Here is a 141,570-nt window from a genome sequence, read left to right as displayed (position 1 = left end):
AATTATATGTAATAAATACTGAGAATCAGACTTACCAACAACAAGTTCACAAATTTTCAAACTTTGAGGGAGAAAAAACAATTTTTCATCGAAGGAAGTGAAAAATATCAAAGAAATGTTCTCAGAAAAGTTCTCAGCCACCTCCTGCTTTTATGGGAAGCCAGAGCCAGGGCCAAGTGAGTGATCACAAAATAGCCCATTTAAGCTTAAACTGATCAAATGTATGTGAGTGCATGTATTTTAACTTTTGGACAGACACATCATGTGAACTATGGCTTTTCATAAAGTATTATACAAGCACTTGGTGAAAATAAAACAGATTTTCATGGTCACAATTGAGTTATAAATCAATGCAAGAATAACAAATAAATTGTGATTCTTATAAGTAACATTAGATGATGCATGCAGAGTCCATCATTAAGTAGGCAGGTATTTAGAACAGTAAACAATATAAGCAAATTGATGAGAACTGTCTGTCTTAGTACTTCATATGGACTTCATACAGGCATCTTAACGAGTTGTGGCCTAAAAGCTGTGGCCTTACTGAAGTTTCTTTTTATATCCTTGGGTTGCAGCTGACATCACACTGTAGTGTAGCTGCCATATTGGGTACATTCTCATTATTCAAATACAGAACTCAAAAATTTCCATCCATTCCATCCATTATCTGTAACCGCTTATCCAATTTATGGTCGCGGGGGGTCCAGAGCCTACCTGGAATCATCGGGCGCAAGGCGGGAATACACCCTGGAGGGGACGCCAGTCCTTCACAGGGCAACACAGACACACACACATTCACTCACACCTACGGACACTTTCGAGTCGCCAATCCTCTGGCAACGTGTGTTTTTGGACTGTGGGAGGAAACCGGAGCACCCGGAGGAAACCCACGCGGACACGGGGAGAACACACCAACTCCTCACAGACAGTCACCCGGAGCGGGAATCGAACCCACAACCTCCAGGTCCCTGGAGCTGTGTGACTGCGACACTGCCTGCTGCGCCACCGTGCCGCCCCGAACTCAAAAATTTGTGATATTTATATAGTTTCATTGTTTCTGTCAACAATTTTAGTCACATTTAGATGTTAAAAAAATAAATATAAGTATGGATCCCATCTATACATGTCAAATATGTAAACAGCTCTATTTGTCAAAGTAGCAATATACTCCCAACATAGTGCACATCACAGATAATAAAACTAATATTGTAACCAGACAGTAATTAGATGCTAATTTGACAGGGAAACATGAACCTTATAGCTCAACAGAAATTATTTTTGACATACACCACACTACGTGAGTGCAGAAACTTATTCCATGACACTGTGCCATATATATATACAGTCCAGCCCATCACCTTTCTACACAGACTCCACAAACTCAAAAAACCTTTTCAACATAAACAACATTTAACCCTAAATACCTAAGTAAAGTCAACTTTACTAATAGCATGCTTCTTTACCACTTCAATGTTTGCTACCTTAAGAGGTTTATAGGTTCAAAGAAAGGCTGTGTCAGACACTTGTAGTGGCAATAGTTATGCACACGTTGCGGTGGCATAAGCACTACATAGCGGAGTCAATGACAATTATTATTTCATTAATAACTAATTATTTAATTCAATTTGCTAACTCCATGTTTGGGAGCCATTAACTAATATGTAGTGTCTTAACTGTCTTAATTTTAACTTAGACAACAAGGCCATCTTCACATATTATACAGCAGAATTAGCTAGAATTAACTATTATTAATGAATTATGCTCATTGACCCACCGTGGGTTCTTGACTCTGAAATTAAATCTGAACTAGAAGTTATAATTCCATACAAGAAAGGTGCACACACAAACAAATAACCGGGGATTGGTTTTTATCACACAACTGGTTTATTAATTGTGAAATAGAATAATGAATATTGATTAGACATTCATATAATAAAATGGATTACGGCGATATATGAGGGAACAGGGAGATTAATATATGAGGGAATTTCTCTATGATAATAATTATTACCCTAAATTCTACAAAGGATATTGTTTATCCCAGCAAACTTTCAGTACCAACCCATGAGCCATGAGAGACATGAGATCTCTGTGGGGATTCTTCCTCGTTGCTGGTCTGCCGCCTTGTGAGAGACAATCCAAGCAGGTCTCTCCTGGGGCCTCATCTCAGAAGGTCATTCGTTGTCGTCCTTTTGAGGGTCAGATGTCTAAGGTTTCCTTCAGGCTCTGCGTGTGACGTTTAAATTTCACTAGGGTTAAACCATAGCTTTTCTTAATCTGTAGTTTCTATCTGGACCACGCTTTAAGGGCTAAAGAGTCTGACGCCTGCAGAGTCATTTCAAAAACCCAGGTCATTTAACTCTTTAGCCATGAAAAAAGCTAAAAGAGGAAACGCCCCAGGTGTCTGCAGTAGTGATGTGTCGGTCGCGAACGAACCGGTTCAAAGAGCCGGCTCTTGTAAGTGAACGATGAGAGCCGGTTCCCGTCTAAGACCGAGCCATTTTTTTCTAAGTCTTGTCATTCAACCAATCAGAGAACAACAAGCAAGCTCCAACCCTCCAAGCAGAGACACTTGGTTTTCCTGAATGCCAATCTGCCTTCCAAAAAATAGTTGAAGAAAATGTTAAATCAGTTAAATGTTTGCTAACCGTTGTTTATCACTACCGTTGAATGCTGCTGTTTTGCACTTTGTATTTGTTTATTACCCAGAAATGGATGATTATTTAATTTAATAAGCTAATTTGTAATACCTACCTTTTGGGTTCCATTGGCTATATTTCAGAGTTTACAAGTGATTTTTTATTAAGGTGTTTAAATAAAAATCCAGTTATTTATACAATTGAATGTGTGAGTGCAATCAGTGAGTTATTACAATACAGCCATAACAACAATTGGCCATTGCAACACTATTTATTATTTTTAATATTGAACAATAATATTTTGTCCATATAGTTTTGTAAAATGTAGGTAATTGTTCTGTACCAGTGGAAATAAGTGGTAAAACAAAGAGCCATTTAGGAGCCGAAAGAGCCGGTTCTTTATGAAGAGCCGAGCCAAAAGAGCCGGCTCCCCAAAAAGAGCCGAAAATCCCATATGGAGCCTTGAAGTGAAGAGTTCAGCAGCGGAGAAAGGGAGAAGAAGCCTGTGTCGTTTGGCGCCACAGGTTTTTAACCAGAGTTTAGAAGACCCGCCTTTACTACCGATTGGATAAGATTGAAGCCTCTCTTGCTCCCGGTTGGCTGCTTCCTGTATCTTGGTAGTGACATCACATACAATGTATGACCCATGACAAGACAAAGGCTTAAAGAGACGATCTCCTTTAAATGAATCTCCAAGATTTTGAATCATACTTTTGCAATATTAAAGATTAGATGTTAACACAAAGTAGTATCATTAAGACATCCATGTTATACATAATTATTAACCAACTACACACACAGTATTTGCTTACCTTGGTTCTACACAAATTCATATAAACAAAAATGACTTTAAACACATTTAAATGAATCCCACCCATTTTGATTGTCCAAATGGAATTAATTTCAAACAGTTGTGCACATATGTAACTTGTTTTCCATGTAAGAACTTTTGGATGTTTGAGTCTTTTAGAGTTAACAGTATTTAAAAAGGTGTAGGAGGACATGGAATAAAGGTGGGTCTGTGTGTAGCTCTGCATTCTTTTCTTGATCCTGTGGGTCCTTAAGTCATAAAAAAGGGGTCATTGGAGGGGGTTTTACGAGCCTGCTCTGGAGGTTTATCTCACCTTCCTTCTGCTTGTGTGGAGATGTCTCTGAAACGAGCTAAAGTTTGGTTATTTAAAAAATAAAACTCTCATTAAAGTCACAATTTCTTATTAGGAATTAATACACATTCATCATATCATACTGTGAGTAACTCCTAATTAACATTTTTCCTTCTACACCTCTAGTTTCATAAAACTGACCCAGAAATCACCAAGTGAATTTCTCAGGATTCACTGTTTATTCATATATTCAATTTTTATGCTTTATTTTTACTGTCCACATGTCCCTGCAGGGATTCCTTTTTTTTTTTTTTTTACTTTTTAAAACATATCTCACTATTTATTAAAGCTTATTTTAGCAGTGGCTAAAACACATGTCTTTCTTAAGAAGATATGGACCCCCTCTTCATTAATTCGTCTCTCTCCGTCAGTCAGAGAGGATACCCACAACCTCTCCAGCCCATGGCCAAACTCCAGATGACTCGCGAATTCCTAAAGCCACAGATGACCCCACCCAGTGAGCTGGGTGTTACTGTTTCTTCGGTGTGACACTATATTACTGCATTTGACACACACAATCTTAGTCAGATGACCTACTCTTTCCATGAGCCAGCACAACACATTAGGTTTGAAACTGGAGCATATTTAAGAAAATTTGAAGAAGGATGTTTAGAGACAGAGGCTGTAGTAGGAATGGAATACTACATACTACTTGCATATTAGATTTGGCTAAAGTAGTATGTAGTATGCAGTACATACTAGTGCAGTATGTAGTATAGTAGTATGTCATTCTGAATACAGCCCGAGACTGATCTGAGGATAAGTTAGGACAATTCTGTATTAAAGGAAAACCTTATGAATACATTTGAAATTTAGGCTGTGGCGATGACGACAGTGAAGTCATGTTATAGTGTATATTATTAGAGCTTGACATAGTCTTAACCAGAGCCATGTTTGGCAGAGTATTATGGTAAACCAGAAAATATTGCAGATTGTTTGGTATTATTTCATATATTAGCTAATTACATCCCTAAGGATGAAGCAGAAATTAACAAAGTATTTTAAAAGATTTAAAATCTTCCCTATTGATAACGACCTTAAGTTTTTTTTCATCTGTTAAAAGGAAATGAGCAAAAAGACAGGGCTAAGTTAAAAGTTCTAACCTTGGCCACAGTTGACTGCCAAACTGGCAGTGACAACAAACTTCTCGTCTGTGTGACGTCACCTGTGGAGTCACAGTCCCACCTACATGGGTTAATGCTGCGGCCCTGAGAGATACAAGGCAATGCTGAAAATTATATTACTTATTTTAGCACCGTCTCCTGGAGAAACTGCATTTAATTTATCCGTCAACACATCTGTGATGACAATAAAGCTAACAGACTTTCAAGTAATTCTTTAAACATAAAAATAATTAGATAATTTCATTCATTCATTCATTACCTGTAACCGCTAATCCAGTTCAGGGTCGCGGTGGGTCCAGAGCCTACCTGGAATCATTGAGCGCAAGGTGGGAGTACACCCTGGAGGGGGCGCCAGTCCTTCACAGGGCAACACAGACACACACTCACAAATTCACTAACACCTACGGACACTTTTGAGTCGCCAATCCACCTACCAACGTGTGTTTTTGGACTGTGGGAGGAAACCGGAGCACCCGGAGGAAACCCATGCAGACACAGGGAGAACACACCACACTCCTCACAGACAGTCACCCGGAGCGGGACTCAAACCCACAACATCCAGGTCCCTGGAGCTGAGAATGTAAGACAATAGGACTCATAAATAGGCATAATAGTCTGTGTATGAAAAATATATGTATATCTGATAGGACTTAACAGTAAAACAGTCGCAGCAAATGTGTTATGTGTAACTAACTTTATTATTGGACACATAAGATAAAGAGATACTTTATTGATCTCAGAGGGAAATTCAAGGCATCCAGCAGCTGTTCCACATACATCAAGATAAATGAATAATAGAACTGATTATATGTAAATAATAATAATAATAAGAAGAAACTGGCAAAAAAAATAGAAATATAGAACTGTGTAGAACAAAATATAAAATATAGAAAGGTCTTACAGTGTGATGAAAGTAGTGCAATTAACCAATGTAAACAGTGTAATCAATGTAGACCAGTACAGTACAATAGAGTAGTGCAGTTGTAGTAACAGAAGTGCAAAATATGCAAATATATTTTTGTCTATTCAATTGTCTGGATGTGAATTTGTTATGACTTCCTGAATCTGTCCGTGGAGCAGGACTGGGACAGCAGTCTTTCGCTGAAGGAGCAACTCCTGCCTGATGATGGCACTGTGCAGAGCGTCGTCAACATTGTTCATGAGGTAAATATAGTAATGAAATGAGGGTGAAGTCTTTTGGACCCTTTTAAACCAATATACATATATAATATACATTACATTTAATTGTTATTTTTAAAAATTGTTTTAAATAGCATGTCTTACAGTAATATAGTATTTGCAAAATCATAGACAGATTCTGTTTTGCCACATTTCAGAAAGGTTGCCCCGGTTCTCACATTCCTTAATTAGTTTCATAAAGTTGGCTATCCTAGAAGTGTGGGCATATGTAGTAATAAAAATAATTATTATAATAATATGCAATTATTTGTCTTTGTACAACGTACAACAAAATGTGCCTTCTGCGTTGAACCCTTCTGTGGCAGTGAACACACACACTAGTGCACTAGGGGCTGTGAACACACACACAGAGTGGGGACAGCCATCCCCGGCAGCCAAGGATGTTCCTGCCGGTCCTGGAGATCAAACTGGCAACCTTCAGGTACCAAGCCCAGTCCTCTAACCATCAGGCCAAGGCCAAGAACAGTCCACAAACCCCTGATTGAAAATCTGTTTATATCATCATTAATTCCATGCTATTTGGGGTAATGTGCTTTGTATAGGTTTATACTAGTGTGGTGCTGGCTGACCAGCGGACCAGTCTTCAAAACAAATGGGCTGGTTTCTATCTTTGATCTGATTAAGTTTTCAATTTTTAAATGCTGTAAAACTAGTGGAACCAGGATCTAGTATATATCTGTCAATTGTTTTTGTCTGTAGTTAGTCAAATATTTTTGTTGTCAGTCATTTAAGCCAATTGTCTATCATTTTCAAAGAAAAGGAAGAGTCAGTAGCCTATGGAGTGAATTTTGTGTCAAAATGTTTACAAAAGCAAAAATAAATCTGCAGTATTCCTAGAATCAAGAACAGAAAGTTTATGTTGTGAATGCAAAGCAGAAAAATATATCAAAAGTATATTTTTTAAAAGTGCTGCTTGTAAAACTTGAAAATGTTGGACGTTTGTAGCATTTGAAAAAGCTGGCGGAGTGGGTGTGGCTAGGTCCCAGAGGCGATTTCTAAGAATTCGTCAGTGAGCAATGGTGATGCAAGCTGAACACTTTCTTCCAAGACTCTCCCACATATGAAACTTGTGCCAGAACTCAGAAGCAAAAAAAAAAAAAAAGCAGAAGCAAAAGACCTGACAAAAAAATAACCAAGTAAATAAACAAATACACAAATAAATCAATAAAAGCAATGAAAGCAAAGACTGGCTATTAAACTATTACATAACCTGCAAACAGTAAAAAGGTAACTAAGTATATTTAAAAAATACTTTTGATATATTTTTTGTTTTACATTCACATTATACACTTTGACACAAAATTCACTCCCATGATAGTTTTTCTGAACAGTGGCAAAGCAGAATCTGTCCTAATAATAAAAGTAAGGTGTAAGGTGTTTTAAAAGTAATGATAATTATTGTTGGTTTTTAGATGGCAAGTTCTGTTGTAAATTTTAAATATCTTCATTAAGACAAATTGAGCCAACAAACAATGAGTTTTATGCAGTATAAAATAAATTTTCTTTTAAAAGTCTAAACACAATGTTATACATGTCCCAGAAGTAATCAAAGGTAAACGTGCAAATTTCCCCAGGAGTCAGTGAAATTCCTGAAAATGGGTTTGGCTCCCTCTGGTGGTCATCAGATTAATGCAATTCACAATCAAGCAGAGTGAACATGAAAGATACATGGCAAATTGGGATAGTTCTGCTGTGTGGATATTACTCATACTCACTGGTTATAAGTCTTGTGTATTTTCTACACCGCAGCTACATTTGGAAAAGAGCAAAACACTGACTTCTAATTGTAGCAGTTTTTACAATTATATTTCTCTGAAAAAAGTTTTTTCCGCACTGTATCTATGAGCTGAATTTACTATATAGATACACTTAGTAGCTCCACAGTGACATCCATCACCTGCATTGCATACTTCGTTAGCACTCTTTCACTCTGTTCTTCAACGATCAGAGCCTTCACCTAGCAGGTGTCAGATCAAAAATATATTTTGCCCTAATTGCATTACTTGGACATCTTGCCTAATTAAAATCAACACATTTTTTAACAAAGATTTCACAAACACAGGTCTCACGTTAAAAGGGAAAAAGCTTTATTTGAAGAATTAAGGCTTTCCAAACATGTGTTAATTCTGAGTCACTGTGTGTCCAAGCACATCAGATCATTCCAGAGTATTCACAAATTTTACATGTATCTATAATAAAAAGGAGTGGGTGGGGGCAAGGAGGGCTCCACACCCGGGTTCTCCTTATCCTTCACAAACACACCACACCCCTTTCTAAATGGCATGATTATTTTACGTCATTATCAACAAACTTTCCCTTATTTTTAGGCCAAGTTTTACAAAGTAACACTTGCAGTCTTTAGCCTGACCTTGAGCTTGGCCTCTCACAGCTGCCCTGTTTGCTAAAAAGCCAAAGTAGATAATAAAATAAAAAATCTATCACTGCCCCAGGCCTCTGCATTGGATCAATCAGACACTATTATAATAAGAAAATAAGATCATTTTTGGAAGAGCTGTTGTTTACTTTTAAAGCATGTGAACAGAAATCTGCTGAACTAAATTGGGCTTCTTCTTTCACAGGCCTCACAGAGCACACATGCCAACTCAGAGAGAACCAGCTTCACAATTTCACCTTTATTAATTATAATATTCTGAATTAAACATCAGTATTATTTTAGTGCATTTCAATATTTAATAAAGTCAATGTTTTAGCAATTTGTAGTGAGTTAGTGTGTGACTAGTTGGTAAAATTAATTGGGTTTTTAAAGTCCTCAGTGTCACTGCTGGACTGAACTATCCACCAACCAAAAAAGGTTAAATCAACAGAGCTACTGTCTCTGATTTTACTTCTATAAAATTGGATGAAAATGGTAGGTGAGGTGTGTCTAATGCCGAGGAAACAGGCAGTATTTCAACACACAGTTACCTTTATCCACCACATTAGTGTCACAGCAAGGATTTGAACAATCCACTATGTAAATAATACATGCGCTGTAGTGATTCTGTGCAGTACCCGTACTGAAAAAGAGTAAAATGTGTATAATAAAGTCTGTAACTGATAATGTGTGTGTGTATAAAATGTAACATTCAAAAGCATAATCACTGGATTTTCACTATGAATCATTAAACATTATGAATCATACACAAGGTGAGTTTTCTTAATCCTATTCTAAACACAGAAAAACTAGTACTACTAATGTAACTAATGATAAAACACATACTGTACATGGCTTTACCATTTCATGCTCAGTATCAGTGAAAATAAGACAAAAATAAGCACAAAACATAGGATGAGAAAGATTGCAAACTGAATCCCAAATTGAAAGAATTATTTTTGTTATATTTTAAACCTGGTATGATACAGGGCCAGTAATAGCCTAGCATGTTTAACACAAACACTTTTTTATTACTAAATAAATTACTGTAAAGTTTTAGAGGTAGAAAAAAAATATTACAAAGTAAGAACACTTTCACAAATATATCCCTGTTTCCAGAAAAGTAGTGATGAGCAAAAAAAAATGCAATGTCAAAATATGTCAAATAAATATAATTTAACACATATTTAATTAGAAATGAAGACAATATTTCAGAGGCTGAAATTTTTAGAATATATGCACATTTTGTAATTTGATGCCAGCAACAACACATTTTAATTGGCAACAGGTCAGTATCATGACAGCATCTCAGAGAAGCTGAGATTGTTAGATGTAGAGGTGTTCACCTCTCTGTGAAAGACTGTAGACAACTACTGAAACATTTTAACAACCACATTTCTCAAAGTAAAATACCAAGAAAATCGTGGATTTCTTCAGTACATAATAGCTCATACAGTTTCAGATAATATGGTGAAATCTCTATATTCCAGCTCAGGTGGCACTATATTAAAAACACATATGATTCTATACCATTCCATGTGTTTGGAAACACCTCCAAAAACCACTGAACAGCTGTGAAAAATGTGTCGATGTATCTACAAATGCAAGTTAAACCTCACAAATGTACATAAGAAACCAGATATAAAGTGGATCCAGAAACACTGCCACCACCTCTGGCCCTGAACCCATTTAAGACGGACTGAGGTGAAGTGGAAAAGTGTCCTGTGGTCTGACAAATCTCTTTGGAAAATCACAGATGCTGTGTCATCCGGGCTAAAGAAGAGAGGGACTATCCAACTTGTTATAATCTCACAAACTGTCACACAAAGCCAGCAGTCTAAATGGTACAAGGGGGTATTCTTACACATGACGTGTGAATTGCACACCTGTGAAGGCACTGTTAATGGTGAATAATATATACAGGTTTTGAGATCCAAACAACTATATTTTAAATGAATGCCTTGTTTATTTCAGTAGGACAAGGCCAGTCCACATTCTGCATAGATAACAAAAGCTTGGCTCCATAGAGTTTGAGAGATAAATTAGTCCAGACCTGTCACAAACTGAAGTGTATTATGAAATGAAAAACAATATGTGGACTATGTAACTCCAAGCGGTTAAGCCACTGAAATCCTACAACAAGCAAGAATCAGAACACTACAGTGATGGGTTCCCAAATATTTACAGTGTTGTTAAACAAAGTGATGGAACAGAGTGGTAAACATGCCCCTATTCAAACTTTTATGGAACATGTTGTTGGCATCAAATTCAAACATTCAAATATTTTTCAAATAACAGTAAACTCTCAATTTAACATTTAAAATGCTGTCTTTGCTGTTGTCTTTGTTAATTTAACTCAGGATTGAAATGCATATACGGTTATCTACGGCTGGGCCCAGTGAGTCTCCTTATGCTAACCATATACTAGAAGATTAATAAAAAAAAAAGACTTTTAAGACTAATGTGTGACGTTAAAGGCTTCTAAAGGCACATCTAAAGGCATCTGTCACAGAGGTTTTAGTCACCAACTATGATTTTGCTAAATCTAGCAGTGTCACTAATTACAAGACTGCAACTAGATTCCTTAGTCTCAGAAAAACTGTCACAAATACATATTCAGTACTTTCAGATAGGGAACATAATTGTAGCATATTCTATATTAATTTTTTTTTTTTTTTTTTAAAGTTGTGTTGATTTAAACACCCTGTGCTATATATGATGACCATATAATTAATGTAGTGATTCCTGTTGCTATGATGTCAGCTTCCACTAAATGTGTTTCATGCAGCTGAGCAGTAGCTTGCTGTTTCTGCTAATCAAACAGTCCTTATCATTGTGGAAGGGTTGTTTTGTTTTGTTAAACTCAAGTATTTTTCTTAGGGAACATAATTGTAGCATATTCTATATTAATTTTTTTTGTTTTTAAAGTTGTGTTGATTTAAACAGATGATAATATCATTAGTGTAGTGATTTCTGGTGCTATAGATGATGACCATATCATTAGTGTAGTGATTTCTGGTGCTATATATGATGACCATATCATTAGTGTAGTGATTTCTGGTGCTATATATGATGACCATATCATTAGTGTAGTGATTTTTGGTGCTATGATGTCAGCTTCCACTAAATGTGTTTCATGCAGCTGAGCAGTAGCTTGCTGTTTCTGCTAATAAAACAGACCTTATCGTTGTTGCAGGGTTGTTTTGTGTTGTTAAACTCAAGTACTTTTCTTGAGTTTGTACACTCGACAACACAGAGTGACAGGACTTACTCGTGGTTGTTGTAATTTTCTTAATCCCTCATTCTGGAATTTCATACGTGACAAATTTACATTTCTTTTCTGTGTAATTTTCATATCCTTGTATCAAATCCTTCTCAATTATTCCGACAGAATTTTTCTGACATTGTTCTCAGAATTCTAACTTTGTCTAAGGATTTTATTATCATCCAGTCACATGATACTGTGAAGCAAAGCACATGCTCCCTCCAAGAATTGGAACCAATGCAATATATTTTTACATGGGAAAGATTTCACCTATTCTAACTCTTAATTAAACTCATTTGTAAATAATATCAGAGTATTGCCAATAGTTTGATGTCAGAAAAATAATGCACTATAAGGACAATAATGTTTAGAGTGTTAGAATAATAATAATAATAATAATGATGATGATAAAATTAAATAATCAAATATATAATATATAATTAGTAATTCTTAGACCAATTATGAACCGACTTAAAGAACCAAAAACAAAACAAAGACTCCTTTAAAATGTTTCTTGTTAAACTAAGATGCATCTAGGTAATCACTCACTTTGGTTTGTTAGATATTTGTTAAAACTCATTCCAGACAGCTGCAATAAATGCTTGTCTTACCTGGCCACTGATACACTGTAAAAAAATCTGCTTATTGTGTATATACACATTTTTGACCTTTAGTTTTACATGGAGGTGTTATAATTTTGCTATTTCCAAACAAAGTTGCTAGCAGACACTGTTTTAAAAATGTAAAGTGGCTGTTAAGTTATAAGCTTGAACATATTTGTCATAACTGTGTTTCATCTTTCTGAGTACAACATTGTGGTTTGACCTTAGAATGGGTTTATACAAGAGTATATATTGTCAAATAATTTGCCTGAAATTTCAATGTCATTCTATATTGGAAACTTTTCTTTACATTTTATGTAGGCCACGGCCAAACCAGTCAAGATGACGAGGATGATTCCACCAACAACTCCACCAATAACAGCACCAGTATGATCAGGTTTCTCTGCAAAAAAAACAACAAAAAACAATAAGGTAAATAAGGAACAAGCTTAATTATTAAATAAATTCAGTCAGACACTGAAGAAATGGAAATCTTCAAAATGTACCTATATGTGGCTTTTCTGAAAAGACATGCTTAATATAAACTCCGCTAAAACAATAATAATAATAAAGCATGCTATAACTAGTGATTCTTCTGCAAATGTAAAAACCATTACCACCTATTATTTTTTAGACCATTTAAATGTATCTGTAAATTATAATACATTCACACAATGTAAATAGTGGCAGGTATTGGCAGTACGTCTCACAAAGCAACATCAACAACAAAAAGAAATATAAAAAGTTTTGTACTGAGAGCACCAATTTAGATTGTATTCCATTTGTTGATAGTGAGATTCAAAAAAGTCCAACACAATTAATGGACCAGCAAAGGACCACCACACTAATGTAATTTTATCTGAGTGGGGAAGCATTATTAATACAGGCTAAAATTCCAGTAGACTTGGCATTTCTCAAAGAGAATATACTGCTTTAGCAATGATCTCGGTGACTGTCAACTTTCCCATTTCCTTAATCTATAGACTACACACCCTGGACATTTTATGACCGAGTGCAGTAAATATATTACAGATTGCTACTTTAAAGATTGTCTACATTACTCAAAACATATTTGTAACCTTAATAATAGTTTAGGTGACCACATATTTTAGTCAGTACTTTAATCTTTAAATGGCAGAAAAATACAGTTTAAATCTGTATATATTTATCATTGATTTATCAATGATAAACTATTTTTCTTTACTATTCATTTTTATACTAAAATGTGTATAACGGTATAGTTCATAATTCATTGCATTATGAAGGCAGTACAAGCAAATAATGTGCCTGAAAGCACCATCAGCATCAGACAGTCCATGATGCCCCACTACATCAAGAGTGATTCTGAAGTATGTAACTACAGCCCACTGAGGTATCCCATGACTTCACTGGAGTTGAGCAGCTACACTAAGCAGAGCAACATTGTTTAAACAGCTTTCGACAGGAGAGAGAAAATTCCCTAAAATTACTTTGTGGTAATTAGCCCCCCCCTTTCTCCACATGCAGTTGACTATTTGTACTAAGTGTCAGAGTTAAACGTGATTTTGATTATTTATGTCTTATGTGCATTTTTTACCGAAATGCTGTGGGAGAGCACAAAGAAAAGAGAAACATAAGAGAAAACAAAAAGCCCTTCAGTTTCATTTGAATGAAACTACTGAAATGTCCACTGCATTCTGTGAGAAAACTGAGATTCATGAGTTGTTTGTGTACGTTTCTTGTTTTTCCTTCATTTCCCCCCCAAAAAAAACTCCCCCTTGGTTTGAGTTCAAGCTCTAATCAGAACATGTGCCTCTCCCACCACCCTCAGTGTGACACTAACCCTACCTAAGGACCTCAAAATGCATGCTTATTTAATTTACACATTGTGTACTGTGCTCATAAAACTGTAGATTTTTAAATAGGTTATACAGCCTGATATCATATCACTACGTTTGAAAACTGAAGCATTTTACACATCAATATCTACAACGGTGTTTGCTTAGACTCCACTGGAATTTATTTTTAAACATGTTTATTCATGCAAAACTGTAACAGATAAAAACACCTTTACTGTGGAATTATTACAAGTGAGGAGTGTTTTGTATCTCAATCATTTGCCTTGTGCTTCCCACTTTGGGAAACACTGCTCTAGAACAAGATTATTATAAAATTACTTCCCCAATATTCCTAATGTTTTATAGCATTTATTGCTTAGTGTGACAACAATATAACATATGCAAGCACTTACTTACATTAAGTTCTTGTTTGATCATTTATGAGTATATTTATCTTTTTAAGATATTTAAAGAATTTAATCTTTATAGATTTAACACAATGATTCACTTACCTATCACTGTAATGTCATAGTTAGAATACTGTAGTTTTCCATCCACCTGGATTTCAGACTGATACACACCGCTGTCATCTTTCGTCAGATTCTTTAGTGTGAGCTCTCCAGACTGAATGTCAAGTTGTCCTCTGGATTTATAGTCTTTATACCAATAAAAATGATTATTTTCATACTCAACCACTTTGTTGCCTTTGAATTTCCACAGAATGTTCTGAGGTTTCCCCGTTAGTTTAGGTTGAAAAGTGTGATCTGTCTCAGCATAAAGCTCAACACCGAATACAGGACCTAAAAAAAGAAACAGTTACTAGAGTATGTCACAATATCATAGAACAAAGTAAGGAACATAACACACTGATTACCCTACTATTTGATTAATCTGTACATCATGGAATATATTAGAATTATTTATGTGGACTGGAATGAATGACCTTGGATTTATTAAAAACAATTACATATTCATTAATTTATTCATTATCTGTTACTGTATTTCCAATTCAAGGTCAATTAATCAATCAAATTTTATTTATATAGCGCATTTCACAACAGAAAGTTGTCACAAAGCAGCTTTACAGAGATCCGGGTCCAAGCCTCCTATGAGCGAGCCAGGGGCCACAGTGGCAAGGAAAAACACCCTCAGCACACGAGGAAGAAACCTTGAAAGGAACCAAGACTCATACAGGGAACCCATCCTCCTCGGGTCGACACCGGAGAGCACAACGAATAACAACAAAACAGAAGTAAAAGTGAACTGATGACAGATAATTAGGTTATAGCAATGTGAAGGTAGAATATTAGTGATATATGAGAATGAGGAAGGAGGAGGTGGTCAGTGATTCTGTGGAAGGTAAAGGCAGGTGCAGATTTAATTTGAAATAAAACAGCATCCATGCATAGCCAAGCATGAATCTGTAGGTGAGACAAGGCCAGGATCTTGTACAGGATACACAGGGTCAGGTGTTGGACCAGGGCAACACCTGGAGAGCAGCAGGACATCTCTAGGCATGAGAGAAACAGGAGAAAGAAAACCAGACAAGGGGGAAAATAAAAATAAAGTGGTCAGTAGGTTCATGGTAAACCCGAGGCAAAATTGACCTATGAAAACAAAACTTCCACGGGTCAGGCAAGAGATCCCAACAACAGACAGCGTGTGCGAGAGAGAGTGTAGTCTGGTTGCCAGTTACCAGAAAGCTAACTAAAAAGCTGTAGCTATGGTAGTAAGACAGGGTTAATACAAAGTAGTGATAATATAAAAACCAGCTCTAACAGCAATAGAGAAGGAGTAACCTGAAAGTGAGTGATTAGCCAATAGCTTGTGTGAATTGGTACATTTTAAATCTAGATTTAAAGATTGACACTGTGTCTGAGCTCCAAACAGTAACTGAATGCTATTCCAGAGTTGAGGAGCTTTGTGAGAAAAGGCTCTTCCTCATGCAGTGTTTTTCTTAATGCGAGGAACTAAGAGTAGACGGGTGTCTACGGAACGAAGTGTACGTGACGTGCGATAAAGCATGAGAAGTTCAGTAAGATACTGTGGGCCTAAACCATTTAGAGATTTATAAGCTAAGAGGAGTATTTTAAAGTTAACATGAAATTTTACGGGTGGCCAGTGTAGGGACGAGAGAACTGGGGTTATATGGTCAAATTTTCTAGCTCTAGTGAGCACTAGGGCTGCTGCATTTTGAACTAACTGAAGCTTGTGTAACGCTTTGCATGAGCTTCCTGCCAGGAGCGCATTGCAGTAGTCTAAACGTGAAGAGATAAATGCATGCACTAGTTTCTCTGCATCTTATATATGGTGAATTTTGGCAATATTGCGTAGGTGGAAAAGGCGCAAGGCAATAACTCACCCTGGAGGGGGCGCAAGGCAATAACTCACCCTGGAGGGGGCACCAGTCCTTTACAGGGTGACATACACTCACTCACACCTATGGACACTTTTGAGTAGCCAATCCACCTATTAGCATGACTGTGGGAGGAAACCCACAAAGACACCGGGAGAACACACAAATTAAATACTGCAAAGGAAAAAACTGGACACATCAGATAAAGACCTAGTGAAAACATTCCAACTAACCCCAAGTAAACAAACCTACAATATTCCCTCATTGAAGAAACACAAGTTTGGGTTAAAATGTATCATCAATAAATAAATAAATAAATAAATAAAATTACACAATTTGGTGCACATCACTTATTGGCTTAATAATTATTAATAATTAACGATGGTCTACAAAATTTAACAGACCATATTTCCAGAAAAATGAAGACAATCTGTAAAATAAAAACAAGAATTTGTGATTTCTTTTAAATTATCTTGAACATTTATTTAACTGACAAAATATTTCCTTTTGTTTTCAAAGACAAACTTGTGTTTTGTAAATATAAAGAAATATAAAATTGGATGTCTGCAACACTCCAAAAGAGTTGGGACAGAGGCAGTGAATAATAATGAGATACAGTAAAAAGCTCACAGACCAATCTCAATGCATTGAGGAATTGCACTATAAGAAGGTGAATATAAAAACGTATAAAATGAGCAGTCACCAAAGGCTCACTATTTGCAAGCAAAAATAAGTAATTGCTCATCACTTCATCTGAAACACCATGTAGTCCATTTAGATGTACAGATAGTAGGCTGGACATATGGAGCTAAATCAATGACACAAGTCATTGAATTTTGAAAATTTTAATTATAATCTTTTTGAGGCAGTTAAATATTCAGATTTCAAAAATTCATATAGAAACAAAACAAAACAAAACAAAAACCACAGACCCATGAATCAAAGTCTTAAAAATTCTGATCACAACAATACCAATCAAGCACAGTGATACTGTGCTTATTAAACCAGGTATTGGTATTTTTGGCAGTGTGGACAGGTGACAATGTGAAATCCACATTTCCATTAAGTTTGTCTGCTCTAAAATTTCCTGGTAGACAGCTGCCCTGACTTTGGACTTGATCAAACACAGTGGTCAAACACCAGCAGATGATATGGCTCCCCATACCGTCACTGATTGTGGAAACTTCACACTAGACCCAAGCAGTTTGGATGGTGTGCCTCTCCACTTTTCCTCCAGACTCTGGGATCTTGATTTCCAAATGAAATGAAAATTGACTTTCATTTGAAAACAAGACTTTGGACACTGAGTAACAGTCCTACCCTTTTTCTCCTTGGCCCAGGTAAGACTTTTCTGTCGTTGTCTCCGAGTCACGAGTGGCCTGACATAAAGAATGTGACAGTTGTGACCTATATCCTGGATACGTCTGTTTGTGATGGCTCTTGAAGCACGGACTTAAGCAGTACTCCACTCCTTGTGAATCTCCCCAAAGTTTTTGAATGGCCTTTTCTTTACAATCCTTTCAAAGCTGTGGTTATCCTCATTGCTTGTGCACCTTTTTCTACCACACTTTTTCCTTCCACTCAACTTTCCATAAATATGCTTGTATACAGCAGGAGGGTAACAATGACTGCCTTCTAGACATCTGTCAAGCCAGTAGTCTTCCCCATGATAGTGTAGCCTACTGAACCAGACTAAGGGACCATTTTAAAAACGTAGGAAACGTTTGCAGGTGTTTTGTGTTGATTATTCAAATGTTTTAAGATAATCCACTCATGTGATCCCACACTCTGTCCAAACCCACCGCTGTCAGGTCTACAAACAGTGCCTTGCAAACATGGAATGACCAAATGAACAGAGTTAATGTTATATGTTACCAGCCCCATTGACCTTCTACAAATCTCCATGACCAGAGACGGAGTAAAATGAGAGGAAATATTAGCCCCATGTTTGAAAAGTGGAGGCAGTTTAGAAGCAGAAACCCTACAAAAAAGAGCTAGAGCTGGTTATTTTTCTCCTTAGGTGGCGGTAAGGTGTTGTTGATTTTATGTTTCCAGAGCTGACGAGCTCCTAGGGCAGGACATTCTATTGAGTAAGGTGCCTTTAGAAAGAGTCCGCTAGAGAGGGACATACAGGTGACGTCACAGTAATCTCTAAGAGAGTTATTGAAAGAGGAAAAAATAAATAAATAAATAAATAAAGTTTATATATATAAACTTCAATTTCCCTTCAATTCATTGAATTAATTTGGGGTTTATTTTAAAATACAATTATGGGGTGTTGTTACAGCAGAACAGCACAGAACCAGGCTGAGGAAAAAGATTAGGTTAATAAGGCTGCATCACAATACAGGTACATGTTGAAGGAGTATGGCCCAAACAGTGTGAGGCAGATGGGAGAATGGGTTAAACTAGGTTTCCCTGAGGAAGGTAGTTTCAGTCCAAACCAGTTGGAACGGTTGACAGATCAGTTAATACACAAAGAGCAGGAGACTGAAACACTCAGACAGAATATTCAGTCGTTTGTAGCGGACCGTAAGGCGTACAAATGTGGAAGGGAGAAGCAGATAAACGAATTCAGAAAAAGAACAGTAATGCAAAGAAGAGAGAAGTTAATGAGGATGTTAAATCAAATGTTTATGCTATTTCACCAATATCTAACCATTGTGCTATTTGTGATGTTTGTGCTGTTCTTCCATGTACTCCCGTGCCTGTTCTGGCCCGTCCACCCCCTCCTGTGTACGGCCTATATCCGAAGATCCACTGGGACCTGGACGTGAATCCACATCGCCCAGCGCAGTCACCTGCACTCCCACCACCCGCCGAGACGCAACCAACCGCTCAACAACAGCTGCAGATTCCTCCAAGGGACCCTCCCATCCAGGCAGCGTGAGAGATAAGGGCGAAGGAGGATGAGACTGATGAGGAAGCAGAGGCACTGTTCCCAGGCTCTCCCCCTCCAGACACGCCTGAGAGAATCACAGAGCCAAGCGTAAAGCCCAAAGCCAGAAAAAAGGAGATTGCGCCACTAAGCATGACACTCCACTCCAGGGACAACAACGAAGAGGACTAGATTCCCGGCCTAGTCGAGGCCATGAACCAGTTTATCATGCCGATGCTTGAGGTTCCGATGGGTGAGACCATCGGACAGGTGTTCAGACCATGGACTTTTGCTGAGATCAAAGAGGTGGCCGCTTCTCTCTCCGAGGTCACAGATGGGGGAGAGGAATTCTGCAAACGCCTCAAACAGTTCTGTGGGACTTTTCGTCCGAGCCTGCACAAGCTGGGAAGAGTGCTGGCCGTACGGATGGGAGTTGACTGGACGAGAGTGCAAGGAGGTCTCATGACTGGAGTGGACATTCAGCACAGCAGGACAGAGTTGGGTCAGGCGAAACAACAACCAGGCGAATCCGCGCGGTCCTTTCTTTCCCGCCTCCTGGAAGTGACAAAGAAACACGAAGGCGGCGGACCACTAATGGAGGACTGGGAAACTGCTGACATAACAGCCTGGGAAAGTCAACTGAAATATCACTTCGTGTGCGGATTACGCCAAGATCTGAACGCCAAGAGAGAAAAACAATGAGAAAAGGAGGAACGCAAACTGGTTGATGCACAGCTGGCATTGTGGAAGCAGGCATCGAACCACATTCAAAGAGGTGAGGGACGGTGTGGAGGCAGAGGCAGGGGGAGAGGACGCGGAAGAGGCTATGGCAACGCTGGCGGAGGTGCAGGGTGTTTCGCCTGTGGAAGCCCTGAGCACCTCATAAGAGACTGTCCCAACAGACATGGAGATGAAAGACAAGCCCTGCAAGCAATGGAGCCTTCCGACCAAAAGGAGGCCTTGGGGGTGGAGGAGCTGGACGGGGATGGAGTGCCTGGACGAACATCGGAAACGATAAGTGAACAACTTTTATTATTAACACAAACTAATGCTTACACAGCCATGCCTAGAATAACCATGACAGTGGCAGGGAGAGAGCTTAGTTTTTTAGTTGATTCAGGGGCCACTTCATCCACTCTTAGAGCTTCACACTTCCCCGAAAAGCCTCAGCTTACACGGAAAGCAATAACATCAATAGGTGTATTAGGTACCAAAACCACAGAATTTGTCACAGAACCTTTAAAGTGTTCTTTACAAACAGGGGTGAACTTTCTCACATGCATTTTTGTTTTCAGAAGTGTGTCCAATTAATCTCTTGGGAAGGGATTTAATGTGTAAATTGAAAATTTCTTTAAAGGCATCCTCCAACGGCATCGAGGTTTGTGCGGAGGACTCAGTGGATTATGCAATGGTAAAGCAGGCATGTGGCCAGCCTTTGTATAATTATGAGTGGAAACTAGCTAATTTAATATTAGCTGATGATTTACTATCCACTGTACAAGCTAAATTTCCAATATCCACTGACCGCCTCACAAGCATCGATGTGATGTTAGCAGAGGACCTTCACTGTACAGCTTATGTGCATGAAGGCCCTGACAATGAGTTTGAATCAAAATGGGACATGTGGGTTTTAAATGAGAAACTGACTTTGAATTACATTTACTGGGAAAATGGACGTTCTGCGGCACAAGTCCTTCTCTCACCCTCACAGGGGCATTTGTTTGATTCAGTAATTGAAAAAAAGTAATTGCTTTCTTCGCTGCTTCATCTGCAAAAGCATTTCCTCGTGCCACTTCTAAAGTGTCTTTTGTGTGAGCCTCGCATTTAATCACAGCAACAGCTTTTAATAATGCTGCCACCAATGTGTGATGTGCAATGTGTTTCCCTGTGGATGTCAGAAAATTTCTGTAGGACCATATCATTCCAAAATCAAACACACAGGAATTTGCATATTTGGAGTCAGTCCAAATATTTACAGTATTACCCTCAGCCAGTTTGCATGCTTTTACGAGAGCCACCAATTCTGCTGAATGCGCTGATAGAGAACTTGAAAACCTGCCAGAACACAAACACTCATGCAAAGTCACAACTGCAAATCCCACTCTGTTTTTTTTTTTTTTCTCTCAATCTCTTAGAGATTACTGTGACGTCACCTGTATGTCCCTCTCTAGCGGACTCTTTCTAAAGGCACCTTACTCAATAGAATGTCCTGCCCTAGGAGCTCGTCAGCTCTGGAAACCAGCGTCCCTTGTCAAGTTCAATATCAGCGGTGCCGGTGGACCCGAAAAGGAGCCACCTCCTCCCTCTGGAGGCTTCTGGTGGATGGCTGGATTTGCTCTTTTCAATCCGCCTTTTTTCCCCCAGACACCAGAAGACACCAGACACACGAGATATCCTGGACAAGCCCCCAAATTGTTATGGAAATTTTTATTAAATGAAACCTGAAGGGAAGATCAATAGATCAATTGCTCAAAGAATTCTTTGGGGAGAACAGAGGAATAAGACACAGTCAAAGATTCTCTCTTGTCTCACAAGTTTATTGAACAAAATCAAGTCATACATATAGAGCCCCAGTCACGTACACCATCAACGTTTAACCCAAACATTCCCTTATTGGTTGAGAAATGGTGAGAATGTCCTTCAGTTCCTTCTAACGGCTCAGGCCTGTATTTTTCCACAGGTCACTGTAACCACACAATGCAATAAATGGCCTTCAACTTCAAGCACTAAGGCCTACTATATGACTAAGAATTAACCAAGATCTTTTGTCATTAGTTATTATGAATCATTACTCATTAGTGTTAATCTGCATTTTTCCATTACATTGGACAAATGGGATGATGGTGCCTGATTTCTACACATGCTGCGGTAGTTAATATGTGGCCGTTTGTTTTATTCAGAGGGGTGTGGGTTTGAATAGACTCGGCTCTGAGATAATGGAAGCCTGTTATTGCTCGCCCCGTCACCGCCAAGAGACAAACACCTGCTCTAATCTTTTTACTCACATACACCATGTAGCTTTAACAACAAACCGCCTTAATATTCACATCAACACGTTCATCTGTGATGTTCAGCCTTACCGACACTGAAGAGCATGAACAGCGTTGTCTTCAACACAAGATTCGCCATGTTCTCGGGCGAATAGCTGGTGTCTTTAAGGGCGTAGTTTCAGAGGTAATTCAGCTCTAGGCGACGAGTAGAACCGGATAGGGGTGAGTTGCTCGACACGCTCGAAGACGACGCTGAAGTTGGATCTTTATTCGCAGCTCCCGATTCCGTTAAATCCTTATTCGCAGACCCAGATTCAGTGAGTCGCGGTGAACGAAAGGGACTGTTCGATGAGCACATAATGCTGCGCACATTCCATTTAACGCTTCATGGACAAATGAATAGCAATAAATACAGAAAGTAACGAACTGTTTAGCCTCACAACACACAAAACAAGCCAAAACATGTACGAAATATTTTCTTTCTTCCTTTACTCAATTGCTGTTTATTTAATCCTAAAGATTACTGCAGTTTAAAATACTTTAAAGAATCGTAGTACATTATAAAATAATATATTTCAAATTGATTATTTTTTTTTAATTGACCAGTAAAAATAATAAGAAAACAGTTCGTTACTTTCTGTATTTATTGCTATTCCTTTGTCCATGAAGCGTTAAATAAATAAATAAATAAAATCTAGCACACGACACTGGGCCCCACTATCGCGTTGAAACACATGGTGTAATGGCAGTTCTTAAGACACACTGTGGAAGAACATGCAGTCAGTAAGAACATCATATTAAAATACGAAAAAAAAACATGACCTGCAGAAATTATGAGGAACACTGAACATGATTTTCACAGCAACATTTCGTAAGGAACGACGCTGAAGTTTGTTACTTATTCGCCACTTTCTTATTCTGATTCTCTGTTCCACCTTAAATGGTGAAATAGTTGCATTCTGTCGCCGCTAGATGGCAAAGTACCAACACACCTTCCACAACATGGAAAAATTACACGTTTAGCTTAATTTAGTGGATATTATCTCTTTATTTTCAGTCTCAAAAATTTGAAAGGCTCAGTGAAGACACAATATAACAGACTATTAATATCCTGAAGATGAAGAAATTTTACTGTGAACGTTTTATATAATTGCCCTAAAACATAGCATTGGAGATGATAGATTGTGTGGGGAAATTGTGCATAAGGCTTAATTCATTTGACATTATCTTTATTTTCAAATAAAGATTGATTGATCAAATTGGATTGATCTCAAAAATATTATTTTCTATTTTTACAAGGTAGTTCCTGCCTTGCACTGAACCACTTAAAGATTTTAAAGAGATAATGTCCTAGGAAATAAGCCACGCAATTGCACAAATACAGTTTCCCAACACACATCGCCAACCATAACTAAAAACTAAAAAAAATGTCTTCATATTCAGGATATTAATAGTCAGTTATATTGTGTCTTCAGTGAGCCTTTTAGATTTTTGAGACACTTTGAAAATAAAGAGATAAATGTCAAATGAATTAAGCCTTATGCACAATTTCCACACATTTGATCTATCGTCTCCAATGCTATGTTTATAGGGCAATTATATAAAACTTCCACAGTAAAATTTCTTCATCTTCAGGATATTAATAGTCTGTTATATTGTGTCTTCAGTGAGCCTTTCACATCCACTGAATTAAGCTAAACTTAGTTTTTCCATGTTGTGGAAGGTGTGTTGGTACTTTGCCATCTAGCGGCGACAGAATGCAACTATTTCACCATTTAAGGTGGAACAGAGAATCCGAATAAGAAACTGACGAATAAGTAACAAACTTCAGCGTCGTTCATAACGACCACTGGACAGTTCCTCAAAGTGCTAACATTAAACATGAAAATGGTCCTTTTCTGTTTCCAAAACCACTAGGGTTCGCTGTGTCCAGCTAATAACTCAGGACCTGTGAAGTACAGCCTTTGTGATGGAAATGTATGTCAATCAGTGGCGGATGCTGGTCTTTCAAGGAGGGGAAACTCAATTCCGGCCTACATCATAAAATGTGTCGGTTTATTTATATGTAAATTCAACTCTCCGTTGCTTTTCAACAAAATGATATGTGACCCTGTCGTACGGTGGAGGGGCTCAGCAGCACGCGCTGGACAGAAACTGAGATAGAAGTCAGAAAGAGTGATAGAAGTCAGTCTCCAAACACAAGCAGCTACAAAAAACCCACCAGAAATAGAAACTCGATTTGTCGCTAGTCGTGTTTAACAAAGAAAATGCCGCTAAGAGGAATAAGAAAGTCTGGTTCAACTCAGAACAGAATGAAAATGTAATGCGCCCTCGGATCTTTACACCAAAGAATCGCTGATTCGCTCATTCCGCTGTCAATCAAAAAGGGATTCAGCCTCAGACAGATCATCCAATCATCATGCAGAAGCTGAGCGTCCGGGCCAGCCGAGGCCAGCCCACTGCCACATAGACCCCCAGAGACGCTGAGCGCCCGATGGGCGGGACAAAGCCCAGCATTTATCCAATGACTCGTCTCGTTTCCCTGCACTTCGCTGCTTCACTGTTGAACTCTGTGGACGCTGTTTAAAGCACTGTGAATCTGCGGGAATGATTGAGAGGAAAGCCGCGTCTTTACCAGTGATAAGAAGCTGATTCTGAACAAAAGTTTATCGCGTTGTAGTGAATATTTATTCAATGACATGTACACACAACAGTATATATTTGATCACTTATTTTTTGACATTTTAGGGGAAGCTGACCTTCCCTTGCAGTCTTAGAGCAATCGCACTGATGTCAATATTTACTTTAGTTTCACAAATCCAAGACATCAGCTTATAGAATTCTTTCAATAAATGTTTATTTAGAAGTGTATCACTAGCAGAAAATAAAACATGATTTAAAATGAGTGTTCACAGAAACTTTAACTCTTCTGCTTATAGAATAGTTGTTACTTTTAAAGAATACTCAGATCCCACCTCCAAAATGAAAATTATAGTTTAAAAATTAATACGTTTCAATAAGAAAAAATGAACACACAAAACAGTCATCACTGCACACTGGTGAATGCCCTGACATTCACGTGAAACCATTCATAAAAATAATGTAAAGATAAACATAACTGGACGTATAACCAGGTGAACAAAACAGCATATGACTAGATGTAATCACATACGTGTGCCACATTACACACTGTAATGATATTTATCTAAGATGCTATTCATATACATATATATATACATATTATATGCCACTTGTGTATCAAGCAAAACACACACAACAATATAACAAACTAATTATTTTTTCTTACCAACATAAGGGTGATGTACGTCTTCAGTTAACCTTCTTCCCCCTGAAATGTTCGTCCCATGGCACAGTTTTGGACACAGATATAGTAATGAACCCAGGCGTAGTGTCTGACGTAAGGAGGGGGGAGGAGCTGGATGTGGGCGAGAAGCCATTTTGCAGCCTGTAGGAAGGAGTTGGACATCCAACCCCGCCCACATACAACTCCTCCCCCCTCATTACGTCAGACGCCACGCCCGGGTTCAGTACTATATCTATAGAACGCCGTTGGGCTCTAAACGTGTGAACACGTCCGAAACTGTGCCCTATTCACTATATAGTGCACTATTTTGGGGTACTGTCCCAAAATCGTTCTCTACACTCAATTCGAATATAGCTCACATTCACGCCATGAGACGAACATTTCATGTGATTACAACTAGTCATATGCTGTTTTGTTCACCTGGTTATACGTCCAGTTATGTTTATATTTACATTATTTTTATGAATGGTTTCACGTGAATGTCAGGGCATTCACCAGTGTGCAGTGATGACTGTTTTGTATGTTCATTGTTTCTTATTGAAACGTATTAATTTTTAAACTATACTTTTAATTTTGCAGGTGGGATCTGAGTATTCTTTAAAAGTAACAACTATTCTATAAGCAGAAGAGTTAAAAAAATATAAATCATGTTTTATTTTCTGCTAGTGATACACTTCTAAATAAACATTTATTGAAAGAATTCTATAAGCTGATGTCTTGAATTTGTGAAACTAAAGTAAATATTGACATACATTTCCATCACAAATGCTGTACTTCACAGGTCCTGAGTTATTAGCTGGACACAGCGAACCCTAGTGGTTTTGGAGACAGAAAAGGACCATTTTCATGTTTAATGCTAGCACTTATAGGAACTGTTCAGTGTTTCTTATGACATGTTGCTGTGAAAACCATGTTCAGTATTCCTCATAATTTTCAGAGTTCTGCAGGTCGTGTTATTTATTTTATGTACTATACATGATGTTCTTACTTACTGCATGTTCTGAAAGTCATAGCCAGGTTTTTTACTGTCAGTGCAATTAATGTTGGCAAATTAGGCCAACATTTTTGTTTAATATATATCTTTGACTGTTGTCTGTAGCTTCAGGGAATGGTGAGGTTTGTGTGTTGTCCTGATGTTCAGTCTGAGTTCTGTACTGTCTGGGGTGCCCTCCATGATGGTACAAAAGAGCTGAATATTTTTATCTTTTGCAGCTCAGTTGCAACACGACTGGATTCTGGCCACGAGAAGTTTATTAAAAACAAGGTATAGGTGTACAACCGTATCAAGATTTTTTTCATTCCTCACACAGTCGTTGTACATTAACCATTCTTTATAAATGTCTTATCAGACAGAACAGTCCAGTCCAGATGAAGGCTGATGACTGCTGTGTTCTCAAGCTATTGTAAGTTGTAAAATGACAGAAAACAGTCTGTTCTACTGACACAAGATTTATATGTAATTCAAACATTTGTGGCAAACATAATCTAGTCTTTCACATACTTTAATCAAAAACACACAATAGTCCATGATGATTACATTCAGGTTGTTTAATGTCCTCAGTTGAATATGGTGTATGTTTCTGTACAAACTGAACACGGCACTCAGATGGCCATTTGATTTTATTTGAGTGATAACCACAATTTATGACTTTAATAGGTTTAATAGGTAATAGGTTATAACACTAGTAAGGCTTAGAAATGCATTCTAGTTGTGTTTAGAGAATGTCACCTGCAAGTTACACAGACATATCAGTCAAATTAAATGTTTTCATGTACACGTAGCTTACTCCTCAGACATATTGTACATTGTACTCTGCTGTTTTGTGTTGAATTTGGAGAAAACATTTGTTATAGTAATTGTATTGAGCTATTTAAATTGTTCTTGTTTGATTGGTTTATTGAAAAAAGCTGAATGTTTGTACATTTTTTGCAATTTCAGTTGCAAATGTATTCCTTTTAAGAATGATGAACTGAAATGCGGGTGGCATGGTGGTGCAGCAGGTAGTGTCGCAGTCACACAGCTCCAGGGACCTGGAGGTTGTAGGTTCGATTCCTGCTCCGGGTGACTGTCTGTGAGGAGTTGGTGTGTTCTCCCCACGTCCGCGTGGGTTTCCTCCGGGTGCTCCGGTTTCCTCCCACATATTGGATGGATTGGCGACTCAAAAGTGTCTGGAGGTGTGAATGTCTGAGTGTGTGTTGCCCTGTGAAGGACTGGCGCCCCCTCCAGGGTGTATTCCTGCCTTGCGCCTAATGATTCCAGGTAGGCTCTGGACCCACCGCAACACTGAACTGGATAAGCAGTTACAGATAATGAATGAACTGAAATGAGCCAGGAGAGGCCAAAGAGTGTAAGGAGGGCATGACTGGTGATGCTGCAAGGTATGATGTATGTATAATGTAGTTGAATTTATAAGTGCACATGTCATTGGGTAACTGACCTGATTTAAAAATAGTTATTTATAACATCCGATTAGCATTTTGTTAGTTTATAGTATTTTTTTCCAGCAGAATTTAGCTTGCTACTGTGCTGTAGCAATTCACAATATGAAAACTGGGGTTTGTTTTAAAATTTTTTAATTGAAATATAGGTTATGTGGTTATTGTAAAATTACCTCTTTTGTTTCACTAAAACTGTAAAACAATATCTACATGCGTCTGTGATATCTTTCAGAGATGCCCCTTATTGTCCTGGAGGGTGTATTATTAAATGTAGTCCTGAATGTGGATGGCCAAGCTATTTTAATGCTGTTACTAGTGTGTCGCTTCTTATAGGAAATCGTTGGAAAACAATCATTCCAGGCCTGAGAACAATTTCAGTGGCTTAACAGTAAGTATAAGAAGTTTTATGATATTTCTATTCACTAAGACACAGAGTTGTACTCTAATGAACGATTCTCAAATTTGAAACATACATGTGTAGTGATTGTAAACTCTACAGTGCGTTTAGTGTGTTGTACCATGAACTGACTGGAGTGCTGCATGAACTGCTGAGAGACATATAAAACTGCAAAAAATATATGCATACTGTGTGGTTTTTGAGGATTCTTCCTCAGACCAGTGGCTGCAAAAAAAGCAAACAAAAATATGTCAAGAACTGAAAATTTTGTTGAAAGTATGCAATTAAAAGCAGTTATGCTGTCTTTAATAAACTGATATTAAGACAAGATTATTGTCTACTTCAACTCCCACATCCGGCAGAGCTTTGACTGCATCCCGGGGAAGGCTGGTGACATTGAGTCCGAGTGGGCCATGTTCCGGACCTCCATTGTTGAGGCGGCTGAACGGAGCTGTGGCTGCAAGGTTGTCGGTGCCTGTCGGGGTGGCAATCCCTGCACTTGGTGGTGGACACCCCGGGTGAGGGGGGCTGTCAAGCTGAAGAAAGAGTCCTATCGAGCCTGGTTGGCTCAGGGGACTCCGGAGGCAGCCGACAGGTACCGAGGAGCCAAGCAGTACCTCGGGTGTGGGAGGACTTTGGTGAGAACATGGAAAACGACTTTCGGTCTGCTCCGAGAAGTTTCTGGCAAACCATCAGGCGACTCAGGAGGGGAAAGCAGTTTTCCACCAACACTGTATATGGTGGGGGTGGGGAACTGTTGACCTCAACTGGGGACGTCACCAGACGGTGGAAAGACTACTTCGAGGATCTTCTCAATCCCACCAGCACGACTTCCGCAGAGGAAGCAGAGCTTGGGGACCCCAGGGGGGGCTCGTCTATCACTGGGGCTGAAGTGGCCAAGGTGGTAGGGAAACTCCTTGGCGGTAGGGCCCCGGGGGTGGATGAGGTTCACCCCGGGTTCCTCAAGGCCCTGGATGTTGTGGGGCTGTCCTGGTTGACACGTCTTTGCAACATCGCATGGACATCGGGGGCAGTGCCTCTGGACTGGCAGACTGGGGTGGTGGTTCCCCTTTTTAAAAAGGGGGATCGGAGCGTGTGTTCCAACTATAGGGGGATCACACTCCTTAGCCTCCCCGGTAAGGTCTATGCAGGGGTACTGGAGAAGAGAGTCTGACTGATAGTTGAACCTCATTTCCAGGAGGAACAATGTGGATTCCGCCCCGGTCGTGGAACACAGGACCAGCTCTTTACCCTCGCTAGGATCCTGGAGGGTGCATGGGAGTTTGCTCAACCAGTCTACATGTGTTTTGTGGATCTGGAGAAGGCATTCGACCGTGTCCCTCGGGGTATTCTGTGGGGGGTACTCAGGGAGTATGGGGTACTGGGCTCTTTGTTACGAGCTATCCAGTCCCTGTACAAACAGAGCAGGAGTCTGGTTCGTATGGCTGGCAGTAAGTAAGGAAACCAGTCGGAGTTGGACTCCATCAGGGCTGCCTGTTGTCACCGGTTCTGTTCACAATTTTTATGGACAGAATTTCTTGGCGTAGCCAAGTGGCAGAGGGTGTCCGGTTTGGTGGTCTCAGGATTCCATGTCTGCTTTTTGCAGATGATGTGGTCTTGTTGGCTTCATCGAGCCGGGACCTCCAGCTCTTGCTGGACCAGTTTGCAGCCAAGTGTGAAGCGGTAGGGATGAGGATCAGCACCTCCAAGTCCATGGTACTCAGTCGGAAAAGGGTGGAGTGCTCTCTCCAGGTTGGAAGTGAGATCCTGCCTCAAGTGGAGGAGTTTAAATACCTCGGGGTCTTGTTCACGAGTGAGGGAAAGATGGAGCGTGAGATTGACAGGTGGATCAGTGCAGCGTCAGCAGTAATGTGCTGCTCTGTACCGGTCCGTTGTGGTGAAGAGAGAGCTGAGCAGAAAAGCAAAGCTCTCGATTTACTGTTCAATCTACATCCCAACCCTCACCTATGGTCACGAGCTTTGGGTAGTGACCGAAAGAACGAGATCGCGGGTACAAGCCGCTGAAATGAGTTTTCTCCGCAGGATGTCTGGACTCTCCCTTAGAGATAGGGTTAGGAGCTCGGACATCCAGGAGAGACTCGGAGTGGAGCCGCTGCTCCTCCACGTCGAGAGGAGCTAGTTGAAGTGGTTCGGGCATCTGGTTCGGATGCCTCCTGGACGCCTTCCTGGTGAGGTGTTCCGGGCATGTCCAACGGGGAGGAGGCCCCGGGGCAGACCAAGAACACGCTGGAGAGACTGCATGTCTCGACTGGCCTGGGAACGCCTCGGTATACCCCCGGAGGAGCTGGAGGCCGTGGCTGGGGAGAGGGAGGTCTGGGTTTCTTTGCTCTGACTGCTTCCCCCGCGACCCGGACCCGGATAAGCGGTGGATAATGGATGGATGTATTTGGAATATTTTTGTAAGAGATTTAAATGCATATGCAAGTAGCATTAGTTAGTTTATATAGTTTATAGCACTGGATTTTAAAATCTTTTGCTGTTTTAATACACCACATTACTAACCAACCAATACATCATAGGTGACAAAACACTAGTTTAAATCTTTAAATACAGGACAGATGAGACCAACCATTGTGGTTGTAACTAAGCAAAACTGATTATTGGGGGAACAACACACTGAATGGACATTTAAATGAAAGGTAAATCCTTCCAGCCGTATACAGTTAGTCTACTAATCATTGACAATAAAAATTCGAGATCATAAATAATAATAATAATAATAATAATAAAAACATTGTACAGCCTAACAATGAATAAGAGACATGAAAAAAAAACTGTCAACAGGTTAAGAAGTAGATTGAAATAAAACGCTTTAAAGTGCTTTTCCAGATCGTATATGCGTATTTCTATTTCTACACAGTGCCTCTTGAACATGCCAGCTTTATATGCACATTTCAAGTGCCACACAGTGCTTCTTGAACACGATAAAGCGGCTGGACGTGGGTGGAGTTGGACATGGCGGGAATTGATGTGGGCGGAGTTGGATGTGTGAGCCTTCCTACAGGCTGCAGCGAGACGTACTTTGGCTTCAGGCGGTGAAAAAAAATTCCTTAACGTTTGAGTTATGAAAGCTGCCTCAGAGCTATAGAATGCTAAAAAATACAATTCTACTACTTTTGATGCAGTTTCAAAGGAAGCAGATTTTGCACACATGATTTATGAATGCTGCCTATCAAGGAGCAACAGAATTTTATACAGTAATCTGCTTCTTCCGAGGCAGCAGTCGTGTTTTACTTCACTTTGTCTTATGACCTGCCTCAGAGGAAGCAGACAATTATTGTAACATTCTGTAGCTACTTCAAAGGCAGCAATCATAACACAAATGTGCAGCAAAGTACTTCTTCGGAGTCTGCCTTAAAGGCAGCAGAGAATTATGACATTCTGCAGCTTCCTCAGAGGCAGTTACATTGTCCTCCCTTCAAGTAAAATAAAGTACATTAATCCCTCGTTTTTCGCAGGGGTTGAGTTCCAAGACCACCCGCGAAAAACGAGTTTCCGTGAAGTTAGAGGATATATATATTTTTTATGTATTTAACGAGGATTTGGACTTTTAAACCCCTCCCTGTCCTGTTAACAACCCACACTTTGTATATATTTTAACTATATTTTGATTTTATTTGTCATATATATTTTTTTCAATAGTAAAATAAAAATCTCCTTGGAAATTTGTAAAATACTCAAGTAATCTAAAACATTATTAATTTGAGCTCACTTCTTAATGTTCTGGATCAGATAAAGATACACTGCTAGCCCAAAATTAATTTGTATTCATTCTGATTGATTTTATCATGTGAGTCTAACTCAGACTTCTTTACTCTACATGCTCTTGCAATGAAGAATAAAAATATATTCATTCATTATCTGTAACCGCTTATCCAATTCAGGGTCGCGGTGGGTCCAGAGCCTACCTGGAATCATTGGGCGCAAGGCGGGAATACACCCTGGAGGGGGCGCCAGTCCTTCACAAGGCAACACACACACACGATAAGGACACTTTTGAGTCGCCAATCCACCTGCAACATGTGTTTTATTTTGGACTGTGGGAGGAAACCAGAGCACCCGGAGGACACGTGGGAGAACACACCAACTCCTCACAGACAGTCACCCGGAGCAGGAATCGAACCCACAACCTCCAGGTCCCTGGAGCTGTGTGACTGCGACACTACCTGCTGCGCCACCGTGCCGCCCAATAAAAATATAGCTATTGTTAATCTTTTTACAAAACACTGAAATACAAAAATCCTACGCTTCTTAATTCAGCTTAAATTGAGGTTTCTGAATATGTGATATTTATCTATAAACCACAATCACTGAAGCCTCAATGCGTTAAAGCCTTAAATGTATATTTATTGTACCTGAAATTCAGTCCTGAGCATGCTTTTTTTTTTTCAGATGATTCTCTTATGCATCACTAAAATCTCATGGTTGTTATACTGTAGTTTTCCATTCAACTGGAGTTCAAAACCTGTCACCTTTCCTCAGTTGGTGAAGTGTGAGGTCTCCAGTTGGAAAGTTAAGTGTCATCTAGATTAAATATTTTATACTAATAATTATCTTTATTCTCAACCAGTTTTTTACCCAATATAATTAGCAAATTAAGGCTGCATGCTGCATGTTTTGAAGACCTTTGTGAATATTATGTTCTGTAAAAACAAACTGACAGGACATATAGTTTTGAATGGATAATGGTGAGTTATTGAGGTGCCTTAGCAGTAATTTTAAACTTGTGAACAAAAGCAACTTATGAACAGGTGAGAAGCAACAGAAAATCTGAACAAAGAAGAATGAATGTAGAAAGAATGTAGCAATGTAGAGGGGAGAAAATGGATTAAACTTATTAAAAGTTGTAAAACAAACTGCTCCCACAATGCAGATGGGAGATATCATACTTTTGTTTGTGCTATTTGTTACTTTTGGGAATCCTGTATAAGTCTGACAATTAATGACCATCAGAACATAACATTTGACCTAGTTCTTTTTGAATCACCAAATTAACTTTAAAGTTTTACTAAACTTTACTGAGCCCCCTCCAGGGTGTATTCCCGCCTTGCGCCCAATGATTCCAGGTAGGCTCTGGACCCACCGCGACCCTGAATTGGATAAGCGGTTACAGATAATGAATGAATGAATTAATTAATTAATAAACTTTACTGAAAATTAGCACCTGCCCAAAAGCGGAGGAGATGTAGTGGATGTGGTGAGGCACTTCCTCCATATTTTAAAATAACTCCATATCTTAAAATATCCTTGCACTTATTCAATGTCTCATGGTGTACTCTGCATTTCTTATGTATCGGCCCAAACTGGTTTGATATCACACTTGCAACGTGTATTTTGTCATCCTCTCTTTATAGTCATCTTTCTTTTTCATACTCTAGTTCAAGAGTAATTTGGTCTGTAACCTAATTGTATGCCATTTTAAGTTTTCCCATAGAGTTTTAAGTCATTCTTAATTTCTTTTGAGATTTTTTTTTTACCAAAATGTCTTTGAAATATGACAAAATCTTTGTTTTTACTAATAAATTTTACTTTGGATTATGCTTTTCAGTAGTAATAATACTACTGAATACTGATATAAATATGGATTTAATTTGTAAAAAGTTGTATATAAATGTTATCAGTCATAGCCAAGTGGCTTGTATTTAAATGTAACTTTTTGGAAAACTAAAATGAAAAAAATCATGTGGGAACAAGCGTCTAGAGTTTTTTCTCTCCTGGTTCCAAAATAGCATTTGTGTATATTCACCTGTTTATGTGGTCTGGTTTCTGTATTCATTATATTTATCTCATTTTAGCTCATTCTTTCAAAATTCTTTATCCCCTTTACTTAAATACACTTTGACTTTTACTTTAAGAACAAACTTTTGCTTGCTTTTGGTTGGTGCAGCTAAATGTAAATGTCATACCTTATCAAATATGATAAGAAAAAATGGTTCAAAGATTACACCTGGTTCCATTACAGCCTCTATTTAAAGAGGTCCTCTGTTTGTATTATGCTACATACTTTGCAGCTCAAGTCTAAGCTTACATCAAAATATCGATAACATTATCTCAACCCTTCCTTTATGGTTACACTTTATTAGTCCCTTATAGTAATAATAATATTAAATAGTAATCTTATGTATTCCCTGGCCTCTGAGTAGATTTGTTGCCCTCTATGTTCTGGGCTTGAATTCAACAGTATTATTTACAGCTGTCTTGAATAAATCCTTCAGAAATCCTTTAAAAAGTCATTACTGAAAATCCTGTAAGATTGTATTCCTATATAAAAGTATTTCGTATTGTCCAACAGGAATGACCTTCACATTTTTTCAACAGGAATCATGTAAATCCTTTGGCAGATCAATAAGATAACTTTAATTCTTTAAAATTACATCAGTTTGCCTCTGTTCCTCTCTGCAGTTATATAAGACACTCTGAACTCACACTGACATCATGAACAATCAGTACATTAAACCCAGTGAATCTGACTTACCAGAAATAAGACGTATAAACCTGTAGCTTCACATGATACTGACATCATAATGATTCTTCTCCATGTTCACCACCTTTCACACTTTGAGTTGGCAGGAAAAAAGTGAAGGAAGTCTGGCTTTAGAGGAGTCCCGCGCTAGAGCCAATGAGTGCTTAGACTCCCGGGTGTGATTGTTACTCCTTTAATTGTTTTTTATTCCTTATAGGACAGCCCTATTAATATGTTTTTTTTCTTTCATTAAATTATTTTTGGAAAACCTTGTGAAAATAAACTAATTTATTTTTAAACTAATAATTTAATTATTAGTAACTATTTATACTTATTTAATGTTATTCATGATCATAAAGCATTGGTTCCAAGCCATGGCTCACTACTTAATGTCTGAAAACTAAAAGTAACATATGCTGTTTCCAAACTACCCCCCACAAAAGGCAGATGGGAGAGATCATACATTTACTTGTGCAATTTGTTACTTTTGGGAATCCTTTATAAGTCTGACAATTAATGTGTGTTTTATGACCATCAGAACATAACATTTGAACTAGTTCTTTTTGAATCACCAAATTGAATTTAAAGTTTTACTGAATTTTACTGAAAATTAGCACCTGGCCAAAAGCGGAGCAGATGTAGGTGGGTGTGGTGAGGCACTTCCTCCATATTTTAAAATACCTCTAACCATGCACTTATTATGCATTTCTTATGTATCAGCCCTAACTGGTTTGATATCACACTGGCAATATGTATTCTGTCATCCTCTCTTTATAGTCATCATTCTTTTTCATACTCTAGTTCAGGAGTAATTTGGTCTCTAACCTAATTGTATGCCATTTTAAGTTTTCCCATAGAGTTTTAAGTCATTCGTACGACTTCATTTCTTTTGAGGTTTTGTCACCAAAATGTCTTTAAAATATGACAAGATCTTTGTTTTTACTAATTAATTTTTACTGTGGATTATTTTTTTCAGTAGTAATTATACTACTGAATTCTGATATAAATATGTTTGTTTCCTTTCCCTAATACTATCACTGGAGAAGAGTTTTGGTTCTGTAATTGTGCTTGACCAATATCCTTGAGTAAAGATAATATTGTAAAAGATTAGTCGCTGAAAGTTAGTTGAGCATGAAGTGTTGAGCCGGCACACACACACACACACACAAATCCCAGTACAAAGACACTCAAAATGTAATGAGGGTCACTTGTTCTGTAGAGATATATGAGGGCAACTCAACATAAGTAACTAAACTAATCACACTCAAGGCTAAATATAAACAGGCAGCAATCAACAGAATAAATAATACTGGGGACGGGAATCATGAATACGGGGGAGTTCATGATGGGAACTATTCTGCATGTACCCCCAACGGCCTTTTGACAGGATTCATCACTGTCAAATGAAAAATATATTGGATGTGAGGGATGGACAGGTAATATAATAGTGCTACATGTTTTTGTAGGCCTTTGTGATTTTTATAGTCTGTTTAAATATAATGTAAATGATGAAATTTAGAATGTGGGTGATGCAGCAGGTAGTGTCACAGTCACACAGCTCCAGGGAACTACAGGTTGTGGGTTCAAGTTCCGCTCTGAGTGACTGACTGTAAGGAGTTTGATGTGTTCTCCCTGTGTCCGTATGGGTTTCCTCCTAAAAAAATAAAATAGACAAACACTGAAAAATAAATGTAGATGGAAGCAATAGAGGCTTAAATTTGTTATATACAGTGATATGAGTTTTAATAGCTTTGGTAAAATCACATGTAATTGAGCAACATGTAGATGCTAATTTGACAGGGAAACATGAATCTTACAGACCATTAGAAATTATTTTTGACATGCACCACACTACCTGAGTGCAGAAAATTATTTCATGACAACACTGTGCCCTGCAGAGGGCGTGCAGGAACGTTTGGGGTTCGGCCTCAGCTTCACTGCTGTGTGTAAACATCCCTCACTATTCATTCACACTTTAACACTTTATTTTTGACACCCTCATTACTCATGAAGAGGGAAATAACTGTTTACTTTTCTTGTGAATTCTTGATAGTTCACCTCTGGTCTAGATTTGTAAATTTAAGACCTGAATTTGAAATCATTTTTTGAGACTTTCTATAGAGGCCTGTCTTTTTACAGGACTGGATTTACCAGTTTCAATTGTTACCCCAAACATTTGTATAATGTTTTAAAGTACATACTACTTTAAAATAATACAATCTGAGAACATTAAACATTTTTGCCACTAATCTAAACATTTTAAGTATGTAGTGCATAATGTTTTATCATTGTGTGTTAGCAAAAACATTTTAGAAATGTTATCACAGCTTGTTAAAACAATGATTTTAAAGCATAACATTCTGGGAACATGTTGGAAATCTTCCAACTGAAAATGTTTTAATAATGCAAGAAACAGTCTATTACCCCAAAATACACGCTAGCATTGACACACAACAATGCATACACTGACCAACACAAGACATTCTCTAGTGTCTCTACTGAATGCTAAGTGTGTAAGAGATGTTGATGTGCACCATACTTTAAGAGAATCAAATAGATTAATTTTAATATCCTTAAAGTACTTGTGGGGACTGCTACCAAATGCTTTTTTACCAAATGCTACCATGCCATTTCTTCCTTGGTGCAAAAACCTAATTGGTTTTACTAGCGCTAACAGTTGATGTAAATGTAGAATCTCTAAAAAGAGGCTGAGACACATGCTGTAGACATTTTAAAGCATTTATACACAGAAAAACACCACTGTCAATTTAAATATCACATGCAAACCCCATATGTTGGGGTGTGGGGTTGGGTGGAGAAGCTGAGAGGACATGCCCAGAAGAGGTGTGACAGAAGGTGTAGGGTATATACTACTCTGGTGCTTCCAGTAAAATGGATGTATATCAGTATATATTTCCTTCTGTTACACTTACACTTTTTTTCCTTCTGCCCTCTCCACCTACTTTTCATACAAATCACATCACATCACAATCACAAAATGATATATATTGGGGTCTAGATGCAGAGATATCTAGAAGCTGAGGAGTCTGGAGGCAGAGAGTACATTCTCGTGGCAGAGTGTGAGATCCAGGGACAGCGAGTGTAGTCTAAAGGCAGAGAGATGATTCTTGAGGCAGAGGGAAGTCTAGAAACAGAGCTCTAAAGGCATGAGGACACGGATCCATGCTCCAGGCGCTTTATACATTGTTGTTCGTTACTTAAAATAAACACTCAGTGTTAAGCCATGAAAGCCTCAGAATTGTGTACATGACTGGCACTACTTTTTTGTTTTATTTCTTAAAAAAAGGGGGGGCAAACTATGTGCCTCAGGACCTCACATTCTGCCTACAGACCTCAGTCTTTAGGAGGTGTATCCTGCCAAAACGAAAACTGAAATGACAACAATAAAAATGTAAATATATTTTTGACATTACTTTTTTCCAAATGTGTGTGTGTAAATATCAGGACAAAATTACAGATTCAATGCAATAACTTCATTTTCACTATTTTAATTTTGGCAGGATTTACCTTCCATTTGATCTCTGATTCAAGACGTTACCATCTCCCTCTAGTCCTCCCTCTCTGCATTTAGACTTCTCTGCCCCTAGAGCTCTCTTTCTTTGCCTTTAGACATCACACTCTGCCTCCATATTTTACTCTTGAGATGTATTAGATATACTCTTAGATATCTCTCTGTCTCTAGACCTTACATTAGATCTAATTTTCAGTTTGTTGTCACTTCATCCTTCACTCTTCCTAACAGGCTTGTGGATAACCTAATTCTCCTTGTGGTGGTCTTTTTCTTCCCTTTCTTTGGTCTAATCATATATTGTATTGTTCCCGTTCATTAAAAGATGAAAAACGCTCTAACCTGTTCTACTGAGTTTCTCCCTTGACATGAATGAGTCACAGCGTGATGATCGGTGAGAGACGAGGATGAAAGTTGGACTTGCTCTAAAAGGAGCAAAGAATCTCCAGACGTTTAAGGTTATTCTGGGAGTTAATTAGTACCTTTTTTTAATGTAATGTCACACTCAGCCACTGTTGCGTGGTGTGGGGGTGGGAGGCAGTTGAAGTTCACCTGGAGGCGATAAAAGGATCATTTTTATCTGGTTTCCACCCTGTCATATATTAGTTTGAGTAAGTGTACTGTGAACTGCTGTTGTGTACCACATTTCACGACACAGTATTGTTTTACGGCATGCACGAAAAGCGGGAACTTGCTGTTGCCTTGTTTTACCTGCTGCCTCGCTATCCTGTTGTGAGTTGTCAACCCGAATAAAGTTACATTATCAAGTAAACCACTGCCCGTCCATTCTACACACCTGTATTGAGACAAGCCCCGCCCCCTATTACCCTATTAAGTAATAAGAAAACAATAGTGCACTACCGATCAACCATAAATCCTAAATGATAAAAATGAATTACAGTAGTGCAACTCAGGACATTTCAAAGAATATTCAAGACCTTTCAGAAGTGCTGTTTCTTTTACTACAGTGACCGAGGGCACTGCGGTTAAGCCAGCCGCCGTTTGAGAAACCACGGTTAAACTAGCCGCACGTCAGATTTTAGTGCGCGTATACTAGTGACAGAGCGGTAATACTCAATGCGCATGAAGACCTGAGCTTACGCCCTTCATTTTAAAGAAAGTAACAGCATTTAAGCGGTTTATATATTGGTAAATTATAATAAATATTTCATACAAATAACAGATATCAGTTCAGTGTGTACCATGTACATATGGAACATGAAGTGATTTTACTGTATAGTTTTTGATTAAATGACAATCAAAATCCCCATAATTGAGTCAAGTTCACTGCTTTATAATTTGGTAATTTCTAATAAGTAGTCCATAAAACCAACAGATATAAGTTCTGTGTTTGTCATACTATGTACTAGTGATGTGTCGGTCGCGAACGAACCGGTTCAAAGAGCCGGTGTTGTGCCGAATTCAGCACCCCCGCCGCGAGATGCATCCCCGGTATATTTAGTCCTAAGGGAGGTTAATGGGCGTTTTATGACAAAACGGGCAAAATATCATGTTCATTTCCGTCAAAATAAAAATAAATCGCCTTTTCCCCAGTAGAAACACTCTAGATATTGAGATGTAAAAAAGAAAAGGTCGCTTGTAAATAATAAAATGATATAATCTACAGGCACCGCTGCTTTTTCTGAAGTCAGCTTCGACTTATTCTAAAACAAACGTGTACGTTCATTTTCTGACCACAATGAAACTCCTACATATCATGTCGCAGTTTTTATGGAATATTTAAACACTGGAAATAAGTCCACCTGCCTGAAAAGGCACCCCCTCTTAATTCTGGCTACATAACTGTTATAACCATGAAACTTATACAGGTATTTTACATTGATCCTATAGGTGTACTGACAAAAGCAAACCATATTTGTGTGTACAGAAAGAGAGTTATGATGGGGTGCTTTTTAAGGCAGTCCACCTGCCTGAAAAGGCACCCCCTCTTAATTCTGGCTACATTACTGTTATAACCATGAAACTTATACAGGTATTTTACATTGATCCTATAGGTGTACTGACAAAAGCAAACCATATTTGTGTGTACAGAAAGAGAGTTACGATGGGGTGCTTTTTAAGGCAGTCCACCTGCCTGAAAAGGCACCCCCTCTTAATTCTGGCTACATTACTGTTATAACCATGAAACTTATACAGGTATTTTACATTGATCCTATAGGTGTACTGACAAAAGCAAACCATATTTGTGTGTACAGAAAGAGAGTTACGATGGGGTGCTTTTTAAGGCAGTCCACCTGCCTGAAAAGGCACCCCCTCTTAATTCTGGCTACATTACTGTTATAACCATGAAACTTATACAGGTATTTTACATTGATCCTATAGGTGTACTGACAAAAGCAAACCATATTTGTGTGTACAGAAAGAGAGTTACGATGGGGTGCTTTTTAAGGCAGTCCACCTGCCTGAAAAGGCACCCCCTCTTAATTCTGGCTACATTACTGTTATAACCATGAAACTTATACAGGTATTTTACATTGATCCTATAGGTGTACTGACAAAAGCAAACCATATTTGTGTGTACAGAAAGAGAGTTATGATGGGGTGCTTTTTAAGGCAGTCCACCTGCCTGAAAAGGCACCCCCTCTTAATTCTGGCTACATTACTGTTATAACCATGAAACTTATACAGGTATTTTACATTGATCCTATAGGTGTACTGACAAAAACAAACCATATTTGTGTGTACAGAAAGACAGTTACAGGGGGATGCTCTTTAAGGCAGTCCATCTGCCTGAAAAGGCACCCCCTCTTAAAAATGCTGTGTGTTTTAAAGTAAAAAGAAATAAGCACTGTCCCCTCCAGGGTGTATTCCCGCCTTGCGCCCAATGACCCCCCGCGACCCTAAATTGGATAAGCGGTTACAGATAATGGATGGATGGATGGATGGAAATAAGCACTTGATTCAAATAAGATATTTTTTGAAAAATACAACCACACATTTATTTTATAATATAAAAACAATATATTATGAAAGAAAATATATTATTTAAACTGCACATGCAAATAAACATTAGAATCTAAAAAGCTCCTCCTTGGATCACCACCTTAACGTGGTGGAGGGGTTTGCGTGCCTGCGTGAGCCTAGGAGCTATGTTGTCGGGGGCAATAGCCCCTGGTAGGGTCTCCCAAGGCAAATTGGTCCTAGGTGATGGGCCAGACAAAGAGTGATCCACAAAGACACGGATGAAAAAGACAAGAACACGGACACAGCCTCCCTTGCCCGGAGCAGGGTTACCGGGGCCTCACCCTGGAGCCAGGCCTGGGGGAGGGGCTCCTTGGCGAGCGCCTGGTGGCCGGACTTTCACCCATGGGGTCCGGCCGGGCTTAGCCCGAAGGAGATATATGGGTCCACTCTCCCATGGGCCCACCACATGTGGGAGAGGTAGTAATCCGGGTCTGGTGCATTGTGGATCGGGTGGCGGTCGGGGTCGGGGGCCCTGGCGTTCTGATCCTCGGTTACTGAAACTGGCTTTTGGAACATGGAACGTAACCTCTCTGGTGGGAAAAGAGCCTGAGCTGGTGCGCGAGGTTGAGAGGTACCGGCTAGATATAGTTGGGCTCACCTCGACACACAGTATGGGCTCTGAAACCAATCTGAAACCTTGAGAGGGGCTGGATGCTCTTTCACTCTGGAGTTGCCCAGGGTGAGAGGCGTAAGGCAGGTGTGGGCTTACTCATAGCCCCCCGGCTTAGCGCCTGTACGTTGGGGTTTACCCCAGTGGACGAGAGGGTAATTTCCCTGCGCCTTCGGGTTGGGGAAAGGGCTCTGACTGTTGTTTGTGCTTATGCACCGAACAGCAGTTCAGAGTACCATGCCTTCTTGGGGACCCTAGAGGGAGTGCTGGAGAACACTCATTCTGGGGACTCCATTGTTCTGCTGGGGGACTTCAACGCTCACGTGGGTAATGACAGTGAGACCTGGAGGGGCGTGATTGGGAGGAACGGCCCCGCTAATCTGAACCCGAGTGGTGTTCAGTTATTGGATTTCTGTGCTCGTCACAGTTTGTCCATTATGAACACCATGTTCGAACATAAGGGTGTCCACAAGTACACCTGGCATCAGGACACCCTAGGCCGCATTTCGATGATAGACAGAGGCGCTGAGCTGTCAACTGATCACCACCTTGTGGTGAGTTGGATCAGATGGCGGGGGAGGATGCCGGACAGACCTGGCAGGCCCAAACATGTGCTGAGGGTTTGCTGGGAACGTTTGGCAGAGGAACCTGTCAGAAAGATCTTCAACTCCCACATCCGGCAGAGCTTCGACTGCATCCCGGGGGAGGCTGGTGACATTGAGTCCGAGTGGGCCATGTTCCGGACCTCCATTGTTGAGGCGGCTGAACGGAGCTGTGGCTGCAAGGTTGTCGGTGCCTGTCGGGGTGGCAATCCCCGCACTCGGTGGTGGACACCCCGGGTGAGGGGGGCTGTCAAGCTGAAGAAAGAGTCCTATCGAGCCTGGAGAACATGGAAAACGACTTTCGGTCGGCTCTGAGAAGTTTCTGGCAAACCGTCAGGCGACTCAGGAGGGGAAAGCAGTTTTCCACCAACACTGTATATGGTGGGGGTGGGGAACTGTTGACCTCGACTGGGGACGTCACCAGACGGTGGAAGGAATACTTCGAGGATCTTCTCAATCCCACCAGCACGTCTTCCGCAGAGGAAGCAGAGCTTGGGGACCCCGGGGGGGGCTCGTCTATCACTGGGGCTGAAGTGGCCAAGGTGGTAGGGAAACTCCTTGGCGGTAGGGCCCCGGGGGTGGATGAGGTTCACCCCGGGTTCAAGGCTCTGGATGTTGTGGGGCTGTCCTGGTTCACACGTCTTTGCAACATCACGTGGACATCGGGGGCAGTGCCTCTGGACTGGCAGACTGGGGTGGTGGTTCCCCTTTTTAAAAAGGGGGATCGGAGGGTGTGTTCCAACTATAGGGGGATCACACTCCTCAGCCTCCCCGGTAAGGTCTATGCGGGGGTACTGGAGAAGAGATTCCGACTGATAGTTGAACCTCGGATCCAGGAGGAACAATGCGGATTCCGCCCCGGTCGTGGAACACAGGACCAGCTCTTTACCCTCGCTAGGATCCTGGAGGTTGCATGGGAGTTTGCTCAACCAGTCTACATGTGTTTTGTGGATCTGGAGAAGGCATTCGACCGTGTCCCTCGGGGTATTCTGTGGGGGGTGCTCAGGGAGTATGGGGTACTGGGCTCTTTGTTACGAGCTATCCAGTCCCTGTACAAACAGAGCAGGAGTCTGGTTTGTGTGGCTGGCAGTAAGTCCGACTGGTTTCCAGTCGGAGTTGGACTCCGTCAGGGCTGCCCGTTGTCACCGGTTCTGTTCACAATTTTTATGGACAGAATTTCTCGGCGTAGCCATGTGGCGGAGGGTGTCCGGTTTGGTGGTCTCAGGATTCCATGTCTGCTTTTTGCAGATGATGTGGTCTTGTTGGCTTCATCGAGCCGGGACCTCCAGCTCTTGCTGGACCAGTTTGCAGCCGAGTGTGAAGCGGTAGGAATGAGGATCAGCACCTCCAAGTCCAAGTCCATGGTACTCAGCCGGAAAAGGGTGGAGTGCTCTCTCCAGGTTGGAAGTGAGATCCTGCCTCAAGTGGAGGAGTTTAAATATCTCGGGGTCTTGTTCACGAGTGAAGGAAAGATGGAGCGTGAGATTGACAGGCGGATCGGTGCAGCATCAGCAGTAATGCGGGCTCTGTACCGGTCCGTTGTGGTGAAGAGAGAGCTGAGCAAAAAAGCAAAGCTCTCGATTTACCGTTCAATCTAAATGAGTTTTCTCCGCAGGATGTCTGGACTCTCCCTTAGAGACAGGGTTAGGAGCTCGGACATCCGGGAGAGACTCGGAGTGGAGCCGCTGCTCCTCCACGTCGAGAGGAGCCAGTTGAGGTGGTTCAGGCATCTGGTTCGGATGCCTCCTGGACGCCTTCCTGGTGAGGTGTTCCGGGCATGTCCAATGGGGCGGAGGCCCCGGGGCAGACCAAGAACACGCTGGAGAGACTATATGTCTCGACTGGCCTGGGAACGCCTCGGTATACCCCCGGAGGAGCTAGAGTCGGTGGCTGGGGAGAGGGAGGTCTGGGTTTCTTTGCTCCGACTGCTTCCCCCGCGACCCGGACCCGGATAAGCGGTGGATAATGGATGGATGGATGGATCTAGAAACAAGTTCAAGCAAACTTGTAGCATAATAATATATTATTATGGCAATTATTTCAATGACAATATATACAAAAGCATGTTAATAAACAAAAAACAAATATTAAAACTATTATAACAATCAAACATTTTTTAAATTATCTTAAAGTACTTTTATCTGAAAATGAACACAATACTGTATACATATATACATACCTTACATTTGCAAATAAACCAACTTTAAAAGATTCAAGTATATTTAACCAAAAAAACATGAGATGTTAGAAAGAAGAACACCCCTATTTGCATGCTCGACACATGTAGTCTCTATGCAGTGTAGCCAGAATTAAGCAGGGGTTTTTCATGTAGATGGACTGCCTTAAAAAGCACCCCATCATAACTCTCTTTCTGTACACACAAATATGGTTTGCTTTTGTCAGTACACCTATAGGATCAATGTAAAATACCTGTATAAGTTTCATGGTTATAACAGTAATGTAGCCAGAATTAAGAGGGGGTGCCTTTTCAGGCAGGTGGACTGCCTTAAAAAGCACCCCATCATAACTCTCTTTCTGTACACACAAATATGGTTTGCTTTTGTCAGTACACCTATAGGATCAATGTAAAATACCTGTATAAGTTTCATGGTTATAACAGTAATGTAGCCAGAATTAAGAGGGGGTGCCTTTTCAGGCAGGTGGACTGCCTTAAAAAGCACCCCATCATAACTCTCTTTCTGTACACACAAATATGGTTTGCTTTTGTCAGTACACCTATAGGATCAATGTAAAATACCTGTATAAGTTTCATGGTTATAACAGTAATGTAGCCAGAATTAAGAGGGGGTGCCTTTTCAGGCAGGTGGACTGCCTTAAAAAGCACCCCATCATAACTCTCTTTCTGTACACACAAATATGGTTTGCTTTTGTCAGTACACCTATAGGATCAATGTAAAATACCTGTATAAGTTTCATGGTTATAACAGTAATGTAGCCAGAATTAAGAGGGGGTGCCTTTTCAGGCAGGTGGACTGCCTTAAAAAGCACCCCATCATAACTCTCTTTCTGTACACACAAATATGGTTTGCTTTTGTCAGTACACCTATAGGATCAATGTAAAATACCTGTATAAGTTTCATGGTTATAACAGTAATGTAGCCAGAATTAAGAGGGGGTGCCTTTTCAGGCAGGTGGACTGCCTTAAAAAGCACCCCATCATAACTCTCTTTCTGTACACACAAATATGGTTTGCTTTTGTCAGTACACCTATAGGATCAATGTAAAATACCTGTATAAGTTTCATGGTTATAACAGTTATGTAGCCAGAATTAAGAGGGGGTGCCTTTTCAGGCAGGTGGACTTATTTCCAGTGTTTAAATATTCCATAAAAACTGCGACAGGATATGTAGGAGTTTCATTGTGGTCAGAAAATGAACGTACACGTTTGTTTTAGAATAAGTCGAAGCTGACTTCAGAAAAAGCAGCGGTGCCTGTAGATTATATCATTTTATTATTTACAAGCGACCTTTTCTTTTTTACATCTCAATATCTAGAGTGTTTCTACTGGGGAAAAGGCGATTTATTTTATTTTGACGGAAATGAACATGATATTTTGCCCGTTTTGTCATAAAACGCCGATTAACCTCCCTTAGGACTAAATATACCGGGGATGCATCTCGCGGCGGGGGTGCTGAATTCGGCACAACACCGGCTCTTGTAAGTGAACGATGAGAGCCTGTTCCCGTCTAAGACCGAGCCATTTTTTTCTAAGTCTTGTCATTCAACCAATCAGAGAACAACAAGCAAGCTCCAACCTTTCAAACTGAGACACTCGGTTTTCCTGAATGCCAATCTGCCTTCCAAAAAATAGTTGAAGAAAATGTTAAATCAGTTAAATGTTTGTTAACCGTTGTTAATCACTACCGTTGAATGCTGCTATTTTGTACTTTGTATTTGTTTATTACCCAGAAATGGATGATTATTTAATTTAATAAGCTAATTTGTAATACCTACCTTTTGGGTTCCATTGGCTATATTTCAGAGTTTACAAGTGATTTTTTATTAAGGTGTTTAAATAAAAATCCAGTTATTTATACAATTGAATGTGTGTGTGCAATCAGTGAGTTATTACAAGACAGCCATAAAAAACAATTGGCCATTGCAACACTATTTATTATTTTTAATATTGAACAATAATATTTTGTCCATATAGTTTTGTAAAATGTAGGTAATCTTGTTCTGTACCAGTGGAAATAAGTGGTAAAACAAAGAGCCATTTAGGAGCCGAAAGAGCCGGTTCTTTATGAAGAGCCGAGCCAAAAGAGCCGGCTCCCCAAAAAGAGCCGAAATTCCCATATGGACTATGTATCTCTGATATATGAAGTGATTTTACTGTATAGTTTTTGAGTAAATGACAATCAAACTTCCCATAATTGTCCAATATTTTTGAACATGAGTCAAGTTCACAGCTTTATAATATGGTCATTTCTAATAAGTAGTCCATACAACCAACAGATATTAGTTCAGGGTTTACTATACTATGAATCTATGAAATATGAAGTGATTTTACTGTATAGTGTTTGAGTAAATAACAGTCAAACCTCCCATAATATTTCCAATGTTTTCAATAATGACTCAAGTTTACTGGTGTATAAAATGTTCATTTGGAATAAGTAGTCCATACAACCAACAGCTATCAGTCCAGTGTTTACCAGGCTATATTCTTATGAAATATGAAGTGTTTTTTTCTGTATAGTGTTTTTAGTAAATAGCATCAAAATTCTCCATATTTTAAAATGGTTTGCTGCTTCCACACATTCTTACTGTGGATCAGGTTGGAAGTGAGCTGAGGAGACTCCACACTAGGAAAGCAGCTGGACCAGGCAAAGTGTCTGGGATCTATCTATCTATCTATCTATCTATCTAGAAATAACCATATAAATCAGTAATTGATTCATAATTAAGAGCAATGGACAATTCTATGGATTTTGGATGCCATTTACTCAAAACCTGTTCAGTAAAATGACTTCATATTTCATTGGTACATATTAGAGTAAAGACTGAAATGATTTCTGAGCATGGAACTTGAATAATAATTTTAAAATAAGGGGATTTTGGATGCAGTTCACTCAAATAACTATACCGTAAAAACTATACATGTACTATTTCATAGGCACATAGTATGGCAAACATTGAACTGATATCTGTTGCTTGGAAGGACAAGTTATTCAAAATAACAGTTTTATAAAGCAGTAAACTTGAGTCATCATTAAAAACAATGGACAATTATTGGGATTTGAATGTCATTTACTCAAAATCTATACAGTAAAATCACTTCATATTTCATAGCTACATAGTATAGTAAACCCTGAACTGATATCTGTTAGTTGTATGGACTACTTATTCAAAGTAACCATTTTATAAAGCAGTAAACTTGACTCATGTTCAAAAACAATGGACAATTATGGGGATTTTGAATATCATTTACTCAAAAACTATACAGTAAAATCACTTCATATTTCATAGATACATAGTATAGTAAACCCTGAACTGATATCTGTTGGTTGTATGGACTGACCAAACTATAAAGCAGCGAAGTTGACTCATGTTAAAAAAACATTGGAGAATTATGGGGATTTATCATTTACTCAAAATCATTCATTATCTGTAACCACTTATCCAGTTCAGGGTTGCGGTGGGGCCAGAGCCTACCTGGAATCAATGGGCGCATGGCGGGAATACACCCTGGAGGGGGCGCCAATCCTTCACAGGGCAACACAGACACACACAAAAACACATTCATTCACACATACGGACACTTTTGAGTTGCCAATCCACCTACCAACGTGTGTTTTTGGACTGTGGGAAGAAACTGAAGTACCCGGAGGAAACCCACGCGGACAAAGGGAGAACACACCAACTCCTCACAGAGCAGGAATCGAACCCACAACCTCCAGGAGTTGTGACACTACCTGCTGCGCCACCATGCCGCCCTACTCAAAATCTATACAGTAAAATCACGTCATATTTCCTAGATACATAGTATAGTAAATCCTGAACTGATATCTGTTGGTTGCATGGACTACTTATTCAAAATAACCATTTTATAAAGCAGTAAACTTGAGTCATCATTAAGAACAATGGACAATTATGGGGAGTTTGAATGCTATTTTCTCACGAACTATACAGTAAAATCACTTCATATTTTATAGGTGCATAGTATGGCAACTTGCACCTGAACTGAATTGAACTGATATATGTTGGTTGCAGTGGTGGATGCTGGTCTTTCAAGGAGGGGAAGCTCAATTTCGGCCTACATCATAAAATGTTTCAGTTTATTTATACGTTAATTCTACCCTCTGTTTCCTTTTTAAGAAAATGATCTGTGACCCTGTCGTACCAACAAGGCGTCTTTTCCAGGGACTTGACTAGTGTCCTCTCAATGGCCAGCAGAGCTAGGCTGCTTAAACGGCCTTGGCCCATGTGAAGTGTGTCCACCTGTGCTCCCACGGATCTTTACACCAAAGAATCGCTGATTCGCTCATTTCGCTGTCAATCAAAAAGGGATTCAGCCTCAGACAGAGCATCCAATCATCATTGCAGAAGCTGAGCGTCCGGGCCAGCCGGGGCCAACCCACTGCCCTATAGACCCCCAAAGACGCTGAGCGTCCGATGGGCGGGACAAAGCCCAGCATTTATCCAATGACTCGTCTCATTTCGCTGCACTTCGCTGCTTCGCTAATGAACTCTGTGGACGCTCAGCGTTCTCACTGTTTGAAGCACTGTCTTTACCAGTGATAAGAAGCTGATTCTGAACAAAAGTTGAGCGCGTTGTAGTGCATATTTATTCAATGACATGTACACACAACAATATATATTTGATCCCTTATTTTTTTTACATTTTAGGGGAAGCTGAGCTTCCCTTGCAGTCTTAGAGCAATCGCCTCTGGTCTATTGGTACGGAGCCCCGGAGGGGACATGGGTAAAAAATAATAATAATTTGAGTGAACAATTTACAATTTGTTCACATGTTTTAATTAATTCAAGTGAACAAACTGCAATTCGCGTGAACGAATTTGTTAATTTGAGTGAACAAATTAGTAATGTGTGCACACGTTTTAGTTAATTTGAGTGAACAAATGAGCAATTCGTGTGCACGAATAAATAATTAATACATTGGGGGCTCCATAGAAGCCAGCTGCCTTTTGCCAAAACTCTTATAATGTACCTATTCTCCTGAGAAGTCATAGGCAAATGAACCACAATACCCATGCAGACCTTCTCAAAAGGATAGGTAACTTGAATAAAATGAAGACGGGCATGTGGTTCAGTCCCACAGGATTTATGACCAGCAGAGTTCACATTTCCTACACCACTCTGTGATATCATGGCTCCTCCCTGGCCAAAAGAACCTAGTTCTCCTACTTTCCCTTACTTTATTAGGGCCCAAATGTCCCTGTTTTTTGTGTTATATTAGCAAATCTGTAACTAACACTCTCAGGACCACTACTCATGGACCAACACCATGGAGATCCCCTAGGGAGCTCTTCAAAATACCCTCTCTCACATCAGAGTACCCCACATATTCCAATACCCCCACAACTGAGGATCTTGCTTCTCTTCAAGAGGGGTTTATCACCCAGATAACACCAACATAACGATCCTTGTTTACTGGGTAAGCTCGAGCCGTCATAGTTTCTCTCTGCAACCAATAACGTTACAATATATTGCTGTTTACCTTTGTCCAAAGACTACATTTAGGGAAGAAATATATATATATATATATATATATATATATATATATATATATATATATATATTGTGGGTCTGAGCATGCATAGAGCACCTAAAACAACTTGACTGAAATGTTTGAAATGTATTTTAAATATATTTGTTAAAATTGCTATAACTACATAGTAAGACGTAGTAAACATACATTTCAAATTGAAACACAAAAATATGTTCTCTATTTGCTTCAAGGATGCAGTTGCAAATATGTTTTTTACCTCTGAGCAACCTGTTTGTAAGATCCTGTCATTGGTCATTGCTTGTGGTAAGTTGTGTTTACATTATCATAAGGGAATTTATGATTATCACGACCACTTCATAATTTGGCTGGGACAAAGTATTGAATATAATCAATAGTAATTTTATATGGACAATAGTCTACCAGGTCTATTAGGGATAATATAAATTTAAAAACCACTGTGAACAACCCCATAAAACAAACATATTCTCAAACATATCCTGTCCTTTTTTCCAGATGGAAGATTTATTTATTTATTTTTAAAAAAAAATTTTTTTATTTTTTTTTTGTCTTATAGCTTGTAGCTGAGAGATACTTAAAAAAATATTTATTAATGTACAAATAGTATATTTGTAAGCAAATAGTAGACCGTATCTGTGATTTAGTAATTGTGTTTGTCAAAATTCTTTCAGTTTGCTCTGCTCTCTTATTTTTAAGACCAACTTCTCTGTGAATTACAACAGTCCTCTGGAGACAAAGTTCTTTGGTCAGTTCGGCAAGTAATTAAGCAAGATGCCGTAGGTCCTTAATAGAAATAGAGGAGTTGTGAAACTGCCAGGAAATTGAAGGTTTTGGATGAGGTAACTATGAATGCCTTATATACTAATTAAATTTCAATGATCTACCTCAGTGAACTTGTTTTGCACCTTATCAAAACATCCCAGGTAAGGACATCTCTCTTACTCACTGACCACCCCTCCAAAAATTAATTTGCCCATTATAGAATTCTTTTGAGCTGTTGTTTTTTTTCTTTTCTTTCTTTAAAAAGTTTTATTTTTCACATGGCGATAAAAGAGTTTTCTGAAATTTTGCACAGTAAATAACATTAACCAATCAATGTACATACCTAGAATTCTATTTTTTGCTGTGTGAGACCTTGATGGAGGTCTATAATCTACTAAACATTTTTCTGTCTATCCTCGTGTACTGCTGTTTTTCTTTTTTTGCAGGGTATTCAGGAAAATTAGGCTGAAAAGCTGGATCAGGCAACCCTGGCAATATTTAACTCCATGAATGAGGATCCTCTTCATCCACACAAAGGCATTAAGATATTCATCAAGGAATATTCATTTAATTTTTTAATATGGTGTTGCATGTAAATAATTACATATTCACTATGATGTTTAAAAATGTATAACAATTTCATTCATTCATTCATTCATTATCTGTAACCCTTATCCAATTCAGGGCTGCGGTGGGTCCAGAGCCTACCTGGAATCATTGGGCACAAGGCGGGAATACACCCTGGAGGGAGTGCCAGTCCTTCACAGGGCAACACACACACACATATTCACACCTACAGACACTTTTGAGTCGCCAATTCACCTACCAACGTGTGTTTTTGGACTGTGGGAGGAAACCGGAGCATAACAATTTCGGTTGAGTCATCACGCCTAAATAATTAACGTATATTACAGATGTATATTGTTATAAATGTAAATCAGAATTTCAGTGTTAAACTCTATAAATGTGTCTTGATAAGCTATGTGTACTTAATGGTCATTGGTCAATGTACATGTAAAGCATGTCATTTACATTTCACATAATTACAGCTGTTATATTGTATATGAGAAAATGTAAATTAATACATTTCTTTAACATTCAAATTGCGTTGTATTGAGGTAAACATTTACAAAATTAATTATTTACATTGGGTCAAAAAAAGCAGTGTTATTTTTGTTTAGGACAATTTAATATAATTGGATTGCCCTAATCTAAAAATATTGCTTGCATGAATTAAATAATTTAAAGTTGAAACAAATGAATCATTGATACTAAGTAAATGACATATGTTTTTTGTGATCGATTACTTCAATTTTATTAGGTTCATCCAGTGTATATTTTTTTTAGTACACTTTAGCCCCTTTACTGGAATATATTTAAAATTTTACTTTATTTACTGTTTGTTTGCTTTCAGTTGGTGCAGCCAAATGTAAATGTCATACCTCATCAAATAATTTTCATGGAAAAATGATTTACACTTGGTTCTGTTACAGCCTCTATTTAAAGAGGTCCACTGTTTGTATTATGCTAAATACTTTGCAGCTCAAGTCTAAGCTTACATCAAAACACACTTTATTAGTTGCTTATAGTAATATTAATACTCATTTCCATCTTCCACCACTTATCCGGGTCTGGGTCGCGGGGGGAAGCAGTCCGAGTAGAAACCCAGACCTCTATCTCCCCAGCCAATGCTTCCAGCTCCTCCGGGGGTATACCGAGGCGTTCCCAGGCCATTCGAGACATGTAGTCTCTCCAGCGTGTTCTTGGTCTGCCCTAGGGCCTCCTCCCCGTTGGACATGCCCAGAACACCTCACCAGGAAGGCGCCCAGGAGGCATCCGATTAATAATAATATTAAATAGTTAATCTTATTCTCTGCCCTTCAGGTAGATTTGTTGCCCTTGATGTTCAGACCTTGAATTCAACAATAAAATTTACAGATGTCTTGCATAATTCCTTCAGAAATCCTTAAAAACCATTATTGAAATTACTGTGAGATTATATTACTATAGAAATATATTTCACTTTTTAAATTATCCTTTGCATTTTTCAACAGGACTCATGTAAATTCTTTGACAGATCAATAAGATAACTTTAATTCTTTAAAATTTCATCAGCTTGCTTCTGTTCCTCACAGCAGTTATATAAGACATCATAAACAATCAGTACATTAAACCCTGTAAAAACCTGTAACTTCACACGATACTGACATCATAATGATTCTTTGCCATGTTCACCACTTTTCACACATATCTCTCCTGAGTCGGCAGGAAAAAAGTGCTTCTCGTTGTGAAGGAATCAAAACTTTCACAGCCACCCCACTGGCTTTATAGGAAGTCAGAGCTAGTGCTAGTGAGTGCTTCGTCTCCCATGTATGATTTTTATTGCTTTAATTCTTTTTTATTCCTTGGACAGCCGTATGAATGTAATTATTTGTCTTTCATTAAATTATTTTTTGGAAAACCTTGTGAAAATATATTGATTTTAATTTTTTTTATAAGTTTTTTATAATTATGTAAGGTTTTCATTATCATAAAACATTGGTCCCAAGCCATGGCTAACTGTTTATTGTCTGAAAGCTAAATATAACTGTTTCTAATGTTTTATAAACTGCTCCCACAATGCAGATGGGAGAGATCACACTTTTACTTGTGCAATTTGTTACTTTTGGAAATCCTGTATAAGACAGTCTCACAAATAATGTGCGTTTTACGGCCATCGGAACGAAACATTTCGCCCATTTCTTTTGAATCACCAAATGAACTCTTGTTAATGTTACTGAAACTTAGCAACTGGCCAAAAGCGGAACAGATGTGGGCAGATGTGGTGAGGCACGTCCTCCACATTTTAAAATAACTCTAACCTTGCACTTATTCACTGTCTCATGGTGTACTCTGCATTTCTTATGCATTGGCCCTTACTGGTTTGATATCACACTGGCAATGTGTATTCTGTCATCCTCTCTTTATAGTCATCATTCTTTTTCATACTCTAGTTCAGGAGTAATTTGGTCTCTAACTTAATTGTATGCCATTTTATGTTTTTTCCATAGAGTTTTAAGTCATTTGTATGACAATTTCTTTTGAGGTTTTGTGCCAGAACTAATAATATTTACTGTGAATTTTTTTTTCAGTAGTAATAATACTACTGAATACTGATATAAATATGTTTGTTTCCTTTCCCTAATACTATCACTGGAGAAGAGTTTTGGTTCTGTAATTGTGCTTGACCAATATCCTTGAGTAAAGATAACATTGTGAAAGATTTGTCACTGAAAGTTAGTTGAGCATGAAGTGTTGAGCCGGCACACACACACAAAAAAAATCCCAGTACAAAGACACTCAAAATGTAATGAGGGTCACTTGTTCTGTAGAGATATATGAGAACAACTCAAGATAAGTAACTAAACTAATCACACTCAAGGCTAAATATAAACAGGCAGCAATCAACAGAATAAATAATACTGGGGACGGTTTCATGATGGGAACAACTCTGCATGTGCCCCCAACAGCCTTTTGACAGGATGTAACCAACCTGGTCACTAACTGTGGTATACCTCCTCCTATCCTCTAGGGGGCAGGAGGGAGGTTAACATGTCTAGGGGTATAAATAGGGGAAGCCAGATAAGAGAGAGAGAGATAACCTACAGGCATATGTACTCTCTGCTTGGAAGACCTCCTTGTGAGAAACTTTGAGTTTCAGGCTCATTGTGAGTATGTATTACTTATGCCACAATGCTGATATTATGCTAGTTATAATGCTAATATAATGCTATTGCTAGGCTGTTTTTTTATACTAGTATGCTAATGATAACGTGTTAAGAACATGGTAGTTGGGGAATTCATTTTCACCCTTTTATACAGAAGGAGGTTCTTAATGTGCGGATGACTGGGATTTGAGAACTGCTTGGAGGTTTTGCCGTACCCAAGTTCCTTCAAGTTTATATCTTCCACCTGCTGCTCATCCTTTCTGGACTGCTTTACAACTGGTGGGACTAATTATCTTCTTTTCCATTAAGGATCTACCACTAAGCCCATGTTCCTATAGGATAAAAAAAAAAAAAAGACAAAGGAAAAAGGAAGGACAAAGACAAAGGACTGTGTTTTGAGGGGTTATTTGTTTGTGGGATTTTTCTTTTCGTTTGTTTGATTGGTTGGTTTTGTATAGGTTTTTTTTGTTGTATGTTGATGCTATATGAATATATATATATTTTTTTGCTTATCATTAATATTGTTAATGAGTATAATAATTAGTAAATACTATAATAGATAAAAGGTCCCATTTCAGCTACCTTGTCTTCATTTAACACTGTAGCATTTATGCAGTCCCATGTGGTATCCCCCTCATATATTTTTTTTATAGCAAACATTCTAACAATATCGTTTGGGGTAATTGTTACAAGGATTCATCACTGTCAAATGAATATATAGTGCTACATGTTTTTGTAGGCCTTTGTGATTTTGTTATTTTTTTTTTTTTTTTTTTTTTTTTTTAATAGTCTGTTTAAATATTAGTGATGGGAATTTCGGCTCTTTTGGCTCCTAAATGGCTCTTTGTTTTACATCTTATTTCCACTGGTACAGAACAAGATTACCTACATTTTACAAAACTATATGGACAAAATATTATTGTTCAATATTAAAAATAATAAATAGTGTTGCAATGGCCAATTGTTTTTTATGGCTGTCTTGTAATAACTCACTGATTGCACTCACACATTCAATTGTATAAATAACTGGATTTTTATTTAAACATCTTAATAAAAAATCACTTGTAAACTCTGAAATATAGCCAATGGAACCCAAAAGGTAGGTATTACAAATTAGCTTATTAAATTAAATAATCATCCATTTCTGGGTAATAAAATAAACAAATAGTCTGCAAAGTGCAAAACAGCAGTATTCAATGGTAGTGATTAAAACAACCACAGCTGTCAACAAACATTTAACTGATTTTACATTTTCGTCTGCTATTTTTTAGGAAGGCAGATTAGTATTCAGGAAAACCAAGTGTCTCAGCTTGGAGGGTTGGAGCTTGCTTGTTGTTCTCTGATCGGTTGAATGACAAGCCTTAGAAAAAAAATGGCTAGGTCTTAGACGGGAACAGGCTCTCATCGTTCACTTACAAGAGCCGGCTCTTTGAACCGGTTCGTTCGTGACCGACTCATCACTATTAAATATCATTTAAATGATGAAATTCAGAATGTAGGTGGTGCAGCAGGTAGTGTCACAGTCACACAGCTCCAGGGAACTACAGGTAGTGGGTTCAAGTTCCGCTCTGAGTGACTGTAAAGAGTTTGATGTGTTATCCCTGTGTCTGCATGGGTTTGCTCTGGTTTCCTCCCACGATTCAAAAACACGTTGGTAAGTGGATTTAACTTCTTTTGTTCTATCTACAGTATAGACTCATTACTGTACTGGTGCTTAAGTCCTGCAACTGTACCTAAATATAGTGTAAACACAATTTAATACACAAATTTGTGTATGGGTTTCCACAGGAGCATATAAGGCAGATTCATTGTGTCTGACATTTCTGCTTTTGCCAAGCAACTGAAACACAATAAAAAAACAAAAAATTAACAAATGTAGAGGGAAACAATAGATGTTTAAAGTTGTTATATTCAGTTGTATTCAAGTTTTAATAGCCCTGGTAAAATTACATGTAATTCATTACATTTTAGAAAACAATAAAACACATGACATCACATTTGCACATGTAACATTTAGGTTTTAATTAGGAAAAACTACAAAGCATTACATCTGACCAGTGCTTAACAGTGTCTGGACAAAGGTTTTCAATCTTTTTTCCTACCTTTTTTGACCCTGGCCACACTGACACACAGGTTCTTGTTAAAAAAATAGCTTCTCAAACTCACTGGAGCTCACTGACCTCACACTGATATCATGAATAATATATTAATTATATGTAATAAATACTGAGAATCAGACTTACCAACAACATGTTCACAAATTTTCAAACTTTGAGGGAGAAAAAACACTTTTTCATTGAAGGAAGTGAAAAATATCAAAGAAATGTTCTCAGAAAAGTTCTCAGCCACCTCCTGCTTTTATGGGAAGCCAGAGCCAGGGCCAAGTGAGTGATCACAAAATAGCCCATTTAAGCTTAAACTGATCAAATGTATGTGAGTGCATGTATTTTAACTTTTGGACAGACACATCATGTGAACTATGGCTTTTCATAAAGTATTATACAAGCACTTGGTGAAAATAAAACAGATTTTCATGGTCACAATTGAGTTATAAATCAATGCAAGAATAACAAATAAATTGTGATTCTTATAAGTAACATTAGATGATGCATGCAGAGTCCATCATTAAGTAGGCAGGTATTTAGAACAGTAAACAATAAAAGCAAATTGATGAGAACTGTCTGTCTTAGTACTTCATATGGACTTCATACAGGCCTCTTAACGAGTTGTGGCCTAAAAGCTGTGGCCTTACTGAAGTTTCTTTTTATATCCTTGGGTTGCAGCTGACATCACACTGTAGTGTAGCTGCCATATTGGGTACATTCTCATTATTCAAATACAGAACTCAAATAAAATTTGTGATATTTATATAGTTTCATTGTTTCTGTCAACACTTTTAGTCACATTTAGACGTTAAAAAAATAAATATAAGTATGGATCCCATCTATACACGTCACATTTGTAAACAGCTCTATTTGTCAAAGTAGCAATATACTCCCAACATAGTGCACATCACAGATAATAAAACTAATATTGTAACCAGACAGTAATTAGATGCTAATTTGACAGGGAAACATGAACCTTATAGCTCAACAGAAATTATTTTTGACATACACCACACTACGTGAGTGCAGAAACTTATTCCATGACACTGTGCCATATATATATACAGTCCAGCCCATCACCTTTCTACACAGACTCCACAAACTCAAAAAACCTTTTCAACATAAACAACATTTAACCCTAAATACCTAAAGTCAACTTACAAAAACTTTACTAATAGCATGCTTCTTTACCACTTCAATGTTTGCTACCTTAAGAGGTTTATAGGTTCAAAGAAAGGCTGTGTCAGACACTTGTAGTGGCAATAGTTATGCACACGTTGCGGTGGCATAAGCACTACATAGCGGAGTCAATGACAATTATTATTTCATTAATAACTAATTATTTAATTCATTTTGCTAAACTCCATGTTTGGGAGCCATTAACTAATATGTTGTGCCCTTAACTGTTTTAATTTTAACTTAGACAAGAAGGCCATCTTCACATATACAGCAGAATTAGCTAGAATTAACTATTATTAATGAATTATGCTCATTGACCCACCGTGGGGTTCTTGCCTCTGAAATTAAATCTGAACTAGAACTTATAATTCCATACAAGAAAGGTGCACACAATAACAAATAACCGGGGATTGGTTTTTATCACACAACTGGTTTATTAATTGTGAAATAGAATAATGAATATTGATTATACATTCATATAATGAAATGGCCCTTCCTGGATCAGGGCCTTGTCGTGGCGGAAGGGCTTGTGTGGTCTCATGACCTCCAGGGCTATGTCGTCGGGAGCTGTTAGCTCCCAGTAGGGTCTCCCATGGCGAAAAGGTCTGGAGTGAAGATCCAGAGAAACATGATCCAAAAGCATTCCTATGAGTACACACATTAAAATTCAGTGTACCCTGCCCGGGAAAGGGTTACCGGGACCTACCCCTGGAGCCAGGCCTGGGGGTAGTGTCCGACAGCGAGCGCCTGGTGGCTGGGCAGCCCACGTAACCCGGCCGGGCTCAGCCCGAAATGGCAACGTGGGAGGATCATGTAGGCTCACCACCCGCAAGATCCAGAGTAGGGGTGCGGTGCAATGCCCATCGGGCACAGAGCGGGGGCAAGGGGGCCCCTGGCGTCGTGGAACTTGTCAGCGGAAACTGGTTCTTGGTACGTGGAACATAACCTCACTGGGGGGGAAAGAGCCAGAGCTGGTGCGTGAGGTTGAGAGATACCAGCTAGATATAGTTGGGCTCACCTCTACACACAGTGTAGGCTCTGGAACCAAACTCCTCGATAGGGGTTGGTCTCTCTCTTACTCAGGAGTTGCACAGGGTGAGAGGCGCCGGGTGGGTGTGGGGCTACTCACAAGTCCCCGGCTGGCGCCTGTACAGCTGGAGTTTGTCCCAGTAAACGAGAGGGTCGCCTCAATGCGGCTCCGGCTTGCAGAGAGGAAAACTTTGACTGTTGTGTGTGCGTATGCACCGAACAGCAGCTCAGAGTATTCGGCCTTCTTGGAGGCAGTGACTGGAGTTCTAGAGGGGATTCCATGCACTGACTCTGTTGTTTTGCTGGGGGACTTCAATGCTCACGTTGGCAATGACTGGGAAACCTGGAGAGGAGTGATTGGGAGGAACGGACTGCCTGATCTAAACCCGAGTGGTGTGATGTTGTTGGACTTCTGTGCTAGCCATGGTTTGTCCATAACGAACACCATGTTCGAACATAAGATTGCTCATAAGTGTACTTGGTACCAGAGCACTCTGGGCCAAAGGTCAATGATCGACTTTGTGGTTGTGTCTTCTGACCTGAGGCCGTATGTTTTGGACACTCCGGTAAAGAGAGGGGCTGAGCTGTCAACCGATCACCATCTGGTGGTGAGTTGGATCCGATGGCGGGGAAAGCTGCCGGACAGACCTGGTAAACCCAAACGTATTGTGAGGGTGTGCTGGGAAAAGCTGGCAGATGACTCTGTCCGGATGGATTTCAACTCTCACCTCCGAGAGAACTTCTCACATGTTCCGGAGGAGGTAGGGGGAATGGAGTCTGAATGGACACTGTTCCGGACCTCCATCGTGGAAGCGGCTGCATGTAGCTGTGGTCAAAAGCTTGTCGGTGCCTGTTATGGCGGCAACCCAAGAACCTGTTGGTGGACACCAGGGGTGAGGGAAGCTGTCAAGCGGAAGAAGGAGGCTTTTCGAGATTGGCTAGCTCGGGGAACTTCCGATTCTGCGGATGGGTACCGGCAGGCGAAAAAGGCTGCAGCTGTGGCAGTTGCTGAAGCAAAATCCAGAGCATGGGAGGAGTTTGGAGAGGCCATGGAGAATGACTTCCGGGCGGCCTCAAAGAGGTTCTGGAAAACACTCCGACAACTCAGGAGGGGGAGGGGGGACACTGTCCAAGCTGTGCTCAGCAAGGATGGTGAAACTCTGAACTCAACTGAGCGTATTGTTGGGCGTTGGAAGGAGCACTTTGAGGAACTCCTTAACCCGAGAGACATGCCTCCTGTACAGGAGGTAGGGCCAGAAGTGTCTGGGGGGTCAGATTCCATTTCCTTGGCTGAAGTCACTGAGGTGGTGAAAAAGCTTCGCAGTGGCAAAGCTCCAGGAGTGGATGAGATTCGCCCAGAGTTACTGAAGGCACTCGATACTGTGGGGCTGTCTTGGATGACACGCCTATACAATATCGCATGGACCTCGGGAACGGTGCCTTTGGATTGGCAAACCGGGGTGGTGGTTCCTATTTTCAAAAAAGGGGACCGGAGAAAGTGTGCCAATTATCGTGGCATTACACTTCTCAGCCTCCCGGGGAAAGTCTATGCCAAGGTGCTGGAAAGGAGAATCCGTCCAATAGTCGAACCTAGGATATTGGAGGAACAATGCGGATTTCGTCCTGGCCGTGGAACTATGGACCAACTCTTTACTTTTGCACAGATGATTGAGGGGGCGTGGGAATTTGCTACTCCACTTTACACATGCTTTGTGGATTTGGAGAAGGCATAAGACCGTGTTCCCCGAGAGATTCTGTGGGAGGTGCTCCAGGAGTATGGGGTGCCAGGGTCGCTCCGGCGAGCCGTACGGTCCTTGTACTCTCAGAGTTTGAGTTGTGTTCGCATCCTTGGTAGTAAGTCAGGCTTGTTCAGTGTGGGCATTGGACTCCGTCAGGGCTGTGCCTTATCTCCACTCCTGTTCCTGATATTCATGGACAGGGTGGCGCGGCGTAGCCTGGGGCAGGAGGGCTTCCGTCGAGGATCTCGGGAGGTGGCATCTCTGCTTTTTGCGGATGATGTTGTTCTTCTGGCTTCTTCGCACGGAGGCCTCCAGCGTTCACTTGAGCAGTTTGCAGCCGAGTGTGAAGCGGTCGGTATGCGGATCAGCACCTCCAAGTCTGAGGCCATGGTTATCTCCCGGAAACAGATGGCATGCTCCCTTCAGGTAAGGGGTGAGAACCTGCCCCAAGTGAAGGAGTTCAAGTATCTCGGGTTCTTGTTCACGAGTGATGGGAAGAGGGATGGTGAGATTGACCGTAGGATAGGTGCAGCGTCTGCAGTAATGCGGTCACTGTACCGCACCGTTGTGGTGAAGAGAGAGCTGAGCCATAAAGCAAAGCTCTCAATTTACCGGTCAGTCTACGTTCCCACTCTCACCTATGGTCATGAGCTCTGGGTAATGACCGAAAGAACAAGATCGCGGATACAAGCGGCCGAAATGAGCTTTCTCCGACGGGTCGCTGGGCGTACTCTCCGTGATCGGGTGAGGAGCTCAGTGACTAGGGAGGAGCTCGGAGTAGAGTCGCTGCTCCTTCGCATTGAGAGAAGTCAGCTGAGGTGGTTTGGGCATTTGATCAGGATGCCTCCTGGACGCCTCCCACTGGAGGTATACCAGGCACGTCCAACTGGAAGGAGGCCCCGGGGTAGACCCAAGACACGCTGGAGGGATTATATCTCCCGGCTGTCCTGGGAACGCCTTGGGATCCCCCAGGAGGAATTGGTGGATGTTGCAAGGGACAGAGACGTCTGGGCTTCTTTGCTCGCCCTGTTGCCACCGCGACCCTGAAATGGAGAAGCGGAGAAGAAAATGATGATGATGATGATGATAATGAAATGGATTACAGCGATATATGAGGGAACAGGGAGATTAATATATGAGGGAATTTCTCTATGATAATTACCCTAAGTTCTAAGAAAGGCTATTGTTTAGGCAATATTGAAAGGCAAACTTTCAGTACCAAGCCATGACAGACATGAGACTATGTGACCTTATGTATCCGGAGATGGACAGGAAGCATGTCGCTGACGGTGTTTTCCGGCACGACTTCCTGGAGAATTGCAGACGCGGGCCTTGTAGGTTGCAGCCGCGGACGTTCCTTTTCTCCCGAGGCTTTCAGGCGCAGCCGTCGGAGCTGGTGGCGTTCTGGAGGTCTCTGTGGGGATTCTTCCTCGTTGCTGGTCTGCCGCCTTGTGAGAGACAATCCAAGCAGGTCTCTCCTGGGGCCTCATCTCAGAAGGTCATTCGTTGTCGTCTTTTTGAGGGTCAGAGGTCTAAGGTTTCCTTCAGGCTCTGCGTGTGGCGTTTAAATTTCACTAGGGTTAAACCATAGCTTTTCTTAATCTGTAGTTTCTATCTGGACCACGCTTTAAGGGCTAAAGAGTCTGACGCCTGCAGAGTCATTTCAAAAACCCAGGTCATTTAACTCTTTAGCCATGAAAAAAGCTAAAAGAGGAAACGCCCCAGGTGTCTGCAGTAGTGATGTGTCGGTCGCGAACGAACCGGTTCAAAGAGCCGGCTCTTGTAAGTGAACGATGAGAGCCGGTTCCCGTCTAAGACCGAGCCATTTTTTTCAAAGTCTTGTCATTCAACCAATCAGAGAACCACAAGCAAGCTCCAACCTTTCAAACTGTGCCTTCCAAAAAATAGTTGAAGAAAATGTTAAATCAGTTAAATGTTTGTTAACCGTTGTTAATCACTACCGTTGAATGCTGCTATTTTGTACTTTGTATTTGTTTATTACCCAGAAATGGATGATTATTTAATTTAATAAGCTAATTTGTAATACCTACCTTTTGGGTTCCATTGGCTATATTTCAGAGTTTACAAGTGATTTTTTATTAAGGTGTTTAAATAAAAATCCAGTTATTTATACAATTGAATGTGTGAGTGCAATCAGTGAGTTATTACAAGACAGCCATAAAAAACAATTGGCCATTGCAACACTATTTATTATTTTTAATATTGAACAATAATATTTTGTCCATATAGTTTTGTAAAATGTAGGTAATCTTGTTCTGTACCAGTGGAAATAAGTGGTAAAACAAAGAGCCATTTAGGAGCCGAAAGAGCCGGTTCTTTATGAAGAGCCGAGCCAAAAGAGCCGAAATTCCCATATAGAGCCTTGAAGTGAAGAGTTCAGCAGCGGAGAAAGGGAGAAGAAGCCTGTGTCGTTTGGCGCCACAGGTTTTTAACCAGAGTTTAGAAGACCCGCCTTTACTACCGATTGGATAAGATTGAAGCCTCTCTTGCTCCCGATTGGCTGCTTCCTGTATCTTGGTAGTGACATCACATACAATTTATGACCCATGACAAGACAAAGGCTTAAAGAGACCATCTCCTTTAAATGAATCTCCAAGATTTTGAATCATACTTTTGCAATATTAAAGATTAGATGTTAACACAAAGTAGTATCATTAAGACAACCATGTTATACATAATTATTAACCAACTACACACACAGTATTTGCTTACCTTGGTTCTACACAAATTCATATAAACAAAAATGACTTTAAACACATGTAAATTAATCCCACCCATTTTGATTGTCCAAATGGAATTAATTTCAAACAGTTGTGCACATATGTAACTTGTTTTCCATGTAAGAACTTTGGGATGTTTGAGTCTTTTAGAGTTAACAGTATTTAAAAAGGTGTAGGAGGACATGGAATAAAGGTGGGTCTGTGTGTAGCTCTGCATTCTTTTCTTGATCCTGTGGGTCCTTAAGTCATAAAAAAAGGGTCATTGAAGGGGGTTTTACAAGCCTGCTCTGGAGGTTTATCTCACCTTCCATCTGCTTGTGTGGAGATGTCTCTGAAACGAGCTAAAGTTTGGTTATTTAAAAAATAAAACTCTCATTAAGTCACAATTTCTTATTAGGAATTAATACACATTCATCATATCATACTGTGAGTAACTCCTAATTAACATTTTTCCTTCTACACCTCTAGTTTCATAAAACTGACCCAGAAATCACCAAGTGAATTTCTCAGGATTTAAGGTCCTGCCTCAAAGGGTACTTTATTCAAATTAGCTTACTTCTCATTTTCACTATTACTATTTTATTTCCCCCTTTCTCTTCACTGTTTATTCATATATTCAATTGTTATGCTTTATTTTTACTGTCCACATGTCCCTGCAGAGATTACTTTTTTTTTTTTTTACTTTTTAAAACACATCACACTATTAATTAAAGCTTATTTTAGCAGTGGCTAAAACACATGTCTTTCTTAAGAAGATATGGACCCCCTCTTCATTAATTCGTCTCTCTCCGTCAGTCAGAGAGGATACCCACAACCTCTCGAGCCCATGGCCAAACTCCAGATGACTCGCGAATTCCTAAAGCCACAGATGACCCCACCCAGTGAGCTGGGTGTTACTGTTTCTTCGGTGTGACACTATATTACTGCATTTGACACACACAATCTTAGTCAGATGACCTACTCTTTCCATGAGCCAGCACAACACATTAGGTTTGAAACTGGAGCATATTTAAGAAAATTTGAAGAAGGAGGTTGGACGTAGAGCTAGCATTTGATCAGTTGTTTAGAGGCAGAGGCTGTAGTAGGAATGGAATACTACATACTACTTGCATATTAGATTTGGCTAAAGTAGTATGTAGTATGCAGTACATACTAGTGCAGTATGTAGTATAGTAGTATGTCATTCTGAATACAGCCAGAGACTGATCTGATTAACTTTCCCTCTGAGGATAAGTTAGGACATAACCTGCAAACAGTAAAAAGGTAACTAAGTATATTTAAAAATACTTTTGATATATTTTTTGTTTTACATTCACATTATACACTTTGACACAAAATTCACTCCCATGATAGTCTTTCTGAACAGTGGCAAAGCAGAATCTGTCCTAATAATAAAAGTAAGGTGTAAGGTGTTTTAAAAGTAATGATAATTATTGTTGGTTTTTAGATGGCAAGTTCTGTTGTAAATTTTAAATATCTTCATTAAGACAAATTGAGCCAACAAACAATGAGTTTTATGCAGTATAAAATAATTTTTCTTTTAAAAGTCTAAACACAATGTTATACATGTCCCAGAAGTAATCAAAGGTAAACGTGCAAATTTCCCCAGGAGTCAGTGAAATTCCTGAAAATGGGTTTGGCTCCCTCTGGTGGTCATCAGATTAATGCAATTCACAATCAAGCAGAGTGAACATGAAAGATACATGGCAAACTGGGATAGTTCTGCTGTGTGGATATTACTCATACTCACTGGTTATAAGTCTTGTGTATTCTCTACACCGCAGCTACATTTGGAAAAGAGCAAAACACTGACTTCTAATTGTAGCAGTTTTTACAATTATATTTCTCTGAAAAAAAAAACAGTTTTTTTCCGCACTGTATCTATGAGCTGAATTTACTATATAGATACACTTAGTAGCTCCACAGTGACATCCATCACCTGCATTGCATACTTCGTTAGCACTCTTTCACTCTGTTCTTCAATGATCAGAGCCTTCACCTAGCAGGTGTCAGATCAAAAATATATTTTGCCCTAATTGCATGACTTGGACATCTTGCCTAATTAAAATCAACACATTTTTTAACAAAGATTTCACAAGCACAGGTCTCACGTTAAAAGGGAAAAAGCTTTATTTGAAGAATTAAGGCTTTCCAAACATGTGTTAATTCTGAGTCGCTGTGTGTCCAAGCACAACAGATCATTCCAGAGTATTCACAAATTTTACATGTATCTATAATAAAAAGGAGTGGGTGGGGGCAAGGAGGGCTCCACACCCGGGTTCTCCTTATCCTTCACAAACACACCACACCCCTTTCTAAATGGCATGATTATTGTACGTCATTATCAACAAACATTCCCTTATTTTTAGGCCAAGTTTTACAAAATTACACTTGCAGTCTTTAGCCTGACCTTGAGCTTGGCCTCTCACAGCTGCCCTGTTTGCTAAAAAGCCAAAGTAGATAATAAAATAAAAAATCTATCACTGCCCCAGGCCTCTGCATTGGATCAATCAGACACTATTATAATAAGAAAATAAGATCATTTTTGGAAGAGCTGTTGTTTACTTTTAAAGCATGTGAACAGAAATCTGCTGAACTAAATTGGGCTTCTTCTTTCACAGGCCTCACAGAGCACACAGGCCAACTCAGAGAGAACCAGCTTCACAATTTCACCTTTATTAATTATAATATTCTGAATTAAACATCAGTATTATTTTAGTGCATTTCAATATTTAATAAAGTCAATGTTTTAGCAATTTGTAGTGAGTTAGTGTGTGACAAGTTGGTAAAATTAATTGGGTTTTTAAAGTCCTCAGTGTCACTGCTGGACTGAACTCTCCACCAACCAAATGTAACATTCAAAAGCATAATCACTGGATTTTCACTATGAATCATTAAACATTATGAATCATACACAAGGTGAGTTTTCTTAATCCTATTCTAAACACAGAAAAACTAGTACTAGTACTACTAATGTAACTAATGATAAAACACATTTCATGCTCAGTATCAGTGAAAATAAGACAAAAATAAGCACAAAACATAGGATGAGAAAGATTGCAAACTGAATCCCAAATTGAAAGAATTATTTTTGTTATATTTTAAACCTGGTATGATACAGGGCCAGTAATAGCCTAGCATGTTTAACACAAACACTTTTTTATTACTAAATAAATTACTGTAAAGTTTTAGAGGTAGAAAAAAAAAATATTACAAAGTAAGAAAACTTTCACAAATATATCCCTGTTTCCAGAAAAGTAGTGATGAGCAAAAAAAAAATGCAATGTCAAAATATGTCAAATAAATATAATTTAACACATATTTAATTAGAAATAAAGACAATATTTCAGAGGCTGAAATTTTTAGAATATATGCACATTTTGTAATTTGATGCCAGCAACAACACATTTTAATTGGCAACAGGTCAGTATCATGACAGAGCATCTCAGAGAAGCTGAGACTGTTAGATGTAGAGGTGTTCACCTCTCTGTGAAAGACTGTAGACAACTACTGAAACATTTTAAGAACCACATTTCTCAAAGTAAAATACCAAGAAAATCGTGGATTTCTTCAGTACATAATAGCTCATACAGTTTCAGATATGGTGAAATCTCTATATTCCAGCTCAGGTGGCACTATATTAAAAACACATATGATTCTATACCATTCCATGTGTTTGGAAACACCTCCAAAAACCACTGAACAGCTGTGAAAAATGTGTCGATGTATCTACAAATGCAAGTTAAATCTCACAAATGTACATAAGAAACCAGATATAAAGTGGATCCAGAAACACTGCCACCACCTCTGGCCCTGAACTCATTCAAGACGGACTGAGGTGAAGTGGAAAAGTGTCCTGTGGTCCGACAAATCTCTTTGGAAAATCACAGATGCTGTGTCATGCGGGCTAAAGAAGAGAGGGACTATCCAACTTGTTATAATCTCACAAACTGTCACACAAAGCCAGCAGTCTAAATGGTACAAGGGGGTATTCGTGCACAGTGATTTCTGTTGCTATGATGTCAGCTTCCACTAAATGTGTTTCATGCAGCTGAGCAGTAGCTTGTTGTTTCTGCTAATAAAGCAGACCTTATCATTGTGGCAAGGTTGTTTTGTTTTGTTAAACTCAAGTATTTTTCTTAGGGAACACAATTGTAGCATATTCTATATTAATTTTTTTGTTTTTAAAGTTGTGTTGATTTAAACAGATGATAATATCATTAGTGTAGTGATTTCTGGTGCTATAGATGATGACCATATCATTAGTGTAGTGATTTCTGGTGCTATATATGATGACCATATCATTAGTGTAGTGATTTCTGGTGCTATGATGTCAGCTTCCACTAAATGTGTTTCATGCAGCTGAGCAGTAGCTTGCTGTTTCTGCTAATAAAACAGACCTTATCGTTGTTGCAGGGTTGTTTTGTGTTGTTAAACTCAAGTAATTACACTCAACAACACAGAGTGACAGGACTTACTCGTGGTTGTTGTAATTTTCTTAATCCCTCATTCTGGAATTTCATACGTGACAAATCTACGTTTCTTTTCTGTGTAATTTTCATATCCTTGTATCAAATCCTTCTCAATTATTCCAACATTATTCTCAGAATTTTTCTGACATTATTCTCAGAATTCTAACTTTGTCTAAGGATTTTATTATCATCCAGTCACATGATACTGTAAAGCACATGGTCCCTCCAAGAATTGGAACCAATGCAATATATTTTTACATGGGAAAGATTTCACCTATTCTAAAGAACACCCTGACCTGTTATTAGCAAACTCTTAATTAAACTCATTTGTAAATAATATCAGAGTATTGCCAATACTTTGATGTCAGAAAAATAATGCACTATAAGGACAATAATGTTTAGAGTGTTAGAATAATAATAATAATAATGATGATAAAATTAAATAATCAAATATTATATAATATATAATTAGTAATTCTTAGACCAATTATGAACTGACTCAAAGAACCAAAAACAAAACAAGACTCGTTTAAAATGTTTCTTGTTAAACTAAGATGTATCTAGGTAATCACTCACTTTGGTTTGTTTGATATTTGTTAAAACTCATTCCAGACAGCTGCAATAAATGCTTGTCTTACCTGGCCACTGATACACTGTAAAAAAATCTGCTTATTGTGTATATACACATTTTTGACCTTTAGTTTTACATGGAGGTGTTATAATTTTGCTATTTCCAAACAAAGTTGCTAGCAGACACTGTTTTAAAAAATGTAAAGTGGCTGTTAAGTTATAAGCTTGAACATATTTGTCATAACTGTGTTTCATCTTTCTGAGTACAACATTGTGGTTTGACCTTAGAATGGGTTTATACAAGAGTATATATTGTCAAATAATTTGCCTGAAATTTCAATGTCATTCTATATTTGAAACTTGTCTTTACATTTTATGTAGGCCACGGCCAAACCAGTCAAGATGACGAGGATGATTCCACCAACAACTCCACCAATAACAGCACCAGTATGATCAGGTTGATCAGGTGGTGAAATGGTGCTGCTTATCAGTATGGTTACAGGTTTATCTGCAGAAAAAAAACAATAAGGTAAATAGGGAACAAGCTTAATTATTAAATAAATTCAGTCAGACACTGAAGAAATGGAAATCTTCTAAATGTACCTATATGTGGCTTTTATGAAAAGACATGCTTAATATAAACTCCGCTAAAACAATAATAATAAAATAATAAAATAAAATAATTTTAGTCAGTACTTTAATCTTTAAATGGCAGAAAAATACAGTTTAAATCTGTATATATTTATCATTGATTTATCAATGATATCAACTATTTTTCTTTACTATTCATTTTTATACTAAAATGTGTATAACGGTATAGTTCATATAATTCATTGCATTATGAAGGCAGTACAAGCAAATAATGTGCCTGAAAGCATCAGACAGTCCATGATGCCCCACTACATCAAGAGTGATTCTGAAGTATGTAACTACAGCCCACTGAGGTATCCCATGACTTCACTGGAGTTGAGCAGCTACACTAAGCAGAGCAACATTGTTTAAACAGCTTTCGACAGGAGAGAGGAAATTCACTGTCAACGGTAAGTAATTTTGTTAAGTTAAAATTTGGAGTAAAAAGTTTTATAAGTAAAGTTAATTAGAGTGACACTGCTCAGTAAAGACCATAGGCTCCTTTTTTTCCTAAAACATGAACTTCAGAAGAAGAAATTCACTTATAAGTTAAAAGTTAAATATCAAGTTGAGGTTAATACACATATGTACTGTTTGTGGTTAGCAGTGTTCAAAAACTAAACAGCTTCAATGTAAAAGCCTTTAATTTCAAAGACAAAATTTATTTTAAATTACAAAGTCGTCATGGTTAATAACTTTGTGGTAATTAGCCTTTTCCCCCCTTTCTCCACATGCAGTTGACTATTTGTACTAAGTGTCAGAGTTAAACGTGATTTTGATTATTTATGTCTTATGTGCATTTTTTACCGAACTGCTGTGGGAGAGCACAAAGAAAATAGAAACATAAGAGAAAACAAAAAGCCCTTCAGTTTCATTTGAATGAAACTACTGAAATGTCCACTGCATTCTGTGAGAAAACTGAGATTCATGAGTTGTTTGTGTACGTTTCTTGTTTTTCCTTCATCTCCCCCCCCCAAAAAAAACCTCCCCCTTGGTTTGAGTTCAAGCTCTAATCAGAACATGTGCCTCTCCCACCACCCTCAGTGTAACACTAACCCTACCTAAGGACCTCAAAATGCATGCTTATTTAATTTACACATTGTGTACTGTGCTCATAAAACTGTAGATTTTTAAATAGGTTATACAGCCTGATATCATATCACTACGTTTGAAAACTGAAGCATTTTACACATCAATATCTACAACGGTGTTTGCTTAGACTCCACTGGAATTTACTTTTAAACATGTTTATTCATGCAAAACTGTAACAGATAAAAACACCTTTACTGTGGAATTATTACAAGTGAGGAGTGTTTTGTATCTCATTCATTTGCCTTGTGCATCCCACTTTGGGAAACACTGCTCTAGAACAAGATTATTATAAAATTACTTCCCCAATATTCCTAATGTTTTATAGCATTTATTGCTTAGTGTGACAACAATATAACATATGCAAGCACTTACTTACATTAAGTTCTTGTTTGATCATTTATGAGTATATTTATCTTTTTAAGATATTTAAAGAATTTAATCTTTATAGATTTAACACAATGATTCACTTACCTATCACTTTAATGTCATAGTTAGAATACTGTAGTTTTCCATCCACCTGGATTTCAGACTGATACACACCGCTGTCATCTTTCCTCAGATTCTTTAGTGTGAGCTCTCCAGACTGAATGTCAAGTTTTCCTCTGGATTCATAGTCTTTATACCAATAAAAATTATTTTCATACTCAACCACTTTGTTGCCTTTGAATTTCCACAGAATGTTCTGAGGTTTCCCCGTTAGTTTAGGTTGAAAAGTGTGATCTGTCTCAGCATAAACCTCAACACCGAATACAGGACCTAAAAAAGGAACAGTTACTAGAGTATGTCACAATATCATAGAACAAAGTAAGGAACATAACACACTGATTACCCTACTATTTGATTAATCTGTACATCATGGAATATATTAGAATTATTTATGTGGTCTGGAATGAATGACCTGGGATTTATTTAAAAAAATTACATATTCATTAATTTATTCATTATCTGTTACTGTATTTCCAATTCAGGGTCAATTAATCAATCAAATTTTATTTATATAGCGCATTTCACAACAGAAAGTTGTCACAAAGCAGCTTTACAGAGTTCCGGGTCCAAGCCTCCTATGAGCGAGCCAGGGGCAACAGTGGCAAGGAAAAACACCCTCAGCACACGAGGAAGAAACCTTGAAAGGAACCAAGACTCATACGGGGAACCCATCCTCCTCGGGTCGACACCAGAGAGCACAACGAATAACAACAAAACAGAAGTAAAAGTGAACTGATGACAGATAATTAGGTTATAGCAATGTGAAGGTAGAATATTAGTGATATATGAGAATGAGGAAGGAGGAGGTGGTCAGTGATTCTGTGGAAGGTAAAGGCAGGTGCAGATTTAATTTGAAATAAAACAGCATCCATGCATAGCCAAGCATGATACTGTAGGTGAGACGAGGCCAGGACCGTGTACAGATCCACAGGGTCAGGGGTTGGACCAGGGCAACACCTGGAGAGCAGCAGGACATCTCTAGGCATGAGAGAAACAGGAGAAGGAAAACCAGACAAGGGGGAAAAAATAAAAATAAAGGTGTCAGTAGGTTCATGGTAAACCCGAGGCAAAATTGACCTGCCAAAAAGCTTCCACGGGTCAGGCAAGAGAACCCAGCAACAGACAGCGTGTGCGAGAGAGAGTGTAGTCTGGTTGCCGGTTACCAGAAAGCTAATTAAAAAAAGCTGTAGCTATGGTAGTAAGACAGGGTTAATACAAAGTAGTGATAATATGAAAACCAGCTCTAACATCAATAGAGAAGGAGTAACCTGAAAGTGAGTGATTAGCCATAAGCTTGTCTGAAAAGGTAGGTTTTCAATCTAGATTTAAAGATTGAGACTGTGTCTGAGCTCCGAACTGTAACTGAATGCTATTCCAGAGTTGAGGAGCTTTGTGAGAAAAGGCTCCTTCTCCTGCAGTGTTTTTCTTAATGCGAGGAACTAAGAGTAGATGGGTGTCTACAGAACGAAGTGTACTTGACGGGCGATAAAGTATGAGAAGTTCAGTAAGATACCGTGGGCCTAAACCATTTAGAGATTTATAAGCTAAAAGTAATATTTTAAAGTTAACATGAAATTTTACGGGTAGCCAGTGTAGGGACGAGAGAACTGGGGTTATATAGTCAAATTTTCTAGCTCTAGTGAGCACTAGGGCTGCTGCATTTTGGACTAACTGAAGCTTGTGTAACGCTTTGCATGAGCTTCCTGCCAGGAGCGCATTGCAGTAGTCTAAACGTGAAGGGATAAATGCATGCACTAGTTTCTCTGCATCTTATATATGGTGAATTTTGGCAATATTGCGTAGGTGGAAGAAGGCAATTCCTACCCGGAATCACTGGGCGCAAGGCAATAATTCACCCTGGAGGGGGCGCCAGTCCTTTACAGGGTGACACACACTCACTCACACCTATGGACACTTTTGAGTAGCCAATCCACCTATTAGCATGTGATTTTGGACTGTGGGAGGAAACCGGAGCACCTGAAAGAAACCCACAAAGACAAGGGGAGAACACACAAATTAAATACTGCAAAGGAAAAAACTGGACACATCAGATAAAGACCTAGTGAAAACATTCCAACTAACCCCAAGTAAACAAACCTACAATATTCCCTCATTGAAGAAACACAAGTTTGGGTTAAAATGTATCATCAAAAAATAAATAAATAAATAAAATTCCACAATTTGGCGCACATCACTTATTGGCTTAATAATTATTAATAATTAACGATGGTCTACAAAATTTAACAGACCATATTTCCAGAAAAATGAAGACAATCTGTAAAATAAAAACAAGAATTTGTGATTTCTTTTAAATTATCTTGAACCTTTATTTAACTGACAAAATATTTCCTTTTGTTTTCAAAGACAGACTTGTGTTTTGTAAATATAAAGAAATATAAAATTGGATGCCTGTAAGACTCCAAAAGAGTTGGGACAGAGGCAGTGAATAGTGAGATACAGTAAAAACCTCACAGACCAATCTCAATGCATTGAGGAATTGCACTATAAGAAGGTGAATATAAAAACGTATAAAATGAGCAGTCACCAAAGGCTGCAACCAAAGGCTGCAAGCAAAAATAAGTAATTGCTCATCACTTCATCTGAAACACCATGTAGTCCATTTAGATGTACAGATAGTAGGCTGGACATATGGAGCTAAATCAATGACATAATTAGTTGAATTTTGAAAATTTTAATTATAATTTTCTGAATTTTGAGGCAGTTAAATATTCAGATTTCAAAAATTCAAATAGAAACAAAACAAAACAAAAACCACAGACCCATCAAAGTCTTAAAAATTCAAACTTTTGCCAGAAAATAAAAATCTATGCCAGAGGTCAACCAGCGGGCTTTCTTAGGAAATATTTACTTCCACAGAGAGATCAATCATAGTGCCCTCGTCTCCAAGCCACTGATCATAGAACACATTGGCCCAGTTCCTGCTAAGCTCTAAAGCCTTCCTTGAAGTGACCTCTTTAATGACTGTGTAAGCATGAGCAAAAAGGGCACAGTGTTCAAGTGATGAAGTGACCTTGTCACTATGCGTCCAGCACTACGGCTTAAACACCATTAACACTGTTTGGCCGAGCTCTGCTCAATATTACTGTGTTTTACTGTATGGTCAAACAGAAACATATTGAAAAATGTAAAATACTATCATAATTTCTTATTCATATGTTGAGGTGGTTTTATGCCCCACGCCTTTCACTTTCTGACTAAGTCAGCTTCTCTGTCCATAGACTACAACACCACTGGACACAGACTGTTACTGCCCTTCTGACTAGTTCACTGCAGTCATTCATTGTCTGTAATCGCTTATCCTGTAGTTCACCGCAGTGTTTCTCTTTAACTTTATACAAAAACATGTGAGCTCTCCAAACTATTAAAACCACAACACCAAAGTGTGGGTGGTTTGATCAAAGTTTTAATCAGACTGAATCTCCACTACAAAGAACACTTTTTTCATTAAGACCTTTATAGAAACTTAAACATTTCTATATAAATGTTCCTTTTCCTTTATCAAGCATTTATTTTTCTGGTTAATTAAATGTAAAGTGTTTGCGTTTAATGATACATCACAATTACTGGCCAATCAAGCACAGTGATACTGTGGTTATTAAACCAGGTATTGGTATTTTTGGCAGTGTGGACAGGTGACAATGTGAAATCCACATCTCCATAAAGTTTGTCTGCTGTAAAATTTCCTGGTAGACCGCTGCCCTGACTTTGGACTTGATCAAACACAGTGGTCCAACACAAGCAGATGACATGGCTCCCCATACCGTCACTGATTGTGGAAACTTCACACTAGACCCAAGCAATTTGGTTTGTGTGTCAATGCAAAATTTACTTTAATCTGAAAACAAGACTTTGGACACTGGGTAACAGTCCTATCCTTTTTCTCCTTGGCCCAGGTAAGACTCTTCTATCGTTGTCTCCGAGTCACGAGTGGCCTGACATAAGGAATGTGACAGTTGTGGCCTATGTCCTGGATACATCTGTGTATGGTGTACAGTACTCCACTCCTTGTGAATCTCCACCAAGTTTTTGAATGGCCTTTTCTTTACAATCCTTTCAAAGCTGTGGTTATCCCTGTTGCTTGTGCACCTTTTCCTTCCACTCAACTTTCCATAAATATGCTTGAATACAGCAGGAGGGTAACAATGACTGCCTTCTAGACATCTGTCAAGCCAGTAGTCTTCCCCATGATAGTGTAGCCTACTGAACCAGACTAAGGGACCATTTTAAAGACGTATGAAACGTCTGCAGGTGTTTTGTGTTGATTATTCAAATGTTCTAAAATACACTCATGTGATCCCGCCCTCTGTCCAAACCCACTGCTGTCAGGTCTACAAACAGTCAGACCCAGTGAACAGAGTTAATATTATATGTTACCAGACCCAAAAAGCCCCATTGACCTTCTACAAATCTCCATGACCAGAGACAGAGGAAGTAGTGTATAAGTAGAAACCCTACAAAAAAAGAGCTAGAGCTGGTTATTTTTCTCCTTAACAGGCAACAGCAAACCATTTCTGAAACAAATATATAGAAGTACACCTTTGGATAGATTAAAAGGAGTAAATGCCATAGGTTGTGTGTTTCATATAAAGAAAGTGAAAGCATAGCGTTGTTAGAAAAGTGCCAGGACTGAGTTTTATACGTAGAAGGTGAATAACAACGTAATTGAAAGTGTGCCGTCGTACAAAAGACAATAAATGTTCTGGACAAATGGGATGATGGTGCCTGATTTCTACACATGCTGCGGTAGTTAATATGTGGCCGTTTGTTTTATTCAGAGGGGTGTGGGTTTGAATAGACTCGGCTCTGAGATAATGGAAGCCTGTTATTGCTCGCCCCGTCACCGCCAAGAGACAAACACCTGCTCTAATCTTTTTACTCACATACACCATGTAGCTTTAACAACAAACCGCCTTAATATTCACATCAACACGTTCATCTGTGATGTTCAGCCTTACCGACACTGAAGAGCACGAACAGCGTTGTCTTCAACACAAGATTCGCCATGTTCTCGGGCGAATAGCTGGTGTCTTTAAGGGCGTAGTTTCAGAGGTAATTCAGCTCTAGGCGACGAGTAGAACCGGATAGGGGTGAGTTGCTCGACACGCTCGAAGACGACGCTGAAGTTGGATCTTTATTCGCAGCTCCCGATTCCGTTAAATCCTTATTCGCAGACCCAGATTCAGTGAGTCGCGGTGAACGAAAGGGACTGTTCGATGAGCACATAATGCTGCGCACATTCCATTTAACGCTTCATGGACAAATGAATAGCAATAAATACAGAAAGTAACGAACTGTTTAGCCTCACAACACACAAAACAAGCCAAAACATGTACGAAATCGTTTCTTTCTTCCTTTACTCAATTGCTGTTTATTTAATCCTAAAGATTACTGCAGTTTAAAATACTTTAAAGAATCGTAGTACATTATAAAATAATATATTTCAAATTGATTATTTTTTTTAATTGACCAGTAAAAATAATAAGAAAACAGTTCGTTACTTTCTGTATTTATTGCTATTCCTTTGTCCATGAAGCGTTAAATAAATAAATAAATAAAATCTAGCACACGACACTGGGCCCCACTATCGCGTTGAAACACATGGTGTAATGGCAGTTCTTAAAACACACTGTGGAAGAACATGCAGTCAGTAAGAACATCATATTAAAATACGAAAAAAAACATGACCTGCAGAAATTATGAGGAACACTGAACATGATTTTCACAGCAACATTTCGATTAAAATGTGAAAGGCTCAGTGAAGACACAATATAACAGACTATTAATATCCTGAAGATGAAGAAATTTTACTGTGGAATTTTTATATAATTGCCCTATAAACACAGCATTGGAGATTGAAAATGAAATGAAAATGAAAATGTGCGGAAATTGTGCATGTGTCTAAATTAATCGGAAATGATCTTTTTATTTTCAAAGAGTCTCAAAAATCTGAAAGGCTCAAAACAGTCATCACTGCACACTGGTGAATGCCCTGACATTCACGTGAAACCATTCATAAAAATAATGTAAAGATAAACATAACGAGAGGTATAACCAGGTGAACAAAACCGCATATGACTAGATGTAATCACATACGTGTGCCACATTACACACTGTAATGATATTTATCTAAGATGCTATTCATATATATATATATATATACATATTATATGCCATTTGTGTATCAAGCAAAACACAGACAACAATATTACAAAGAGTTTTTTATATGACCTACAAACTAACTATTTTTACTACGTCTTCAGGTAACTTCTGCTTCACCTTGAAATGTTCGTCCCATGGCACAGTTTTGGACACAGATATAGTAATGAACCCGGGCGTAGTGTCTGACGTAAGGAGGGGGGAGGAGCTGGATGTGGGCGAGAAGCCACTTTGCAGCCTGTAGGAAGGAGTTGGACGTCCAACCCCGCCCACATCCAACTCCTCCCCCTTCTTACGTCAGACGCCACGCCCGGGTTCAGTATTATATCTGTGTCCGAAACTGTGCCCTATTTACTATATAGTGCACTATCTTGAGGTAGTGTCCCAAAATCGTTCTCTACCCTCAATTCGAATATGGCTCACATTCACGCCATGAGACGAACATTTCAGGGGGAAGAAGTTGTGAACTGAAGACGTACATCACCCTTATGTTGGTAAGAAAAAAGAATTAGTTTGTTATATTGTTGTCTGTGTTTTGCTTGATACACAAGTGGCATATAATATGTATATATATATATATATGAATAGCATCTTAGATAAATATCATTACAGTGTGTAATGTGGCACACGTATGTGATTACATCTAGTCATATGCTGTTTTGTTCACCTGGTTATACGTCCAGTTATGTTTATCTTTACATTATTATACATTATTTTTATGAATGGTTTCACGTGAATGTCAGGGCATTCACCAGTGTGCAGTGATGACTGTTTTGTGTGTTCATTTTTTCTTATTGAAACGTATTAATTTTTAAACTATAATTTTCATTTTGGAGGTGGGATCTGAGTTATCTTTAAAAGTAACAACTATTCTATAAGCAGAAGAGTTAAAGTTTCTGTGAACACTTATTTTAAATCATGTTTTATTTTCTGCTAGTGATACACTTCTAAATAAACATTTATTGAAAGAATTCTATAAGCTGATGTCTTGAATTTGTGAAACTAAAGTAAATATTGACATACATTTCCATCACAAATGCTGTACTTCACAGGTCCTGAGTTATTAGCTGGACACAGCGAACCCTAGTGGTTTTGGAGACAGAAAAGGACCATTTTCATGTTTAATGTTAGCACTTATAGGAACTGTTCAGTGTTTCTTATGACATGTTGCTGTGAAAAACATGTTCAGTATTCCTCATAATTTTCAGAGTTCTGCAGGTCGTGTTATTTATTTTATGTACTATACATGATGTTCTTACTTACTGCATGTTCTGAAAGTCATAGCCAGGTTTTTTACTGTCAGTGCAATTAATGTTGGCAAATTAGGCCAACATTTTTGTTTAATATATATCTTTGACTGTTGTCTGTAGCTTCAGGGAATGGTGAGGTTTGTGTGTTGTCCTGATGTTCAGTCTGAGTTCTGTACTGTCTGGGGTGCCCTCCATGATGGTACAAAAGAGCTGAATATTTTTATATTTTACAGCTCAGTTGCAACACGACTGGATTCTGGCCACGAGAAGTTTATCAAAAACAAGGTATAGGTGTACAACCGTATCAAGATTTTTTTCATTCCTCACACAGTCATTGTACATTAACCATTCTTTATAAATGTCTTATCCGACAGAACAGTCCAGTCCAGATGAAGGCTAATGACTGCTGTGTTCTCAAGCTATTGTAAGTTGTAAAATGACAGAAAACAGTCTGTTCTACTGACACAAGATTTGTATGTAATTCAAACATTTGTGGCAAACATAATCTAGTCTTTCACATACTTTAATCAAAAACACACAATAGTCCATGATGATTACATTCAGGTTGTTTAATGTCCTCAGTTGAATATGGTGTATGTTTCTGTACAAACTGAACACGGCACTCAGATGGCCATTTGATTTTATTTGAGTGATAACCACAATTTATGACTTTAATAGGTAATAGGTTTAATAGGTAATAGGTTATAACACTAGTAAGGCTTAGAAATGCATTCTAGTTGTGTTTAGAGAATGTCACCTGCAAGGTACACAGACATATCAGTCAAATTAAATGTTTTCATGTACACGTAGCTTACTCCTCAGACATATTGTGCATTGTACTCTGCTGTTTTGTGTTGAATTTGGAGAAAACATTTGTTATAGTAATTGTATTGAGCTATTTAAATTGTTCTTGTTTGATTGGTTTATTGAAAAAAGCTGAATGTTTGTACATTTTGGCAATAAACCTATTTTGCAATTTCAGTTGCAAATGTATTTCTTTTAAGAATGATGAACTTGTCATAGAAATATGACAAGATCTTTGTTTTTACTAATTAATTTTTACTGTGGATTATTTTTTTCAGTAGTAATTATACTACTGAATTCTGATATAAATATGTTTGTTTCCTTTCCCTAATACTATCACTGGAGAAGAGTTTTGGTTCTGTAATTGTGCTTGACCAATATCCTTGAGTAAAGATAATATTGTAAAAGATTAGTCGCTGAAAGTTAGTTGAGCATGAAGTGTTGAGCCGGCACACACACACACACACAAATCCCAGTACAAAGACACTCAAAATGTAAGGAGGGTCACTTGTTCTGTAGAGATATATGAGGACAACTCAACATAAATAACTAAACTAATCACACTCAAGGCTAAATATAAACAGGCAGCAATCAACAGAATAAATAATACTGGGGACGGGAATCATGAATACGGGGGAGTTCATGATGGGAACTATTCTGCATGTACCCCCAACGGCCTTTTGACAGGATTCATCACTGTCAAATGAAAAATATATTGGATGTGAGGGATGGACAGGTAATATAATAGTGCTACATGTTTTTGTAGGCCTTTGTGATTTTTATAGTCTGTTTAAATATAATGTAAATGATGAAATTTAGAATGTGGGTGATGCAGCAGGTAGTGTCACAGTCACACAGCTCCAGGGAACTACAGGTTGTGGGTTCAAGTTCTGCTCTGAGTGACTGTCTGTAAGGAGTTTGATGTGTTCTCCCTGTGTCCGTATGGGTTATCTCCTAAAAAAATAAAATAGACAAACACTGAAAAATAAATGTAGATGGAAGCAATAGAGGCTTAAAGTTGTTATATACAGTGATATGAGTTTTAATAGCTTTGGTAAAATCACATGTAATTGAGCAACATGTAGATGCTAATTTGACAGGGAAACATGAATCTTACAGACCATTAGAAATTATTTTTTGTTGACATGCACCACACTACCTGAGTGCAGAAAATTATTTCATGACAACACTGTGCCCTGCAGAGGGCGTACAGGAACGTTTGGGGTTCGGCCTCAGCTTCACTGCTGTGTGTAAACATCCCTCACTATTCATTCACACTTTAACACTTTATTTTTGACACCCTCGTTACTCATGAAGAGGGAAATAACTGTTTACTTTTCTTGTGAAGTCTTGATAGTTCACCTCTGGTCTAGATTTGTAAATTTAAGACCTGAATTTGAAATCATTTTTTGAGACTTTCTATAGAGGCCTGTCTTTTTACAGGACTGGATTTACCAATTTCAATTGTTACCCCAAACATTTGTATAATGTTTTTAAAGTACATACTACTTTAAAATAATACAATCTGAGAACATTAAACATTTTTGCCACTAATCTAAACATTTTAAGTATGTAGTGCATAATGTTTTATCATTGTGTGTTAGCAAAAACATTTTAGAAATGTTATCACAGCTTGTTAAAACAATGATTTTAAAGCATAACATTCTGGGAACATGTTGGAAATCTTCTAACTGAAAATGTTTTAATAATGCAAGAAACAGTCTATTACCCCAAAATACACGCTAGCATTGACACACAACAATGCATACACTGACCAACACAAGACATTCTCTAGTGTCTCTACTGAATGCTAAGTGTGTAAGAGATGTTGATGTGCACCATACTTTAAGAGAATCAAATAGATTAATTTTAATATCCTTAAAGTACTCGTGGGGACTGCTACCAAATGCTTTTTTACCAAATGCTACCATGCCATTTCTTCCTTGGTGCAAAAACCTAATTGGTTTTACTAGCGCTAACAGTTGATGTAAATGTAGAATCTCTAAAAAGAGGCTGAGACACATGTTGTAGACATTTTAAAGCATTTAGACACAGAAAACCACCACTGTCAATTTAAATATCACATGCAAACCCCATATGTTGGGGTGTGGGGTTGGGTGGAGAAGCTGAGAGGACATGCCCAGAAGAGGTGTGACAGAAGGTGTAGGGTATATACTACTCTGGTGCTTCCAGTAAAATGGATGTATATCAGTATATATTTCCTTCTGTTACACTTACACTTTTTTTCCTTCTGCCCTCTCCACCTACTTTTCATACAAATCACATCACATCACAATTACAAAATGATATATATTGGGGTCTAGATGCAGAGATATCTAGAAGCTGAGGAGTCTGGAGGCAGAGAGTACATTCTCGTGGCAGAGTGTGAGATCCAGGGACAGCGAGTGTAGTCTAAAGGCAGAGAGATGATTCTTGAGGCAGAGGGAAGTCTAGAAACAGAGCTCTAAAGGCATGAGGACACGGATCCATGCTCCAGGCGCTTTATACATTGTTGTTCGTTACTTAAAATAAACACTCAGTGTTAAGCCATGAAAGCCTCAGAATTGTGTACATGACTGGCACTACTTTTTTGTTTTATTTCTTAAAAAAAGGGGGGCAAACTATGTGCCTCAGGACCTCACATTCTGCCTACAGACCTCAGTCTCTAGGAGGTGTATCCTGCCAAAACGAAAACTGAAATGACAACAATAAAAATGTAAATATATTTTTGACATTACTTTTTTCCAAATGTGTGTGTGTAAATATCAGGACAAAATTACAGATTCAATGCAATAACTTCATTTTCACTATTTTAATTTTGGCAGGATTTACCTTCCATTTGATCTCTGATTCAAGAAGTTACCATCTGCCTCTAGTCCTCCCTCTCGGCATTTAGACTTCTCTGCCCCTAGAGCTCTCTTTCTTTGCCTTTAGACATCACACTCTGCCTCCAGATTTTACTCTTGAGATGTATTAGATATACTCTTAGATATCTCTCTGTCTCTAGACCTTACATTAGATCTAATTTTCAGTTTGTTGTCACTTCATCCTTCACTCTTCCTAACAGGCTTGTGGATAACCTAATTCTCCTTGTGGTGGTCTTTTTCTTCCCTTTCTTTGGTCTAATCATATATTGTATTGTTCCCGTTCATTAAAAGATGAAAAACGCTCTAACCTGTTCTACTGAGTTTCTCCCTTGACATGAATGAGTCACAGCGTGATGATCGGTGAGAGACGAGGATGAAAGTTGGACTTGCTCTAAAAGGAGCAAAGAATCTCCAGACGTTTAAAGTTATTCTGGGAGTTAATTAGTACCTTTTTTTTAATGTAATGTCACACTCAGCCACTGTTGCGTGGTGTGGGGGTGGGAGGCAGTTGAAGTTCACCTGGAGGCGATAAAAGGATCATTTTTATCTGGTTTCCACCCGCATTGAGACAAGCCCCGCCTCCGCTGCTGGGATTCACTGGCAAATCCAGTCACAAACTCTGAGAAAAAACTCACAACATCTCCATATTTACATGTCAACGCTACTCAGTAATGAGAAAACAATAGTGAACTACCGATCAACCATAAATCCTAAATGATAAAAATGAAATACAGTAGTGCAACTCAGGACATTTCAAAGAATATTCAAGACCTTTCAGAAGTGCTGTTTCTTTTACTACAGTGACCGAGGGCACTGCGGTTAAGCCAGCCGCCGTTTGAGAAACCACGGTTAAACTAGCCGCACGTCAGATTTTAGTGCGCGTATACTAGTGACAGAGCGGTAATACTCAATGCGCATGAAGACCTGAGCTTATGCCCTTCATTTTTAAAAAAGTAACAGCATTTAAGCGGTTTATATATTGGTAATTTCTAATAAGTATTTCATACAAATAACAGATATCAGTTCACTGTGTACCACACTATGTACCTATGGAACATGAAGTGATTTTACTGTATAGTTTTTGATTAAATGACAATCAAACTCCCCATAATTGTCCAATATTTTTGAACATGAGTCAAGTTCACAGCTTTATAATATGGTCATTTCTAATAAGTAGTCCATACAACCAACAGATATCAGTTCAGGGTTTACTATACTATGTATCTATGAAATATGAAGTGATTTTACTGTATAGTTTTTGAGTAAATGATATTCAAAATCCCCACAATTGTCCATTGTTTTTGAACATGAGTCAAGTTTACTGCTTTATAAAATGGTTGTTTTGAATAAGCAGTGCATACAACAAACAGATATGGGTTCAGTGTTTGCCATACAAAGTACCCATGAAATATGAAGTGATTTTACTGTATAGTGTTTGAGTAAATAACAGTCAAACTTCCCATAATATTTCCAATGTTTTCAATAATGACTCACTTTACGGGTGTATAAAATGTTCATTTGGAATAAGGAGTCCATACAACCAACAGATATCAGTCCAGTGTTTACCAGGCTATATTCTTATGAAGTGTTTTTTCTGTATAGTGTTTGAGAGCATCAAAATTCTCCATATTTTAAAATGGTTTGCTACTTCCACACATTCTTACTGTGGATCAGGTTGGAAGTGAGCTGAGGAGACTCCACACTAGGAAAGCAGCTGGACCAGACAAAGTGTGCCCTAAACTACTGAAGTCCTTTGCTTTCTTTCTTTTTATCTATCTATCTATCTATCTATCTATCTATCTATCTATAAATAACCATATAAATCAGTACTTGATTCATAATTAAGAGCAATGGACAATTCTATGGATTTTGGATGCAATTTACTCAAAACCTGTTCAGTAAAATGACTTCATATTTCATTGGTACATATTAGGGTAAAGACTGAAATGATATCTGTTGCTTGTATGGACTACTTATTAGAAATAGCAATTTTATTGAGCATGGAACTTGAATAAACATTTTAAAATATGGGGATTTTGGATGCAGTTCACTCAAAAAACTATACAGTAAAATCACTTCAAATTTCATAGGTACATAGCATAGCAAGGCAGCACGGTGGCGCAGCAGGTAGTGTCGCAGTCACACAGCTCCAGGGGCCTGGAGGTTGTGGGTTCGTTTCCTGCTCCTGTGGGTTTCCTGTGGGTTCGGCGACTGTCTGTGAGGAGTTGGTGTGTTCTCCCCGTGTCCGCGTGGGTTTCCTCCGGGTGCTCCGGTTTCCTCCCCCAGTCCAAAAACAGAGGTTGGTAGGTGGATTGTCGACTCAAACGTGTGAAAGTGTGTGTGTTTCCCTGTGAAGTACTGGCGCCCCCTTCGGGGTACGGTTACATACAATGAATGAATACGTGAATAAATATAGAACCGTCTGTGACCTGTGAGCCTTCTCTTCTTGGGGAGCTGAGTCGATTGATTTGATCGGACTCTGTAAAAGAGTCAGAATCTTCTCCTTGTCCAACACTGGACAAAACTGAACGAGAGCCAACAATGGACCAATCCCTGGACAGAGAGTGAAGCACTGCCAGCCAATCATAGAGCACATTCCTCTTTTTTTTAAGGAGGCGGTGCTTGTCCCAATACAGGTAGGAAAAATAAATCTGTTTGGAGTATGCTGCTCCAATAAGGAATAAGACCGCTTACTTCCGGACACGGCGGCTGCTCGGTGCTCCTCTGAAGGTGAACAGCAAGAAACATGTTCACACTCATCTAAACCGTCCTTATAAACTCTGCATTCAAACGCTTTCCCAGCGCAGAACGCGTTCGTGCGGCCACTAGGAAACCCAAGGGAAAGGCCCGCCCTCCGCGGAGATAATTCACGGCTCTTCACTCGATTTGGTTTTTTTGACGAAGACGGTCCCGTGGGAAAAATACGCGCCTTTCCAGCATGGATAAAGAAAACATGCTCTTTAGTCTTTACATCGTGTTGATGGGCCTCGGTAAGTGTTCTCTCATTTATTTAAAGTGTCTTTGACTTGACCGGTCATTTTAAATGTAGAAAGGTGTTCTATAACTTGTGAAATTCTCACGTTTGTTTTGTCGATGCTTGTTCAGGATTTAGAGCCGTTACTGGTCATTGTTTCTCATAGTTGAACAGGCAGTGAAAGACAAGAAACTTTCCAGTTATATACCAGAGACACTTGCAGTAGGCTGTGTGGTAAATGAGGGTTAATTTTGTTCTTTCACGTTCAGTTTCACTTGGTATCACTATATTTAGCCTTACCTCGGAGCCTCTCTTTTCTGGGAGTTGACCTTTGTCGATAGGCATTAACGTTAACTCTTCCGACAACGGGCTTCAGAAGTCGAGTAAACTGAACAAGTCACACAAGTAAGGCCTAGAGCTGAGTGCTCTGTCTCTCGGTTTGTTTAAAATGTGCAACAGAGACTTAATTTGGCAGAGTCTAATGTCACATGCGCTTTACACAATCAATAAAAAAAGAAAAAATAGTTTACTGACAGATTGTATATACATATTCAAATCAGCCACAACATTGAAACCAGTGCCACGTAAAGTTACCGTGGTTGATCATGTCGTTCATGTTGTGGGGTGGGATATATTAGGCAGCAAGTGAACAGGTAGATATTAAATATTAAAGAGACAAATTTGATCATTTCACATCTGAGTCAGAGCAAAATAACGTTTTGGATGTTCCTGCTGTGCAGTTTATAGAACCTACAAAAAGTGGTCAGAAAGAGGACGACCTGTGAAGAAGAAATGGGTTCATGGACGCCCAGATCTCACTGACTGTCTGGTCCAGTCCAACAGAAGAGCCACTTTAGCAGAAACTCCTGAAAAAGTCAAAACTGGCTCTGATAGAAAAGTGTGGGAAAACACTGTCTCTCTCAGCATGCTGCAAATAAATGAGGCTGAGTAGCCACAGGCTGTTCCTCGTGTCCATGCTGACTGCTGTCCATCACTGAAAGCACCCGTAGTGGGCACAGGAGCACTGGAAATGGACCTGGACCCAAGGGAAAATAATTTTTGTTTGTGGCAACCTTGTGTACCACCTACTTAAACACTGCTTCCAAACCAAGGACATCCCTTCATGACAATAGGCTTTAGTAGTGGCAGTGGCATCTTTTAGAAGGATAATGTACCTTTCCACACTGCAATAATTGTCCACCAATGATTTGAAGAACATGACAAACGTTTAGTAATCTTGAGACCGATAAGCACCTGTGGGATGTCTCAGACACTACAGTTCTCTTATTCACGTGTTCCTATTTTGTTTCTCAATGTTTGAGTCCGGTAGAATGTTTATACTTTTGAAGATTGGAGGAATTCCTTTTTTAGAAGCGTATGTAAAGAGACATGCGCAGGACGGGTTATTCTGGTTGTTGTATATAGGTTATTCCTAACACACCTAGGTAGGGAAGGGAACTAAAAGTAATTAACTTTGAGTTGCTGGATGTATTATGTGCCTGTGGGTCTTTCACTATGCCCGGGTGTTGTGTCTTTAGTCACTTGAATTTGGACAAATTGTCTAATTCTAACCCTTTTTTCTAGAGACCTATTGCAGCAAATTCAGATTATACTGCCCTAAGCAGCTGATCTAATTATTCAGCTGTTATCACACACTTGATGAGATTGATTAGGGGTGTAAAAGCGAGGACTATTTGAAAGAGTGCTTCAGGACTGTAACTGAACCCCCTTTGTTAAATGTCTTGTCTCTTTCCTTTATGTTGTCATTGTCTTATTCTGCGGCTGTGTGTTGAAACTTGCTGCCACAACATAACCTTCTCTTCATGTGAAGACAAGTCCATACATGTCTATTGTCTGTCTGTCTTGTTTCTGTTCCCATATCATTTTCAATCCATTTCATGCATTTCCATTTTCTTCAAGAGCTTCTCTCATGGAGAAGTGTCTCACAGTGTCCTGGTTCATTCCTTAGTTCTTACTGGCTATGGCTGACAGCAGTTGTGTTATTTCTTCTCTCTCTCTCTCTCTCTCTCTCTCTTTCTGTGTCTATCTATCTATCTACACAAGTTTAGATGTGTAGCGTGTATATCTTGGCTATACAAATGTTAAAGAAACTAAATATAGCTAGATCACTACAGCTGATAGTTTCCACTCTAATGGATTGTGGTGCAACGCATTGTGATATAACACTGGAGCTGTGACAGTGTACATTAAAGAGAGGTGAAATTACATTAATTATATTATGCAATGCTATTTTCAGAGGTAAATTGTGACAAAAAAATAAATCCAGTTTTACACTCCTTTTTATTTGTAAAAGAATATTTTCAAATTTAAAGGGATATTTAAATATATATTTTGTCAAGGAATAAATGTCAGGAGTCAGTAACAGGTTTTTCTACCAACACATGGATAATCACCAAATCTAGATTTCTTTGATTGTAACATGAGCAGTGTTTTTATCTTTTTGCATAGTTTTGCATCTGTTTTTCAGCACTAGCAATGCCTTTTTTATTTTTTGAAGTCTTTTGCATTTAATTTTTAATGCCTACAGATTTGCAAAAGAATATTTGTGCTGTTTGTAAATGTCATTAGTTCATTGTTACTTTTACATTTGTACATTTTACCTAATGTTAATACTTCAGCTGTCTGTGTTCATATGGATTAAAATAAACTTTTCATTTAATATGTTGATAGAATTTAATTAAAACAAATGGAAAAATGTCTCTCTGTTCTAGCTGCGCTGTGCGAGAGCCGGGTGGTGAAGGTGGACGCTGGTCCGTTGGTGCGTGTGGAAGGACAGTCTGTGTCTATCCACTGTAATGTCTCTGATTATCAGGGGCCCCGAGATCAGGAATTTGACTGGGTCTTGGTTCTCGATAATGGAATGGAGGTCCCGCTCATCTCCACCTTTGATCCAGCTTACCCTGATCCCTCGGTGAAAGACAGAGTCAACAGCAAGGACATCAGTATTAAGAAACTCTCGGATGCCTCTGTGGAACTGATTATTGGAAAGGTCAGGCCCACAGACAGTGCCTCCTATCGCTGCAGCACCCCCAGCACAGACACAGTGGTCAGTGGAAACTATTACGCAGATGTGGAGCTCAGAGGTGGGTCAAATGCTGTATTGTGTTTACATAAAAAAAAATCTGGGTATTTTTATCCCCTTTGTGAAAATGAAAATGCGGCCAAGGATGCCACTGTGGTCATGTGATTTCCATAAATATAACCAGTCTGCGCTAGCAAAAGGAAAGAATAGAAGACCAGATCAGTGTGTAGCTTTCTCTTGGTTCTCTTTCTTCTCTGTTGTGCACCATATTTAATCAGTGTGTGCTAGTTTTTGTTATTTGTCCATTCTGTTTCATTTGCCCCATTTAATCTCATTTATGCACTCACGTTAACATGAGTCCAGTGCTGTGATTGGAGAGACTCTTATGAGGAGGCAGGACATCCCTAAAGTGCACTCTATGTAAAAAGCAGCAAAATTATTATGCCTCATTTTATCATTATTTTACTCATTACACAGATCAGATAAAACTGACAGGACTGTTTTATTTCAGTTTGTGGGCTGGTAGATGCTCCAGATTCTGAAAGTAATCTTCAGATTCCTTTAGAAGTAAATTGTAACTGGAGCTGGGCAATTTAGAACAAACTTTTTAGTGGTGATATGTCTAATGGTGAGGAATGTTAAAGCCAATGGTAGAACGTTCTGTTTAGTTTTATTGTGTGTACAGCTTCATCTTTGAAATAGAGGGACAGTATTGCATGGTGATTACTGTTACCTGTTACTGCTACCCTGAAATGGATTAAGATGATGACTATGATATCCTGTTACTCATCTGATGAATAACATGACATTAAGGGTGATGTGAAATAACAGGAAATGTGTGTTTTATGTATTTATTTATAATGATTATGTATTTATCATTTTAATTTAATTAATAACTTTATTTAATTCATATTATGATGCTGAAATATGAATAACATTTGCATAATATCCACTTTGACTGGAAATTAAATAAACAATCTACACTTTTTTTTGTATAGCTGTATGCCTAAGTATAGAATGTGTGAAGGATTTTGCAATTGAAACATTAAATCTAAAAAGGACTTCTTTTTGTGCAGTGATTGGAGACACTCTAAAAGTGTTTCCCGTCATACTTCAGCCTGCTGTGTTGGAGGGACAGTCAGTGGAGCTACAGTGCAATGCTAGCAGGGCCTACACGGCACACACCTTCCTTTCGATCACATGGTCCATTAGAAATGGGACTAATTCATTGGAAGAGGTTTTGACATATGGGCCCGAGGGTGTGAAGGTGGGCCCATATTCAGCACAGCGTTATGCAGAAGGCGGACTAATTTTGGATCTTCGTGAAGGTGGATTTTATGGATTGGTATTGAAGGGTGTGAAGGCATCAGATCAGGGTGCCTATGTGTGTACAGCAAGGGAGTGGACAAGGCAACCAGGAGGAGGGAAGGCCTGGCACAAGATTCTAGAAAGAAGTGAAGAAATGGGGTATGTCTCAGTCACACCCTTAGGTGAGTAACACTTTATTCCAGTTTGTACTTGAGGCATACCAAGGGAATAGGTCACACTGAACAAATGAGCTCTTGCCATGGTTTCTGAGTCACTCTAGCTGAGATCAGTAGAACTGTGTACACATTAGAAGAAATTCCATTTGGTTTCCATGCCTTAAATAAATACAATTTATTTTGTAATAGAAACATTTCTGGCAGAGACAAATTTTTAAATACTCATTCAGAACTTCCAGTTAATTTAGCTTTTAGGCTACCACTTTAGAATAAGACTACACTTATAAAGGTTTATAAATCATTTAAAATCAGTTGTTAATGCATTAATAACCAGTTATAAGACACAGACCATCCATCTACACTGTTAAACCTCAGATTTTGCCAGATACTGGCCTTACTTTCTTTTTCCCTGTCAGTCGATATTAAGCCTGTTAACTTTATCACTAACCCCAGTTTTTAATATGACATATTCTGAGAGTTATGATACTTTCAGTTTTGGACCAAAAAGTGGTCACTGTTGCCCTTTTTATCTCTGTGTTACAAATGATTATTAATGACCTTTAAAGTGTTTACAACCTAATTAATAACCGTGTAATAAACATTTATTTTGTCCTGTATACACTTTTTAAATGTAGTGTTATTTTATTTAAAGTGGTACTGCTTTTAGCTAGTTACTTCACTTCTTGAAGACGACTGTAGTACCTTGCCCAGGCAAGCACACCATTCTGTGTGCTATGGCAAGACTCCCAACACTACATGTACAAATAACAAAATAATTGATTCCTGTTAATGTAAATTTTCTCACACTGGGATGTTTTCTTAATGTTTTTATGGTGTGAACTGTTTGTCCATATACATAGGACACAGCAGTGGGCAGGCTGTCTTTAAATCCCTTCTGTACTTATGAAGCCCTCTGAACAATGACCCCAAAGTATGGGGAATGCTAAGTTTGTGCTGTGACCTTTTCATGACATTTTATTAAAAGAACCCCTGCATATTCCGACTCCTCTATGCTGCTTTCAAACATTAGAGTTAATCTTTTTTAGGTTGAAGTCAAACATTGTCCTCTGCCTGTTTAATAAGAGGAGTTCAGACTTTAGCTAACATATATGTAGTCTTTTCATCTACGCTGAGCTGTTTGTAATGTCTTTTCTTTGTCCTATTTTAGCCAAGTCTCTGGTGGTTACTGTGGAGAAGAATGTTACCCTCAATGTGGAGGACACGCTAAATCTGACCTGCTCTATTGCTGCTCATGACCTCCTTTCTCTGGATCTGGAGCTGACATGGCTGGTTAGGGCAATCAACTCATCTGCTAACCAGCGAGTGCTGCTTCATGTGGGACGTGAGGGGCAAGTGCTGGAAGGCTCAGAGCTGGTGGGAATGAACCGGGTTAAACTGGACGAGTTCAGGCTCATCCTGCCTAAAGTGCAGCGGTCAGACTCTGGCGTGTACTCCTGCCAGGTCAAGGCTTGGTTGCCAAAGGGCTTTGGGAGTTGGTACAAGGCTGCAGAGAAAACGTCTAACACTGTCCAGGTCCTGGTAAAACAGCTAGGTAAGGAATATATTTTGTGTCTTGCTTTGTCTGTTTATTGTTGTCTGTTGTCAAAGTAAAGTAGCTAGAAAGGCATTAAACCCATTAAAGAACTTTTGTGGGAACTGTACAGCCAGTATAAGATCCACTTTGTATCTGTAGGACTTCTGCTTGCTTCAGCCTTTCTCCAGCAGCTCCATTGGGTGGAGCATTCTCCTTTTCACCCTCCAATGTATCAAAGACAGTTCTACATTAAAAGTGTTCAGGCCATGGGAGGTGTCAAGACAAGCCTGGCTCATGAGTCGGATTACTATGAGCCTCATAGATTTAACACTTTCTTTGTCCTGCTGAGAATTTTAGAAAAAGCTTTCTTGCATCTCCTCCAAGAGTCATATGTTGGTGATTGAGAAAGTGTACATTTTACACATTCCTCTTGTTTTGTATCTGATATTTGGTTGCACTCGCTGTGCAACAAAATTCTAAGTTCCTTTTTGAGCTGTAGGCACTCTCTGTAGACCAGAATTTGGTTTGAAGATATAATATGTTTGTTTTCTTTTTATGTTCCTCTGTCGTTGAGTTACTGGCAAATAAGGATTTTCTTGCATACTTGAAAGAAGCATCAAATAAATCTTTTGAGGATGCTGAGCTGGGAAATGCTTTGATCAGATCCTTCCATCATGTCATTCCTTGATGTATTTACCTCTGAAGCTAACATTCAAATTTGTACAAGTACAATTTTCAGTCATGTTTTCCATATCCGTTTAATTTAATTCATAGAAAGCACCTGAAAATGCGATACTAGCATTGATATATGACTGTTGTGCATAAAACATTATTCCTAACCTCATTATTCATGAAGCTGGTTGAAGGAACAGGAAGTCAGGCAAGAACTGACACATACCGATATTTCCACAAGAAACCACAAAATGCCATCACATTATCCATTTTCTCAACATGACTAAAGGTTAGGTACAGTTTTATGTTTTAGTATAGAAACTGACACTACAAATGCATTTTAAACAAACAAATGTTTTCCTAGCTGTACCAAGAGGGGCATGCCTGTGGGTAATGATCCGTGTGTTGCTGTTCCTGCTGTTAACAATTAAATTTAGTTCTGGCAGGCAGCCAGAAAACAGAACTGATGGGAGAATTGTTTTACGACTCAGCAAAATATAACGGGCTTAGCATTTATTTACGTTTGTTATATTTTTTGTCTTACAAGAGTAATTTGTGACTTTTGATGCCCTGAAACAGTGGGGGTTGTAATGATTTTAGTGTAGAGTTTTAATGCCAGTGATTTTAGATCACTGTTGGAATCACTTTATTGGCAACTTGTATTGCTACACTGGAGTCTACATCTTTCTGTATCCAAACATGAACAGAATTTAAGGTTTGCAGACCAAGTCAGTCATTGGTATACCTTCTGTGGACCTTCATCAAAGACCCTACATTGGTTGGACAGGAGAGTAATGTCACTCCAGTCTTCTAGTGACTTTTATATTACAGAAAGAGTGGAAAATAACTGGAAACAATGTGCCCTTCCACCTTTTACCATCACTACAGTTTGCTGTTTGTTAAATCTTGATATACACTTGCTGTCAGTGGTGGTGAGCTCATTTTCTGCTGGTTTTCCTTCTTTGGAAGAGTATTTTTTTTTTTTTTCGGTATGCTTCTCTTTATGTTGCCTTTTTTAGGATTAAAAAAGTTGTATAACTGCAGTCTCTAGTGGTTAGTTCCTATTACTTTCAGAAGAAGGAAGTACTCTGTTAGACCTGTATTGTAGATGTTCCCGTTTAAAAAGCCAAATGTCCATCAGTATTTTGAATAACATAACTGCTGTTTGCATACAGCTGTACTGTAGGACATGTGGAGTTCTCCATCTGATAAAGGAGCATAGGCCTGTAATAATTACCTGATTACAATTATTTAAACTGATCCCAATGTTTACAGCCGGCTACCAATATTTCACACTGTAGCTAAATTCCAAATGTATTTTATATCTTAACAAGCTGAATGCAAATACTGCTGCATGTTCATCCATAAATATACTTTTCTAAAAATAAAATAAGCAATCTGTCATAATGCCTGACATACGGCTAATCAGCAGATTTGTTTACTTTGGCTTGTGCACTGAAGAGATGCATATACTGAATAAAAAGGCAGTTATCCTTATCACATTTAAAGGGAACATCTACACTTGAAGAAACACTGCTCTGAGCTCTGCCTCTTAAGGTGGAACGGTATGTATGAGGGAAAATAACGACTTGTTTGTACGTAGAGGATGTGTAAGATGTCTTGTTAGTTTTATTTATTTATTTATTTATTTATTTTTCACTGTTTAATTACCACAGAAACTAGTTTGTAATTCTGGAAATGTCTCCCTAGTTTGGCGATTGTTCCACCTTTCATGATCCGAGGAAGGGAGAAAGCTGATCAACTGATTTTTAAAATTAATTTACAGACACTGGGGCTTCGTAAACACATTAGACTGGTTTAGAGCACACAAACAGACCAAGGAGTGAGCAAACTGTGAGGAAACATCTGAATCTAATAAAAAGCGTTTATTATTAAAAGTAATCATCAACTACCATATGACAAGGATGATCATGGCAATTGTAGTGGTGTCTAAACCTTTGTTCTGGAGTTTATGGCCTAATATAATGATTGTTATGTAAAGGTGAGAGGTTTAAGTCACTCATCCATAAAAAGGGGTTAGAGAACAGGGTCTAGAAAGTTTCCGTTTACATTATAGTGCATATAAAGTCAGGATATAATAATTAAAACTTTTTCATGGTCAGGATTTTATTTACAAGCAAAGGAGTTTCTTTCTCCAATTACAAACAGGTGTGTGTGTGTGTGTGTTCTAAGAACACAGCAGCTGGTTAGGCTATGTGACTCAGAAAAGCAAAGTCCACAAAGCCATCTGGATCAGATTCACATACAGGTCTAGCTGTGTGTGTGTATGTGAGTGTGTCAGAGACTGAACAGAGACAGCTGAAACTGGAAGGAATGTAAATCCTTTGCACAGGCTGTCCAGCCTAAGACTAATGTTTAATCAGAGGCCAAGTGGCTGGCATAAGCTGTCAGTCCTATTGCAACTGCAAACAAGGGCACATACTACGTACTTCTAGTTAGGGAACATAACTATACCATATTCTATATTAATTGTAGATTTTTACATGCACCTATCTCATCTCCAGGACTTAGGTTATGTTAATTTGTTTTGTTCTGTTATGAAGTCTTACAAATCTTACAAACATCTGAAGAAGAGAATGTAATGTACCTTTAGGGAACACAACTGGAGTGTAAACCCACTGTTGTACTCCTAACTTTAATGTACAACACTTGAGTTGCTCTTGTAAATTGTGCAGAATGAGGCCTTGTCCTGCTGAAATGGACATGGAATTTCTTTTCATCTTTGGCACGTGCAATCCAATGTCAATTTTCCCAGAAAACTCATCTGACCACAGAACACGTTTGTGTTGTATTTGGTCCATCTCAAAAGTAAAAAAAAACCCTGATATACAGCTTCCTCTTTGCATAAGATTGCTTCAGGTTGCATTTCCTGATGCAGTGGCAGATTACGTTAAGTGACAGTGATCCCACCCCCCAAAAAAATTCACACGGCCATGCCTATTACAGTAATATGACGATTTCTCCAAAAATACCGCCTAGAGGCTCCATAAACATGTGCGTTCAGCCGTGGTTTCCACCCTTCGTATTTACACATTGACATTGTCAACTTGCACTGTTCTATTTGATGTTGATGTTCTATTTGAACACTAATTGAAAGAACTACAATGTCAGCACTTGCCTTTATAATTAAGTCCTGTCTTATGTTTTAAGAGCTTGTGAATTAGCCGTCTTCATTCAGCATTCAAGCCTCAAGCTTGAGAAAGTCATCTTAATCATTATGATAAAAAACAGACCTTTCTGGAAAAAAACATTTCAATTGCAATAATGTTTTCCTATATGATCTCTACTAGCCTTGATACTTGGTGCTTAACTGCAATTTATCTCTCTTCTCTGACACAGACCCAGAGTTTAAGGTGACCTTGAAGACTGCTGTCACCCCACAGTTCACCTCTGACCCTACTGAGCTTCTCTGTCAGGTGTCTGACCTCCACAATCTGCAAGATGGCCGCCTGACCGTGTCCTGGAATTATATTATGAACACAGCAGTTGACACATCTTCCAGCAAAAGCACTGTTGCCTCCATAAATGAGCATGGGGTGCTGGTACCAGGAGAGAAATATCAGCAGCGGCTGGACAGTGGGGATATTGTTTTGACTCGCAGCGAGCAGAACACATTCAAATTGCGGATTCTTCATACTCGGGACAGTGACATGGGCTCTTACACCTGTGTTGTATCTGCCTGGACCCGCAACCGGCAGACAGCGTGGGACAAGGCCAAAGAGATCCCATCGGCTCCAGTTACTATACAGTGGACCTCCAAGAGTAAGCACCAGTTTTCTTTGCCCCTTTATGGAGTCTTCTTTTTAAATTATGTCCTTTAGCCTTACAGAGTAATTCTGATTCATAGTATTGTTATTGTCATAAAAGTACATACAAGAAGCCGGCTATAGATGCTAGCCAGATGGACAGTATTTTTTGTTTTTGTAAGAATAGCCTCATTCCTCCCTGCAGTGATATCAGTCAGATCACCAGGAGTACAGTAGCTACAGGGAGACATGATGATGCATGAATGTCCTCAGTGGCTCTTTTTTTAAACCCCATAACCTAATCAAGAATGTGAATAAATGGTTTTAATTGTGCCTAAGACTAGATCTCTCTCAGATTGTGCTTACAATGATCTCTCTGTCAGAAACTGGACAAGCATCTGCTGTTCTTTCCACCAATCCTCCAATGTGTTGAACCATTCCAGTGTTGCCGCTGAACATTTTATATCAATTTATAGTAGCTAATTTGTTCTCTTGATTGATTTTGTTTGTGGTTACTACTGGCCCAAGCTATTTTGAGTGCAGTTGAGTAGAGCAGGAAAATACTCATGGAATGTTTTGTGCATGACCTTTTGACTGGTGTTTGCTCTTGTTTCTGCAGCTCCAATTCTCAGTGTGGTGGCTCATCGGGTGAGGGAGGCCTCTACAGGCGGCTCCACGTTTGAGATGAGCTGTCAGGTGACTGGTCAGAACGTACAGAACCCTGGCTACTCTGTGCTCATCCGCTTTGAGGACGCACAGGGTGGGAACCCTCGGAAAATTCTGTCCCTAAATCCGGACTCTGTGCTGCAACTGGAAGAAGGAATGGCTGCTAGCCGCACGGATAGCGTAGCTCTGGAAAAGACTGGTCAGCTGGAGTACCGGTTCCGCCTGTATGGAGCCCAGGTTTCTGACCGGGGGTTCTACTGCTGCGAAGTGACGGCCTGGACCCGCGATCAGAGCAGTGACTGGACTCGGGCTGTCAGTGCAGAATCGAATAAAATAGAGATCAACTTTGCTGATACAGGTATGCAAGCACATAGGAGCTTTGGGTCAGTGTTGTCCGTCTTACACTGGCCCTCTGTAAGAACACACCCAGGGAGGATTCCTGCTGTTCAGACTTGCTCTCTCTCTCTCGCTCTCTCTCGCTCTCTCTCTCTCTCTCTCTCTTTCATACATACACTCTCACATACTCTCTCTTTTTCTTTCTCACACTCACTTTCTCTCCTTTTTAATCAGTCTTTTTTTCTCTTAAATTTGTCTCCTTTTGTTCTATATTCTTGTCTCTAATACCTCTATTTTTCCCTCTTTCTTTTCACCTTCTTTTACTGCTCGCATAGTGTCAGTGTTTGTGGAGATACTGATGTATAAAGACAGAGAGCTTCCTTCTTATTCAGTTCCTTTTGACCTTGCTTCCTTCTCAGCTGGGAAGGGTTCACGAACCTCACACTCAGCCTTCAGTCCAGCATCATAGTGCTAACCTGCTAATTAATGTGTTAGTCTGTAAATGAAGCAGCCTATGTGAGCGCACTGGAACCACTCTGGAACAGAGCGAGTAAAAAAAACAAAAACTCATCAGACTAAATTCACACACTCGACAGGCTTTGGACATGCAGGAGACAATCCACAGTTGTTAGCAGCAGTAGTCTGTCTGTTTCACTGCCTTGGGGAGTGTCAAAAAGAAAGCCTGCTTTGACCATAAATCCTTCTTTTTTTGTGTCCCCTCCCCCCACTCACAGGTCCAGTATTCAACGTGTCCTCTCACTCAGACAGAAACAGGGCTCTCCCAGGGGACACAATTAAAATGAAGTGCATCTTATCCATACTGGGTGCCACTCCCAACACAGGCAAGTACTTTGTGTCCAGTAAATGTTTTCCTGACATGTAGCATACAGGATGTCACCAAGAGCATGGTGTGAGCACGCTACAGAGTCTAGAAGATCTCATTTCTAAATCTAACTTATATGCCTATGCTTAATGTTATTTTTGTAAGTGCCTTGTCTAGTGAAGGCGTAACTCTGTAGACAACTACAGAGCCCTATGTAGTCCATTCTTCCGTTTCTATTTTGATATTCTGTGCACAATATGTGTGAGATTAAGATCTGTTCTAATTTTCCTGCCTTTGTAATGAGCATGCACATGCTCAGGGTTCTTTAAGTAAGGTTATTTGAAATACTTAGAAAACAATACCATGACAATCTTTACACAATAACAATGCATATCCCAGGCATGCCCCTTTCCTAGTTAGCAAAAAAAAAAACATAATAACAACAATTTTAATTCACAAAATATTAGTTTTGGTGTGATACTATAAAAGGGCACCAAATCTGCATAACTATGGATTCAAGGGTAATGAAAGCATTTTGGAATAAGGTGTAGGACCATATTAATTATTATGGACGGGTTTTTGAAATGTTATGACTTTGTGTATTTGTGTATTAGATGACTTCTGTATTTGATGCTTTTTAGCTGCTCTTTGTTCACCTAACTTGTGTTGTCATGTTTTTACGAAAACGGCTGTCCTTTATTGTTCCAGGCTAGTGTAGTGCTTTGCAGTAAAAGGTAATGATCCTTCAAGGCTTTATTTGTAGCCCCAGGCATCTAAACCTTTTTAGCAGTTGAAGCAACAACTCAGAATTAACCTCATTACTCCAGTTATTTGAGTGTGTGAATATGTTTGTTTATTTAGATATTTTGTTACCTGAAAACTCTTGTTATGATTGAAAGGCCCCCTTAATGCCACAGATCATCTTTATAAGAGAGGCTAATAACAACACTGTAACCCATGAGCCTCTATCTACTGATATTGACCACATCCTATTGAAGCACTGGAACAGCTAGTGAAATTACATGATGAACAAAAACATTAAGCCCAACATCCTGATATATTGTTCCTGTAGCTGGCAGAAGTCAAATTAATGTCTGCATGAATGCGCAGTCACAGGGTTTACCTGAACAACATTGCCCAGAGTACCACATTTAATCTCTCTGCTTTTCTTCACACAATGCATTCTAGTGTTATTCTTTCACATGTACACTGTCGTCCACATGATGTAAAACAAAAATGGGTACAGGCTAGCTTCTTCCATTGTTCTGAGGTCCAGTCACTCTCAGACTGTCATATGGGATTTTGATGGTGCACAGTTTGTATTGATAGCAGGTCTGTGACAAGTTTGTCCTATTGGCACCTTGTTGTGACGCTATAACTATTGTTAATCATTTCTGACTTGTGCCAGTGTATCCTTTTTTTGGTTTGAACCCAATAAGATAACCCTTGTTGTCTTTGTGAATCTTTGAGTTTGGGTTTGTCTTTCCTGAATTTGTATTTTTTCTTACTGACCATTGCTGACTTGTAGCAGTCCACAAGTTTAGTCACGTGAAGCCAAATCCTTTTCATGACTTCTCATTTGTTTTGCATGAAACAAAGGGATAATTAACCATTTTGGGTCATCATTCATACATTGATTGTTTTCTCTATAACTGCTCTGCCTTGTTCAGGGACTTGGAAGGTTGGGAGCCCTTATGGAATTTCTGGGCACAAGGCAGGAACATACCCTGTAAAGGGCGGCAGTCCGTGACAGAGCATCACACAGTCACTCACACACCCCTACACTTATAGACATTTACACAGTCAGTCCACCTACCAACCTGCTGTGTTTTAGGGCTGTGGGTGTAAATTGAACCCCTTAGAGGAATCCCACATAGACACTTGGAGAGCACATTAGAGACAGTGACCCGCAGCAGGGATTGAACACAAGCACAGGACCCTGGAGCTGTGAGGCAACACTACCTGTAAGGGCACCGTGCTGTCATTTCCATATTAAAAACCTATTATAATATATTCACATATGACTTTCAAACCAGGTTACTTCATATTTCACTTTGCAGAACATTGGTAAGTTAATGTAAGTTAATGGCAGTGTTCTTACATGTTAGGTTGCATGGTTCTTTAGATTTGAAAGAGCTCAATGCAAATTGCCACTTTAGTTTTAGGTCTAATTTTGTTCTAGTTGTTATTCAGAGTTTGAGAATAAGGGCCATTGTGCTCCCTTACACTCTGAAATTATCTTAGGTTCATAGAAGGCACCCACCATTCCATGCTGAGAGTGCTCTGCTTCTCCTCTGCACTCTGCACATACTCATGGTCCATTAGTAGAGCTGTATACTGTAAGAGAAACAACAGTGTGCACCACTCCATAAAAAGCAAACAGTGGGATAAAGTGTAATGTTTTGTTTAATTGTCCAGCAGGCATCCTGGAAAACTGTAGTTAGTAAAGTCCATTCTGGTATACAGATATGTTGGCCAGTATATTTCCACCCTGTGAATCATTTGGTGTCATGCCAACTGTATGACTGTTAAGTGCTTATCTCTTTCTTTAGTTCCTCATCCACTTGAGGGAGTGAGCAAAGATTCAGCTCTGTTTTGCAATAGTAGAGGGAAGTGACTGATTTCAGCTGAAAACTTTAAAGAGATCTGACATGCAATTAGCTGTTTCAGATAGGGGATGATCTATTTGGCCTGTGTGAGTTGATATGTGTGTCACGAAGCTCCGGAACCAAGTGGGAGTTGGAGTTAGATCCTGTCATTCCTTGTCTATTGTGCAGTGGTATATTAGCACAAATGAGGACGCCTTAGGCTCCAGTCCTCAGTCCAATTCTGCTGGTCCTTGTTACGTGCAAACAGCAAGTCTATACTCCTTTTCATTGCACACATCATCATTACGTAAAATAATTGATCAGTGCTTGAATTCTCAGATACAGATTAGATTTGTACTTATGCTAAGTAGTTTTGAGCCAGATGAAAAGTTTTAACATTACACTATTTCATGATAACTCTAGGTTATTGCAAGCTAACAAAGAGCAAACCTTTCAAAAAGCTGGGGGCCCAACTTTTCACAGGCACTGTAAATGTACTCAGATTTCCATTTTGGGGGAGAGTGACTTTGCAGAGGTAAAATGAACACAGAGACATGGCAGTTCATAGCTTTGCTTATGTTTGGTGCCACTTTAGCATATTATCTTAGCCTTTGTGGGGATTCCTCACATAGCAATGGAAGTGCATGCAGGGGCCTGCCTGAATCTGTCAGTGTATTTCTCTCTCTGGGTTATAAGAGTGCTTATCTTTCTTAAGTCATTTACAATTGTTTTCAACCACTTAAAAGGAGCTTTCTGTGTTTATATACCCTTCGGTCCTGCACAGAGGTTCAGTGACATGGTGGTTGAGGTTTACAGAAGGGTGTGTATTCCTCACCAATCAGATGTATCCTCTGTGTCCTGGTTTTTAATCTCTCTCTCTCCCTCTCTCTCTCTCTCTCTCTCTCTCTCTCTCATATATACTCATTTAGGTGATGTGGCCTTTGAGGTTCGTTGGTTCCAGACTCCAGTGCGAGCTCTGGAAAATGGTGGTGCTGTGCCCCTAATCAGTGTGGACCGCTGGGGAGTGGTGAAGAAGAGTGGGGGGAATGAGAGTACAGACTGCAGTCTGGAGCGCACAGACAAAAACATGTTTGTGCTTAGTGTGCACCATGTTCAGGAGAGAGATGCAGGGGAGTACCTTTGCACAGCCAAACCTTGGTACCTCTCCTCTGCCACAGGATTCTGGAGTGAAGGGCGAGAGCTCACCTCTGCCCCAGTCTTTCTCTCTGTCAAACTAGCATGTGAGAACTCTATCTTTCTATATGTTATCACTAACAGACAGACCTTATCCTTTTAAAGCACACGAGCGCTGCCTATACTATAAAATGGGGATTAGATGTGGACCATGAAGATATTGGCCCTCAAGAAGCTACTCAAACATGACCATTTTTTAAAATATGCCATATATAACTTAAAACCGCCTTGTGCTTTTAAATGAGTATATTTGTAACAATGTATCATTTTAAAATAAATAGAAAAAATGAAAAGGAGAAAATCCAGTTAACACAATTGCAGCCCAGGACATTCTTGGTGTCCAGTTTTTTGTTTATTATTATTCTTTTTTTTTTTTAGTGTAGTGCTGGAGCTACAAGGCTATCTTTACTGGCCAAAACAGTCAACGTTCACACAACTTTAGTCGTATATTCAGCTCCTCCATGTCTTCATTAACACTACACAGACTCTGATTTTGGAGCACAATATGACTATCTTAAGTAGAACAATTAAATTTTAAAGTGTTCATTTGACTTCTGATTGTACATTTTAAAATAATAATAAATAAATAAATAATAATTCTAATTAAGACACCAGGTATGACACCACTAATCAGCAACAAAAGTGGAGAAATGTGTAAAGCCTTCAACAAAATGTTCCTTTGAATTTTATTTGAAATCTTCCTACCCTGTCTATTAGTTTGATTTGTGGTTTTGCACTTTGCTTACCTTCTGCTAGCTACATGTAGGCATGTAAGCAAATGTCTGACCGTCTGTCAGTTGTTCACCCTAATGTTGTATTTTTCATCAATACTCAGAACACTAACAAACTGAATTTTTAATTTAAAAGTAATATAATTGGTCTTTTGTAGTTACAGAATAATTTACAGAATTGCTAAAATGTATTCAGTTCAGTGGTTTAAATTGGATTTTAATTCAGATGAGGTTGGGGTTTATATTTCCTTTTTTTTTTTTTTTAATTCTCCCCCAACTTTAAAGCAGTTGACATGACCTGTATTTCTGTGTTTTCTCAGTGTGGGACTCTCTGAAGATGCCAGTTTTGTATGGCCTTGCTGCAGCTCTTGTTGTTGGCACCTTGTCAATCCTTCTCGGACTTCTTGTTGCAAACTGCTGTCTCTCCAGAAACCCCTTGCACACCCCCCGCAGCAAGCTCATGGAGCTGGAGATCGACTGACAAATTACTCAGGACCAGGTCCCTCTCCTGCTAATGTGACCACATTTCACCTTATCCCCCTTAAAGTCAGCATGGCTACTGATGACCTTCCAATTGTATTGAGCCACGAGTGTTCTAATATGTGTGAATGCACCATTTTAAGGGAGAAAAGGAGAACTTTGTGCACTTCAGAGGATGTAGACATTTTGTTGAGGGAAAGAGAGCTTGCGTCAACAACTGACACGCTGGCAATCTCAGGAATATCTACTGGCACTGGCCGCCCTGGCTATAATTACTGTTTTTGGCAATGGAACGACTATTTCATATGTTGAATTTCTGTGTTCTGAAGAGCTTCAAGAGGAATAATGTCTAAGCTTTCTGTACAGAGTTGTGACTGCACTGTGCTTTAGCGAGCAGAGTTACAATCTGTGGAGCAGCTTCTTATTCCTGTTTAAAAGACTCCAATGAATGAGTCAAGGACACATTAGAAACTCCTGCTATTTACTTCTGATCTCACCCTATATTCCTACCATGAATCTTATGCCTGTCATGTCATCTGAGTCTTCTTGCATCTACCCAGCCTCCTGTCATTCCAGGGCATGCTCCTGACAGTGTGGAGCTCCAGGGGGCTGACCCTTCCTTTCCTCTTCTACAGAGTCCTCTGCTAATCAGCAGTCCCACTGACTATGACTGATGGACACGCTGAGGCTGGCTGCAAGGCTTCCTGACCCCTCCAGGGTTCATATCGGACACCCACAGTGCAGATCTCACACTGGATGCCTGTTGGTACAAGGGGGCTTACTTTAGGGGGTTTGTTTAGCTAGAGGAGGCATTGTCCTGGAGACAGAAGATATTGGTTACCAGAGCTTTAGCAAACTGTACTTTGCCCACTCCAGCAGACTGGCCTTTAAAAGGTCCTGATATATGATACACACCACTTAATGTTCTTCATCTAATGCTTTGTCCTTTGCTCAAAACACACACACACACACACACACACACACACAATGGAGTTACTTTCAAAATGCATTAATGCTTACTTTTATTATTCCATAAAATACAGCCACCCTTGAATTGCCCTGGAAAATGCACAAACACACCCAGAGATAACTTAATTTTCTTTACATTTTTATATATTTTTAAATAATTTTACTGTAATTTTTTATAATCTAGAGTTCAAAAGTTCATTTGAGACCAAGCTGAGCCGACAGTGAAAACAAATTCTGTTGGCCTACAAGAGCAATTTTAACTCTTGAGCATTATTACCCAGTACCTACTAATAAATTATTTGGTATCTAGTAGGATTAATGCGTATGAATGTAAAGAAGGAAAACCAGGTCCTTAGAATTACAAGTTCAAGTAGCTGTTCTGAACCAGGAGTAAAGATATGTTCTCAGCTCTGGTTTTCAGGTACATCCACTCTGTATGGTGAGTTTCTTCACTAACAAACCTTACCCAACAAATGGTTTAGTGAGAAAGCTCTGCATGTTTTAGCTATCGTTGCTGTGTCTGTCCAACTTCTAGTTCTGTCAGTGAAATTTGTGCTAACAAAAAGAACCTATAAAATATGCATGGAAGCCAATTTTGAAAGGAAAAAAATAGGATTCTGAGAGCCATGCTTATATTGGGGAGAGTTTTTTAGCCAGTCAGTGTTAAAGCAGTATGTTTTCATGTCTAATAAAAAGGAGGATTTAGCAACAAAATGTATCCTTTCAGATGAGTTCATCTTAAAACTGCCATGGGAGCTTGTTGAACTAATGTTAGTTACTGCCGATGTCTTGACAGCTTTCAGTTGACTTTAAGCCACAGACAATATGAGTGCATAATTATTTATTTTTTCACACTGTTTTTGCCCAAAATGAGAGAACTATATTGTCATGTCTAAGCTGATTTATTTTGTCAAGCAATCTTAAAGCAGTGGATATTTTTTACATGGGAAAACAACAACATTTGTAGGGTACTCCAGGGGTGGGGTTAAAAAAACATTAGTCTACAACAGAGACACACACTCTGTTTGCTGAATGGTTGAACTTTTTTTATTTTATTTTATTTTTCTTTTAAATGTTCTGTTTTTACAAATGCAGTTTTATTTTTTTAATACTTTTTTTTTTTGGGGGGGGGGGGGGGGGGGGGTTGTAAATGAGAATAGAGTGAAACAGTCAATTTTATATGTTCTTTTTTTTCCCTCTATTATTCACAATATCTTCAGCTCTCCTAAAACAAACAAAATACCAGGCAAAAATTTCTCCAAAAATTGATACTGTAATAAAAGTTTTATAAGCCCAAGTTGTCTTGAGCGCTCTCTGTCCTGAATCTCTGCAAAGCCTCTGAGAATAAACCCTGCATCATCTCATTAAATTATTAATGCTGATTTGTTTTATATGCATAACACTGCGGTATGGCATATTTCTGTCCTTGGTGACAACTGAGACTGTCCCTCTTCCTCACTACCTTACTGTCAGTTTCCCCATACCTTCATCTTTTCAATTTTCTTTTCCCTCTTCACAGCCTACTTTGCATTCCCCCTTAAGTTTCTATCTCTTCTTTTTTTGCTTTCGTTTTTATTTCATCAGTTATTCTACTACCCATTTTCTCCCTTTCTCATTCTTCTTAGTCTTGCATTCTTATAATCTTACCCTCTCTGAACATTCAGGCGATTTGTTAGATGAACTTGGATTAATTTCAGCACGTTCCCTTCAGAAGTGTGGGTTGATGCATTAAAGGTTAGGCATAGTATGTGTTACATATTCTGGGTTTTCCCGCTGTCTTGCAGGATTTCCAAATATGCTCAGTGTGCAATACCTTTAGAAAGTCCCTGTTATGATCTCTGTTCTGCTGAAAAGGCTGGTTTGTTGAAGGAAGACATGGAATTAAAACTTTGTTGTTTACAGATCTGAACCACAGTATTATCAGGTAAATGATCTCACTGCTTCCACTGAAAACTACTCAGTACTCTATGTTGTCAGTTTATGATTAAGTGGCTGATGGTTTTAATGGTCTTTTGGATGCTTTAACTTGATTCTAGTAGTGTGGACTAATGGTGAGGTTAAACTGGGCCTTGTAAATGTAAAGTATTCTGCCTTTTGTTTAGATCTGTTTAGAGCTTCTTGCAGAGGAAGTGCATTTCTGGATATTTGCCTTGTAAATGAACAGAGTGCTTTCATGGTGGCCTTCCGAATGACTGCATAATGAATGTTAGGCATAATAATCCTGAAATAGATGGGATTAAGGATTTGTTCAAAGGACGTTTACATAAAAAGACACAAGCAATTTACCGTCGAGTTTGAAGTTTGTTAGGTGAGCGTACCTCCGTTTGTCTTTGATCTCAGGCCCACAGGCTGTGATCAATAAATGTTATACTTGAGAGCAGGACAGGAGAAGGAGGGGGTCAGGAATGCTGCAGCAACCCAGCAACACTCTGCCATCCACATGGCAACAGTGTAAACAGATGATCTGCAGAGGCAGGAGGTGGAGAAGTGCAGAATGAGTTTCTGTCAATCTGTCCTACCCTGTACAGCACTCACATGTACACAACAGTCTCATGGATTTTTCCACAGAAATCAAATAGTTTTTATGCTGTTGGAGCCTATTGTTGCTTTTAATATATACTATACGCAATCTCTGGGTTTGCCCTTTATTCTCATGATGTTAATGACTCATTAAATAGTCATGTTTCATTCTGAGAGAGAGACTATGCACTCTTCAGTTTTAAGACAACTGTGTTTGTACTCTTTCTAAACCTCTGCAGTGATGTTCCACTCTTCCCAAGGTCAGTTTTAGAAGTTGCATTTTCTGCTTCTCATGGTTCTCAGAAGATATTAAAGGCAATTAAAAGAGTTTCTCGCCCATTTTCCCTATAGAAAAAAAATTAGAAAACAATTTAGAAATGTGTAAAATGTCATCCTGTGATTTAGTGTCAGTTTCTGTAAAACAAAGCTTGACAGGTCAGGACTGATCTCAGCGGTGGTGATGGTTGGGAACCCCTGCTAACTACATCACAACTTTGTGCCGAATACGTATTTAACAGTATTTTAGAAATGAGGCTCTGTCTGAACTTAAAACTATAAATACATAATTTAAATTGACCAATATTGTATTTATTATTATCAATTTTATTTATTGCAGCAGGACTCTCAAATTGACCCTGAAACCCTGGATTCATCACGCTTTGATTCCTCTTTAACTCCAGTATATCATCTATTTAAGGCTTTATTGTAAAAGATAACTTTGTAATACAAATAAATTGAAAAACATTTTAAACAGTTCCATAAACTACCCAGGAAGTGTGGCTTATTTTGTGATTCATAAGTGTTTACAGACAATGGATAGATGAATGAATGCAAAAGTAAATATCATCAAGTACTAACATTTGAGACAGAATTTTATCCGTCCTGCTCAACACTAGTCATGATCTAGTCTGTCACAGCTGGGAAGCCTATCTCTGTTTCATTGCACATTGCCTTAAAAAGTTCAGCTTTAGCTTTCATCCACTGCACCAGCCTCTCATATTCAAATGTGCATAAGGAAACTTAGTTTGTTGTTTGGGTTTGCATATTTGCTCAGTATTTCATAATGACTCCGCTTTGGCTTCTTCCTGTGATCATTCTGCTAAAACAGCTGTGTGAATATCAATGTGGTGTGCAATATTTTTCCATGAATATGGCACTAGATGAATGAGTGCTTGCTTGTTTTAAACACTGCTGTACCATCTGTCAAGGTAATATTATACGTGGAATTTTTATCTTTCCACAAGGGGGCTCCATTTGGTTGCTTTGCTTTTATGTGTTTGCATGCAGGGGTAAAGGATAAGCTATAGAAAACAAGAGCAATGAAAACCTAGACAAGTCTAATTTAGCTGGACAGTCATTAGCCATATAGTCATTGTCCCAGAGGTGTTTCTGGCATTTCAAAAACTGGAAAAGCCCAAAACTAATAAATCCAGAAATCATAAAAGGAACACAAGAATTTGTTCATAATATATAACACCCGCATCCGGGTTTTTCTTGTTCATTTTATTTAAAAATAAATATTAGATGATCTACCAACAAAGAACAAAGAAGACCAAGAACATTTGGTGATTTTACAATTATTATTTATCCAAAGTAACAGGTTTAAGAACATGAAGTTTCAGGAGGCTGTGCGCAGCTATATGGAGTTTTATAAGCTATAAACGCCACAAAATGTCTCTGTGAGATATAATACGTGTGTAAATTTTGCCAGGTTCCCAGCCAACCTGCTCAGCTGAGGCTCTAGCTACGCGCCTGGTGTCACGCCAAACACAGCCCGTGAAGCATACACAAACAGAGCGTGTTCCTGTCTTATTTCCTATTATTCAGCCATGGTTCGCACTAAAGAGCCTACTGTTCTTTGGCAAAAGCTGAGAAACATTTTTCTGGTTTGTGAACCAGTTTATGTAAGTGGAAACGCACTGAATGGTTTCCAATTTAGTTCACCAACCGGAATGTGAAATATGGCTAAAATAACAACAGACGGTGTAGTAGCACCACCTTATGTTCTCTCTGTGAAATACGACTGAACAAACAGTTCCTACTCACGCATGGTCCTGCAAATAGAGACAGACAAATCTCTTACCTTCATTGTAATGTCAACATGAATGGGAGCTGGAGTGTAGATCTGATTAGTGTTAGATTGACCGACCACTAGAGTGCACTGCTGCCTACCTTGGCAAATATTAGTTTCACCACAGTGGGGCGCATTTAGTAAAACCTTCTTGACCCTTTATTGATTAAAGGTCACAAGATTTTTTGTGTTTTACTTTTGACTTGCTTACTTCAGAACTCACTTCAATTATGTCTTCTTTCTGCTGTTTTTCTGCAGAACTGCTCATAATGTACAATTTTTGTTTGGTTTACAGCTCCAAGGAACATACTTGTGGTTGTGATTGTTTATATTTCAGCATGTTCACAGGGCCCTAGGCCATGTTAAAGCAACAGTTTCTAAAATTCCACAGAACCCATGAACACTTCCTGTGAACAGTTAATGAGGAATAATTGTTTTAAGTTTCTGTTCTATGCTCTGACCACAAGAGGATGGTTTGAAATCTGAGGAAAGCTGACTCGTTATTTTGGGTTCAGTGAAATAGTGTTTCAGTTACACAGCACATTATTGGGGAATTTTCTCTCTGTGTTTAGCTATTCTCTGTGCCATGGAAGCGGCCAATGTGGTTCCTGTCTAAAGGCTGCATTGTAGCTCTGTTCACGATGCTGGTCAACTGACAGAGGAATAGCAGGAGACAGACAGACGCCTCCAAACCTCTTTCTCCACAGGCTGCTTTGCTTAACTGCCCTCAGGAATCAGAGACAAATAAGCTTTGCGTTTGAGTGGGTCTTACTACTCCTCCACCACCACCTAGTGTCATGGACCAGCTTTATCTGATGAGACAGATCATAATACACAAACAATTCATAATCATTCCATAAACATCACGCCCTGACTAGTGATTCTGTTTTATACACTCCAAACTCTTATTGGATAAGGGCTGTGGTTCTTGCGGTTCAGGTTTATAGACGTGAAAGATGTATTGCATAAGCTGCCTGATTATGTTAGTATTTTTGGGCCAGTGCCACTAAGTTTTGCCTGAAGAATCTATTATCACTGTAAACTTTCTGGCAGTTTCATGTAATAATAATAATAATAATAACAATAATAATAATAATTTTAATTCATACAATATTGCAGTTTAAATATTAAAATATTAAACAAAATGACAATTGATCTTTTAAAGTGAAATTAAAACGGTCACGCATTATGTATCAATTAATTTGTATTGCCCCAGGTTTAGGACGTAGGCCAAATGTTGGGCCACTTTAATCTCACATGCAGTTTGCCAGTGTCACTGTCATATCTCTGCCTCTCTGTCTTCTGGCCTGAAGATGCATGTTTTTATACGGGCCACTTTCAGCTCATTTCAACAGTTTTTCAGCAGTTTTGCTAGCGCCGACAGATCTGTAAATTCGCCCATATTAGTCTGAGCTCTGAGCCAAGTCATATGTACAGCAATGTGTGTGCCACAGGAACCACTAGATGGCGAGGTTGCCTGTCATTTCTTGAAACGGCGATATCTTCACAAGGTTTCACTCATATTTAAAAGGGTCTAAAAGAGTGTATTTAATTGTGTTTGGCAGTAAAGATTAGAGTTGACAACTTTCTGAAATCGAAACGCGAGGCCCTGGGGTGTGTGTGGGTTGAGTCCTAAAAGTAGTCCTTTATTGGGCCAAGCACCATCAGGAATTACTTGCCTTTTTGAAAAGCGGCTAAGCAGAATCAGTCCGTGTATTTTCAAGTACCGTATTACTGTGAAAACATTGTATCTGTCTAAATGGTCCTCATTAAAGTTGTGCCCAGAAAAACGTGTTTGCTGTCGTTGTTTGTAGGACTTTTATATTTGTCTTACACTCTAAGAATCGTTTGTTAAAGCTATTTTTAATATTGTAACAATGAACTATTGTGATTGTTTAATGTATGCAGTGCATTTAGGAGCCGTGGAGTTCCTCTCCCTCTGGCTGTGGCGGCCTACCCTAAGAAACACAGAACAAAGGTTGTCCCACATCGGCCCAATACGGAACGGTGGGCAACCCTACAACTCTACTGCCGGTAGAGATTGAATCTATGTGATAATTAGAGATTAGAGAATCTAGTGAGAAGAACGACAACCACAAAACCACTGCTTAAAACACTGGTCTCTGCAAAGATTACTAGTGTTTCATTCTCCAATGAGATTTTTTATTATATTTTTTAATAAATACACCATATGTGGACTTCATTTTTGCTTTTATGATGGTGTGTGTAAGCTGTAGAACCTGTGTAACAAGTGGGTGTTTTTTTTTGTTTTTTGTTTTTTTAAATACAAGATCACAACCAATAAGAAGCAAGTGTCATAGCAGCAGACAAAGCAGGAAAGTATGAGATGACAGGAAATCCACACGGTTTCTCATTTCCTCTTTGTGCACATGAACTGAGAAAGTATTGATTAAGCAGTTCTTTCACTCACGCATAAGTCTGAGAATCTACGTGTGATCTTGAAGTCTTAAAAATCTTATGTAGTGGAGGCCTGCTGACCTTGTGCAGTCCAGTCATGTTCAGGTTTCGTCTCCAGATGTGGCAGATGCCCAGATGTCTGCTCATGTGCCTCGCAGGACTCCTGCTCAATGGTGAGAATATACTTCAAAATTACACAGGTTTTTCCAGTGTTTCACTTTTATGAATAGCTGCTTATTATATGTTTGAATCCCCATTTGCTACCACAGCTTCATGTAAGATATTGTATTGATTTATTGTGAAAATAAGTCCATATACCCTGCAGAGAATGAGTATTGATATAAAACATTTTTTTGCAAATTAAAAGCTTTCTGCATATAACATGATAACAAGGACACTCACTGATGTGAACTGCAGTAGCACTCTATTTGGAAATCTGTTTGGTGCTATGCATAAGAAATTGAAGAGGTTTTCATATGAACCATACATACATGTTTCTCATTACCATGCTAAAACTTCAGTTCATTCAGATAGTTGATATGTTAAAACAATCCTTTGTTGTATATTAATTTTTAATATCTTTACTAATGAACCCCTTGACTATAGGGGACACAGAGGTAGGAATATATTTTCAAAATGCCGTTTTGTTGTTAGGCTAAAACAGAAAGTCACTTTTCACCATATTGTAAAAATGCAGTGAAGGTTTTACCACATTTTCTTTTTTGGACTGATGTATTGCTCAAACACATATCACATTTTTAAATGTGAAGCACCTCATGGAACTGGCTTGTAACTTGCTTACAGTCACATATCTATAAACCTCTTCTTTTCTTTACAGATATTTGCAGAAGTCAACACTTGGTAAAGATCCAGGAAGGTCCATTACACCGTGTAAAAGGATATCCCACATCCATCTCCTGCATTGTTAGTGGCTACAGTGGTCATGCTGACCAGGGTTTTGCATTTTCAGTTTATAAACAAGATCATCCAGACAGGGAAATCAAGATTATTAGCACGTTTGACAAAAATTATGCCTACGCAGTTTACAGTCAGAGAGTGAGAAATAAAAACTTAGTAATTGAGAGGCTGTCAAAGACCTCAGTTCTCTTCCATTTCACATCACTTCTAGCAGAAGATGCTGGAATATATGAATGTTACACTCCAAACCAATTCACCAAATATGAGGGAACCTACAATGCCAAAACATCACTGAATGGTAACGTTTGTCTTCAATCATTATGACTTAATATGGATTGCACTTTTCTAGGGCTTTGTTTTCATTTGGCTTTAACACCTAGCCGTCTATATTTACCCTGGGCATTTTTCAAATTCAACTGCTGCATCCAGCAGTTGAATTGTTCTCCTGCTTAATGTTCTTATTAAATCTTCTGCTTTTTAATGTAAACATACACAGATCCAACAGCACTTCAGGTTTATGTTGGCTACATCTCAGCACAATCTGATCACACACAAACTTAAACGTGTTAAACTTGTAAAATCCAGATTCAGTATAAACAGAGCCTAGATGTTCTCTTTGAATATATACATTTATCAGGGGAGAGTGCACTTATCTGTCTATGGCATGAGTGCACATGGTGTAATACCAGATGACTGGCAAAGTCAAATATAATTTGTTGTTTGTATAATAGGGAAAAGAAAGAAATATCAAAAATGCCTCTCTTGTCTGTAACAGTCATTGAGGACACACTGAAGGCGTCCTACTCTGGCCCTCTATCTCATACTATCTCAGAGGGCGAGTCTCTTCAGCTTGAATGCGAAGTTTTCAGCCAGACCATGCAGCATACTCATTTGTCTGTGACATGGTATCTCCGTGGTAGTTCTGAGACAATTCCCATCATCACCCTGGACCGGACTCTGACTGTCAAGCCTGGAGCAGCGTTTGAACCTCAGTACCGCTCAGGACTCATCAGTATGGAGAAAGTTGAAGACACCACCTACAGACTGAAGATGAGTCAAGTGCAGCAGTCAGCCAGTGGAGACATATATTGCCAGGCTGAAGAATGGATCCAGGACCCAGACCGTTCTTGGATAAAAATTGCCCACAAGAACACCACAGGCTCCCATGTAGTGATCAAAGCTCTAGGTAAGAATAAAAGTGTTGTTTAATCAAGATAACCAACTACTCTTCAGTTAAGTAGTACTTCTGCAGTACTTATATACTTGGAATACTTCAGGAACACAGAAGTCTTCATTGGTTTTATTTCATCCAAATCCAGCACCATGTTTATGAAAAACAATAATTATAAAATAAGAAATGTTCACATAAAATGTATTTATACTTTAAACAATGGCAACAAACAGATATCTTTAATAATGTACTCAGTACAACTCAGTAAAACTGAACTCTATTAGTGGCAGGACATAGATCTGACTAGTGATATAAAAAATGAGATTTATTATCATTATACAGAATGTACAATGAGATTGGGGTTGATTTTTGTGGCAAGGAGGGGCTCTTGTTATTAATCGCTGTAACACAGTAGCCTAGCTTCATATTGTGTTTTGCTGACTGCCCTTGTATACGCTGTATATGCAAAATATTTTAAATAATACAAATTTATACACAGCAGTGCTAAACAGGCAACGTAAACAGCAGAAATAGAAACCCATTATGGTATTCTCACCATGATTCCACTTAAAGACAGAACTTCTTTTGTGGAACTGATGCAAAAATGTGTTAGAAATCCAGAGTCCCTCATCTTTCAGGGGAAGTGACCAGTGTCCTTTAATACAGAGACAGTTATAATGGGCACAGATTCTAGCAGTTGTGAAATGATTTAAAAGTTTTGACTGTCCACCTTATTTCTCAGACATATGTTAAACCAAATCTTGTTGTAGGTCCCAGATAAATAAATAAATAAATAAAATTCTGTGTTTCAGATATAGTCGATGTGGGCTCATTCAGTGTTGACATTGATGTTGTCAGTGGGACTCTCCAGGAAGGTGAGAAGGCAGTGATCCGCTGCAATGTACTGGCCCAGAATCTTCCAGGACATTTCTTTTCCATCACCTGGCTAAAAAACAACATGGAAGTGGTCCACATTGGGCCCTCTGGTGTACAGTCTGTAGCCAGTGGCTACGAGCAAAGAGAGAATGAATGGGAGCTGAGAGCGGTTAAGGTCAGTGATAAAGCCTATGTCCTCACCATTCAACATGTCAGGGCTGAAGACCAAGGTCAGTACCAGTGCAAAGCTACACAAGAGATTAGGACAGAGACCGGGGACTTCACCAGAGGAAAAAGCCAGACATCAAGTGAAAAGGTTTTGCGCATCGAAGCCAAAGGTAACATTGTTATTATTTATTTAAATGTAATGTAAAACATCAATTAACAATCATCAATATATACATATTAACATTCAGAAATATACATAAGATCGTTGTCCTATGAAAAAACTCCAGTTATATTGTGCAAATGGCAACTGCCCTTTGTGCTGTAAACTAAGGATAAACATTACAGTAAAGTTTCATCAATTTTACATGGAATTAAACAATTAATAATCAATTTTAGATATGTGTTTAGTTTTGGTTCAGTCTTGAGGCATTATGTGAAGAAATAAATGGAGAAAAGGTAATTTGAATAAAATAGACTGTCCTAACTTACTAATTAATGTTGAAAACCTTATTGATTGTGTGGGTCCTGCACATATTTTTATAAACACTATTTGTCTAATGCAGATATAGGTTGTTTTCTGACGATGAGTCCTGAAAGCTTGGTTTGCTAGCTGCACTCTGACATAAACAGAAGTATGCTTGAAGCAAACTGTACTTTAAACAGTGTCAGAACTAATATTCCCTATATGTTTATTTCCAGCTAGTGGTCTGGCTGTGGTGATGTCAAAGGAGCAAGTTGACGTGACTGAAGGAGAAACACTGAAGCTCACCTGTGGAGTGTCTGGAGCCAGTGGACCACTATCTGTCTCCTGGCAACACAAGAAAACCTCAGGCAGCTCTTATAAGGATGTCATCAACCTGAGTTCTGAGGGGGTAATGATGGGGGGGACGGGACCTCAGTATCAGGACAGAATTGTTAGAACATTTCACTCCACAGCTAATTTCACCCTGGAGATCAGTGACACTATCCTGTCTGACAGCGGTGAATACAAGTGTGCCGTGTCTGAGTGGAATATAGACAGCAGTGGCAGCAAGAAGGAAGTGAACAGCCAGTCTCAGCAAACTCCTGTTTCTGTTAAGTCCATTGGTAAGACATTTTGTGGATGTATTTATTTTACAATAGAAGAAAAATTAGTGTACACAAACTGTAATTTTGCTTTTATGTTTTAAAAGTGGCCTGAAAATATCAGACATTATTTATGAAACCTATTTAGTCCAATGCAAGTTGCACATTTCAGAAAATAAATGATAATAGAGAGTCACAGTAATAAATATTGTTTGCTATATTTTGGAGGTAAAATGACTTATTGCTCTTTTAAGTTGGTTCAGTCAACTATAGCCGTGGTGCACAAACCACTGTAGAAACATAAATAAATGTGTTATTTTATTCAGGCGCCAACACATCAATATGAAATTTTCATTTTATTATCACTGCAGATTTATCATGGTCCCTTAGTAGAATGTAAATTGATTCTGAATCTTTTAAGTCACAGGTTGAGTGGTGCCTTGGGTAAAATGTGTCTCAGTTTTTGTTAACAACATACCCTTAACACATGGATATCGTCATTTCCATGTTAAAAAATAGAGAGGAATGAAAATGCTTGGTATTTGATTTAAGGAGACAACAAATTGTTGGTGTATTTATTTATAGGTCAGCTTTTACAAGCGCTCTGGGCGTACACGAAATGGACATACCATGCCACTCTGCCATTTGGTCTCTTTAATTGCTCACTGCTCCCTTTACTCCTCTGTCAATTGGCCATCGCTACAAACCTGTCGCAGTAGCCACTGTTACACACTCATTTACAAAACACTTTTTGGTCCATTCCCTCCTTATTTGTGCCACTTGTTGCAATTTTCATCTTCAGCATATAACACTTGTGCTGCCTCTTCACGTTATAAGTTCCTAAAACAAATGCAGTCTTTGGTCTGTCTTCATTTAAGTCAGCTACAGCCAAAGACTGGAAAACAAAAGTTTTAAAGGATAAATGCAACCCTTGTGAGACTAATGTACACTGATACCATCTTAGTTTTGTTGTTGTCTTTGTGTTTTGTTTATGTATTTGTTTTTTCATTTTGTAATGTTCTTATGTTTCTGTGTATTTTCAACAGCCTTTGCCTTTTGCCAGGCTTAATGTAAATAAAATGCTGTGATTAATGACTTGCTTGGCTACATAAAGGTTAAAAAAACTTTCAACATATTATGAGATGGCATGTTTTTTGAAAAGTTCTTTAGAGAACTAAGAGTTCTTCTGAGTCATGGTTCAAAATACCCTTCATGGTACCATCATTTTTAAAAGTGTGTGCATCATTGATTGCTTTCATTTTTAATAGTTTTTTTTTTGTCTTTTTCAGATTCTCTACTTAAACTTGTTTTGAATAGCCGCACTACAAGTGTGACAGAAGATTCTGTAATAAAAATGTTATGCAGTGTAAGAGGGCCTATAGTCCCCCTAGAGGTGCACTGGAAATTTCAACCTAACAGTACAGCTACTCAAAAAGATGTTATATGTATGCTCCGCAATGGGGCCATATCCTGTGGTAGTGAGCAGAGGGATTATCAGGTGGAAGCCCAAGTGCGAGAATCAAACACAGTGTTCTTTCTTACGGTGCTAAGGGCAAGCAAAAAACACCAAGGTCTTTACCAGTGCCAGGTCACTGCTTATCAAGGCATGATTCAGAAATCCCAGAAAAACTCCAATCTATTGGCAGTCAGTGTAAGAAGTCCTGGTAAGTTTATAGTACATGCAAATCCTTCAGGTTCTTTTTTTTTTTTTTTTGTAAATATGTGAATTTTTTAAACCTTTGTAAAACTCTGTTTTCTCTGTTGGGAAATGTAAATATTTATGAATGTAGTGTTTTCATCATAAGCTAAATCTTGTTCTATCCTCTTTTCCCAAATGCAGTATTCAGATTGTCACTCTCCATAAGCCCAAAGTCCTCTGTGAATGTGCCAGTGAAGAGTAATGCAAAACTGGATTGCATAGTCAGCGGAGTTGTATCCAATTTCTCACGTTTTGCTGTAACATGGATGTCTGGTCCTCAAATTTTGGCAACAATGGACACCGAAGGAGTCGTAATTCTGGGTCCTTCAGCTAACCAGGAGATGGACCCGAGAATCAACATGCGAATGACTAAAAGGCAAACATTCCAACTGACCATTCAAGAGGTCAGATCAACTGACAGTGGCCAGTATCACTGTTCGGTAGAAGAATGGATTCAAGATCCTGATGGCATCTGGTATCTACTCAATGGAACATCTGTCACAACTGAACTTGCTGTGATTGAGAAAGGTATGTTCCACATAGCACCAATGCATTAAACATTTTGGAAACACATGTTTCATGCCAAAATGTGTTTTTTGCATTTAGAACAATTTTTTATATAACAGAATTTTGAAAAGAAAAACTGATATTAGAAAGTGACTATTTCTTTAATAAAGTTGGCAGTAAACTCAAAAAGGCATTAAAGCATTGATATTTCTTGTATTTGTAAAATTCACACTTTTATGAAAAGTGTGAAATCTAGTATATTCTTATGTGTTTTGTCTGCTGAATTGGACTATTTGCAGTGACTAACTCCTATTAGTTACAGCCTCTCTCTACTTATTAATATGCCTACAAATAATTTATCCTATACACCAGCATTTCTCAACCTTTTTCAATCACAACACTCTTTACAAGTTTGCAAACTTTGAAAATACAGAGTATTTAAAAAATGTAAACCACTGCATCCATTTTACAGCCAAAACACACACAGGTGCCAGCAGGTCTAATCAGCTGTATTTTTATAAACATTCTTTCTTGAAAATAAAATTGTTACAAAAGCAGGTCAGTTGGGTTTTTATTGAACAATATGCTAGAGAATGAAATGTGTTTTTGGCTGCATCTGTGTTTGACTCCACCCACAATGTGAACTCGCTGATATTGCACTAATATCTCTGATGGAAAATCCTGACTAAATTTTTAGATGCTGAGATATGAGGTATATTTAGACGTTTTCTCTAAACATTCTGACTTTTTTTCTCTGAATAACATGTAGTGAAATGCATACATGATTAAGTTTAGATATTGGCTCCTTAAATGATAACTGTCCTTATTGGTCATGTACTGGGGAATATTGAACTAAATGTGTGTTAGGTTTCTTATGCTCCTATGGCACATTTCTGCAATTTAAATGATCCGTTTGCACAAATAATTAATCAGCTATCCTCTAATAAAATAAGTGTAAGGTAACAGCCATTATATATTGGAGTTCCTTATTACACATAAATTCTTCAGTGGTCTGACATGATATTGTTTATGCTTTAGATAATGGTTTCAGTCTGGATAAACCTGATGAGCAGCTGGTGGTCACAGAGGGAGAGCAGGTGGATTTGAAGTGCTCACTGCTTTCTAATGAACAGGATTCTACATATCGCTACTCTCTGACCTGGTTCTTTGAGAGTCAAGATCAGAAGAAACCTACAATCCAGCTTCTGACTTACAACCACGATGGACGTCTACAGTTCCAAGATCATGACGTAAATCTCCAACACAGGCTTTACTTCTCACGGCCTACAGTCAGTGCTTTCCATCTGTCCATCCTGAATTCCAACTCATTTGACAGTGGGCGCTACCGCTGTCAGGTTGATCAGTATCAGCTTGATTGTAATGGACGCTGGGAATGGAAGGCAGGCAGCAAATCAGATTTTACCAGTGTCAGTGTTCGTTTTATAGGTAGGTTCACTCCTAATACTTGATTCAAAGGACAATGACATATTTAAATAATTGTAAATGTAAATGAAGGATTGACATTTCATTGTTTTTGTTTTCTTGTGCCTCCTCACAGAGAGTAAACTACAAGTGCAGAAAGTGAACCGAAGTCTCAGCATTACCGATCGCCATGCTGGCTTCACAGTTGACTGTGAAATAACCTCTTGCTCCAGTAATGAGTCTGTGTTTGAAGTGATCTGGTTCAAGAGTCAGGGAGCGGGACCCATGACCATATTAACTGTGAAAAATGATGGAATTCTACACAAGCCCATCAGTGAAAGAGGTCTGCTTTACCATCATCCTCGTCCCATGTTCTACAGTCTCACTGTGCCAGATGTTGATATGTTTGACAACGGCCAGTACCAGTGTCAGGTTGTGGAATGGCTGCAGACCGCTCCTAACAATTGGAGGAAGGTCGCTGAAGACAAATCTGGAGAATTGTATGTCCATGTCGTATCAGAAGAAAAGCCGAGTACAAGGCCTTTTGCTGTAGAGAATCCTAATAAATATCTGGACCTCACAGAGGGAGAAAGTTTTGAACTTACCTGCTCCATTCTTGTTGACAATTTAGAACCTACCTTCCATTACACTCTTACCTGGCTGAGAATTGCAGCCTCTAACCCCAAGACCCAGTTACTGAGATATTCTCATGACGGGCGTCTACAGTACCAATCAGAGGACAAACAACTTGCCAGTAGATTACTGTTCTCCAGGCCTACTGTCACAACCTTTCATCTCACTGTCTTCAACTCACTTCCAGCTGACAGTGGAAGCTACGAATGCATGGTAGAACAGTACCAGATAAGTGAGAGCACTTGGGAAAGGAAAGGAATGGAAAGGACAGCTCCCACCATTGTCACTGTACAAACAATTGGTAACGTATGCTGTTCCATCTTTTGCTTCTTCTCATGAAATGTGGAATGTGCAATTATTTGTCATTGTACAACATATTTAACCCATCTGTGGCAGTGAACACACACACACACTAGAGTGAACTAGACAGTGTGAACACCCAGCACCCAGGCATTCATCTGTGGATTCTGGGACTCGGCCGTGGATTGAGGGTGGAGGACAGTGCTGTTCCTTCACTCCCACCTCCCCAATTTTCCCACTAGTCGTGGGAATTGAACCAACAACCGTTCAGTCCTATGCCACATTACCTTACTTTATATCTGCTCATTTTAAAGACCAAAGCTTAAACTTGCAATGTGCATTATTAGACTGTTTTAAAGGTTCCATATAATGGACAGAAATTGATATAATATAATGGATTACAAAAATAATTATATAAAAAAGGCTTTATTCATTATACATTCTGCACAGTCCTTGAATGAAAACCAATCCACAAAATCAGGCTATTTTGCATTGTTTTAATTGTTTGACAATTTTTTGCCACATTACATATATCCTGGCCTCACACAGAAGTTAGGGATTGTTTGAAATGTGACAGAATTTTAAACTCTGCACAATGCAGGACAATCAATTAGAACCAACATCTTTTACATCAGTAACAGCAACAAAAAATAACTTGGCATTCTAAAGAGTAAAGAGAAGTTGGACAGTCCGTAGTCAGAAACACCCAATATATCATAATTACACTTTAGGGGGAAATTAAATACATTTTTCTTCTGCTTCCAAACAGAGAGTAAGCTACAAGTACAGAAAATGAGCCGAAGTCTCAACGTTACTGATCGTCATGCTGGCTTCAAGGTTGAGTGTGAAATCACCTCCCACTCCAGTACTAAATCTGTGTTTGAAGTGACTTGGTCAAAGGGTCAGGGAGAAGAACAACCCACCACCATCTTTACTGTCAAACGGGATGGGACTCTATACTATCCCACTGATAACAGTAGTCTGTTTTACAGCCATCCAACTCCCACCCACTATAGTCTCACTGTGCTAGATGTTGATACCTCTCACAATGGTCAGTACCAGTGTCAGGTTGTGGAATGGCTGCTGACCGCTCCTAACACTTGGAGGAAGGTTGCCGAAGACATATCAGGACAGCTTTCTGTACATGTCCATGTCTATGCTCCTTTTGAAGGTAATGTAGCATCCACACACATTAAAACATTACTCTTATGATTCATGGCTTCCACTAGATGATCCAATAAAAATGTCACTCTTTTTCATTTTGCATTTTAGTTGCTACCAGTTGTCATTCTGGAACAATCCTGGGCACCATCATTCCTGTGCTTTTATTTCTGCTTTTGGTCATTGTTCTGCTCATGATACTACACTGGAAGACAAAGGCTTCATCAAAAAAACAGAATGGCGTTCTGTGGGCAGAGAATAATCCACTCAAACACTTTCCAGAACCAGGTGAAGAGGACAAAGCCTAGGCTTGTCTTCACAATGTGCCAACAGTTACCATCTACAATAACAAGGTGGACGAGTCTACTTATGTTTCAGTATGGAAGCCATGCAAACAAGTATGTGCCCTAACCTGATTACAGTGCATTACCAGATTTGTTACTGAAAAAATAGAAAGAACAGTGAAGGTGGGACTTAAAGGTGGAGCAAGAGCATGTTGGAACAATTGTTTGTAGGGAGTCCACCCTGCCCTACCTCACCATACAAAAAGCAGGCCCAGTTATTTATGATATTTAACACAGTTTGTATATCTCTAGAGGGTTATTGATCTGTGTCATTTGCAATGAAATAGTGTTAATCTTAAGTCTAAAATCTTTCAGAAATTAGATATTTATGGAGCTAAATATATGACGTGTATTTAAATCAGAATTTTGAATATTTCAGTGATATTTATATGAATAATTTATATTTGAATTATATATTTGGATGGCATTTGATAAACTTGATATTTTGAAAAATTCACAATAAAAAGATTCAGATTATTAAAAATTTGATTTTAAATATTAAGACAAATAAATTCAAGTCTTTAAAATTCAGATAGCAAAAATACAAATCTCTGCCAGACATCATCTAGCAGGCTTCTCAGGAAAAGTAAACTTCCACAGAGAGATGGATGTGTTTAACTGGACAAATCTGACTGAAATTCCTATTCCTTCTGACCAATTTATGTTGTTGTGGCTTTATTTCTTTGGAGATCTTTTGTGTAAAGTTAAACAGTAGAGCTGCGGTGAACTCATCAGAAAGGCCATAATAGTCTGTGTCCTAGGTCTTGGTGTGGGTTATGGACAGAGGAGCTGTGATATGTGGGTCATAATAAAGAGATTATGATAAATCTCAACAACTTTCGACACATTTCTGTCTGAGCATCTAATACAACACAGTAATATTGAGCAGAGCTTGGCTAAACACAGCGTGAATGGTGCTAGAGCCAGTGCTGGACACATTAAGGGATGAGGCGAAATGTGTCCCAGTTCTACTCTGAAACCCCTAGACCACTTGAATGCTTGCACCCCTTTTGCACACAGTTTCATTAAAGTTACTTCAAGGAAGGCCTTAGGCTCAGGATTGCTCTGTGATTGCTGGTTGTGAGAAGAGGGCGCTGTGATTGGTTAATGTTTCATTTGATCTTTGTGGATGTTTACTTCTCCTGAGAAGCCCTGGTTGACATCTTGCTGAGATTAGCATTTTTGCAATCTGCATATGTAAGACTTGAAATTATGGGTTTAAGTTTTTTAAATATGAATTGTTTTATTTAAAATCTGATATTTTCAAATAAAACATTTCACCACCTCCAACTGTCAAGTTTATTAAATGCCATACAAATTTAATTAAAAAAATTAGATACATATATTTAAAATATTCAATATTCAGATTCAGGGTGGCACGGTGGTGCAGCAGGTGGTGTCGTAGTCACACAACTCCAGGGACCTGGAGGTTGTGGGTTCAAGCCCTGCTCTGGGTGAGGAATTTTGTGTGTTCACCCCGTGTCTGCATGGGTTTTCTCTGATTTCCTCCAACAGGCAAAAAACACACATTGGTAGATGTATTTACACTTTAAAACTCCCGTGTTAAAACTTTGCCCTCCATAGCAAAATTTAGATTATCCCAAAAATTCATGCATTTTTTTCAAACCATCTTGGTTACTGTAACTCTCACCTCTCTGGTATAAATTCCTCTTCCCTCTATAAGCTCCAGGCGATACAAAATTCTCCAGGCAGAGCTTCTTACCTACACCCGCTCCCATCAACACATTACATCTGTCCTTTATCATCTTCACTGGCTCACTGTTACTACTACTACTGCATCCAGTTTAAAGTCCTGTTGCTCACATACAAAGCTTTAAATAAACTCGCCAATTCCTATCTGTCAGGTCGTTTTCAGCATTATAGACCCTCCTGCACCCTTAGATATTTCATCACTGCCTGACTATCCATTCCCTCTTCTAATCTTCACAGCCTTGGAGACCAGGCTTTCTCCAGAGACTCTCCCTGTCTCTGAAACTCTCTTCCCCCATAGATCCAGCGGTCAAACTCTGTTTTCTGTCAGGTCCTAGCTTAAAATTCGCCTCTTTTCCCTTGCATTCAACCTCCCAGTATCATAAATGCTTGTTTTCTTGTTTTTTATCAGTCTCTGTTATACTGTCTATATTAACTGTTACTTGAAAAGTGCTTTAAAAATGTAACTTATTATTATTATTATCAGTGTTATAAGACATACATGGCACTTTTTATTATTGATATTTGTTGTTTTTGTGTGTGTCTTATTGTATTTTATTTTGATATGGACCACATTGTCTAAAGTCACCATAATGTAAATTTTCTAACATAAAACAATTTATTTATTTAGATGTGGTCATAAATCAGAAGTGTAGTTATTTTCATGTTTCTATTTTTTTTTAATGAGTGTGCCTCTCAGCAAAAATGATAACATGTCAAAATCTGTAGCGTTTCTGTGGAAAAAGGAAGTCGGATGTCTGTCGTCTGTGTCTATCATCTTGTGGTTTGGTGCTTTCAGAAGTATGCCAGCTTGTGGTCAATAAGAAAAGCTAATGCTTATTGTATGTATGATGTTGAATGCACACCACAACCTTAACATTAAACAATTATTCAGTAAGAAATTATGATTTTGTGTGGATTGATTGGGTGCGAGTCTCTTTAAACCTTTGTTACTGGACCCAGGTGCTTGAGGCCTTGTGAGTAATTTAACTTCTGAAAACAAATTATTAAAATCAAAGAATGAAGCATAAATAAAGATGGTCATAGTGGTAGATGGTCACTAGTCATAGTGGTCAAGATGGTGGAGATGGTGTTGGAGCCACAGGCAGTGACTGGCAGATGGATATAACCCAAGTGATTTCCTGCAACTACAGATCAATAATGTCTGTAAATAGAACATTAAGGGTTATGAACTGGATGGTGTGTGTAACTCAGGTGTGGGAGGCCTGAGAGAACACAGTTAGGCAGCTTCACATAACATTCTGTCAGCCACAAAAAAGTTAGTGGTTAACACTTGTTAACTGCATATATGTCACAGCTCTGATGGCATTATTCCACACTTTAGGTAGACCCTCCATCCTCTCTGAAATCTCTCATTATTGCCTTTGTAAAATTCTCATAGGGACATCTGTTATTGCTTTTCTTACCTCACATAGCATTTCCTATTTTGCAATCTTGTTCAGCATGACACATTTCTTCATTTCATTTACACTGACAGACCACAAACACCAAAGCTTGAGAAACAAGCCTCTTGATGCCACTTTAACATTCATTTAGGTGTCTGCTACTATATATCCGTGTATTTGACTTACACTAAATATATATTGTCACTGTCCAATTAAAAAAACATGTGTCTCCATGTTTGTGCATTTTTAGTTTACTACATCAGCTGCTCTTCACACTGTGGTTAAATCTAATGATTAATGGACAAATAGAAATGCCCCATAATTATTTTTACATAAACATCCTTTGAAAATTACAAAGGTTTATTTAGTCTTCTTTTAAAATTTACTATTAAGATAAATTTATATATATATATATATATATATATATATATATATATATAAAGTTACATCACAATATCATTTACAAACAAACAAAATGTTAGAACACAACAGCTTTAAAGAGAACACAAGTATACTTGTATGTGTCTTATACATACAAGGGCCACCATATAATGCCATTTAGCAGACACTATTATTCAGGCTTTTCTGGAAACTGCACAAAAGAGAATGCATCCTAGCGCAAACAGGATGCAAAAACAGAACAAAATTAAACTACCTGGCAAAATTTATACCAGAAATAAAAGTCAGTGCTCATATCTATTGAAATGTGGCCGAATTTACATTGAGTTTAATGTGTTTTCTATATAGTGTTTAACATAACTGAACAATATAATTTGAAATTTGCAGACATGGTTACATAATAACAAAGCTCAGTGAGTGGGTGTAAATGCTTTAGAACATTATCCTCAATGTTAGACTATTCAGTATAGGACACTGAACAAGATTAGTGACTTGATTATCTTTGGTAGTCTGTCTGAGTGCAGATTTTTTTAAACATGTAGAGAAAGGGCTGCTCACCCTGTGAAGGACTGGCGCCCCCTCCAGGGTGTGTTCCCGCCTTGCGCCCAGTGACTCTGGGTAGGCTCTGGACCCACCGTGACCCTGAACTGGATAAGCGCTTACAGATAATGAATGGATGAGAAGGGTCTGTTCTATATTGCATTAATATATTTTTATTATTCAATAATGCTATAAAAAATGCACTTAAAAATATATATATAATAATTAGCAACTCCAACTTAAAATAATTCAGTAAATGATTTCAACACCATTTTTTGTTGATTCAAATTTCAGGTCAATTTACTGCCCACAGTTGCACATTTAAGTTGGCATAACACATTTTTAAAGATTAGTTAAACTCATATTGCTAAATCACCTCAACTAAATTTCTTTCTGGTAGTTTCATGATCTAGGTAATCCTAACATAATATTCTGAGTTGGCCAATCTTGACAAACCAAGGAAAGCTGACTCTTAATGTCATGTTGCATTTGCCAGTGCTCTGAAATGAGCTACTAAAACATTTTAAGTCAGACTGTGAAACAGATGTTTGTTGGCTGAATTAACTGAATTTTGAATCTGTCTAAACTGCTGAAATAAATATTTATTAAAACTACAATGAAAGTCTGCACTTTTACAAAACATTTGATCAAAAGTTTCGAATGTGTGTCTCCATTCTTTAGTTTATTCAATGTTGAGTGCAAATAATGTCATAAATGTCAAAAAATCAGCCCTTCCAGAACAATAGTCTCCTCTATCACAACAGTAAAATTTTCAGAGGTTCAGAACTCTCTTCCCTGGACAAGAAATAATACAAGCACCAACATCCCTTCTCCAGAGCGTTACTTTATGCACTACAGAAACAGACAACAGACTATGCTTAGGCATGTGAGACCATCCTAAATATAGTCAAAATAAATATTATTACTTGTATTGTGTAAGATATAGTTGTTGTTCACTTCAGCTATTGTTTGTTTTTCTTTGACTGAATGTTTCATGCATTATTTCAGTAAACAAACAAATGAAACAAACAAAAACACCTTCTTAACTTTTTAAAGCTCACAAATGGCAGATTAATCCACACAAGTTCCGAATCTTAACCACCATTAAAATGTTACTCCGTATGCTTTGTGCAAATATATCAATAAAAGAAGACTTCAAAACCAAATTCCCAAATCTTATACAGCACAACTAAAAACATATATTAATTAATATTTTTTTGGTGTGTGAATTTGAATAAATAAATAAAAAGGACCTGGAGGTCGTGGGTTCGAGTCCCGCTCCGGGCGACTGTCTGTGAGGAGTTTGATGTGTTCTCCCTGTGTCCTCCGGTTTCCTCCCATACGCACTGGTAGGTGGATTGGCGACTCAAAAGTGTGTGTGTGTGTGTGTGTGTATGTGTTGCCCTGTGAAGAACTGGCGCCCCCTCCAGGGTGTATTTCTGCCTTGTGCCCAATGATTCCAGCTAGGCTCTGGACCCACCGTGACCCTGAACTGGATAAGGGTTACAGATAATGAATGAATGAATGAATTTAAATAATTATAGTTTGTGAAGGTTTATATTTGCTTAGATGATATTGAGTGGATATATTTATTTATTTGGATGATATTTAGATGGTATTTGCTTAGATGATATTAAGTGTTAATATTAATGTTTCAGAACTCCGTACTGTATTTAAACTGTTTAATACACCTTATTTATTTATTTTAAACGCACACGCTCTCCCAAAAACCCAAAACCTTTAATTTTAATCCAATGAATGAATCAGCCAACAATGTTTTATTTTTGTATAAAACTTTACTGTGTTTAATGTACAGATGAAGAGTTACATTGAATTTTCAGTAAGCAGGTGAAATTACTTCACATTCTAGATTAATTTATTAGCATCCACAGGCACATATCAACATACCCAAGCTTATTGCCCAAAGTAAACAAACCAAAGAACGTGGCCATAAAGCTTTGTTTTAAAAACAATGATCACATATTGATGCTGTGATGCTTGTAGTGTGTGTTTTGTTTAATAAGACAATGTTATTATCAGCAAAACCAGACATAGGCTCTGCAGGAAATATTTAGAAAGCTACTTAGCATCACAATAATTATACCATGGCAAAGAATGTCAAATATTTTGCTTAAAATTAGTTAATAAATTCAGATTTGCAGAAAGCTTAAAATATATTACATACCTTCAAAGTAATGTAGTTCCTTCAAGGTCAGAGTGGCTTGCTGTTTGGATGAATTAAAAATACTGTTTGATGACCGAACAGGAGTTTGAGGTTTCTGGGCATGCCCAGTTGCAGACTGGTGCGAAAGGACTAATACAACATTTAGTTCAACACATTTTTTTCATGTCTGCTCAATGAGTTGCTTTGAGTTAACCTTACACTTTGGAGCATGAGTGTTAATAATTATTATTTAGCCCCCTCTAGTGGTTATAAACCTTACTACCTATCCTCATATGACAAATGCAATTAATATTACTGACTAATATTATAAAAGCAGTATTTACTGTTGCTAAATTAGTACCTACCACCCTACATTCATAATGAAGTACATTTATTATTGATATAATTTTTGCCTGAATATAATATGGATCCACTTAAATCATGTCATGTCTCTGTCAAGGCAGTGTGGGGGCTGTGCTGAAATAAGCTTCCTGATGACACTGCAGGAGTTATCAGACTTTTAAATGTGTGACCTGGAATGAATAATGATTTCCCTGAGTCTAGAGTTAGACAGAGTTTTATTCACTAGGATAATCGAAACTCACCAGCTGAGATTTGTAACAACTAGACATGAGAAACATGAAAGTGATGTTCAACCTTGTTTAAAACCTAGGTGGAATGTAGATCATAAGAAATCACACAGGCAACATGCTTTTGTTAAAAGATTCACACTGCTTACTACACAATGAAGTTAACAAATAGCCTGTTTGAAATGGAATTCCACAATATTTCTCTCACATTTCTGCTTCATTAAAGTGAGGTTGACGGTTGTAATTAAAAAAAACATTTTTTACTGTCTCAGTCCGGTATGCTAATGACATATTACTCATCCTATGGAGCAGGAACCCAGTAAACAAGGAACGTCCCTGGACGTTCAAAATAGGTCTTAATGTAGTCTGTCCGTCAAGGACATATTTTAAACGTCAGTGGACGTCCAAAATCCATCTTAATAAGTTAGTTAAGTGGTGACCAATGGATGACGTCAGTGGACGTCCAAAATGCGTTTTATACAAGTAATTTATGTCGGGACCAATTAATAACGTCAATGGACGTCCAAAATACGTCTAATAGTCGTCTTTTCAATGTCTGTGTTTGGACTTCTTTTCAACGTTCATTTTCAACCTGATTAGACAGCAGTCATTACGTTATTTCAACATAAATCAACGGCTAAATATTTACTGGGAATAAAGTCCCGTATCCTCATTTCTTATGATTTTCAGTGTTTGGACAGCCTCTTGCTGTTCTTCTGCCTTAAGCAGAGAGAGAGAAGAAAAGCATACCGGACTGAGATAGTTTGTTTTTACTCCTTAACTGACATCATAGCTTCGTAAACGCATTAGACCGGACCGGCTTTTAGAGCACAACCAGAGTAGAGAGCTAGCTAACAGTGAGGAAACATCTGAATTATATGAAAAGTGTGTTTTTGATTATAGTCATGAACACAACCTTTAAAGGGAACGTCTACACTTGTGATGAACGCAGCTCTGTCTGGTTTACATTCAGAAGCTCAGCGTCGTTTAAGGTGGAATTATGTGTTTGAGGAAAAAATAACGACTCTGTTCATCGCTGAAGTTTAACGTTTCTGTAAGGTTTTATGCACTGCTTGAATTACCACAGAAACCCATTTGTAACTCGATCTGTTTAGTTTTGTAGCACGTTCGCTAATGCAGTTAGCCGTCTACCGAGTTTAGAGACATTTCCACAAGTGATCTGAAACAGCAAAAACATTTTCATCTCGGTGCATGCTTTTCAATGTTTGGAGTTCTGACGTTGTCTTGATAATCTCCAGATGCATCTGCCCTGAACAGAGAGAGAGAGAGAGAGGGTTGGATTTAGTCTTTTCCCTCCATTTACAGACACCATCATAACTTCGTAATTTTAAGCTGATATACTTTGTTCCCTCTCGATATCTTTTCATTTTCAAATTTTGAATGTTTTTTCCCCTTTCGATTTGATAGTTTGCACGGTGTACATTAACTTTGGCTGCTCTGTGCTTGAGTGTTTCACATGGCTGTGGTTTAGACAGTAATGACAAGAGTAATAACAATATTTTGTATAATGCCAGTGTAGTCACTAAGTACATTAATGTAGCAGTAGCATAGGGCCTGTGACATCACAATTGAAGGCAGTTGCAGGGGAAATGGGAAACACATTTTAACCTGGATCTGTGTTTAAATCTTCTCATCTGTGCAGACTTGCACTTCAACACTACATTCAACTCACAACTCAGAATTACACAAAGCACCACACTGAATCATATCCTTTGACTTTTTAAGAGAGTTTATAAAGATACAGAGGATGGTGGGAGGAATGTATAAGCCACAAGTCTTTTTTTAAATGAATGCTAGTGTGGTTTTTGACTTTGAAGTAAGAACACTCCAGCACACGCTAGTAAATATTTATTACAGAAGATTCTTAAGCATGGAACACTTTGTAAAAAAAAAAAATAATAATAATAAATAAATAAATAATACAACCCTCCATATCTCACGCTCATCACCATGGTGATGTTATTGGCACAAACCAATGTTGCGACTGTTTTCAGAATTCATCACAAAGGATTTTCAAAAATGTACTTTGTGTAGATGGATATATTTGGAAATGGGAACACTGCCAGTTTAATGCAGTCAGTTAATGTTAGTGATTTCATTCTAAAAAATAATTTCAATAATATGGACTAATGGAATAATAGTAGTTGCAGGTATCATGCCAATAGTACTTACTCTAAATGTCCAATTTTTTTTAAATAAAATATCCTGCTACTTAAAGTGCATTTGTTGTTGACTAATTTTCAGTTCAAAATAAATATCTTATATAATCTCCAGAGAAAAACACGAAATGAAATAAAACAGTGAGGCAGCTGTGTGTGAGCTTAAGGTCATTGTGCCTAATGCCTAGTATATTTTTTCATATAAAACTCTCCTAGCCTTGGGCTTTGGAGCAATGGAATGTCATTCTCTGGAGTGATGGTGCTCCTTTCAAAACATATAGGATATTATGGAGTGGCTTGTGGTGCAGAGCTAATCATCCAACATTAGTATTTGACTTCACTAATCTTTTTGTAGGTTTCTTACATAGAATTTCCAGAAGAATAAAGGGGGTAACTGCAAAGGGAACAAGCACCCAGTGAATAGCACTGACTTTAGAAAAATGTGGCAAGATCATAAGATCCATAAACTTATAATAAGTGTATCTATACAAACTGCATGTTCTTCTCCTCTCTCTCTCTCTCTCTCTCTCTCTCTCTCTATCCAGGATGGATCATGTGTGGGAGAGGTGGGATTTAGCCCTTGATCCTAGTCTTAGGCCTTCTCTCTTTCTAAGAACACTCATGGGAACGTCTCTCACTGAACTCATCGATTAAATTAAACACCCTGTGATCTGGGGACTCACATCACTCTCTTCTAGCACCTTTACAACCATCGTGACAGACACAGTCCCAATAACATGCTGGCTCATGCTCGTCTGTTCTTTTATTTATTATTATTTATTAAATGTATTTTTTTGTTTACATTTGTGTGTTTCGGTTACCTCCCACAATCTTAAAACACATGTTGGTCAATTGTCAGAAGTCAGTTGTTTGTCATTGTGAGACACTGTCCATTAATGTGAGTGTGTGACTGAGTGGGTGAGTGTTTGATTCGCTGTGATGGACATAACGTCCTGGACAGGGGTACATCTTGCTTTGAGCCCAAAGATTCTGTGTAGACTCCAGACCCACCACAAATTTATTTATATAATTACCAGTCAAGGGGCAGCATGGTGGCACAGCATGTAATGTCGCAGTCACACAGCTCCAGGGACCTGGAGGTTATGGGTTCGAGTCCTGCTCCAGGTGACTGTCTGTGAGGAGTTTGGTGTGTTCTCCCTGTGTCCGCGTGTGTTTCCTCCGGGTGCTCTGGTTTCCTCCCATGGTTCAAAAACACACATTGGTAGGTGGAATGGTGTGTGTGTGTGTGTTGCCCTGTGAAGGACTGGCGCCCCCTCCAGGGTGTGTTCCTGCCTTGCTCCCAGTGATTCTGGGTATGCTCCAGACCCAACGTGACCCCGAATTCAATAAGCGGTTACAGACAAAGAATGGATGAATAATTACCAGTCAAACCAGCAACTATAATAAAATAAATTTGCATAAAGAAAGGCTAGGTACGGTTAAAAAGCAGGAATAAAAAAAATGTAACTTTATCTTAATAGAGAAATTTAATAGTGATCAACATCCAAATGCATTTTCTGTCCATCATTCCCCTGTGCAAAGACAACCCAACACTATGAGTCTGAAAGGATGTAGCCTCCCTGAATGTTCGGGATTAAACCAATCAAGCAAAACATTATGATCAACTCCTTGTTTCTACACTCACTGTCCACTGTCCAATTTTTGCTCTGTTGCTCTGCATACATTATCGTCCCTCTTTCAACCTGTTCTTCAGTGGTCAGGACCACCACAGAGCAGATGATTTGTGTGGTGAATCATACACAACACTGCAGTGACACTGACATGGTGGTGATGTATTAATGTGTGTTGTGCTGGTATGAGCACAACAGCAGTGTTGCTGGAATTTTTAAACACTTTGCCCACTCACTGTCCACTCTGTTAGATACATCCTACTTTTTGGTCTACCCTGTAGATGTAAAGTCAGAGACAGTAGCTTATCGGTTGCAGCACAGTTTGTTATGGTTGCTCTGTGTATACACAAACACATAACTTTATGACCACCTGTGGCTTTTTCCCCCTCTGACTGACCATTCTCTCAACTCCACTGACAATAATTGTACAATAATACTGTAGTTCATTGGTTGCTCTGCATACACACTAAAAAGGTACTATAGAGGTACATTATTGTCACTAAGGGTACAAACAGTTTACATGTAACTTTAAAGGAAAAATAATATAGGTTTTAAAGTCCAGTTGTGTTCACTAAAGGTACATTACATTTTCCTCTCCCCTTCTATAGAGTTATGTATAAGAACTGAAGGGAAGTCCTCGAGATGAAATGGGGCATATGAAATCAACTTTAAAAGCTACAATTATAGTAAAATAAGGTATGTTTATCTTGAATAGTCTTTTGAGGCTGATTGGGGGGTGGAGGGTGGGGGGTGGGTTGAGGCTGAAGGGATGAGCGTTGCTGAATAACGTTTGGCTCTGAGATGCTAGTCTCTGGTGGAAAAATAGTCATAGTGCACCTTTCAATACACTATTGAAGGATATTTAAATTTGTTCATGTTTTCAAATATATCTACTCAAATGTTCAGTGAGGAAAGAAACCTAACATTTTAATTTACCTTTGTGAAATGTCACACCCCTGGCTTTGAAGCAAAACCTCTTTTGCTGAATGATGTGTGTTTAGAAATTCCAGTGCTTCTCTAAATCTTTCACTGTAGAGCTGCTCTTTTATTTCTGCTGAAATTGTTTTATTTCTGCTGAAGTTTAAGGAAAGTACATTTATTTGTGCCGTTGTCACGTTTAGTTGAATGATTGTAGATCATTGCTCGTAAATGTTGTGTGTCAAGTGAACAAAGGATAAAAATAATAAAAAAGAAAATAAGATGCAGCCTCTTTAAGCCATCAACCCTCATGAACAATACTTTCTCTTGATTTAGGCTAATCTGCCCATCACTGAGGCTATCCATGTTTCTCTGTCCAGTACATGCGTTGATGGCTACTTTCATGAGAAAAAGCAGGCTGGAAAAGTGGGAGGAATAAAGAGGAGAGTGTGTGGGTGCTCTGTTCTTAACTCAGTGACACACAGTGCACAATGTGTGACAAATGCTTCCTAAAAGTGTCAAAGATGGAGGAGATCACCATGTTTCCTGTGACAGGGAGCAGTGGGCTGACAGAATTGGCGTAAACAGGCTGTATCTAACTTCTGTCTCATATACAGTATATGTGTGTGTGTGTGTGTGTTTCCATGACTTCCTTGATTCTTGTTTTACAGACTGTTGCAGTCAAAGACCACCCTAATTTGCTGTATTTAATTTATAATTAAAGCAATTATTAAATACACCTGAGCATTTCAGCAACTGGAACAATGAGAAAACACACATTTAAAAAAAATCACAATGATGCCTCAACAACTAAAAATATAATATCAAATTTTTCAATATTTAGTAACTCAAACTTTAGCCTTTATTACAGCTTCCCTTCTTACTTGAAGACTATCAGATTATGCTTGGTTGTTAGGATTCCCCTTTTCATCTGTGTGTGTGTATAACCACTAACCCAGTTCAGGGTCGTGGTAGGATTGGAGCCTACACGGAATCATTGGGCGCAAGGCAGGAACACACCCTGGAGGGGGAACCAGTCCTTCACAGGGCGACACACACACACACACACACACACATTCACTCACATCTATTTGAGTCGCCAATCCACCTACCAACATGTGTTTTTGGACCATGGGAGGAAACCGGAGCACCCGGAGGAAACCCACACGGACACAGGGAGAACACACCAAACTCCTCACAGACAGTCACCCGGAGCGGAACAGAGTGAGCCCCTGGAGCTGTGTGACTGTGACTCTACCTGCTGTGCCACCATGCCAACCATGTGTGTTTGTGTGTGTGTTTGCTTATTTAACTGGACCCTTTGAATATATTTGTCATTACTGTTTTGACAGGGCTTCCATTGTACAGCGAGCTTCCACTGTATAACATATGTCACAATATGATCTTTTTTTATTATTAATACATCAAACAGCATATACATATATTTGTTGATTGAGTAGATTGGTTATAAGGTAATGACAAAAATTAATTTCAGAGAAAAGACAATATACAAAAAATGAAAATGGGCGCAACAGTTGACTGTGCATCCCAGAACCCAGACCTGAACATTACTAAATGTGTGGAAGTACTTGAAAAGCAACAATATGGAAATGCATAAATGCTTGCTTTTGAAACACTGAAAGCAAGTGGCCTGAAAAGAATAGTGAAACTGATGCTGTTATTATTTTTAGTTGTTGCTGGTTGTGTGTAATTAACGGTTTAATATGTTTTCAGAAACAACAATGAAACATCAGAAACTTAATCACAGTTTCCATTGGACAACAGACCAGAGGATGGATAGTTCCGTGTGTCTGTTCTACATGTTTGATTTCCAGCTTTTGTTCTGCTCTGAGCTGCTCAAGGGTCCAGGCTCTCTGTTGCCTGAAATCAGCTGAGAGAGAAAGTGTTGACAGATGGAGTTTTCCATCGTGTGAATGTCATCTAAGAGGAAATGAACACAATCCATCTTTCTCTCCTCTCACTGCAGTTATTGCCTGTGTGTTTCTGGATCTGCGGTTTTATCAAATTGTTTTGGGGAGATTCTCTGCCATAAATGTTAGTGCCATGTGAGCTGCTATCATGTTTTGGAGGTCTGTGTCTAGAGTGTTAGCAGTAGCAGAGTGTAAATTAATATCACATTCATATAAAAAAATAATCTCTCAGACGAGAGATATGACATCTTTGTGGCACTCTGACTCGCTGGGTTAAGCATACTTTAAACCCCTTCCTGCCGCTCACACTCTTCTCACTGAAGCTTCTTTCTTACTCTCTAATTCCGTTTTTCCCTTTTCTTGTTTTCTTCTTGTTGCACAAATGGGAGAGACCGTCCCTGTGTTTCAATTCAGGTTTAACTTCCCCTTGGGGAATCCTGAATCTTAAGGGTTGTTCCATTTCTGTGTGGACTGAAGTGTAGTGCATTAGATGAGCCCTCAGCGGGGCAAGGAAACGAGTTCAGAAGCAGAACTTGCCCACAATGCATTGTAACGTGACGCAATTTCCAGAGCAGTGGTGAAAATAATGTTGGACAAAGTAGTTTAAATGTAAGCCAAAAAAAAACAACAACCCTGAAGCTTAAAATGTCAGCAAAATGCAATACATTGTTAGAAATGAAATATTTTATATATATTTTAGCCAGGTCATAAACACTGAAAAAATATTCGGTAGATATTCAGCTGATTGAAATGTTTGCCTTGTTATTGATATGACTGTGCAGACAGTCTGCAGCAAATGTGCAAATCACCAAAGAAATCAGTTCAGTGGAATGTATGTTTGTGTTTGTTTCTGAGGGTGAGTGTGTTATAATTGGGAAAAAAACCCGTTCCTCATTTTCTCCTCCTTCTACTGTGAGTGGACACTGGTGTGACGTAGGTGCTACACACTTCGAGTGGTCAGTGGATGGGGGGCAAGTGAAAATCAGAATTGAAACGCAGGGACAGACATTCTATTAATCAGCATTTACCAAAGAGCTGCCTGTTAAGTGTTTAAGATGGCCTATTGTACCACTTCTTAGCCCTTGTGGGTGCCGATTTATAAATCGGAAAAAATACTGAAAGGGGGAATAAAAGGACACATAATCCTCTACACTAATGCATGTTTGTAAAGAATTAATCTGTGCGCTGCTTTGTCAAAGAAGAAAACCTCCCACTCCTTTTCAACACACTCACACTTTCATCACATACCACACAAACACCATCAGCGCTGAAGAGGGGCCCACCCACACATGCTGGAAATTGGTCACATTGATAGAAGACAGAATAAGTGGGAGAAGAAAAGGCAGTTAACCTCTGTGTTCACGTTTTATGGGAAATGAAAGAAAATTAAAATCCACATTCAATATGGGGCTGGCAGGACGTGTGGGGAAGGAGTGCTTGCCTGTGGCGACTGGTTGCTCTTAAACCCACTTTCTGCTTCAATCTGCAAACTACCTGCGAGCTATAGCTACAGCACAGGCAGAAACCAACTTTGTGCTTATTTAAAACCAGCACCACATTATGAATTATGCACATTATGTCTGCTTTTTTAAATTTCACTGGTTTAACACATCCTTCAGAGCAGATTTCTCTAGACTCCTCTCCGATTTACAACAAAACTGCTCAATCACCAATGACTGCACACCTTTATTAATTACAGAGCCCCTTTTCACAGCTAATCACTATTTAATATATTTCCATCTTTATGAGTGCAGTTGGTTTTAAAAAGAAAAAAAAGCACGTGCACAAACACACACGCACATACAGAGAGCCCAGTTTTCTTTGTATATAGATACAGTATTATTCAACAATATATTGCACCCTAAAAATCACTACTATTATTTTATTGGCGTTTCTGTTAATTTATCTGTTTCTGAACAAGACTGAAATGTAAAAGCTCATAACACATTAGAACTGCAGTTTATGATTTTTCAATCATTCAATCATTCATTCATTCATTCATTGTCTGTAAGCGCTTATCCAGTTCAGGGTTGCGGTGGGTCCGGAGCCTATCCGGAATCACTGGGCAGAAACACATCCTGGAGGGGGCACCAATCCTTCACAAGGTGGCAATTTATTATTAGTTTATAACTATTTGTCTGCTGATTTATTTTTAATATCAATAAAAATGACATGTATTCAGAGTTTTGTTGTTATGCTCAATATATTTCTGCCTTTCTGTGTGTGTCACTCTCTATTTCTCTCTCTGAGGCAGATACTGAAGAAGTACATTACTGCAAACTTGATTTATGACTGCTGCCTCTGAAGATACTGCAGAATGACATACAATAATGCTCTGCCTACTCAGAGGCAGCAATCCTGTGCTATTGAATTTGGTCTTCCCCTTTGCCTCAGAGGCAACAGAGCATTATAACATTCTGCAGCTTCCTCTAAGGCAGTGAGTTACATTATTCTCCATTCAATAAGACAAAATACTTCGAATTTTTGCAGCACTTCCAACAAATTATGGAAGAGAGCTAACCAAAAATAACAAAAAAGGAAGTTATATTGCACATTTATACTTCCAAAGTCATTTCTGACAGAAAAAGCAGACAAACATAAGAGTCTAGGTGGAGCTTTAACGGTTTAGGTCAGGGAATTTAAAAATCTCTGCCCAAGGTTTGTTAACCAATCACTGTCATTCCCACCTATTGGCTGGTAACCTGCCTTGAAGGCAGAGTTGCCTCCAGAACCATTGTGAGTAGTGATTTTGCACACATGCTTTAAAATGCACAGCCATGTGCCATACTGAGATATTGTAGAAATCTGTGAATTCCATTTCTCCTGGGTCTGGAACCCATTTGTGCATGTTTACTGTTGTCCAAGAGCACTCTCTAGGCTTTATATGCCTCTGAGGAAGCATGTGCTTGCGTTCACCCTCCCAGTTAAAATGCCTGTTAAAATCTTTAATTAACCAAATTGAAAAGCCATTGATGCACTAGTTGATTTAGCATTATGCTAGCAGAGGAAACCTGATTATTGATGAATGAATGTAAGCCTGCTGAAATGTTCATGCATTAAACACTGCAGTATTTAGAGTAAACTGAATTAATGCTGGGAGGCACTGTTGTGCAGCAGGTAGTGTCACAGTCACACAGCTCCAAGGACCTGGAGCTTGTGGGTTCAAGTCTCACTCCTTCCGCCTGTTTGGTGTGTTCTACCCGTGTCCGCGTGGGTTTACTCCGGGTGCTCCAATTTCCTCCCACAGTCCAAAAACATGCGATGGTGACCCAAAATTCTCCATAGGTGTGAGTGAATGTGTGTTGTCCTGTGAAAGACTGGCGCCCATTACATCGTGTGTTCCTGCCTTGCACCCAGTGACTCTGGGAAGGCTCCGGACCCACCGCAAAGCAGAACTGGATAAGTGATAACAGACAATAAATGAATGAATGCTTATGTTCTTTCCTGAAGTGTGATTGTATATTTTAAAGATACCTGTATATAATGAGTTAACTCCTTGGAGCCATATTCCGCAGTTTACGGGGTTAAAAAGCACATCTTATATTCTCAACTTTATAACTCATGAATGCCTCAAGGCATTGGAGTCACATGACACCAACCCAAATAACATTGGATTTGATCACCCTATATAAACTAATAATAATTCTTCATTGTTTGTGTTCTAAATAATCATGTATTATATCATCATATTTTTTAAAATATTATAAAATTGTTACTATTATAAGCAGCTGAGTAAATTGCCTATGTAGCAAAACAATTTTTATTAGTTGGGATATTGTCCATATTGGGCCTGAACTAAATGCTGAAAGTCTGGGCCTGCTGTGACTGTCAGAGCTTTATCAGTCATACATCCTAGAGCTTAGAATATCAAGAAAAATAATAATAATTATAATAATCTGATGCTACTCATTTATTTTGTCACCGTAATATACAATTTAGTAAATTATCATTAAAAATGTTTTCAACTAACAGACACCGTAGACTAACAATTTCTGCAAAGATATCTGATATTAGAATGTGTTTTGGAGGCTGTATATTGAGAAATATGTAAAAAAAAACAAAAAAACATGGCCCTAGAAATTCTCCCCGTCCCCCACCCCCACCCCAGCAATCATTTATCTCTAGAGTGGTGACATCCTATCTACACAGAGAAAATGAGGCCAGTTTTGCTGTCTAGGACTCCTGGATAGAAAGGTCTAGATCTAGAGAGGTGCTGGAGGTGTTACTGATTGTACATTACACTGTACGCCAAGAGCTTATTAGCTTTCATTCTTGTGTCACATTCTTTCTTTGTATGCTTGATTCAGAAAGGATGAAAGGCCTGTGTACTACTTAAGTGAGATTTGGTCCACAAGGTTTTTCCTTCATGTTGTCCTTGTGCATTGGCCTTTATTTTTCTTAGATGGGGAATAAAATGTGTTGCAAGAGGACAGCCCTTTTAGACTGTCATTTCCTAGAGGGAACTGCACCTTTGTTCCACCTGTGCATCAGCCAGAGAATGTGATGAATGAAATTGAACTTGACTAGGACATAAATAAATGAAGCTTCATCTGGGCCTGGAAAAAACGTATACACAGAGAATACACTGAGTGGGAGGAGATGTGTAGAAAAAGGGTAAGGACTTCTTATTTGCGGTTATTAATTATTAAATCTAAATCATAATATATTTACTTACACAGCAAATTCACCTATTTTAAAATCAAATTAACACTGTGAGTGTAAAACACTGGTCAACACTCAGTTTTATTTAACACTAACAATTGATTTACAACTGGTGAATTTACTGTTTACACACCTATAGGCCACTGTAACTGCTGTTTTGTGTTCTGTTCTGTATTGTTTCTTGTTTGTGCTCCCCTTGTCATGTGACTGTTCCCACATGTCTTGTGTCGGCTTCCTGCTTGTTCCCAGGTCATGTGATACCCTTCCCTTGTGTTTCTAGTGTCACGTGTCTTAATTAGTAGTGTCCAGGTATTTCTTGTTTGTGTTGACTTTATATAGTCCTTTTAAGTGTTTCATGGTGGTGGGTCATTGTATGTGTGTATGCTTTCTGTTGTTGATGTCGCTGTTCCTTAGCAACGCTCTGTGTTTAGCCTTGCTTTGTGTTTAGCCCCTTAGTTCTGTATAGTCCTTGTTTAATGTTTAGATTCCTTGTTTAGTGTTTAGCCCTTGTGTTTAGTGTTTAGCCCTTGTGTTTAGTGTTTAGCCTTTGTATTTAGCCTCTGTGTTTTGCCCTTTTGTTTAGCGTCCCTTTGTTTAGTTTCCTTTTAGTTAGTTATTAAAGTCTCCTGCACTTACCTCCTTCCCTCACTCCTTGACCACTCTTACACACATTATTACAGCCACACTGTAACATACATGAAATAAATCAAAATATAAAATGTTTAAAAATGTATAGATTATGTAAGTCCACAAAAATATTGCTTTTGAGAGCATGAGAAAACAGCCAAAACAAAAAGAGACACCTGTGAACATGAATGAAGGTACTGAACAGAGTAGAACTGGCAAAAACGAGTGGAGAAAGAAAACAACCGAGGTAAGATTCATGCAGTTTTTGTGTTCCTTGTCTCTGGGGTTCAGCTGTTTATGGCTAATTCTCATTTAAAGGAACAGGTGCTGAACCATCCATTGGAAAGGGCTGTATAGATGGGATGAGAACAGCTGTGGGAATATGGGATATTTGTGGTATTTTGCATCAACATATCATAGGGGTTCAATCATTGAAAATGGGTAGAATATGTTATGGCAAGTCTGAAAGAGTATTTATAATAGGAAAATATCATAAATAAACCATACACTTTATTTTCTATTCCTAAATTTATTTGGTTATTTCTGATGTGAGACTCAGATCACATTGATCGTTCTAAAACATTTTGAAGTCTACATACAATTCATACAAATAAATTGTTCTGATTCCTGGTTCTTTCACATTTTAGGGCTATCCCTGCTCATAACAGACTGAAGATGAAGATGTGTGTTAGATCAGAAACATTGTTGGAACCATATAAACTAGATCAGTGTTGCTCGCTTTGGTCCTGAGGACAACTGTCTCAGTAAAAGCTTGTTAATAATCTGACTTGTTGGATCAGGTGTGTTAGGAGGAAAGAAAAAATAATGCCCTGGTCATTGTAGCATTTTCTCAGCCCTGATCCAATCTGTCAGACCACTAACATCCTAGAAGACAAGACAGGTTACACTTGGTTCACCTCCATCGACCTACAAACCCCACTCTGTTCCAAAGCATCTTTTACACAGCTGTACTTACCACACTATAATATATAAATTATAGTTTCTTATTAGTTATGCCACACATTCTTTCAATTCCTTTCCTCTCATATCTGCTCTTTTCTTTATGTTTACTCTATGACCTTTTAGATTTTTGATGGTTTTTGTTATCATCTCTTTCCTTGAATACTGTAAATAGACTGTTCAGTATAATAGATGTCATATTCTGATTCAAAGCTGAGAAGTTTCTTAGATGAGAAATGTTTGAGTTCCAGAAAACTACAGCATCAAAGACTGTTGTGATGTATTATTACACCGGTCAGCAACTGACATTTACATTTGTTTTACTGGGGCTGTGATAAAGAAAAAATAACTCTTTGTCTGCTGATTAACCCTCCCAAAACTTACACCATGTTCTGAAATACAGCCCATTCAGAGTGATACACACAAAACTTCTTCGAGTAAAGCAAGTCCAGTAGCAAGTATCTGTTTTGTGTCACTTTGATTTTTGTCGCTTGTTGCTATAGGAGCGTGTGCAAATAGTGAGTGTACAATGAATGATGTTTGGTTGGTGGGTCTAAAAAGGATAACTAACCATGTGCATTGTGGAGTCTAACAACGTCTCCATCTGGGAAAGCTGCACATCCATTTGCATTGGAATAGAATCATTCACAACCCTACCGGGACAACATGAAAATCATTAGGGGTGTTGTGACCCCATGTTAAGAACATCTACTCTAGAGGATGTTTTTACTTTTTTTTTCACTTAGACAACACATAATGCAATTTCATCATAGGCACAAACTTTTCACACGAGACTCAATTTTCTGCCGCTTACACAGCTGATCCAGCTGAGGAAGCGATTATTAATTCCCTGGGGACCTGGTTCAGGTGTGTTGAGGCATGAAAACCCATTTCAAAGACACCTTTTGGATCTTGCACTAGATTTACAATTCCCTGATGGAGCACTGTCATTTACACATGACACATCGTTTCTAATCAATTTTGGAAGCAAAGCACTTCATTTATTGCACATTTTGTGCATTTAATCTATTTAAAATATCTTAAAGAAGCAGAAACTGTTTTTATGTAAAAATATTTATGAATATTTTCACTCTTTTGTGCTTGACTATGTTTGGGAATGTTTGCAGTCCCTGTGGATGTTGCCTTTGTAAGAATTTACTTAGAAATCTGGCAGGAAATAAAAGTAGAATTGGATACAGG

At 38.7% G+C, this 141,570-nt stretch overlaps 3 protein-coding genes and 1 long non-coding RNA gene across 4 annotated transcripts; 3 read left to right on the top strand and 1 right to left on the bottom strand.

The window, feature by feature from the left end:
* Positions 1-8,030: 8,030 nt before the first annotated feature.
* LOC136710518 (lymphocyte function-associated antigen 3-like) lies at positions 8,031-23,068 on the bottom strand. Its single transcript, XM_066686084.1, has 3 exons — positions 22,499-23,068; positions 14,697-14,984; positions 8,031-12,770 (listed from the first exon to the last, which is right to left on the bottom strand). The coding sequence occupies exons 1-3, from the start codon at positions 22,545-22,547 to the stop codon at positions 12,655-12,657; spliced, it is 453 nt and encodes a 150-aa protein (XP_066542181.1). The 5' UTR covers positions 22,548-23,068; the 3' UTR covers positions 8,031-12,654.
* A 54,498-nt stretch (positions 23,069-77,566) lies between these two features.
* LOC136710380 (uncharacterized) lies at positions 77,567-79,336 on the top strand. The gene is made up of 3 exons (XR_010804620.1): positions 77,567-77,691; positions 78,681-78,732; positions 78,822-79,336. It is a non-coding gene; the product is annotated as an uncharacterized lncRNA (long non-coding RNA).
* Positions 79,337-84,848: 5,512 nt separating this feature from the next.
* ptgfrna (prostaglandin F2 receptor inhibitor a) lies at positions 84,849-104,469 on the top strand. The gene is made up of 9 exons (XM_066641342.1): positions 84,849-85,108; positions 87,825-88,196; positions 89,212-89,625; positions 90,788-91,171; positions 95,186-95,608; positions 96,212-96,616; positions 97,329-97,436; positions 100,935-101,246; positions 102,251-104,469. Exons 1-9 carry the CDS (start codon positions 85,057-85,059, stop codon positions 102,409-102,411), a joined length of 2,631 nt encoding a protein of 876 aa, XP_066497439.1. The 5' UTR covers positions 84,849-85,056; the 3' UTR covers positions 102,412-104,469.
* Positions 104,470-110,441: 5,972 nt separating this feature from the next.
* On the top strand, positions 110,442-123,227 carry LOC136710890 (immunoglobulin superfamily member 2). Its single transcript, XM_066686759.1, has 11 exons — positions 110,442-110,561; positions 111,227-111,604; positions 112,082-112,492; positions 113,290-113,691; positions 114,221-114,607; positions 115,876-116,250; positions 116,427-116,813; positions 117,831-118,238; positions 118,351-119,148; positions 119,917-120,318; positions 120,420-123,227. The coding sequence occupies exons 1-11, from the start codon at positions 110,486-110,488 to the stop codon at positions 120,614-120,616; spliced, it is 4,221 nt and encodes a 1,406-aa protein (XP_066542856.1). The 5' UTR covers positions 110,442-110,485; the 3' UTR covers positions 120,617-123,227.
* Positions 123,228-141,570: the final 18,343 nt, after the last annotated feature.

This window comes from Hoplias malabaricus, chromosome 12 (genome assembly GCF_029633855.1).
Source record: "Hoplias malabaricus isolate fHopMal1 chromosome 12, fHopMal1.hap1, whole genome shotgun sequence".
NCBI lineage: Eukaryota > Metazoa > Chordata > Actinopteri > Characiformes > Erythrinidae > Hoplias > Hoplias malabaricus.
This window is presented reverse-complemented; position numbering and strand designations above follow the sequence as displayed.

Bases quoted from the DNA above. Each gene is read 5' to 3' on its own strand.
- LOC136710518 (XM_066686084.1), bottom strand. From the start codon at position 22,547: ATGGCGAATCTTGTGTTGAAGACAACGCTGTTCATGCTCTTCAGTGTC. The intron at 14,985-22,498 runs GTAAGGCTGAAC...TTCTTTTTTTAG, and splicing joins GTTCATGCTCTTCAGTGTCG to GTCCTGTATTCGGTGTTGAG. The intron at 12,771-14,696 runs GTAAGTGAATCA...TTTTTTTTGCAG, and splicing joins CTATGACATTACAGTGATAG to AGAAACCTGATCATACTGGT.
- ptgfrna (XM_066641342.1), top strand. From the start codon at position 85,057: ATGGATAAAGAAAACATGCTCTTTAGTCTTTACATCGTGTTGATGGGC. The intron at 97,437-100,934 runs GCAAGTACTTTG...ATACTCATTTAG, and splicing joins GGGTGCCACTCCCAACACAG to GTGATGTGGCCTTTGAGGTT. The intron at 101,247-102,250 runs GTGAGAACTCTA...GTGTTTTCTCAG, and splicing joins TCTCTCTGTCAAACTAGCAT to TGTGGGACTCTCTGAAGATG.
- LOC136710890 (XM_066686759.1), top strand. From the start codon at position 110,486: ATGTTCAGGTTTCGTCTCCAGATGTGGCAGATGCCCAGATGTCTGCTC. The intron at 110,562-111,226 runs GTGAGAATATAC...TTTTCTTTACAG, and splicing joins CGCAGGACTCCTGCTCAATG to ATATTTGCAGAAGTCAACAC. The intron at 120,319-120,419 runs GTAATGTAGCAT...TTTGCATTTTAG, and splicing joins TGTCTATGCTCCTTTTGAAG to TTGCTACCAGTTGTCATTCT.